This window comes from Henckelia pumila, chromosome 3 (assembly GCF_033568475.1).
Source record: "Henckelia pumila isolate YLH828 chromosome 3, ASM3356847v2, whole genome shotgun sequence".
In the NCBI taxonomy this organism is placed as follows: Eukaryota; Viridiplantae; Streptophyta; class Magnoliopsida; order Lamiales; family Gesneriaceae; genus Henckelia; species Henckelia pumila.
Genome location: NC_133122.1, coordinates 41,176,905 through 41,321,083, shown reverse-complemented (window position 1 = coordinate 41,321,083; position 144,179 = coordinate 41,176,905). Strand labels below are relative to the sequence as shown.

The 144,179-nt window shown below is 35.1% G+C and overlaps 11 protein-coding genes and 1 long non-coding RNA gene across 15 annotated transcripts; 7 read left to right on the top strand and 5 right to left on the bottom strand.

The window, feature by feature from the left end:
* The first annotated feature begins 7,988 nt into the window (after window positions 1-7,988).
* LOC140890380 (chaperone protein dnaJ 10-like) lies at window positions 7,989-12,385 on the top strand. Its single transcript, XM_073298138.1, has 8 exons — window positions 7,989-8,093; window positions 9,202-9,259; window positions 9,870-10,032; window positions 10,114-10,243; window positions 11,032-11,190; window positions 11,290-11,462; window positions 11,902-11,982; window positions 12,082-12,385. Exons 2-8 carry the CDS (start codon window positions 9,219-9,221, stop codon window positions 12,097-12,099), a joined length of 765 nt encoding a protein of 254 aa, XP_073154239.1. The 5' UTR covers window positions 7,989-8,093; window positions 9,202-9,218; the 3' UTR covers window positions 12,100-12,385.
* Window positions 12,386-14,808: 2,423 nt separating this feature from the next.
* LOC140886291 (protein CASPARIAN STRIP INTEGRITY FACTOR 2-like) lies at window positions 14,809-16,011 on the top strand. Its single transcript, XM_073292820.1, has 2 exons — window positions 14,809-14,918; window positions 15,758-16,011. The coding sequence occupies exons 1-2, from the start codon at window positions 14,852-14,854 to the stop codon at window positions 15,961-15,963; spliced, it is 273 nt and encodes a 90-aa protein (XP_073148921.1). The 5' UTR covers window positions 14,809-14,851; the 3' UTR covers window positions 15,964-16,011.
* Window positions 16,012-19,545: 3,534 nt separating this feature from the next.
* On the top strand, window positions 19,546-22,515 carry LOC140887754 (purple acid phosphatase 2-like). The gene is made up of 8 exons (XM_073295207.1): window positions 19,546-19,903; window positions 20,208-20,411; window positions 20,522-20,633; window positions 20,833-21,062; window positions 21,136-21,274; window positions 21,429-21,649; window positions 21,750-21,871; window positions 21,979-22,515. Exons 1-8 carry the CDS (start codon window positions 19,718-19,720, stop codon window positions 22,175-22,177), a joined length of 1,413 nt encoding a protein of 470 aa, XP_073151308.1. The 5' UTR covers window positions 19,546-19,717; the 3' UTR covers window positions 22,178-22,515.
* Window positions 22,516-22,623: 108 nt separating this feature from the next.
* On the bottom strand, window positions 22,624-23,746 carry LOC140892820 (uncharacterized). Its single transcript, XR_012152921.1, has 2 exons — window positions 23,117-23,746; window positions 22,624-23,037 (listed from the first exon to the last, which is right to left on the bottom strand). It is a non-coding gene; the product is annotated as an uncharacterized lncRNA (long non-coding RNA).
* A 1,962-nt stretch (window positions 23,747-25,708) lies between these two features.
* On the bottom strand, window positions 25,709-33,473 carry LOC140886716 (uncharacterized). The gene is made up of 18 exons (XM_073293448.1): window positions 33,307-33,473; window positions 33,142-33,202; window positions 32,869-32,905; window positions 32,650-32,780; window positions 32,452-32,547; window positions 32,282-32,360; window positions 31,800-31,933; window positions 31,165-31,304; window positions 30,182-30,232; window positions 29,965-30,047; window positions 29,827-29,881; window positions 28,628-28,742; window positions 27,929-28,421; window positions 27,643-27,856; window positions 27,400-27,470; window positions 27,053-27,221; window positions 26,844-26,973; window positions 25,709-26,735 (listed from the first exon to the last, which is right to left on the bottom strand). The coding sequence occupies exons 1-18, from the start codon at window positions 33,418-33,420 to the stop codon at window positions 26,026-26,028; spliced, it is 2,883 nt and encodes a 960-aa protein (XP_073149549.1). The 5' UTR covers window positions 33,421-33,473; the 3' UTR covers window positions 25,709-26,025.
* A 19,101-nt stretch (window positions 33,474-52,574) lies between these two features.
* Window positions 52,575-57,521, top strand: LOC140893625 (BEL1-like homeodomain protein 7). Of its 4 annotated transcripts, none has more exons than XM_073302709.1 (5): window positions 52,575-53,336; window positions 54,136-55,096; window positions 55,571-55,950; window positions 56,077-56,137; window positions 56,611-57,521. In XM_073302709.1, exons 2-5 carry the CDS (start codon window positions 54,179-54,181, stop codon window positions 57,262-57,264), a joined length of 2,013 nt encoding a protein of 670 aa, XP_073158810.1. In that variant the 5' UTR covers window positions 52,575-53,336; window positions 54,136-54,178; the 3' UTR covers window positions 57,265-57,521. The 4 variants fall into 4 exon arrangements, with proteins under 4 accessions (XP_073158810.1, XP_073158806.1, XP_073158807.1 ...); XM_073302705.1 differs by lacking the exon at window positions 52,575-53,336 and adding an exon at window positions 53,363-53,453; XM_073302706.1 differs by lacking the exon at window positions 52,575-53,336 and adding an exon at window positions 53,468-53,780.
* Window positions 57,522-59,419: 1,898 nt separating this feature from the next.
* LOC140893626 (probable cysteine protease RD19B) lies at window positions 59,420-62,270 on the top strand. The gene is made up of 4 exons (XM_073302710.1): window positions 59,420-59,927; window positions 60,638-60,757; window positions 61,183-61,426; window positions 61,758-62,270. Exons 1-4 carry the CDS (start codon window positions 59,454-59,456, stop codon window positions 62,024-62,026), a joined length of 1,107 nt encoding a protein of 368 aa, XP_073158811.1. The 5' UTR covers window positions 59,420-59,453; the 3' UTR covers window positions 62,027-62,270.
* Window positions 62,271-63,043: 773 nt separating this feature from the next.
* LOC140886131 (V-type proton ATPase subunit a3-like) lies at window positions 63,044-72,162 on the bottom strand. Its single transcript, XM_073292636.1, has 18 exons — window positions 71,828-72,162; window positions 70,979-71,023; window positions 70,426-70,548; window positions 70,245-70,352; window positions 69,193-69,303; window positions 68,939-69,112; window positions 68,619-68,756; window positions 68,100-68,207; window positions 67,823-67,930; window positions 67,518-67,666; window positions 66,384-66,537; window positions 65,167-65,327; window positions 64,888-65,094; window positions 64,533-64,716; window positions 64,330-64,410; window positions 64,027-64,220; window positions 63,822-63,881; window positions 63,044-63,597 (listed from the first exon to the last, which is right to left on the bottom strand). The coding sequence occupies exons 1-18, from the start codon at window positions 71,975-71,977 to the stop codon at window positions 63,393-63,395; spliced, it is 2,460 nt and encodes an 819-aa protein (XP_073148737.1). The 5' UTR covers window positions 71,978-72,162; the 3' UTR covers window positions 63,044-63,392.
* A 30,762-nt stretch (window positions 72,163-102,924) lies between these two features.
* On the top strand, window positions 102,925-104,108 carry LOC140893195 (B-box zinc finger protein 20). Its single transcript, XM_073302259.1, has 3 exons — window positions 102,925-103,143; window positions 103,261-103,657; window positions 103,750-104,108. The coding sequence occupies exons 1-2, from the start codon at window positions 102,961-102,963 to the stop codon at window positions 103,654-103,656; spliced, it is 579 nt and encodes a 192-aa protein (XP_073158360.1). The 5' UTR covers window positions 102,925-102,960; the 3' UTR covers window position 103,657; window positions 103,750-104,108.
* A 1,978-nt stretch (window positions 104,109-106,086) lies between these two features.
* Window positions 106,087-108,187, bottom strand: LOC140892155 (pentatricopeptide repeat-containing protein At2g41080). Its single transcript, XM_073300920.1, has one exon. The coding sequence runs from the start codon at window positions 108,057-108,059 to the stop codon at window positions 106,200-106,202; it is 1,860 nt and encodes a 619-aa protein (XP_073157021.1). The 5' UTR covers window positions 108,060-108,187; the 3' UTR covers window positions 106,087-106,199.
* Window positions 108,188-134,423: 26,236 nt separating this feature from the next.
* On the top strand, window positions 134,424-136,374 carry LOC140892316 (uncharacterized). The gene is made up of 3 exons (XM_073301164.1): window positions 134,424-134,894; window positions 135,473-135,679; window positions 135,833-136,374. The coding sequence occupies exons 1-3, from the start codon at window positions 134,448-134,450 to the stop codon at window positions 135,914-135,916; spliced, it is 738 nt and encodes a 245-aa protein (XP_073157265.1). The 5' UTR covers window positions 134,424-134,447; the 3' UTR covers window positions 135,917-136,374.
* A 240-nt stretch (window positions 136,375-136,614) lies between these two features.
* LOC140890377 (SH3 domain-containing protein 2-like) lies at window positions 136,615-140,740 on the bottom strand. Its single transcript, XM_073298133.1, has 10 exons — window positions 140,509-140,740; window positions 139,724-139,846; window positions 139,421-139,490; window positions 139,103-139,254; window positions 138,523-138,624; window positions 138,098-138,298; window positions 137,944-138,006; window positions 137,690-137,839; window positions 137,513-137,587; window positions 136,615-137,012 (listed from the first exon to the last, which is right to left on the bottom strand). The coding sequence occupies exons 1-10, from the start codon at window positions 140,566-140,568 to the stop codon at window positions 136,896-136,898; spliced, it is 1,113 nt and encodes a 370-aa protein (XP_073154234.1). The 5' UTR covers window positions 140,569-140,740; the 3' UTR covers window positions 136,615-136,895.
* Window positions 140,741-144,179: the final 3,439 nt, after the last annotated feature.

Sequence of the window (144,179 nt, the reverse complement as noted above, 5' to 3'; positions counted from 1 at the left end):
TAAGTAAGATTTTAAGTTATAATTCATAATTTTTATGCATGCTCATTCATGTATATGTTATTTATTAGTATTCCAATGAGTTAAATTATTTTAAATCCTTGTTATGTTAGCATGTTGGGCCTCTAGGCTCACTACACTTATATGGTGCAGGTGAGTACGTAGAGGAAGATGTAGTTCCTACCGGTGGTGAGGACGTATGAGCGGACATGCAGTGATCCCCCGTGACCGCCGGCTGAGTCTTGAGAACATTTTTAAGAATTTTTAAACTCTGTTTCTTATTTATTCTTTTATGTCTTGTCAGTGGTGGATTTTAGTACTATTTTTATTAAATAATTTTTATTGCATGCAACCTTTTAAGTTGATTGTTTGACCGTATTTTATTTAAGTTTGACTCAGTTATTTAAGTAAAAATGTTGCAATTTATTTTTGTTATTTTTAAATCTGTTTATTTTGTGCATATATGTATGAGCATGTATGTACATCTATTTTACTTAGTATTATTTTAAAAAAAAAAAAAAATTTCCGCATATGTTATTTTAGAATGTTTGGGTCGTTTCACAACTGCTCCTTATTAACCACAATCTAATGGTGTTATGGAAAGAAAAAACCGTACTCTTAAGGAGATGATGAATGCCATGCTAATAAGTTCTGGATTACCCCAAAACTTGTGGGGGGAAGCAATACTTCCGGCAAATCATATTCTTAACAAAATTCCACATAAAAAGAAGAATGAAACTCCTTACGAATTGTGGAAAGGACATAAGCCCTCATACAAATATTTGAAAGTGTGGGGGTGTTTGGCGAAAGTAGAAATACCAAAGCCAAAACAAGTGAAGATTGGACCTAAGACTGTAGATTGCTGCATCTTCATTGGATATGCAAACAATAGTAGTGCATATAGATTCCTAGTGCACAAGTCAGTGATTCCTGATATACATGAAAATACGATTACAGAATCAAGGAATGCTGCATTTTTTGAGAACGTCTTTTCTTGTAAGGAAGGAAAAGAAAAGAGCTCTATTAAAAGAGGTCATGAATCCACAGATGAGAAAACTCATGAAAATGAAGAACAAAGGCGTAGCAAAAGAGCTAAGATAGCTAAAAACTTTGGTCCTGATTTTCTTAGTTATGCTATAGAAAATGATCCAAGGACTTTAAGTGAAGCGCTATCTAGTCCTGATGCTCCACTTTGGAAAGAGGCCATAAAAAGCGAAATAGATTTCATCATGCAAAATCATACTTGGGAGTTAGTAGATCTCCCACTGGGAAGCAAACCTTTAGGATGCAAATGGATCTTAAAAAGGAAATACAAAGCTGATGGAACGGTAGAAAAATACAAAGCAAGGTTAGTGGCCAAAGGATTTAGACAAAAAGAAGGGTTGGATTTCTTCGACACATATTCACCTGATACGAGAATAACGTCTATTCGAGTACTTATAGCAATTGCTGCTTTAAATAATCTCAAAATTCATCAAATGGATGTTAAAACGGCCTTTTTAAATGGTGAGTTAGAGGAAAAAATATATATGACACAACCTGAAGGATTCATTGCTCCCGGTCAAGAAAGGAAAGTGTGTCGACTCATTAAATCATTGTATGGGCTAAACCAAGCTCCTAAACAATGACATGAAAAGTTTGACAAAACAATGATGTCAAATGGATTCAAGATTAATGAGTGTGATAAATGTGTTTATATAAAAGGCACACATGACTCGTATGTAATTGTTTGTCTATATGTAGACGACATGCTCATAATGGGTAGTAATCATGATATCATCATAAAAACTAAGAAAATGTTGACAAGACATTTTGACATGAAAGATATGGGAAAAGCAGACGTTATCTTAGGAATTAAGATTGAAAAAACGTTCGAAGAAATTACCCTAACACAATCTCATTATATTGAGAAAGTACTTAGGAAATTCAATGTGTATGATGTTACGCCGGTAAGATCACCCGTGGATTTAATTTTACATTTATCTAAAAATCGTGGTGAACCCGTATCTCAACAACAATATGCAAGGATTATTGGAAGTTTAATGTATATTACAAATTGTACTCGTCCTGATATTGCTTACTCAATAAATAAATTGAGTAGATTCACAAGTACTCCTAGTCATGATCATGGAAAACATTGGAAAGAGTATTTAAATACTTAAAGTATTCAATGGACTATGGATTACATTATGCATCACATCCTTCTGTACTTGAAGGATATTGTGATGCAAATTGGATTTCAGACATAAAAGACTCGAAGTCCACAAGTGGATATGTGTTCACCATCGGTGGAGGAGCTGTGTCGTGGAAATCCTCTAAGAAAACGTGTATAGCTCGTTCAACTATGGAATCGGAGTTTATAGCTTTAGACAAAGCGGGAGAAGAAGCGAAATGGCTTCGTAATTTCCTAGAAGATATTCTGTGTTGGACGAAACCAGTGCCAGCAATTATGATACATTGCGATAGTCAGTCGGCTATAGGTAGGGCACAAAGTAGTATGTATAATGGTAAGTCAAGACACATACGTCAAAGACATAATACCATTAGGCAGTTGATCTCAAATGGGGTTATCGCAGTTCATTATGTAAAATCAAAAGATAACTTAGCGGATCCGTTGACAAAAGGTTTAGGGAGAGATCAAGTAAACTGCTTATCAAGAGGAATGAGATTAAAACCTACAAAATTAAAGGATAATTCATAGCGGAAACCCAACCTTGTAGATTGGAGATCCCAAGATCTTGGTTCAATAGGAAAATCAAGTTATGAATGTTTGTGTGCGCTTAGAAATTCGTTCTATTCTCATTCCTAGGATAAAAGTGCAACCTGTGCAAGTAGTGAGGTTAAGTTTTAACAAACTTTTAATGATTCCTATATTTCTATAAGAAATAGAGTATGACAGGATACTCATATAATAGGAGGTCACCTATTTAAGTGTGAAGACGGGCCGCTTCAATGAAACATTTAAGAATCCAAGATGTTGTCCAGGGCCAAAACGGACAAAACCGTGAGAACAAATAAAGTGTGAGAAAAATTATTATGTGAATATTGTTGTCTTGGTTTACATCAACAGCTGAATAGTTCAAGACATCACGTTCACTAGGCAGCCTAGTAAATCCGATAGTATTTCACTAAGGAAGGTTCAAAGTCGCAAGCTACTTCTCCCCATGCAATAATTTTTCGTAAGAAACTCTATTTTAGCATCTGCATACATATTCGCATAAATCATATTCATGTGGGGGATTGTTGGAAAAATTATTTGACAATTGTTGTTGGAATAAAGGTGGTGAATGAGACATTGATGCTCATAGTCTCACATTGATAAAATGTGGCAATAAATGTCTACATATATAGCCTAAATTGAGACAATGGGTTGGGGTTCCAAGGGGTACCCATGTTTGTTAAAGGGAGCGGACCTAGACTATGCTAGGTTCGAACCATTAGCCACACGCACCGCCGCTGCCGTCTGTCCGACCGATCGGCTCGGCTCGAAACGGCACGGACCAGACGCGGGCGTGGGCGTGGGGCTGGGCTGGTTCTTTTGACACATATTTAATTTTAGGATGAAATAACAATTTATTTAATTTGTTTTGTTTTTGAAAATAAATAAATTAATTAAATTTTATGTCTGAAGAGTTGTGTCCCATTCAGAACCAGTGTGTCTCTTCGGCTTGAATCAGTGCGCCCCTTCGCCTGAACCAGTGCACCACTTCAACTGAACCAGTGCGTCTGAAGTGATGCAACTCATCGAGGCATTCTTCCAACGCCTATAAATACCTCACGTCTGACTCCATTTGAACTCGCTCATTTCTCATTCTATTCTTCTGCATACTCTCATAATAAAGAGTTTCTTAAAGCACTTTCGAGTGTTCGTGGTTCTTCGATTTTTTTGTGCTGCTAATCGAAGTCATATTAGCATTCTATCTTGGGAGACAATTTGATCGACCTGTTAGCATCTTTGCGGGCAAATTTGTTTTAAAGATAGAGAGTCAAACTCTCGGCTCGCTATATACTGTGTTGCTGCGTGCATACTGATCAAAGGGTGATAACATGTACATCAATGAAGAAAAAATTCGTGAATTGGAAAGGATAAATTGCATTTTTTGAAAATAAATAAATAAACCGTGTGAAAAGGATGCTCTCGGTTCACGGGCGAACTATTGCGGTTAGATAAATATTTTTTATAATTAGATCTCGAATTTAATATTTTGTATTAATTTTAAGATCTTTGTGTTAAATATTCCACAAACACGAGCTTAATTTCTTGTGCTTCAGTGTGGGCTGATGTCCACAATTTTTTTTTGAAATCAATTGAATATAATGTCTCTATTAAACTTTATCAAATTTATGAAAATTTTAAATTACCTGAATAATGCTTAAATTATTGTGAACTTTCTAAAATTCTAAACTTAAACGAGTAGAATATTAAATAAGAATAAAATGAGAAATTGTTTTATAATAATTTTAGTTATGCAATTAAATAAATTAATATAAATACAAGTAGAATATTATTTTTTTTATAACTGTAATTATAGTAATAATTTTATTTTTTCATGTTACTAAGATTGCTACGAGATATTTCCTAAAAAAATATATATTACTACGAAAACATGCAAATGATTAGCTAGTCCTATAATTAAAGGGTAGTGTTATTTACACTCCAAAAAATGTTAATCACACTTCAAATTTTATTTTTATTGCACTAGTTAACAAAATTATCCTTATTTATGACTTTCTAAATACATAAAAAAAAAATCTTGTTTGACCTTCCAAACATATATTTTGCATTAATTATAAAAATTATTATGTTTAAATTATTCATATTTTTATTCAAGATATAATCAAAAAATAAAATTTTAACAATTCACGTGTAAAAATATTTATATATTTATGTTTTATCTTTAATTTTACAAAATATTATAAAGTTTTGTTTAAATCAAATTAAATATTAACTATTATCTAAATGGTATAATTTGATTCGGTTATATCATGGTTATCTCCATTATTCATTTTAAGAATATGTATTATCTTATTTCAATTCATTACAAATTTGAAAATTTGACCAGAAAATAGATTGAAGTTCCGAAAAGATATTTTTTGTTTTTATTTTTTTTCAAAAAAAAAAAAGTATTCAGTTGCCTTTATTTATTGTAATATTTACATAATTTATTACATAGAAAATGAATTGTTCTAATTATTATAATTTTAATTATTTTATTTTATTGGTTTCCACATTCCAAATCAAGTGATTACGCAATATTATATAATTTATACTGAAACTAATATTATAAATTCATGACATATTTATAAAAAAATAAAAATAAAAATTATATTCTACCTTTTGAATATACTATATTATTATTAAAAAAATTATATTATTATTTTTATAAGTAAATTATCAAGTCATATATATATATATATATATATAATGTAATTAAAATGTATAAAAAAATTTATAACCATATCAATAATTAACAATTCATTTAAATTTTAATATTATTGCTATAGTGTAAAAAAATTCTGCAAATTCAGTCAATACGATGATAAATTATATTTGTAACCGGTTTACTATATAAATTTTTTTTTCTATTTTGAAGATTATTTTTAAGATTTTCTCTAAAATCAATTGATTGATTATTTATTTGTTTAATAATTATACAAGGAAGTTAGTTTATATTAGGAATGTTTTTAAATTTTAGAATGATTACAAAATTTACTAAACAATAAGAAAGGATAATATTGTCAATATATAATAAAAAATTAAAGTGGAGTGTGATTAGTATTTTTTAGATTGTAAATAACACTACCCATAATTAAAATCATTTATTTATGGTTTTTTTTAGTAATATGCCTAATATTGATTATTTTCCTTTCAAGGACCACTCGCTGCAGCTCTCAATAATTCATAGATATAATAGCTATTAATACCAAGAGAAACAATTGGATACGTAATTCAGAGATCATAATAATAGTAACTATTACCAAGAGGAAAAAGGATTTGGGCACTTTTGATTTCATATCTCATTACCGCGTAAAACACTTTTAGTGATATGCAATGTAATTTTAGAAATAACCTGAAGGAACGTGTTGAACATTACTTTTATTTTGAGATGAGACTTGTAGCCCAATTGGTCTCACCTATCCGTCAATTGATTTCCCCTTATAATAAAAAAAAACATTAATTTTATTTGTTACAAGTCATATAATTTATGTGTACTTATGGCATGACATATAACAATACACAACTAGGGGTGGGTGACAAATTTCACATAAATCCCGACTCGTCCCGATTTCCAACCTGTTCCCGTCCCGAACTTTTTTCGACCCGAGTGGTCGGGATTTTTCCTGACCCAATCAATTTCGGGATTGGGATCGGGATATGAACCTCTTCCCGACGGGATTCTCGACCCGACCCGAATATAAAAACAATATTTTTAAATTAAAAAAATATTTTTTTTATTTTATGTTTTAATATCAATGTTTTATAATTATATACCATATAATTTTTTTTATATTTATCATTTTTAATATTAACATTGAGTTATAAAACTTTATTTTGTTTTTTTTTATTATTATAAATAATTATATGTTTTTTTATTAATCAAGTAGTTGTTTTAGTTTATTTGTAATGTACTAAAAAGATGTTTAGTTTTTTAATGATTATATACAAAGAAATTTTAATTTATTTGTAATGTATTAAGAAATTGTTTGATTTTCTTGAGTTACGGGATCGGAAGAAAAAAATTATCTCAATTTCTATCGGGACGGAAATCGGGCAAGAGGATTACGGGACGTGTCTCAACCCGATTCCACCCCTATATACAACAACTCATACGAGATCAACCCACGGGATGTTCGAATCAATCTCACTAATATAAATTTTTTAAATTATTTTATATTATTAAATAGCAAGAGATATATCGATTGATACGTTTAAAACAAAACAAGAATATCGGTCCTAATAGAACCTCAGAGTTGGTGAAGTAACTGAACACTTGACAAGTTGTAAGAAATTGAATTCCTATGACCGACATAATTTTGGACGAGATTTTCGCATAAGACATATTCAATACATCTTACCAAACTAACGTAATTTAGAGACTATTATATTAATCGGAGATTTTTTAATACATATAGAAACTCGCTGCTAACATTTACCAAATCATAAATATTTGTTATAATTAGACTCGAATATTTGATATTTTTTATTAATTTTAAGATCTTTGTGTTAAATATTCCACAAACACGAGCTTAACTTCTTGTGCTTCAGTGTGGGCAGATGTCCACAATTTTTTTTGTAATCAAATTGAATATACTGTCTCTATTAAATTTTATCAAATTTATGAAAATTTTAAATGACCTGAATAATGGTTAAATTATTGCGAACTTTCTAAAATTCTAAACTTAAACAGTTCACATTGTGTGTTATTAGTTATATAGTTTTACGTTATTTATGAAGAAAATACATACATTAGTACACAATCACAATAAATTACTTCTAAATAATTAATAATCACATTGTTAATATTAATATAGTTTTTTTATTTATTCTATTGTTGCAACTGCCACGCCAGTGATAATTGATAAAATTATATATTCGTTTTCCATGCAGATAAAAAAAATATTTATAATAATTGGAAAAAATACTTCTCCACAGTTCATCCATTAGCTTGGATTTACAATTTTTGGATGTTTCTTTCAAACCTCAATTGCTTGATTAATATAAGTGTTGTTATCCCAGGGAAATTTTAATAAGAAGAGATTACAGTCAAATAGATAAATTAATTAAAAAATATTAATTGTAAAAAATAAAGATATGAGGCAGTAATTTTTTTTCACTGCTCAACCTTCCCAAATTTCATTGCATTTGCATGTGTCGGCTAGCTTTACGCGTCTAAATTAACAGCGTCTTAATCTCAACGGTCAACTGCACAGCTATAAAATGCCACAAACATTTCAATTAAGTTAATAAAAAAATAATTAACAATAAGGATTCCAAGAGGGAGATCGAATCTTGATTTCCCTCGGTAAAATTAAAGAGAGGGAGTTTCTACGCAGGAATTCCCCTAATTTTCTGAAGCTCAAATTCCACCTCGTTGGTAATTTTCTCTTCATTTTATCGTTTCTTCACGTCCTCCGTTCGGCTTTCATCATCTTTATTTTATTTTGTGCGATGTGTGTGATTAATATGTGTGAATGTTAGTGATAATTTACGTTATTTTTGGTGGGTTTTAATGCTTGATTTTATCCTTGGGTTCTCGATAACATATGCAAGCGTTAACGTTTCAATTCATAATTTCTGCTTTTTATCCAGTTTTCTGGATTTTTTTTTCTTTTTAGAATTATTAATGTGAAATGTGACTGTGTTCAATATTTTCTTGATGTTTTTAAAATGGGATTTTTTTTTCCTTGCGTGGAGGAAGGGGCTGCTGGCTGCATGTTCTTGGATAGAAATCTGATTTAGTTTCTTTTTCTTTTTTTGGCCAATCTAGTTGGGTGGTTACCATGGTTGCCGATATAAAATAATTGGAGTTGAAGTTGATGTGTGGCTCTATTGAATAGGGCCACCAATCGAAGGTAAGGATTGTAAGGATTCTTAATGGGACATGAAATTATTTGATGAAATGCCTGTGTGTGACAATAATATAGATTTTATCAACCTTTTCATCTTCTTCTTTTCCCTCGTGCCGCATATGTTTCGATGCAAGATCTTGCCATAAAACGTTGATTTATATTTCACTATAATTCTTTCAAATTTTGCGCAAAATAAAAATCATATACCTTATTTTGTTATGGATTGATTATTGAAGAATTTGAAGGTTTTGTCTCTAGTGACTGGATTCGCTATCTGTTACTGATATTTTCACAAATTGGTGATCATAATGTTAAGATTTATATGCTAATTTTGAAAGATTTTTCACTGTTTCACGAATAAGTAGAACTTAAAAAATAATCAGCTTCTGCTAAATCACTTGGAAGTTCGATAGATATCTATGAGATATATGATAAAGAAAATCGACCTCTGCATGTCAGGATATCAAACTCACTGGTTCAAATGCATGGTATCCAGTATTATATTTTGGTCCATCTCTTCTTACAGCGTATTCCTCTGTTTAATGGCTAGCTTGCAATTGGGATATACGTAGTTATAAATTATAATCATATCCATGCATGAAATTTTAGTGATCTTTGTGCCCTCTTTTCAAGGCCAGAATTTTACACCGATGAAAATTATGGAGACTGAGGAGCTGCCAACAATTTCTGGGTAAGATAAATGGCTGGTTATTGCATTTTATAATGTTACGTTAATTATTCCTGTTCACATAGTATTATTGCATTCACACGGATAGTATGTTTTTAAACAACTCGAAGGTGAAATTTAACGAGGCTTTGTCTTGCTTTGATAAAATTAAACTGCTACTTTAAGAAAGAAAAGCCATAAACATTAGATATTATTTGGATACATTTCCTGCATTTGCAGAAAATCTTTATGAATGCATTTTCAAAAGTTGGATTGGAAATGTAATGAATGTTTTTTATGTTTCTGAGAGATATATATTATATGGTATTTGTCATGTCATGTCTGTCGAAATATATTATGTTATAGTTTTTTTATATAATAATAATAATGAAATATAATGTATTGAGTAAGAATATAACTTGATAATATAGGATTTTTTGGAGTGATGAAAAGTTGAATTCTTTTTTTTTTTCAATATAGGATTTTTTGGAGTGATGAAAAGTTGAATTCTTTTTTTTTGAAACAAAAAAAAAAAAAGAATTCAACTTTTCATCACTCCAAAAAATCCTATATTATCATGTTATATTTCTGAGATAGATTAACAAACATTTAGTTTTTTTGCTAATTGCTTCAGGAACTCTATGGTTGATAATAAAGCTCTGTTTAGAAAGGTGTTTGGAAGCGATATTTTCGAGGATTATGTTGGCCAGCTTGTGTTACTTTCTTCGCCACCTCCTGAATTTGATCCGACCTTATCCCCTGAAGTTCAAAAACCAAAACTTGATGAGATAATGAAGGTATACTTGATCCGCGTCATAAATTTTGAGAAGATTTTATTTCGAATTCTCAATTGAGCCTTTCTAGTACTTTGAGTGAAGGCAGTTCGAGAGGAGAGGGAACTGAAACTTGCAGAGACTCTGAAAGATCGACTTCAACTATGCGTTGAAGGGAAACACGATGAGTTAGTAAAATGGGCGAATTTAGAAATTGAGCGCCTCTCTCAAGAAGGTAAGCTATTTTGTCTTGCATTTATTGTAAACAGTGTGTTTTGCCTTATCTATATGAACTTTAGAGATCCATCTTATACAACAAAATTAATTTTGGTCAAGCAAAGTGGTTCTTGATTTCAATGATCCGATCAACTAATCTCAATAATATTTTTTATGATACCTCTAACTTCTTTGCTAAACCAAGTTAGAAATATTTTCTTTGAGTTTATGGAGTTGATTTATGTTGAACTGAGTGCATACCTACCAAAGTTCATGGTTGATAGTAAGAGTGCTCCTCAAATAATTTAAATTGCGTAACAATTCAAGTGCCATATTGGCATATTCTGATCAATACAACACATAAACAATGAGATAAGAACCTGGAATACCGAATACCAACAATTGTTTCAACTTTTAAATCGTGGGAATTAATCTAGCGCATGATCTCGACTTGGAGAGCGATTGTAAGATTCTGCATTCTATAACCTCAAAAACTTTAGCCAATAAATTGAATGTAACTCAGTTTTTTGAACTGTACAATTGTTCATGATCCATGGTTGATTTTGTGACATATAGGCAATCACATAGGTGAGTGCGAGCAATTTCTGCCCCCAATCTTTTCTATTAAAAAAAATTTCTACAATATATCAAAACAACTGGTGTGGAAAATTATGGAAGAAAACAAGATCAATCTTGTAAGGCAAAGAATAATTCGACAGTATTTCAATTTTAGAACCTAAAAGGCCACTAATAAAATCATAATGGGATGGGTACAAGGAAGAGAAACTCATTTTATGCGTTTTCCAGCTTTTGGTGTGGCCCTGCTGCACATTATCGGTTATGTTTACACAAGGAAAGCTGCAAAAGAAATAGGAAAAGGGAAGCGATTTATGAAGATTTTATATGTAGGAGAGTGGTTAAGAGATAAAAGACACACAAGAAAATCGAGAGCTTCAGCATCTTCAGGTGATAAATTTTGTCATTCAAACATGCTTTGAAGTTTATCTCAATCCATTCAATCTTTTGGATGAAGTTTAAACTCTTTTGTTCTATTTTTGGTTTCAGCTGCTGTTTCCTACATTAAACTACAAGAACATTGGAAGAGCTTTGAAATAGAAGAGATGAAAGATGAGAAGACCTCGAAAGAGGCTAAAGAAATTCAAGATTCAATGCTCGATTGTTTCTGGAAGATGAATGTGGCAGATGTCGAAATGACCTTATCGCATGTATGTCAAACGGTAAGTTTATCTTTTCATCGGCTCATAAATAGAATCAATCTAATGCACGACATGCACCATATTTTATTTTTTGGGGGGATATCTATCACTTTATTTTAAATTACATCACTATTATTTGACCACTTTCCAACACCTCAAGCTTTGGGGACACTAGTTGTGGAAATTGGATATTAGCAACATGCCTAGAAAGTGAACAAAAGCCTGGAAGTGAACAATCGAAACCAACTTAATAAATTACGAGGGTTTTGCTTACTAGGATCACATACTCTAATACCAAATTGGTTACCACCTTTCCCAAATGCGAGCACGTGAGAGGGGGCACGATAACGTTTCATACCTCAACACTTAGCTCAAAATTCTTGAAATTAGCCTATCTATCAATCAACATCAATTCACAAGATTTGAAATTTTTGTGAAAGATATGGTGTCTTTATGCCAGGTGCTCAAAGATCCCAGTGCTTCGAAGGATGTTCTCAAATTAAGAGCTGCAGGGATGAAGAAAATGGGGAAAATTTTCCGAGTAAGTTTGATCTTTTAATCTGACTCTGGTGCAGCTTCGTTTTTTAAATGAAATGTAAAATATTCTTACAAATAAGCCTTGTTTTCCACTGGTTTTCAGGGTGTGAAGGCAAGATAACACAAAGATTACACCTTTTGAGTCTGCTACCTTTTTGTCGGCTTAATTATATGTACCTTATTGAGTTGAGGGTTGTATAATGAGAAAATGTTATACATACATAGGAAAAATTTGTGTATCATGCGCCTGATGGAATACATTGGATGACTTCCTATACTATTATTACACACTGCTGGGCTTGTGAGATCAGATTATATATGAAAGTATATGGTTAGTATATGGATGTGTAATGTGAGTGATAAAAAATTAGATGTAAAAAATTTATGTGGTGTAGGCACTTATTACATGGTGTTTGGTGTGTGGGTTGACTGTAGACTTATAATTCATACTATGATAATATATATATTATCAATCACACCAAACGGTCTCATCCTTAGTTCGGTCCCTGGTTTTAATATGTACCATTTGATTCACCAAAAACTTTGCGTCTCGTGAATGAAGAAGAGAGATGGTGGAAGAACTTCGTTCTTCGCCGGTTCGACTCTAGATTAATCTGGAACTAATCGGAGTCTAGGCTCGGCATGAGAAACAAAAAAATCTTTTACTCTGAACCGAGATTATCTTGAATATAAAGCGATTAAGCCAAGCTCCTTTATGTATTGCGTGCTACTTTGATTCACCACACAAGTGGGGGACAAAAGTTTGTTTTGTAAGTTAATTTATGAGATCGTTTGGTTGGAAAAGTCAGGAGATCAAAAGTAATTTTTTTTTTATAAAAAAATACTTTTCTAAAAAAGTGTAGCGTAAAAAAAATTGGTTTTTCAGAAGTTAGTATTTCTAGCTTTTGAGTTTTTGTTGCTATTGATATTTTAAAATAAAAATAAAAGCATTTGTCAATATTTATCTATACGCCAAATATAAGACCGAACGTTTGTCGTTTTACCAAAAGCTATAGCCGTTGGTAATGGTGCAACTCAAATATTTTAAACCGCACAACAGTCCAAACGTCATGAATCGATTGTTCTATCAAGCGGAAACAATTATTGCACCATAACGATATCACTCCTAATAATTGTACTCCTTGCAATCATTGAGTATCGAAACCATGACCTTAGCTCTGATACCAAGCTATAGCTGGTGGTAATTATGCAACTCAAATGTTTTAAACCGCACAGCAGCCAAAACATCATGGTTCGATGCAGAGACACTTATTGCAACCCAACACCAAAATCGTTACTTTATTTTTAAAATAAAATTTTTAAAAAATTGAACTTATTTAAATATTTTTATTAAAATTATATTTTTTGTATCCAAACTGGCTCCATAACTTAAATCTCAAGGAACTACCTTGCTTCTAAATGAATTAATTGATCGCAATAACACTACTTGCATAAATCAATTGAATTTATCAAATTTCAGTAGCCCAATTGAATGCATTATAAATTGATTATGATTTGACTGTACATATAACGTAATTAATAAAAACGTTACCTTCATTCTCCAAACTGTCGTTTCAAATTTCAAGTGATGTTTGTTGCAATTTCGATGTCGTTTTGGATAATCGACATCACTCTGCTTCCACAAAAGCACTTTTAGGCCAACCTAATTTCTTAATAAACCTAACACTAAATTTTTATTCGACAACTTTACCCTCGAAACTTCCTCATTTCCTTGGTCATATAAATTTTACTTCTCCATTTTCCCACCAAAATATGGATTAATTTAGTTAAACATACAACATATACATTTACAAAATAATTTGAAATTTATAAGACATTTAAAAACATTTGTTAAATCCTTTTCAAGTTTAAATTTTTTTTATAGTATTTAAATAAACAAATAAGGCCGTTTTACGACAACTTCTAGAAAAGGCAGGAATATGCCAATTTTATTTTTTAATTGACTATAAGTTATATTTAAAGTGACCAAAAAAAAGTATCATCAATACTTCAAATTTTTTTCCCAAATGGCTAATGCTATTTCTAGTCTATTTTATTTATTACATATAGTACAAACAATATTAAACGTACTAACGTAGGGTAAAGTAAACACACCAACTCATACCAAATTAGCTTTTAATTATTTTTTTCCTCGCTATTTTTCTCTCCCGCTCTGTTAATTAATTTGTTCCTAATCCCACCTCAATTATATTATTTTGGGTGTGTGTATTATAGCATATATAACAATACTGATTCAGTACACTATATTTATCGCTTTAAAAAATTATATAACTGCATTACATTTGGTTTGTTACATTTTTACATAATAATTTCTATAACGACAAATTATTCAAACTTGTGCCATTTGGTTTCTCTACCACGCATTGACCTTCAATTTGAAAGTATTCAGCATTGCCCATAATATTCTTAATGATTAATGTAAATATGAGAATAACAAGAAATGCTAGGTATACACTTAACACCTAGTTTTATACCTTATATTTAAAATCTTGCACTTCAATTACAAAAATATCCTTAACATGAAAGATTTTATTAAATGCAAGGTACCTATTACCTAAGTTCAAGACTTTATATCTGAATATATATGAATGATTATTCTTAAAACTATATATAGACTATTAATTAATTACTATCTATATATGTAATTCCCACAATTAACAGTAAAGCGATGAGTCCCTTAGCTTATCCCAACGTCACATTTCCAAACCTTAAGCTATAAAAAGCTTAAATATGTCCTTTCTATAATGTATTAATAAACCGATTGTCGCTTTAATTTGAGCATGCTTTAGATTATTATTAATCCTTCTTCTGCAGCTTAGAGGGAGAAAAAATATTTGAAAATTTCCTAAAAAATGGGTCTCATTCTTGTCAAGAAAACCATTATTGTATTGTTTCTCATATCGTCAACTTCTATTCCAGGTATGTAACTTAATTTTCACAAGAACGACCATGAAATTAAATCAGAGCTGAAATCATTTTCTAGAATTTAATCCGTAATATATCAATGTCAAATTGTATGTGTATTAATTACGAACATCTACGTACTATGGTCTTGAAATTAATTAACCTCTTAATATATGTTTTTTTTTTCCTTGTTCTTTTACTGAATTAATATGCTTTTCCCCCCACAATATGATCATAGGATTCTATTGATGAATACGAGTTGTTGTTTGTTGTTTGAATGAAGAAGTTTTCTAAAATGCATTTTTAAAAAAAAAAAAATTTAATTATTTCAGCTAGCTCTCGCCTCTCAGATAAAAATTCATCTTCATTATTGAAGTTTGTTGTCATATTTTAGTGATTAAATATTTTCACAAAATCAGATAATTTAATTAAAGAATAATACAAAAGTACTTCACATGCTAGCTATGCATATATAACATTTTAAATACTTAATTTACTCAAACAATTAATTATAGGAAAAACTGCAAATTTGGTCATGTATATTTGTCAGTTTGCGATTTTGGTTCTTTATGTTTTTATATTTCAGTTTTAGTCATGTATGTTCCGATTTTTGGCAATTTCGGTCCTTTTTACTCGAAAATGCATACGTGACATTGTACACGTCAGCTCCACATCAGCACTGAATTGATGTCACGTCAGCGCCACGTCGGAAAAAAGGACTAAAATTGCCAAAAAAATAAAGATAGCAAATTAAAATTGAAATCTAAAAATATAAAGGACTAAAATCGCAAAGTGTCAAATATACAGGACAAAAAAAACAATTTTCCCTTAATTATATTGCTCATTTCATGCAGGCTTGCGATCTACTTCACCGGAGTCCAAGGAAGTGAGTTCATACCCACAGCAAAAATCATGGGAACCTCATAGCCATTATCAAAAAACAAAAGATATAGATGATGCACACAAAAGACTTCTTCTTGATGTGAATACGAAAGACTATGGAAGCTATGATCCAGCGCCAGCATTCGTTAAACCTCCTTTCAAACTTATTCCCAACTGATATATATCAACTGAGACGTCGATTCTTAGTTGCGCTAAAATACCATAAATCCGATATCATGTTATGTAGTTTGACATATTCGACTATGTTTTTTTTATGTATACGGCGTATATATATATATCAAAACTTTTGACGTTTTTTGGTTTGTCGATCATGATCGCGTGTTTTATATATGTTGTTTTTATGTTGAATCAACCTATTGTACGTAATAATATTGTTCCAGTGCACAAGGTCAAGTTCGTCTCGTGTGTATGGAGATATATATATTGTTTGTTAACCTCATTACCTAAAGATTGCGCTATTTATTTTATGAATATGATAGCATGCATGTAATAATGTTTTCGTCTATGTGATGATGTATAGATATTTTGTTTTTACTACGTAGGTAAGGGGGGTTCATATATGCTACCATAGCACCGTAACCCTAAATTCAAGGGTCTAAAATTAGTTTAGGCATACGATGTCCATGAAAATATACACTATTCAAGTGGTGTAGGTCATATGTGGGTAGATTTTGAAAATCTAAGTAGTTGAAATTTGATCTTATCTAGAACTATATATATTCCCCAAGAATTTCGAGTCAAACGCCCAAATTAAGACAGCTAAAAGCATGACCCAACCCGCTTGTTTTTTAGTGGTGGGACGGGTTGGCCCGATGGACTAAACACGAATTAACGATTTTATTCATCATTAATGTTTGAATGTCCATTATATATCACTAAAAATTGTTAATTGAAGCTTGGTAAAAGACTTTAGTTAAAGGTTTATTCTTCAACCTCACCATTTTTTTTAAAAAAAAGCAAAAAATTTCGTGAGATTGTTTAAATCGTCAAACGAACTTGAAAAGAAGATTATTATTATAAATAAAACTATTAAAGTTGGTCTTCTTTATATTTAATATTGAGTTATATTTTTTTTAAATTAAAGAATTTCAGTGGACATGAACTCTACATAAATATAATTTTTCCAAAAAAAAAAATTGTGCCTCTTCCAGGGCCGGGCCCTGAGGCGGAGACCTCCTTGGCCTTATGAGCCCCGACGAAATCCGTGTGGCATATTGGACACCACGAGTCGTCAACTATATACATGTTTGTCTGTATATATGTATCAATTGGCTTCGGCCTGTAGAGCTAGATATTTTGTTTTTTTGGAGACTTTGGATCGTATATTTAATTTTGCCATGTACGTAGAACAAAAATCTCAAACTTAACAAACAGTTGACTTAGCAAGTGAGATCCATAAATTAACAAAGGATTCTTTCTGGTCCATTAAATGCATCACTTCATGTGGCTGTGGCTTCTTCTTCTTTTCCTTTCCTTTCCATTTTTACCTTTACACGCATACACACATATACAAATGAATGTTTACCCTTTTAATTTTATTAAAACTATCTTGATCTCTCTATATATAAAAAAAAATTAAAAACATTATGTAATTTTAATATATATATTTATATAATACTACATATATTAATTTCAACGACCACCTAGCTAGTGATTTTCCGACGATTCTGGAAATTTCCCCCCTTTTAGTTAGTAGAGTTACATAGGAGATGTGCTGCAATTCAAGATAATTTGAACAATAATTTATTTTTTTTTAAAAAAAGTTAAAATTATAACTTCATCTAGTTAACTAGAAAAAGTAATATGATATCTTTGTAAATTGGCCGGTGAATGTTTTATAATTTTCACGAGGAAAAAATGAATTATGTCTTTATAAACATAATACGCATAATATTATGTATAAGGGTGCGTTTGATATGCATGTTAAGGGTGATTCATATAATACTTTTTATTTATTATAATTATAATGATAAAGATAAAAATAAAAATTTCAATGTATTATTATCTATTTATCTCAATCTCGATATTAATCATTCAGATCAAACATATCATAAAAAAAACAGAACAGCAGCTCTCCAACCCCACTTGAGTCCCGGCCCTTCCCACCTATCGACAGGAACGAGCGAGATTGCTTGTTGCGCGCTTAAGACGGATGGCTAAATGACCCTTGGTCCAATAAGATGATTCTCGTTGAGAATTGGCCTATAAAGCTTTTGGCCGGGCTCCTATTTTTTATGCTTTGATCATGATTATATGAATGTATGGGAGATGATAAGGTATTACATAATTTATTAATTCGATGACCGACTAAGAATTGAACTCTATATTTGTAAGTTACAAGACGTATCAATTAATTAATTATTATTATTTTTTGGAAAGTCATATAGAACTTCTAGCTAGTTTGCAACCAACAGCATATTCTCAAACCGTTGATCTTTTCGCAACCTGCAGGTAATATTTTTAATGCATAAATCAGCCAAATCGAATTCATAATTGATCCCCTTTATCTATCAGACTCAAAACTACTTTTTCTAAATTTGATGGGTACCTAACTAGTTGTCATTGGAATCAATAATTACATGTAAATAATTAATGATAATCTCTGCGTGTTTCAAGTTATAATTACAAACTCAATCTTACACTATGAAATCAAATCTGTATAATTATATTTAAGGAAAACAACAATTTTGGTCATTTATTTCATGATGTATGATTTCAACATTTTAGGTTATCAAATTTCATTTTTAGTAGTTACTATCTTTAATTTGTTAGCAATTTATGGTCGTTTTCTCATTTAACTTTTATGTACTGCCAAAATAATGCCCACGTATATATGCAGTATCACATCAACACTTCAATGAAAAAATGATTAACATCACCAAGCTAAGTACACGATTAAAACCGAAAATTTTCAATGTAGATGCCTTAAATCGCAGAGTTTAACATACATAGCCAAAACTTTAAGTTTTTCTTTAATTTATCAATACGAAATTATAATTCATCACCCGTTAATCATAATATATCTGTAAAGAAGGTGGACTAGTTATGTCTAACTCAACTTAAAAAACCAGCTCAAAAATAGGATTACCGAAATCTATATATGAAACCCCAAAAAACTATATCCAATCGATTCGAGACATCTTGACAATATCAATCCGATCCTAACTTGAATGAAGAACATCAAAATGAGTGTGATCTCATTTCATTTGACTTTGTATAGTGTAGTTTTGTTATTGTGCTATACAACACGAGGTAAATCTACATTTCTATTTTTTATTTTTATTTTTAAAAAAACCATTATTAATTATTTTCACAATTTTATGGGGCTAATTGCATTAATCTCCCCAATGAAAAGTCTAAAAATCATAAAACCCCCTAAAAAATATTAATAGGCTATTGCATCTCTCAGTTTTTTAAAATGTAGCACATTTCACCCCTATGTTATACAAACTCGGGCACATTTATACCCTCTCATATGAGTTTTTATGCTAATTTTTTTAAAACATAGGGTCTAACATGCTATTAATTTTACATATGATGTTTTATATGTTTTAGACTTTTCACATGAGTGTAGAACTGTGGATACAATTAGCCCCAATTTGATGTCTTCCAATTGTTTGTTCGTTTTTTTAAAAAAAGCTGGCTCCCGCGAAGAGTAAAGTCAACTTACACAATTGGGGAGGTGATTCGTATAAACTCGTGAATATTCCCCGTTAATTCAGATTACCATTAATTGTGATTTGTGAGCCCCCAAGAATTTCGAGTCAACCCTCTTCCCCACACCTGTATAAAATGTATACACACACACACTGCTCCCGCCATTGATTCTGCGTGTGAACCTGTGAAAACCCATTCGCAGCTTCTGTTGAAGAGGTGCGCAGGTTTCGTTTCTTGGTGCACACGATAACGAGATGGGTGGCGCGCCGCCGGGGGGGACGACGTTGGCGCTGGCTTTTCTGGGTCTTGTTGCGAGTGCTGCGGTTCTGTGCAATGGCGGATCCACCAGCGGGTTCGTGCGGAAATTGGAGAAAACAGTCGATATGCCTCTCGATAGTGATGTCTTTCGCGTGCCGCCCGGCTATAATGCGCCCCAACAGGTTTCCTTTTCCCAAGTCCCAACATTTTTGCTTTCCTTTGTTGTTTCTTTTTGAAATTCGGAAGAAAATGTTGTGGTATAATCTTTTTGGTGTAGATCATTTTGAATAATCTCACATACGGGTGGTTCGTGTTATGTCCCACGTCTGTTGGATTAAGCCGTTTGGAATTGTATATATGAACTTGGACAAAGGGATGGAGTTAAGGTCAAGTCCATGATATTAACTTCGTAATCTAGTCGAGTGAAATGAGAATACACTGTATATTTTGTATGTGTGTGTTGTGTATTGATTATTGTGTTTGAAGGTACATATAACACAAGGGGATCATGAGGGAAAAGGAGTGATTATATCATGGGTTACAATGGATGAGGCTGGTTCAAGCACTGTTTGGTATTGGCCCGAAAACAATGAGCAGAACAAGAACAAGGCTAAAGGAAGTGTGACCAAATACAAATTCTACAATTATACCTCTGGTTATATTCATCATTGCGTTATCAAGAAATTGGAGGTGAATTAACTTATTTATCGTTTCTTTAATATTATTTGAGTAGTCAGAAGTTTTATATCTAGCTTTGAGGGAATATAGTAAAATGATGTATTTACCTTTTTTGTGGGCAGTATGAAACCAAATACTATTATGAGCTTGGAGTTGATCCGGTTACTAGGAGGTTTTGGTTTGTTACGCCACCGGAAGTTGGCCCCGATGTGCCCTACACTTTTGGACTTATTGGTATGACATTCTTTCTGAGTTGTATGAATAGTTGGCTGTAAAGATCGATAGTTCTTTATCAGAAGGGTCGAAAAGATTGATCTATGATCCTAGTTGGGGAATATGATTTGAGATACTCATGTAGTATAGTTTGGTAGATTGCATTCCGCACCCCTTGTGAAGTTTGCAAATTCTAATTACTTGATTTGCTTCATTGCAGGTGATCTTGGCCAGAGTTATGACTCCAACATTACACTCACGCATTATGAGAATAATCCACAGAAGGGACAGACTGTATTGTTTGTTGGGGATTTGTCTTATGCTGACAACTACCCTTTTCATGATAATGTGAGATGGGATACGTGGGGACGATTTGTTGAGAGAAGTGTTGCTTATCAGCCTTGGATTTGGACCGCGGGAAATCACGAGATTGATTTCGCTCCTGATATTGTTAGTTTGCTCTGATTAGTTTACAACACTCGACAATACTCAAAGTCTAATGGAACTTGATATGTTTTTGCAGGGCGAGACGAAGCCCTTCAAGCCTTATACTCGTCGGTACCACGTCCCTTACAAGGCATCTGAAAGTACAGCTCCCTTTTGGTATTCTATCAAGAGGGCTTCGGCATACATCATCGTTTTGTCCTCGTATTCTGCATACGGTAAGAGTGTAGGATAAGTGATGAATACTCATTCGGTGTAGAAATGATGTGATATGAAAATTGTACTTAAAAAATGAATGATCCTAGCTCAATTTTAATCTGATTTGTGATATGATGCATCATCATATGATGTTCTTTTGTTGCCTTTTTTAAGGAAAGTATACTCCTCAGTACAAATGGCTTGAATCAGAGCTACCAAAAGTTAACAGGAGTGAGACACCATGGCTGATTGTTATGATGCACTCTCCATGGTATAACAGCTATAACTACCATTTCTTGGAAGGGGAAACCATGAGAGTCATGTATGAGGCATGGTTTGTTAAGTACAAAGTCGACGTGGTTTTTGCTGGTCATGTTCATGCATACGAACGATCAGTATGCACATTTCCCTTTTGATAATCATCTTTTCTGGAATTTCTCTCTCATTTTCAATGGCATCGATGCTTATAAGCAAGTTCTTATCTTGTATTTGCAGGAACGTGTTTCTAACATTGCATACAACGTTGTAAACGGGTTGTGCACGCCTGTGGACGATTTGTCTGCCCCTGTGTACATAACCATAGGAGATGGAGGGAATCTTGAAGGCTTGGCCACAAAGTAAAGACCACCAGTTTACAAAGATTCAATCCTACATGTTTTTACTTACATTCAAGACCAGATGAATGAAAAGGCTAACATTTTCTTGATGTACGTTTTTTTTTCAGCATGACTGAACCACAGCCTAAGTACTCAGCTTTTAGGGAGGCGAGCTTTGGCCACGCCACTTTCGATATCAAGAACAGAACCCATGCTTACTACAGCTGGCACCGGAATCAGGATGGATATGCCGTACAAGCTGATTCCATGTGGTTTTCCAATAGATACTGGCATCCTGTCGACGACTCTACCAGCTCAGAATCTTGATTCAAGTTCTTCTTTCAAAAAATCAAATCTGCACCATTTTTATGTTTGTAATGTTCGTGAAGTGTTTCCAAAGTGAATAACATGTTTTTGACATCATTTTCTTGCAAGTGGCTTACTGAATAGCCCAATGGTGGGAGCTATTTGCTCTCATCTAGGAATTAGATGTGAGTGTACGTTTAAATAAGAAAAAAGCCACCCCTTGAATCTCAGGCTTTCTGGTGCGTGGCTTTCCATAGGATGATAGGTACTTGTGATTCTTCCAATTGGAAATGTAATAAGATGGTTCAGTGCAAACATCTCCAGTTAATCTTTTTACGTGTTTATTAAAGATATTCTTAAAGTTGGAATAATGTTGCCGCGTTTATCTTGTTTATTTTTACATGTGATCGATAACACAAAGTAAAAAATATAATTCTACAATATAACAAGAGATTTGGAATAATAAATAAACTGCAACTCAAATCTTTTAAATCACATTGTCTCCGTAAACAAACCCAAGAAGGACATTGAGTTTTGCTTGGTGTCGGTGCATACTCAAAATTGTGCTAATCAACGTTATCCATATGTGAAGATAATTTAAACCGGTGAGTGAAGCTTGAATGAAATTTACAAAATTAACTCGAAATCGACACATTTACTTTCCCTATTATTAGCGTAGCTGAGCAAACTTGGACAAATCAACCAATGTTTACGTATCAGAAAACTCGAAAATTTTGGGAACAGAAAATGAAGCAATAGTTGATAAATTTCAAAGATTGCAAAGGCTACGAAGAATCTTGAAATTCGTCGGATTTCTCTTCATTTGCCCTCTTAGTATTCAGCTCTTCCTCGTACTTCCTCAATCTCTCGTTCCACATTTCCTACACATAGAGAAGAAGAAAAGAAAATGATTTATAATTTTTGATCAAGAAATTAATAAAGATGAAAGAAGCTGCAGACCTTGTACTTGAGCTCAGCTCGATGCATATAATAGAACCCAATCATCCCACCACCAACCGTGCCGGAAATGATCCTAAAATATCCCCATCGAGCCGAAGACATCCCAACTGGTTCTGCCTCTGCTTAAATTTACAATTAAAATGAGCTGGAAAACGATTTTAAAAGATTCAATACTCGAATCTATGATGATCTGGAACAGAACAGCAACTATATCGCTGGCGGTGGCACGGCGGAAAAACTCAAAACGCAGCTGAAACGAGCTGAAACGCGGGGACTGGTTCAGAATAGTTCCTTAATTCGAATCCAATCTAAAACACCAAGAATTAACCGAAAACATCGCAACAACTCGAAGAATCAGATCTCGCGCAGCTCCAGCCGCCAACAGAGCGCGATTTGGGCAGAAACAACCATCAAAAGCGATTCATGGCTAAAATCGAATCTACGGATGTAAGGAAGAAAACCCCTCAAAGATCGAAGTTTCGCCAGCGGATGAAGGAGATATGAGCCAAATATCGCAGCTGCGCAGAGGGAGACGAGAGTGTGTATATAAAACGCCGCCACGAAATGCACAACAGCACAAGCAGTATTCTTTTGTCAACGCTGGAGTTGGGTCATGTTTGCTAGTGTTGGGCTTTTGAGTGGGCTGACTCCAAACTACACTAATTGGGCTCACTCCATTATATAGGAGACGTCCGCTTCAGAAATGATTTCTATTTTCTTATATAACCACAAACTTTATTTATATCCACTAAGCAGCCCCGCGTTACATGCGCGCGTTATGTGCGTAATATAATAAATGAATATGATATATCGTTAATGTGCAATAAATTTTGAAATATGATTATGTCATTGTGATGACAAGATGTATTCTTTGTATGTGTGTAACAGAGTAAATAATATTATATGTTGTTTTTAATATACTATTAGTTATTAATAAGACATAAAAATATTAATATAATACGTTATAACTAAAAAAGAATCTTATATGCAATAAAATAAACAAATCAAATGTGCAACTAAAAGCTAAAGCCAAAAATCAATGGAACACGTGAAATACTATAGACCGTTGAAGTTTTATTTTAGGGATATAAAAAAACATGTTGCACAAAATCTAACAAATCATTGTTCTCTGAAAACACCAATACATTAAAGTAACTAATTTATATGGGTAATAAACTTGACTAATTTCACTAGAACATCTTGAACCATCAAGTAAAATTTCAAGAACATGGATTGAGCAAAGAAGTATCAAAAACCATTTCTGCATAAAATAAAATGGGATTAGACATAAATTTTGTCTAATATATGTTTTTGTTATCTAAAATGTATGAAATATTACCTGCTATATTCCAAGCTTGCTAGGAATATAAATCAACCGAGCCAAGCCCAACAGTATTAGGCTCGAATTTGGCTCGTTAAATATATGTCGAGGCTCGGGCTCGATCCGAGCTTTTGTTTTGAAGCTCGAGCTCAGATCGTTAGGGAATTACTAAGCTCGCAAGAAGCTCGAACTCGACTCATGAATATCTAATTTATCTTATTTAACGAGCTTGACTTCAGTTTAGCTCGTTTTCAATCTCGTTAAACGTGCTCATTTTTTGGTTTTAGTTCAACACGTTCTCGGGCTCATTGAGCAAGCTCATTTTATGGTTTTAGTTCAGCTCTTTTTTGAGCTCATGAAGTGTATATACAATAAAATACATCTCTATAAATTAATTATAAACTAAAAATAAATTTTTCGTACATAAAAAAATGACAAACCTAATAACAAAAAGAACATCCCAAAATATTATATCCAACTTCCAAAAATATAACTGCAATAATTAGTAACCAAAAAAATGTTCCAAGTACATAAATTTATTGCTCAATGGATGTGGATTTGAAGCACTTTGATTTTTTTTCAGAATTCAATTTAAGTTGTTCAGCATTTAAATATTAAACAAAAAAATTGTCAATAAACAATCCAATAAACTATTAAACTATTCTGATTTGAGGCTAATAATAATCAAACTAAAGCTAAATTTTCGTGCAACCTCTCAAAATGTGATCATCTCAAATCAATAAGACAACATTCATCTTTGATTCAAATAATTCATTCCTAGCAATAATCAGACAGAAAAATGGAAAAAAAAATAATAATAATAATAAAATAACACGTCTAAATCCCACATCAATAAGACAATACTCGTCTTTGATTCAAATAATCCATCCCTATTCCCTAGCAATAATCAAACAGAAAAATGAACTAAAAAAAATAACACGTCTAAATCTCGACCTAGGGTTCGTGGAAAAACTCGAATATGAGTCTTACCCCTTGCAAGTTGCAAATGCCAAATGGCTTCAAATTGAAGCTTGAAACAAGAACTTCAAAAGACCACTACCAATCAAAGATATTCTTAAAGTTGGAATAGTGAATACGTTGCAGCGCTTATCTTGTTTATTTTTAAATGTGATCCATAACACAAAGTAGTAAATATAATTCATTAATATAACATGAGATTTGTTTCATTTGTTTATTCGGACTGTAATAAAAAAAAACACACACACACATTATGAGATCACATGATGAATTACTCATAAAATACATTTTATGAAAATTTAATAAATCGAGCTCCATTTTAAAATGCGTACCGGGAGACCTATTATAGTATTCAAGTCCAACGTATAAAAAGTATTTGTACAAGCAGACAACATAATTAAGGCTAATACGCTCGACATTATCCGAACTCTGCATCTAAGTGTTTGGGCCTTTGGGGAACCAGCTTACAGGCCATAAGACTGGTAAGTGGTAAGTTAGCACCAACATAACCAAAAATTAGGAAAAAAATTTATAACTTGAGCGAAGGCATAATTCTTGATTATCGAAGAAAATAACCTCCAAGGATTGAACTTAACAGCCCGTATCGAAATCATGATTCAAACCACCTTTTAAGCCGCTTAGAGCCTTGCTTCTTGTCATCACTTCGAAGAGAATCGTTCTGTGTGAATTTGGATCGGTATTGTTCGATCAACAAGTCGAGTTTATCAACCATGTCCTTCCCCACTGCACCGTTCTTTTTACCTTTTTTTCTGTTCCTTGGATTGGTACCCTCTTTTGATTGTTCGGATTGGTCTTTGAATGCCCGACTTTTCCTATGTTTGCCTGCGGGTTCAACATGTTCTTGCTTAATACTCGGCGTATTATTCTGCTGTGACGGATCTGTCCCACCATGTTTCCTTCCGTTCTGCTGGTTTTTGACCTTCTCTTTTGACTGTTTCCGCTTTTCCTTCGCTAAGGGGTGAAGTACCATACTGCTTTCAGTGCTCTGAGATTTTTCCTCAGTCAAACTGAAACTGCTTTCATTATTGGGGTTTGCTCCACGAAATCTGTTATCTGATTTCCCTTTTTTGTTGACAAATGTCTTTGCTGATGCATCATCTCTGAATTTCCGCTTCCTTGATCTCTCGTTTGTAGGGGAATGCTCTGAGCTTGTTAAACGAACTTTTTTCTGCAAATCCTCTTTGTTGTTGTTAAGAGAAGCCTGCTGTTGTGATTGAATCTTTTCGTTACGAAGCTTCAACTTCTGGACATCGTCTATGGCAAACTCCACAATTGGACGTCGTTCAGGACCAAACGTGCCTGCAATTAATTAAGTACACTATGGAACATTCTGGTTGAAAATTTGTGATCTTTCAATACAGAAGAGAAGAGAAAAGAAGGTTTATCACAAGCTCAGAAAACACCTACCAGGATTGTTATTAAGAACTCTGAGGGCCACAAGTGCATGCTGATGCTCTGTGAACTCTATGAAAGCAACTCCTCTTCGACCATTTTTTTCTCCATTCTCTACTTTTTTTGTGTCTTCCAAGAGCTTTATCTGCGAGTTCATGACCAGGTCAAAAATAAATCTGAATAGCAAGAAAGAAACAAATAGAGCTTCAAGAACAATATTTGACCTGTTGAATTAAGGGTTTTTGCTTTTTGGCACGAGAGACGACAGCATTTATAAAAAGTTTTTTTAAATCTTTTTCTTTCATTGTCGTAGGCACATTATAAACGATTAGCCTTGTTCTTGACACGCGAAAGTTTGGGGAACGAAGCTTGGTCATCTTTTTCTCATACAAGCTGCAATATAAATCAGAATCAGAACAAAATGAATAGCAAAGTTCAAAAAAATGGAGTTTCTATCAACCCAAAAAGCGAACTGTGGCTGATAACAATGAGGTCATCATTTCTGTGCTTCATCTTTAGATATTAATACTTCCATGTATTAAATAATTAATCCAAAGTACAGAGTATTTACTTCTGGCGCTTTGACATATCTTTCTCTGAAACTCCTTCAGCAGCAGGTGTCCCTTTCATGATTAGACCCTCCTGTTAAAATTAGACCAAACACAGTTAATGGTTTTTCCTTTTTGTGTTTTTTAGGACAAACGCAATTGATGTTGAAGTTGTAAAACACACGATAAAACATCAGAACTATCTCCTAAACAGAAAATATGACTTTTTCATTTTTATTTAAAAAAGGAAAAATATTGCAATCAACCTTTGCCAGGTAAAGATTCCGGTGGTCATGATCTTCTTTTTTGGCCTTCTCCACTGCCTTATTATCAGCTGTTTTCTTGTCCAAAGCCTTCAGGACAGTTAGCTTTCTACCTTTTAAGAAGATACCAAGACCAGATTCAGCACTGGCTGCCGAAAATGCTGCATTGAAAGCATCATTTGTCCTAAACTTGAGAAAACCAGTTCCCCGGGGCCGCCTGCAGAAACACAGCAGAAGACGAAGTGAGTAAAAAATGCAAAACATCTTTCAGACAAAACAATGTCCTTACTTGGTGACTTGATGAAAAACTGGTATAAATGACTGCACTTCACCAAATGCAGAAAAACGTTGCTTCACTTCTTCGGTCTCAACGTCAAAAGGAAGATTGGTTATGAAAATGGTCCTCTGCAATTCATCATCTCCATCAACTGATTTTGTGTTTACTGGTTTAGATTTTGTAGAGTCCAATGTTGCTTTTGCTGATGCATCAGATGATTTATTTTCTACCTCAACTAATTCATCATCAAATTTCCCGTTTAATTGCCCTTGGCGGTCCTCGTCTCCCATAACATTTCTAGAAGATGACGACGTGAGGTTATTGATAACTTTTCTAGCAATATCCGCCTCTTCCTCAAAATTAACTTCACTTTCACTGTCATTTTCCTCGGACACATCCAGAGCAACATCACCATTGCCATCTTCTTGTGATTTTTCCGCTGCCTCAGCATCGTTATCCTCTGAATCACTATTAATATCAGCTTCTCCATCATTTTTGTTCTTCCCTACAAAATCAAAACTAGTATACGTAAAATATTGTTGTACAGAATCTTAAAAGCACGAAACAAGAATTACCAAAAAATTAGAATTGGAAAATATCAAGAACGTCTCGTTATTATTCATTTCAAAATTCCAGGTGAATCTATCAAACAGAACAAGACAAAATAGATGGACTAAGGTTAACTACACGCCCACGGAAAAAGATAATTACCGTCTTCTACAGCAGTAGCAGAATTGCTAACCGAGGTATATACTTTTTTAGAGACAGCCCAGTCAACCGCAATCGGCCTTTTCCCAAATTTTTTCCCATTGAACTTCTGGATAGCCTGCATAAGCATGTGTGCCAAAAATAATTATATCATTACCTAAGAAAGGTCGAGAAATGTTTGAAGATGCGGGAATTTTTCAAAACATCTGAGCTACGAATCAATATTTGGGCAAGAATTGAAGCGACGGACAATATGAAGAAAAGCTACTAAGTTGCATACAATGCAGAATTTCGTTAGGTCATGTACTTTTTATTCTCTCAATCGTAAAAAAATACATGACGCAAATTATCCTAGGCAAGTGCTTTTACACTAGTCTTATGTTAAAACTCAGAGAAATATCATGCACAAAGAATGGTGCACCACACAACCGAAAAATGAATTATCTCATATACAACTTACGAGTCCTACTTCAAGATGCACTAAACGCGAATTTAAACTCCTCAAAGTTCTTACAAATGTCTTTATCTGTGTTCTTATTTTCTAATTCTCCCCTACAAGGGAATTTAATTTAAGTACATGATATTGGAACTTCTAAGACGCAATTTCCAGGGTTGATAGTTGTCTATGTAGCATGAGTACTGCATAAATAAAAAATTTGGAGTATCGGGTACGGGTACGGGTACGAAGTGTGTCGGATACGGTCACCATGTCGTTGACCTTTTTCAAGTTTGACCGGTTGGATACGGTCTGGGTACGGCCTGGATACGTTTTTCGGGTACGTTTGGACTAAATCGCAAATAATTAAAAATTTTAAGGGTTCAATTGAAAAATAACTGCTTAATAAATATATTAATTTGAATTGGGCTTAAAAAACCCTAACTCATCCATTCTTTCTTCGTTACTTCTCGCTCCCCATTCTTTCTGCTTCTCATCGTGGACCATCACCAACACCACTCCTTGAAGTTTTCCACCGGCCGCCGCCGCCCCTAATATATATTTATTTTTTTTAATCCTAACCGTATCCTAGCCGTATCATGTCTTATATTTTCAAAATTTCCGCCGTATCCGTATCGTATTCGATACGATACCTGTACCCGTATCCATGCAACATAGATAGTTGTATTAACATTTAACCACTTTTGGGAAACAACTTGTAGCAAGCTCCTCTTGATGATCATTATTCAGGGGGAAATTCACATACATTTTCTGCTTCTTGTTTTGATGTGAATTTGACAAATGCAAATCCTTTAGATGACCTGTAAAAGCACGAGAATAAATAATCCACACAGAGAATGGAAACAGAGCATAAAGTGCATACTTCATGAATTAGAAGGATTACCCCGTTTCAGAATTTTGTGGGACAAAAACGTCCCAGACAAATCCTTCAGCAGCAAACATATCTTTAACCTCGGTCTGTGTGGCCTGCAATCAACAGAGCTCTTTCAAGGTACTGTTCAGTATGATTTACAGAGCATCTAAAACACATACGGCGTCCACAATTTAATGAGGTAGGCTAGTTATCAAATTTAACTTCGGAAACCTAGAGAGAGAAGAACCTTGAATGGGAGATTCCTGACAATAAGTTTCCATTTCTGGGTTTTAGAGCCCTGATCAACACATACCAAAAAAACGTATCACTGTAAGTTGATATCAATAACAAAGTGATACATCATACATCAGAAACAATTTTTCATTGCTTGAAAGCTAAATTTTGTAGTTAATAACCAAGAGGGTGCTTCCTATTTACATCGAAAAAATATACCACCAATTTATCTACTTCGGTATTCAGATGACAACATCATGTACATACCATGCCAGAAACTGAAGCAATTAGAGATATAATACTGAATGTCAAAGTTATTTTTAAAATGAAATTTACTATCAGAGCATACTTTCGAAGCTGATCATATTTGCATAATTGCATTATACAATCTGCCATCATCATACTTCCTCGCCATAGATATATTATATTGTCCCAATTTTGAATTAACCCGACACTAACCAGAAACCATTAACTGAAACTAAATGCAACAGGCGGCGCATCAGTGGTGCACAAGTTAAACAATATTGATGGGAGGGGGCAGATGTGAACGCTAAAGAACAAAGGGTGACAGGAAATAAAATTGAAATTCAAAAGAGAGCCAATGTAGCTTCATATGCACTGTTTGAAGCATGTTAGAAAAAATAAAATAATTGTGGCGTGCTCTGCCCTTCCTTTTGAAATTCAAAAGAGAGCCATCCCTCTTTCCTTTTTGCCTGCTGTGTGATAAACTTACCTTCACATTCATCGAAGCAGCACAAAATAGAACTTTACCATTTCTATAAAACTTCCCACCACAGACTTTCAACAGATTTAAGCTCAAAATGTGCATTAACAGTTACAGTAAAGATCGAGTAGGAAAAAGAGGGGTGATAAAAATTTGGTGATACTTATTGCATAAGTTTGACCGCACTTGCAGCAAGAGGCTAACACAAGAAGTGATATTAAATCTTATAAACACTATAACATTATAACAAAACAAAAGATTATAATCTTTACCTCTCCACCAAGCTGTCGAGCCCAGACAGATCTTCCAAGTATCTCTTTTTGATGCAGTGCTGCAACACACGCACAAGCTGACTTCACACTGGTAAACAGTACTGATGAAGCATTCTTTCTACACCCTTCTTGAGCCAGCCCTGCAAGATATGACATATTTCAGGCATATGGGCATCCACTAAAAAATACATTTTCTTGAGACAAATAGATTGGTCTGAGCACATCAGAGAGGAACTATGGATCGAAATACTTGACATCAAAGTATGCAACTGCAAGAAACATTCGATATGAATACTGAGAACAAACATTTAAGCATAAATGTGAAACATTCCAGTACTCCCAGCACGACTAACGCAAACAGATAGGAAATGCCAGAAATGCTAATGTTTTCCTGGTACGTAACACGGAAAAGAAATAAACATGTAGCAAATCTGTCAACGTAAAATGGAGATGTATACTAGGCACATTTGGGTGATATTTTTTGTAGAATGCCAGAAAAAGGCAAATATGTGTTTTCACATGTTCCATGTTAGCAAATAGAGACAGAGATCACTTACGGGAACAATTTATCCATCAGCATTCAAATAATTGACTGTTTTGCTAAATTGAGCAAAAGTTCAAATAAATGCCTATACCATGCTGGTCAAGCTCTTCCGCTGGCAAAGGGTATATGAAAGACAATACTGTCCCAAAATCCCTAGCTCGTTGATGAACTTCGTCAGCCATGTTAATGTCAAGAAGTCCACCAAATATGACCGTCTTAGCAACCCTGTTGTTAATAACAGTTACAATTTATTACTAAACCGAAAAATTTGGGGCAAGAGGGGGATAAAAAGGCAACCTATATTTCAAAATATAAAACAAATGGTGACAAATTCGACAAAAGATTTCTTCTGTTGTCCAATTTTCCAACGTCAAACTTTATCAAATGGAGGATGGAAACCCCAACTCCTCCCTAGGTTGTGCCTCCTACCCAACAATCCCTCAAATAATTTGTGTCTGCCAACTTATTGCGTATTTTGTACGTCGCTAGCATATAATTGCTCGTGTACTAGATTCCCCACCCAACAAAAGTACACAATAACAAGCTTCATAAATAAAATAAGTTGATCAATACCGCTGTTTTTCAGAATTATGTCCTTCATCAGGTGGACCATTTGATACAGCCTTTCCTACTCCTTTTACCATTACTTTGCCTGATTAGTTACAGTTCAAGACATCACAAAAATTGATTGAAAAAGAAAATTAATAACTTAGCATCCAAAAATCAGCTATCTCGTAGTTAACCTTTTGCTTGGAGATTTGAAGGCTGTCCAAGCTTGTCTATTTCTGCAGTTGGAATATCCTTGTCATTCTTCATCTGGACAGCATCGTCAACATGAACTGTGGATTGGAAAGTTTTAAAAGCAAAACTTTACAGTTACTTAAGTTATTTCGGGTAAGGTTTTTTTAAAAAAAAATAGAGAAGGTTGCATAGATAAAGACTTTGATTTTCTTTTGGGCGGCGTTTCTCAAGGGAAGCTCGATGCATAGCTTGTTTGACGACAATCTTTCTACCTCCAACGATCGAGTTATTTTTCAGTTCAATTGCCCGGCTAGCATCTTCAACAACAGCACTACATTGCCATTAAATTCAAATATCACCACTTGCAAAAGCTCGTAAATTTACATGCAGAGACTAATTTTAAAAACAATATGACTCACAATTGTACATAGCCAAAGCCTCGGTGTTCCTTAGACCCTGACAAACCAACGAAATCAGAGAAAGCACACATTTGAATTGGGTCATTAAAAGACAAACAGTTGAAGAAAATGACTGGCATTGCTCAGCTTCAAATCAACTGACTTAATCAGATATCACATGATTATATTGCGTTCTAGGATATTTTGCAGAAACTTAACATCAGCTACTATGTCAAAAAATCGAAAGTCTATCAATCGCCAGTTTACTATAATAGCGCAAGGCAGTAAGCATACCCTTCTCCGTCACCATGAAGCACCTTCTAATAGGTCCAATCTCACTGAATGTTTCTTCGAGCTAAAACAATTACGAGAATAAACTCAAACAATTAGAAATAAGCATTCAGTCAAGATTGTAACACGCACACAGAGAGAACTGCATAGACAAGAATGGAAGTATGCCTGAGCGCCGGTGAGCGAGAAAGGCAAATTCGCGACAAAGACTGTGGATGGAGAGTGCTGGCTATCGCCGCCGCCGCCGCCGTCGTCGCCGTTCATTGTCTTCCTCTTTCCCATGTCTCCGGTTCTGAGTTAACAGGTCTTATTGCGGGCAGGGAGATTTACCGAAACCTTCGGTTTCGACCGGAGTTTTATGCAGGGTTTTCTACTTCTCAGTGTATATCTGTCCGGGCTACATAATGGGCTTCAGGCCCACTAATTGAGCCAATCAATTTAATTATAGTTTTATATTTTAACATAATCTGAGCCCAGATCCAAAACACGAGGAAAAACAAACCCAAGCCTTTTTTAAAAATACAAATTCAATTCATTATTGTGAATACTTTCATGAATTTGTTTTACGTTCATTTTATTCAAAAATATCAATTCATTAGAGTCTTTTAAAGTATTTTGAGACTCGAGAGTCGATTAATCCATGATTATCGTAACATAAACTTTAATCGTTGTTTGTTAGTTTGGGAAAGAAAAAATTGATTCCTAAACAAGTTTAATTGTACCCTTCTCTCAATTTGATTTATATTATATATATATATATATATATATATATCAATTATTTCGTTGTAGAGGAAGAAACAAATGCATCCTGGATATATTTAGACCATATAATATAATGCATTAACCGTAGTGGGAGCTCACCACAATTATAATACAAATGTCAACGTCATGGCTTACATCATGGAGTCCTAATTAGATTTAAAAAAAAAATTGGGTCGACATTTAAAAGAAATATGAACAAATGTCTAATTTCCTTAAATTAAGACAAATATATGGTTAGAAATTTTGAAATAATTAATTATATGGTTCGATGTCATGGAATATCCTTGCTTGACTAGTATGCTGCATGATCTGGCGGATTTAGTGGACGGTAGGGTGGATCAATTTTTTACGAAAACCGCCCTGAACCGGGAGTTTTGCCCCGTATCGCAACACACCACCGTATCTCATTTTTAAAAATAACTGCGATTTTTTTTAAATAATAAAAAAAAAGGAACCACTCTGCCCCCCACGGTGCGGTTATAATATTTGATCAAAACTGCACCGCGTCCGCACCGCCGTGGTTAAACAAAAAAAACATATGCTCGATTGTTTGCGGATGTTTTTTATGTTTAAACATATTATAGTTGATTATATTTATTTTGTCACCTGATTGTTATTTATCTAGTTTTATTTTGTTTATTATAGGCTTCATTCATTGTTCTAAATAATTTGAATTGTTCTATTTTTTTATTTTACTTATAATTAAAAAAAACCGTGAAGCGACCGCAACCGCTTAAACCCACCGAAAACCACGAAAATGATTTTACATATAAAACCCCAACTAAAAAATAAAATATAATCAAACCACGATTGAAAATTCGGGTTAAATTTCTTTAAAAAAAACCTTCAAACTGCATCGTGATCACCTCTGGTGGATGGAGTCACCAATTTAAATGAATAAATAACTGATAGGTTTATATTTATATAATTAAGGAAAAATTATATAAATGAACAAAATAAATTATCGCTATTGGAATGATAACTGCCATGCTGAGTCATGGTTAACTAGAGGAGGTCACTTGTGAAACAATCTCACGGATATATATTTGTGAGACGTGTTAGCGTGTCGTTCCGATCTATATCTGCAGTGAAAAGTAATATTTTAGACATAAAAATAATATTTTTTGATTCAGATAAGGTCGGAGATTCGTCTCACAAAATTGGCTCAGTAAATCAATGTATTTATAATGAGACGTGTCGGTCCAACAGATTATACCACAACGTAACGGTCACAGATCCAGTCCAAAATAATCCCAAAAATCATTTTTCTAATAAACCCGCTCGGAATCGAACAACTCAGTCAAGAACCAGTTGGACCGGCCTTGAACCGGTTCGACCGGTCATCCTATAAAAATAAATTATTTCGTATATTTAAATTTTAAAAATTTTATTTTTACTTACATATAGATGATTATTTGGTTTTAAACTTTTTAAAAATAATGTTTTAGTAATATTCAAGCTTATTTAGATTTATTTTTTGTTTATAAGATATATAAATAATTATATTTGATATTTTGATTATATATTGTTGTTTGGATTTTAAATTTTGATAAATATATATTATTATTATATATATACATATTTAAAGTTTTTAAAATTTAAAATATATTAATTACGATATTATATAATTATTTTATATAGTATATTAAAAATATTTCGGTCTGATCGATTGAACTATTTTTAAGAGTTTATCTGTTCGATAATGAAAACATTATTTGGAGTTATCTCTCAATTATAGTTATTACATATCCGCATAGTTAAAGAATATTTCAATACAAGTCAAGAAATTTAAATACTTTCTAAATAACATTGATTTATAAAATTATATTTCTACCCAAAAAAAGGATTTTGAAAAAAAAAATCAATATAATAATTTGATAATGACATTGACGAATTCAACATTATGAGATAGTGTTAGTTTATTTGTAGTTGCCGGCCGTGTGCTCATCATGATTGCATCATTGCGTTACCTAATTATTTGTAAATCATCCGTCGTGTTTCTTGTGACATTTAAAATTCGAAGTTGTTGCGAGTCTCAAAAACGACGATGATATTAATATAAAATGTTTAATTTTAACAAGACAAATTAATACTTCAATAATTGGTCTAGGAAGAAGGGATAATTTTCTTTTCTTTATCAAAATCGTCGTATGAAAATGGGTTGGAATTTTTTTGGGGTATCATTTGTAGAAGCGATGTGTGTAGTTCTTAAAACATATATATAATAAGTACGTAGTTTTTTGGAATATAAATTTGGATGTTTAAAAGGATGTGTTTGAATTATAAATAAATACATGAAATGTCTTCATGTTCATGCTTATAAAAAGTATAGTGTTATCTAATTTTAGGCTTTGCTTGGATAAAAGAATTTCAATTTCAAATCCATTGATTCAAATGTATATATATTGTTCAGATAAGTAAAAACATAAACTTCAAATCCATTATTTTCATGTTTATATAGTATTTCATGTTAGTTATGATATATTTTAAGTCCACCAATAATGTTATTATGTGAAATTCATTATTCAATTTAATATAACTAATACGTAAATAATTAATATAAAGATTTGAGATTTGAAACGTTGTAATTTAATCCTAAAATACAATCAATATCCATAAATTTGAAATTATTTCATCGAAACACCACCCTATATATTTTTTTTGTTATTTATTTTATATTTTTCACTCATCTCATAAAAAAATACTATAGATCTATTTATATTGTTTTTTTCTCTTTGTTTCATTTTCTATGTAATAGGAGCTCATGAGGCTTTTGCCTTCACACAATCTAATAACTTTTTCTGTTGTTTTTTTATATATACATAATTAAAGAATATTTAAAGCTTGCAAATACTATTTTATCTTGATAATCTAATTTTGATAATCACCGATAAATTGAACCTTGGTTAGATATTCATATGCTAACAGCACGTATTTGCTATTATTTTATTAAAATACAATTTTCCACAATAAAATCATTAACACGCGGATTATGAGAAATAATTTACGATTAAAATACAATAGAATTTATGAGAAATAATTTACGAGTAAAATACAATAGAATTTATATTTTAGTCGTGTTTGGAAAGTTGATTAGCTTGCATATTAAAAATCTAAAATGGGCTCTTGAAAGGATAAATTTTAGATTATTTATAATATAATAGTAATGTTTAAAATATTTTTTTATTAACATTATAATGATTACCATCCTATAGATTCTCTACCGTTTTTGGAATCCCCATGCTCTGTCTTGCTCTCTCTTCTGCCCCTTCCTCTGCCGTGTTAATAATAACATTGACAGGCTTTTTCTTATTTACATTTCCACCCTTTGTTATTTCAGTCATCGCCCACCATACCCCTTACCTTCGATTAATTCCACACACGAGCACATTTATTTTATATATATATATATATAATTAATTTTGATATTCCATGTGTTTCAAAATGTGTTAGAAGACGATTGACGTGACATTGCGTCCAATAACAGACGTCTAATGTTCGTTGGAATCAACAACAGGAATATGAGTTAATAAAATGGAACGATATTTCAATTGGCATTATGCATTTGAGGTGAAGTTTATAAAAAAATTCATGAAGATTTATGTTTAAACTGGACAATATCATACTATTATAAAGATTTTCGAGTTTTGTTGTTCAACAAATGGTATCGGATCCATATGGATGGGAATCCTTAGAGATATCCGAGTTTCGTTGCTCAAAAAATGATTTTAGAGTCATGGTCTAGATCAAGCTAGTCATAGGGTTGAATCCTCAAATAAATGGTAAAGTCTCCCGGTAAAATTCCTTAACAAGCTCTCGAGGCACGTAGAGAGAAGGGCCAGATCATGAGAATGATGATATGGTCCTTCGTTTGAATAGATTTATTGTTGGGAATTGTCGAAAATTCCACATTGAAATTATATATATATATATATAAATAACCTTAGATCATGAGTTAATAAGATGAAATGATATATTCATTGATATGGGATATGTACGAGGTTTTTAGGATAAAGTCCAAAAACAAAATCAAGTATATCCAAAGTGGATGTTGTCATATCATTGATAGACTCGTAATATTTATGTTTTTATTATCATAATTCTTGTGTTCTCACTTGTTTTAATATTCTTAATTGATGCTTCTTGTGTTATTTTGTTGTAGGTACAAGTTTGTGGTCTTGGAGCAAAATTGAGCTAAACAATAGGATTTTAGTAATATTTAGAATGCATAAGACAAAAACTTGAAGTGAGAGTAGATCGGAAGAGAATTTGGCTTGCCACGCCCTTATGAAAGAAGTTGAAGCAGTAAATCAGGAAATGATTTATGTTAATACGTGACCACGTCTTGTGACAACTGAACCAGCGAAAATTGCAAAGATTGGGGCAATAAATTTTCAAACATAATACCATATTTTAGAAAATCCTAATTATGGTGTTTTATTTATGGAAGATGTTTGAAGAGAGAAAAATCATATTAGAAGTTGAAAATATTTCGAACATTTTTATTTCGTAAAACTTTAGATTTCCTTATTGATAAACTTTACTTTTATTATTTTTTTCATTTAAATTTGTGGGCCGTCTATTTTGGACTATCTGATCTACCTTGAACGTGAACAGAAGAGAACCACTAGATTTTTGTTCCTTATTTTCTTCTCCATAACCTAATTCAGCGTTTGACATTTTTTTCAAGGGGGTTATGTGTTTATATTGATGTTCTTGTTGTATTTCAAGTATTCACTGATTTATGGTTATTTCTATGAAAGTTATATGTCAATTACAAATTAATTTGATTTACGTTTTTCTATTGCTATCCATGAATTAAATGATCCGTAATTATCACGAATGATTGATATTTGAGTAGGTATAGATTAAGTGTGTTGTGTTATTGTAGCCAATGTTTTCCAAACCGGACCGGACCGACTGGTTCGACCGGAAACCGATCAGTGGTCCGGTCCAAAACACCCCCAAAAACCATTTTAACGGTTCAACTGTTCAGAACCGATCAAAGCCGGTCGAACCGGCCAAAAAATTGGGCGAACCGAATTTTCGATTTTTTTTAAAAAACATTAGTTTTTTAAAAAAAAAATTAAAATATTAATTTAATATTTTATTATATATATACATGATTATTTGGAATTTGTACTTCGTTAAAAATATTATTTTAGTATTATTAGATTTTTTTTAATTATCTAATTTATTTTTAAATATATATATATAACTATAATTAATATTTTGAATATATTTATATAGTTATTTATTTTTTAAACTATGATAAATATATTTTTGTCTATTTATATACATCTTTCAGGTTTTTAAAATTTAAAAGATATTATTAATTATATTATATCATATAAACGATTTTCCGGTCCGATCGGTTGGATCGTTTTTTGAAGATAAATCGGTTCGATCATCGGTTCGGTTATGAAAACATTGATTGTTTCATATTTGATATAAATAAATTAATGAAACTTTGAAAGGAATTTTATTCCTTGATATTTTCGGCCCTTAATTAATTGGATATTATAAGATTTTGATTTCTAGACAAGATAAAATATATGGTAAATATCCTATATATATATATATCGATTATGTTAAAGATATATTTGCAAGGTTTAAATCATGTTTTGATAAGGTGATTATTTGATATAATATAATTCGATATTATCAAGATTTGATTTGCAAGATTTGATAGAGTTTATTTCCTACTAAAAGATAGTTGCTTATTCTTGTAGGACTCTATCTAAGAAAATCTTCAAGATTTGAATGCTAATCTATAAAAGAGGATTTCACGCGCAAGATGAACGAAAGCTTCAGACGTACAATTCTCTGCGCATACTCTGAAGAATTCTATTGAAGAATTTGAAGAACTCTGAAGCAAGGTTGCAGCCATCGTTGTTGCATGTCCCCGTGTTGCCGTTCGTGTTGAAGACATCAGAGACAACACTGTGGGAACTGTGTTGTTGAAGATTTTTTTTTGTCTCTTCAATTTAGGCTACGCGAGTTGCATCCAATTTCTTTTATACTCTGTTGTATTTTAGGATGCAAGTTTGATTTCTCAACTTGTTGAGAAATTTAGGATTTAATGACTTTTCGTAAAATTACTAGGATTGCTTTGTAAGACTGAATCTTACGTTTACTAGTAATATTTAGCCCTAAGGCACCCGCACGAGTTTCTATACTCGTGCAAAATTATTTACTTGTGTTTTATTTACTCTTTAAATTTTCGTTGCACTGTGTTGTCTGTGGTGTTACAATACAAAGGACAACACTGCCTATTTTACATAACCAACCACGTACACCGTTTCTTTCACGTGGCATCAGAGCCACCATTTGACTTTACTAAGTGAGTTCCTGGTTTGTGTTACAGGTTAGTTATGGACACTCCGTACACAAGTGCAATTCGTCCACCTATTTTGGATGGAACAAATTACGGCCCTTGAAAATTGAAGATGAGCATGTACATCCAATCCATTGAGTCAGGGCTTGGAAACGTGTTCTTGACGGTTGGTCACTTACCTATGAGAGATGATGATGTACCAGGACCAAAGCCAAGATCACAATGGACAGTCGAGGAGAATACTACGGCTATTTATAACGCTAAAACTTTTAATGCTATGTTTGTTTCTGTTGATATGAATATGTTTAATCTAATTGGTACTTGTACTTGTGTTAGGGATGCTTGGGAGAAACTGCAAACCCACTGTGAAGGCTCGGCAAGTGTTAAAAAACAAGTATGCGTCTCATAACTTCAAAATTTGAGAAAATGAGAATGGAAAAATCTAAGACCATCATGGAATATAATGGAAGATTGAAGAGTCTTGCAAATGAAGCATATGTTCTTGTTGATCCTATTTCAAACGAGAGACTTGTATCCAAAGTGCTTCGTTTTGTCCCCAAAAGATTTCACACCAAGGTTTGTGTGACGCCCGGGGCTGAGGAGGCAGGGAGTGATCGCCGGTGCCAAGAGGTTGCACGGACAATGAGCGGCTCCTGGTAGGCTTCTAGGCGGAGGGAGACATGAATGAACCGATCCCGTGCCGGAATGAGAGGGGATTCTGAGACTGTGTAGGTATGGGACTACATAGTTGAGGAGGGTTTAAAAGATTTCATATGTACTGCTCATATCAAGAAGGTGCATCTTCTTTTCGTGAGCTCATCACATAAGAACTCCAAAGTTAAGCGTGCTTGACTTGGGGAAATTATAGGATGGGTGACCCCCTGGGAAGTTTCTCAGGGTGCGTGTGAGTGAGGACATAAGCACGCTGAAAAGACTAGTCTTGATACAGTGGGTCGTTACAGTTTGTGCTATAGATAAATCAAAAGATACATCTATAATGGGTTTGGATGAGTTAATTAGTTCTCTTCGCACCTATGAGATGGAGTTAGAAGCCGAAGATGACTCAAAAGATAAGTCTATTGCCTTTCAAGTATCTAATGATGTTTACAATGATTTTTCTGAAGTTCAACAGGAAGTAAAGGAATCTGATCTTGAAGAGAATTCAATTGCTTTGATCTCGAAGAAGTTCACTGATTATCTCAAGGTAATGAAAGAAAAGAAGGATGTGAAAGTTACACAACCTTCAAAATTCCCTAAAGTGCCTACTTCAGAGAAGCCTCAAAAACCTGCTGCTACTCGGGGATCTCGACAAAGGTATGAAGGTAAGGTTCAGTCCTCAAGTAAAAATTTTGATAATGTTCAATGCAGGGAATGTAAGGGATATGACCACTATGCTTATGAATGCGCAAATCGCCTTCGGAAAGGTATGAATGTGTCTCTAAGTGATGATGATTCGGAAGAAGAACAAAAAAAGGTTGAACAGGCAGATCTCATATCTTTTACTGCTTTACTGGAAAGTAAAAAAAAATTTCAGATCAATCCACTCGGTGTTGGCTCCGGTGTTGCAACACCTGGACGCAACACAGTTCAAAAATCTGTTTGTTTTGTTGCTTCTAACCTTGATAATTCCAGTAATCATGAAGAACAGGTAGCTGATCGTTATACTCTGGAAGGTATTCAAAAACTCTATGAAGAGTTATACTGTGATTGGAACAAGAGGAATCAGTTGAACACAACCCTCACAAAAGAGAATACTGAATTGGAAGCTGTTGTGGCTAGATTGGAAGTTCTCATGAGTAAGATAGATCTGGAATTAGGGTTGTTGAATTTTGAACTTGAAAGAGCAAAAACAACACTTGATAAATTTAATTCCAGTTCAAGCAAACTTGATTCCATTTTGACTATGGGTAAAAATGATAAGTTTGGTCTAGGTATTAAAGAAAGTGTTTTTGAAACTGGTGAATCTTCCAAAACACCAGTGTTTGTGAAGGAAGGTAATGATTCCTTGAACCATCCTTCAACTGCTTCGAAAGGTAAGAAACCCATTGTAGAAAAGAATGTTTCTGTCCCTAAGCCAAAACAATGGAAGCGTTCTTTTGTATGTCACTATTGTCTCAAATCTGGTCATATCAGGCCTTTTTGTCGAAAGCTGAAGAATGACTATGTGTTGTGGGAATCTAAGCAGGTGTTGCCCAACACCAAGAGAAACACTGGCAGAAAGAGGCCCACTGTGAAGAAAGTTTCGATACAAAAGTCTGATGTTAGATTTTTTGTTATTTATACTTCCTTGAAAGCTAACACTGCAGGTAATTGGTATTTTGATAGTGGAAGCTCTCGGCACATGACAGGCTTGAAAGATCACCTCACTGATTACGTTGAACAAAATGGTGGTAGAGTGACCTATGAAGGTGGTGCAAAGGAAAGAATTGTTGGCAAAGGAACGCTCAATGTGGAAGGGTTTCCAAAACTTCATAACGTCTTACACGTTGAAAGACTTAATGCAAACTTAATTTCAATAAGTCAACTGTGTGATGACGACTTGCATGTGAAGTTTGATAAGAATACTTGTGAAGTTTTTGATAATATTAATCGTTGTGTTATAACAGGTACAAGATCAGTGGATAATTGCTACCAACTTGGTGAGGAATTGGCATGTAGACACTCAAAGGTTGATGAGTTTAGTCTATGGCACCAAAAGCTTGGACATGTGAATTTCAAGACCTTAAAAAATCTGAGTAAGTTTGAAGCTATTAGAGGTCTTCCAAATCTAAAGTCTGGTGTTCCATATGTTTGTGGTGCATGCCAAAAAGGTAAACAAACTCGTGTTGCGCATCCCGTGTTACAACACTGTGGGACAACACGGTGTCTTGAACTTTTGCACATGGATTTGATGGGTCTCATGGAAGTCGAAAGCTATGGAGGTAAAAGGTATTCCTTGGTATGTGTTGATGATTTTTCTCGTTTTATATGGGTAAGGTTTCTTAGAGAAAAATCAGATACTTCTGATGTTTTTAAGAAGTTGTTTACCAAGATTACTAACCTACACACTTTGACTGTAGCAAGGATCAGAATTGATCATGGAAAGGAATTTGAGAACTCATCTTTTTCTTCTTTGTGTGATAAGAAGGGCATCTCACAGGAGTTCTCTGCCCCAAAAACTCCTCAACAAAATGGAATTGCCGAAAGAAAGAATAGAACGTTGCAGGAGATGGCTAGGGTGATGATGAGCTCAAAAAATATCTCCAAGAGATTTTGGGCAGAAACATTAAACACATCATGTCATATTTCAAATCGTGTGTATCTGAGAAGTGGTTTTTCGATGACTTCCTATGAAATCCTTATGGAAAAGAGGCCAAATCTCGCTTATTTTCATATCTTTGGCTGTGTATGCTATGTTTTGAATGATAGAAATCACCTAGCAAAATTTGATTCCAAAAGTGATAAGTGTTTGTTCCTTGGTTATTCTACTAATAGTCGTGCATATAGGATGTATAACCTTAGGACCAGAACAATTATGGAATCTATTAATGTTGTTTTTGATGATGGTGCAGATCTCAAAGGAAAAACTGCTGAAGATGATATTGAAGGCTTGCTGGAAATTCCTCCCAAAAAACACAATGTTGTCCCGGATGTTACAACACCAAACACAACACTGGTTCCTCCACAAACTGTCCATGAGGAAAATTCTCAAAGTATTGAGGAAGCTGAGATGATTACTGAAAAAGACATTCCAAGCAAGATACAGAAGAATCATCCATCATCACAGATTATTGGAGATGTTCATGGAACAAGGCAAACCCGAGCTAAGGACAAAGTTGACTACCGCAAGTTGGTTGGGTTAGTATGCATAAGTTCCGTGTACTCACAGGTAATGCATTCATGTTTTGTTTCCAATATTGAACCCAAGAATGTCAATGGTGCTTTGAATGATGAATTTTGGGTAAATTCCATGCATGCAGAACTTGAGCAGTTTGTCCGAAATGATGTGTGATTTTTGGTTTCACCTCCTGATCATGGTAATGTCATTGGTACAAATTGGATTTTTAAAAATAAAACCGATGAATCAGGAAACATCATTATGAACAAAGCAAGGTTGGTTGCTCAAGGGTATACGCAGGTTGAGGGGATTGATTTTGATGAGACATTCGCTCCTGTTGTTCGCATTGAGTCAGTCCGACTATTGCTAGCTATTGCATGTCATATGGGTATGAAACTTTACCAAATGGATGTGAAGAGTGCGTTTTTGAACGGTATTTTAAATGAGGAAGTGTATGTGAAGAAACTCAAAGGCTTTGAGAATCCACACCACTTGGATCATGTTTACAAGTTGAAGAAGGCACTCTATGGCTTGAAGCAAACTCCACGAGCATGGTATGGTAGGTTGACCGAGTATTTGCTCGAAATTGGCTTCAAACGAGGTGAGGTTGACAAAACCTTTTTTATTCAAAAGGCCAAATGTGAAATTCTTATTTGTCAAGTCTATGTGGATGACATTATATTTGGCGCTTCTTCTCAAAAGCATGTTGATAGTTTTGTTGAATGCATGTCTTCTACGTTTGAAATGAGCATGGTAGGAGAATTAACTTTTTTCCTTAGACTGCAAGTCAAACAATCAAATGATGAGATTTTTCTTTGTCAAAGTAAGTATGCAAAGAATTTGGTGAAAAAGTTTTGCAAAGAGAATGTTAAGAACATGAAAACTCCTATGGGCTCGAGTGAAAAATTAGGAAAAGACAGTGTTACGGCTGGTGTTGACAACACCATGTATTGCAGCTTGATAGGAAGTCTTTTGTACTTGACTGCTAGCATTGAAGATCCAGAATCTGCAAAATATGGCTTGGTGTATCTACGGGGTCGGCTGTTCGAGTTCACTCCAGCCGTGATCAACTCTCTCTATTCCACCCCAGACGTTGATGAAGGCAATCCTCTAGAGATTAATGAAATGATTATTGTTCTCACTAGTGGTATGGTCAAACAATTCTCTGATCATTTTTTTGCAGCTAAGCTCACCTCATTTTATTCTGTGGTGCATAAGATAGCTGTGAGAAATTGGACTCCTTCATCTAACTCAACAGTTATCACAAGACCACAGGCGATCATTTTGTATGCCATTGGGACTGGGAGTCCCTTCTATTTTGGGAAGATGATATTTAAGACAATGCTCCAGTTTGCTGATGGAGGACTCAAATCAACAAAGCTGTCATTCCCATCCTTGATCTACGATATTTTGGAATCTCAGGCTTTCATCCGTAATATTACAGAAGATCTCACTGATAAACCTGAGATTTTGAAGTTAGCAGCTGGACTTCTCAAGGGAAATCGAGTTCTAGATTTGCCCTGGACTGCTATTCCTACTCTTGCTGCTGAAGCTGCTGGTGTTGCACTCGGTGTTACCAACACGGGAGATAACACTTAAGAAACAGTGCCTACTCCTACTACCCTGGAATTCACCACTGCCACTATTCAGCTCCTGATGACTCGTGTTGAAGAGAAAGTTGCGCAAGCACATGAAGATATTGCGTTCTACGCATGATCTTGGCTGATTGTCGGAGACAACTTGGCATTTATGGCCAAACAGGGGGAGATAATAGTGCACAAGATGAAGCTGGTCCATTTGGGACTAAACATAATGAGGATGAAACCTCTGATCAAGATGGATCTGATAGTGATCAAATTTAGATTTTGTTTTTTCTCTCATCTTTGCTTTATTTGCTTCATTCCGATTTCAATATAATTGTTTTTGTTCGTTCTAGTTATGTGCTTTAAGTGCTCTTACATGCTTTAACTAGACTAACATCTTCTACCCCAATTATGCTATGATATATGAATTAAAGAATCTCATGTGTTATTGTCCATGTTATCCATCCTGTTACGACACGAGGGACAACACTTCAGGGGGAGAAAATTTTTAAACTCAGGGGGAGTTTATGATTATTTCATACTTGTGCAATGTTTTGTCCAGAAAGCAAAAAGGAGGAGATTGAAAGGAATTTTATTCTTTTATATTTTCGGCCCTTAATTAATTGGATATTATAAGATTTTGCTTTCCATACAAGATAAAATATATGGTAAATATCCTATATATATCGATTATGTTAAAGATATATTTGCCAAGTTTAAATCATGTCTTGATAAGGTGATTTTTTGATATAATATAATTCGATATTATCAAGATTTGATTTGCAAGATTTGATAGAGTTTATTTCCTACTAAATGATAGTTGCTTATTCTTGTAGGACTTTATCTAAGGAAATCTTCAAGATTTGAATGCTAATCTATAAAAGGGGATTTCACGCACAAGATGAACGAAAGCTTCAGACGTACAATTCTCTGCGCATACTTTGAAGAATTTTGTTGAAGAATTTGAAGAACTCTGAAGCAAGGTTTGCAGTCATCGTTGTTGCATGTCCCCGTGTTGCCGTTCGTGTTGAAGACATCAGAGACAATACTGTGGGAACTGTGTTGCTGAAGTTTTTTTTTTTGTCTCTTTAATTTAGGCTACGGGAGTTGCATCCAATTTTTTTTATACTCTGTTGTATTTTAAGATGCAAGTTTGATTTCTCAACTTGTTGAGAAATTTAGGATTTAATGACTTTTCGTAAAATTACTAGGATTGCTTTGTAAGACTGATCTTACGTTTACTAGTAATATTTAGCCCTAAGGCACCCGCACGAGTTTCTATACTCGTGCAAAATTATTTACTTGTGTTTTATTTACGCTTTAAATTTCCGCTGCACTGTGTTGTCTGTGGTGTTACAACACAAAGGACAACACTGCCTATTTTACATAACCAACCACGTACACCGTTTCTTTCAAACTTGATTTAAGAATTACAGCTATCTCAATTGCTAGACTTCATGATTAGCTATTTTTGCAAACCGAAAAGCTATATTTGATCAAATGGAACGTTATCGTGTCTAGTTGAATATTGATAAGTGTTGATCGAATACTAGGTTTGGTAAAATAAATCAGGAAAACAAGAGAATTTTAATGGTTATCCCTACGATTCTAAGGTTAATTGTTTGAAACTACATGAATAAATTACTTGTTAGTCTATGAACTGTGATACAATTGAACATTGAAACCCCTTGAATCAGAGTCGGGTAATATTGAAATTTTACATTTTATTGATTATTTATTTCACTTATTCATCTCTAGTTCATTATATTAATTTTTTTAATCATCAGTAGGAAAACCAACTCATCTCTTATTTGCATTCCCTAGAAATAAATAAATTTCCGTTCTTTGTGGATTCAATCATATTCGCCATTACACTCATTTTATCCGAGAGTAGGAATTTAAATTTAATTAGTGGTTTGACAATCCAATCATCGTGAAGATATCCAGCTTCCGTCGATCAAAGAAAATTTTTCAATAAATATAACTTTATTGAAATTATATATCTCCTAATATGAATTAAATATTGTCCGAATGTGACAATTAAGTACAAGGCAGCATCTTTGAGACAAAAGTACAAAATAACATCATCAAAGATGATATATCTTCGTACTTTGATAGAAGTAGCACAGGGAGATAACTTGAATGTCTTTCCTTTTCTTTTCTTTTTCTTATTTTTCGTATTTTTTTAATTTTTTAATTAATAACTCCTAGGCATTGCCCGTCGAGGATTGGGTATAAAATAAGGCTGAATTGGTTTTCAGTCCCTAAATCCAAAAGCAAATTAAGAATCAGTCCTTTGTCAGAAAAAAATTTGTTTGCACTCCCTGGGCCCACATTATTTTACTCGAATAAAATTAAGTACAAAACATTGAAAATATGTTACAAATACAAGATATTTGAGCACTAATTGTTCAAGATCGAGTACAAAAAATAAAATTTTGAGTATAAAATCTAAACATATTTATTAACGTGAACTTGCAACATGTGTTTGAGTACTCAAAAATCATATATTTGTATCAGATCTAACACATTGGGTACTCAAAAATCACATATGCGTACCATATTTTCAATGTTTTGTACCGATTTTCATCCAAATAAGATAAATGTGTTATTAATATCAATATTTTTTAGTACTCGAAAATCATATATTTATACTAGATCTAACATATTTGATACTCAAATATCATGTATTTGTACCATATTTTTCATGTTTTGTACCGAATTTTATCCGAAACAAAACATGTGGGCCCAAAAAGTTTAAACAAAGTTTTTTTCTGACAGGGACTGATCATTAATTTTTGTTTAGATTTGAAGACTGAATTATAATTAACCGATAAAATAATAACGAATATAGAGTAAAGTAGAAATTACTAAACTATTTCTCATGTATATTTGACAAATGTACACTAACAAAATGTCAATATATTAAAGAAATAATTACACGTCATTAACTAGATACAATGAACAAATAATTGTAAGATCATGCATTCACTTGAAATAAAAATAGAAGATATCATTTGGTATTATTGGTTGTTAATCATTTTACCCTTTCGACAGAGCAATACGACAAATTGATGCCAAGAAAGATGCATGAAAGGAAAAGCCCATCAAAATTTGGTAAGTTTTTGGTGTTTTGAAGTTGTTATGCAAGTAGAATTAGTTCGGTATACGCCATCCCCACTTGTTTATGCTTTAACCCCATTAAGCAAAAGTTGAGGGCAAAAACGACACTATAAACACGAATTAATGCATAACACATGCAAATTTGATTTCATTGCCAAAAAACTAGTGGCATCCACTATTGTATATGTGTATGATAGTAAAGACTTTTCGTTCATATTATAAGTATTAATTATACAAACGAGAAGTTTTTTTTTATATGATAGTAAAGTCTTCGTTCATATTATAAGTATTATTATACAAACGAGAAGTTTTTTTTAATTGCATGTGAGTAAAAATTTAAATACGTTGAAAAGATTCATTCGATACAGTGGTGACAATTGTCGAATTTAAAACATTATAAATTTAGTTGACGATTGAACGAAAAAAATGAATCGATATAAACACATAATATATATATCACTCCTTCATCTATAATGTCAAATGTTATCTTAATAATTAATAACTTGATGTGTCAAAAGGGTACTAATAAAATCAACTCTCGCACAGTAGAAAATTTACAATTACACACATGCGTGATATAATAGTGTAGCATATATAATTAACATAAGTGTGGATATATAGACCATGCCCAAATAAGCTTAAAATATGTATGTTTTTTAATGTGTATTACTTCCATACATGCATGGATGAAACTAAGCTACACCTGTGACCTGTCTGTATCACTCTATGCGTTTGAATAAATAAACAGATGTATTATAGAATTGGAGAGAATATTTTTGTGGCTCATGACTTGCTCGGTTCATTATAATATATATATATATATATATATATATGAATGCTCAGCTGTCTAATCATTTTTCTCCACTTGGTCCGCGACCACCGGATTTTAGTGATGCAAATATAAAAATTACAACGAGGCGAGTTTGAATTTTGTATTCGAACTACCAGACACTGAGTTACATATATACATATACACAATACTTGCGCTTTATACTTAATTTTTTATCATTAATATTTTGATTAATATTTAATAGAAGTAATATCATAATTGTAGAAAAATAATAAATGGTCGTAATACAATTTGAATTGAATTGTATGCGTGTGTGTGTGAGTTACAAAATAGACCTTGGACTCCACAATTTTGCTCTATTAATGCTTAAATTTAATAAATAGTAATAAATATATATTTCCTAGTCCTCATTCATATATTTAGGCTTATATGTGTATTATATTAATAAATTTATTGGAAAAAATGTAAAAGCAAATTTCTAATTTTACTTTATTTAGTGAATGTTTTTATAGGATTTTAATTATTGAAAGTAATTGATATATATTTAATGATAAGGTAGATTAATGGTTACAAAAGAATAGATAAAATAATATTAAATTTATAAATTGAACGATATATATGATATGGATGAAAAAAATGCGGTCTTTATATTTGAGACGATGGAGTGTGTGTATATTATATATATATAGATGAAAAAAAAATGGTCTTTTTATTTGCTCACGTAGTTGTCCATGTGATCAAAACTCTATATATCTATATATATATATAATTTTGATGAAAACTGTGTGCGACCACTAAAATCTGGTAGTGGATTTTAGTGATTTTTTTTTTGCACCACTAAAACCCACCACGTGGTCGCACACAGTTTTCCTGCATCGGATCGGATATATATATATATATATATTAGTTGTAAGTCAAAGTCAACTAAAAAATTTAAACACAAAAACTTTCGTAAAACCGTCCCACGAGTAAATTTTGTGAGATGGATATCCGAGTTGAACTCGACCCATACAAATATTATTGTCATGCATGCTAAAAATATTACTTTTCACTAAAAATATGGACTGTATCAATCTTATAAAAATAAATCTGTGAGATCATCTTACAAGGAACATATTTAATGTTAAAATCCATTTGTTCCACAAGTTGATTAATTGTATCCTCCCCATGACTAAGTTTATTAGTCATGAGAATTTAATTATATCAGATTCAGAGCATCGAAGTGGTGTTTTGGATTGAAAATTTGAAATCTCGTGGATTTCAAATTTATTATCAACTGTATTAATAATTATGATTGATTTTAATTTATATGCATCAAATTACATATATATCGTCTGAAACTCACAATTTTAACTTCTTTCACAAATTAAATTATTATATTAATTGAAATGTAGCCTAACTACATTAAAGATTCGTTTGAACAAGTAGTTTAAAAACATTTTAAACATTTAATAAATGATTAAACTTAAAGGTATACGGAAAAATTATTTTTGTAAAACATTTTGGCAAAGTATTTTTAAAACATGTTCTCCAGATATAATTTTAAAAAACAAAAAAAAAAAAAGATTTTCATACTGTTTTAAATTAAAAATGTGTGTTAAATGATAATTAAAAAGTTTATAGAATGATTCTTCAAGCATCTTCTTAATTATTTTTAATATGATCGTTTATGTGTGTTAAATGATAATTAAAAAGTTTATAGAATGATTCTTCAAGCATCTTCTTAATTATTTTTAATATGATCGTTTGTTTGAAATAGTTGTATAAACATATTTTCATCTCTGAAAATGTTATATATATAAAATACTTATCCAAATTCATATATTTATTCTTAATAAAAAAAACTTTTATATTTGTTTTCACCTCGATTAGTTACAAAAGTCAAAATTATGGTGCAATCTAATCTACAAATACACAAACCAAAAGGGTCGATAATCCCCAAAACTAGATTTGGCAACTAACATACAACATAAAAAAAAAACATATACTTAATTTGTCCACGTGATAAGTAAATAAAATAAATATTATTAAACATATTAATTTGTACAAATAAATACTCTTGTATATCTAATGATCATTTTTCATGCTTGAAGAGTAATCACACGGACCATAGATTGTACAACGTTAAGTTATTATATTCAGAAAGTAAAATAGGTGCAAATTTTGTTTTTTTTTTTCCTACGGTAGATTTAAATTTAGTTTTAAAAAAACCATCATCCATTTACTTATATTCTCCAAAAAAAAAAACATTTTTTTCCCCTTTTTTAACGAGCATTCCAATTTACATTGACATTTCTCTAGACATGTAGAAGACTAGAAACAAAGTCTTTTTTTTTAAAAGGTAAATAAAATACATTACTAGAAATCAAGAGCAATTACAACAGAAATTAAAAAAACCAAAAACAAAAGAGCAGGATTGAATCTCTTCAGCCAAGAGTTTACAATCTTCTAAGACAAAGCCAAACTAGAGAAATCAGAAGATGGATTATTCAACGCGTCTACAATAACATCGTGACAATAACATTACTACATCACTACAAACAAGATTGAAAATATCATGCATCCTACGATATTCGAATTGATTGAGTAGATAAACGTTTGATTAATTGTTATGAGTTCAATTATACTTCATCTATCGACAAATTATCTGATGAACTGTCATATTAGTATTAATGATGTATAATTTATCTGAATGACGTGACTTACATCTTATTATGTTAAGAAGAGAGTGCACTCAACATGCAAAAAATTAACGTCTGCGAATTCTCAAGTAAGTAAAAAAGCTAGGCGGTGAGTTTTCATGTAGTAAAAAAAATTTAAAATATCTTTTTTTATATATATAGAAAAATGTTGAATTAATGTAACATCTCGAATACAGACAGGATTGTGCAAAATACTTCTAAAACGTGGGACACCCTCTGCTGGGCACCCTACCTAGAAAAAATACAAATCACAAAGATAAAAGATCTCCCACCCAATTATAATATTCCATCCAAATAAAAGTTAAAAATAACAAAAACACAAATTGGAGAAAAAAAGAAAGAAAGAAAAGAAGAATAAAAAAAAAGCATCAAGTTGTGAGAATATTTACAGCAGCCCAGACCATTTCCCCCATGCTTAAATGTGAGAGAGAAGAAAGAAGGTTTAAGGAAGGGTTTAGGTCCACCAACTGGTTGTTAGAGATTGAAACTCCATAACCAAACATCATCAACACCACCAAAGAGTTTAACCAACAACAATAACAACAGCTAAGAAAGATATTCTTTTATTATGCTTCATATATATTCTTCATTTCTATAAACCAAACGAACCAAATAAAATGGAGGGGTGAGGGATTTTAGATGAGAAAAAAGTTGCGATCTTTATCTTGTGGGCTTTCAAGAATTGATGGGTAGACTTGTTTTAGGGTCTTAATTTCATGTAGATGTTTGTATGGCTAGCGGAGGAGTGGAAAAAAGAAACGAGCCTACGCATGTGTGTGTGAATTTCAAACGTGGGAATAAGTAGAAAGAGGGGTGTTTTTTGAGGTTATTAAGGTAGCGGAGTTGAAGGGATGTTGATAATGTTCCTCCTGCACTCTGGTTTTCTTACATGAGATTATTATAATAATAATATTACATAAACAAAGAGGAAAGAAAAAAAAAAAAAGGGGGTTGTTTTGTTTACTTTCTTGATAGTGTTGGGATCTTGGGATTGTGTTTCTGGAAGATTTTTTATTTTTTTAAAAAGCGGATCGGAGCGGCTTGTGTTCCCAACAAGCCACACAAGTCATACTAGTTTTTGCAGGTTTGTGAATTAAAAATGTTTGACTTTTGAATTTATTTTATGCTGTAGTCTGAGCTGGGGAAAAGAAGCAAATTTCTTGAAAGTGTCTTCATGGTCTTTGGATTTGATGATGTTGATGTAATGATATTTTTACACGCTGCTGTCTCTGTTGAATTATGGATTTGTACTTTGTGCTGTCTCTTGCTCACTACTTGTTCTTTTGTTGGGCAAATTTTTAATTCCTCTTCTCGATGGAATTATGGAGTTTTTCTTGGGTCCTTTTCATTTAAGTTTATATTGTTTAAAACTGTTGATTTCATCTGAATTTTGTTTTTGTTCTGGAAATTCCTCCCTCTCTTTTGTGGGTTTTTGGAATGAAACACGAAACTGAGTTTCGAAGGGTCAAATAGCTGAATTTTTTTAAATTTCATCATCATTTTGTGGCCGATGCTTTATGATCAAGCAGTATGTTGGTCATTGATTATGTTTCTCTGTATTAAAAAAATGAATGCTATCTGTATGTGTGTTATTTATCTTAACGATTCTTAACAGTGACGCCAATTCTTTTAACAAAAGTTGCTGACTTCGTCCTTCTTTTTGCTGTCCATTAATTGATGTATGATCAGATTACCATCAAATTGACGAATCTATGGGTAGAAACTTGAGCATGTATTATTTTTATAATTTGTGAAGAGGTTATTCTCTGCGGTTGCATCCACCAAATTGCTTAAAAAATATGTAAAATGTTAAAATCCTATTGATTTGGCTATAATTTTCTGGAGAATTGGATGCCCTCTGATTATCTTCCGGAATTTCTTAGGTGGGAGATTTTAGCCAAGAAGGAAATTCTTGAAACAAAATTCATGGCTGCATATTTTCCAACATCAAACAGTCAAAGCGACCCTGCAACGATGCTCTATTCAAGGGATACTTTGCCTGGTTCTTATTCAGAAACACCAGTTATTCCTGGAAACACGATGATGTATATGAATTTCTCGCCTTCCTCAGGGCCGTTTTCCAATGCACTTGCTGGGAACTCTCAAAGGCAAAGCACCTGTTTCGAAATTCAGCCTGCTGGCAATTCCGAGCCCGGCTCATCTCAACAAGAAATAATGCTAAATTTTGGAGGTTCTCGAATTGTAGAACATGATTTAAGCTCGTGGAAAGATGGTAGAAACGAGATGCTAATGATGCAGCCCATGAATGGTGCCCCCAGTGTTCTTCAAGGTCAAGGATTATCCCTCAGTCTTGGTACACATATACCCTCAGGGATGCAGATATCACCGATCCCGTATCAGAATGATACTTCCAGTTTCTCTCCGTTCTTGGGTCCGAACCCATCAATCTCTAATGATGAGAGAGGTGGGAACCAGTCTTTCGAAGAAGATGACAATTCACGAACTAGGCAACTGAGTTATAATGAATATATGCTTTCTTGTATTCAAGGAACCAGTGCTGATGCAATAAAAACTGATTCATATGGCATGTCGAGTATGACACGAGCCATTCCTAGCTCAAAATACCTGAAAGCTGCACAACAACTGCTTGATGAAGTTGTTAATGTCAAAAAAGCTATTAAGGAACAAAATTCCAAGAAAGAGTTGGTAAACGACTCAAAAGAAGCTGATAGGGGCTTGGGAGATGGTGTTTCAGATCCTTCTCAAGCAGGGGTATCGTCGGCTCCACCTGGGTCGACCAGCAACTCCACTAGTGAACTTCCAGCTGCTGAGAAGCAGGATTTGCAAAATAGATTGACAAAGCTTTTGGCGATGTTGGATGAGGTGATGTTAAAGTTTTCGTGGTGTTGTGTTATGTTTTTCTTTTTATCTGAAAGCCTTTCTGAGATAACTTTTAATTATGATAAATTATATTCATTAGTACATTAGAGATGCTTTATTGTTATGTTTATATTTCCATACCAAAATCAACAGAAGGTTTAGGTAAATAATGCATGTAGAACACAATATTTGATAACCTCAATGAAATATCCCAAAAAAAAAAAGACAGAAAGAGAGAAACTCCTCCATCGATGAAGTAATATGCGTTTGATTGATGTGTTGTCTTATCATTCTTTTGTTTCTGTGAAAATTTGAATTCATGATCCCAGAAGGTTCATTTCTGATATGGAGAACTATATTCTAGAAAACTGCTTATTATAGGAGTTTATGCATATGAATATGGTTTGCTATATATATTGTAATGTTTTTGTAATTCCTCTGTCATGGTCGTTTCTTATTCATGTTTTATCATTTCAGGTTGACAGGAGATACAAGCAGTATTACCACCAGATGAAGATAGTGGTGTCTTCCTTTGATGTGATAGCTGGATCTGGGGCAGCTAAACCGTACACAGCACTTGCCCTCCTCACAATTTCTCGACATTTTCGCTGCTTGCGCGATGCTATAAATGACCAGATTCAAGTTGCACGAAAAAACCTTGGTGAGCAAGATGATTCTTCAAATGGCAAAGGGATCGTCATATCTCGCCTACGTTACGTGGACAAGCAACTCAGACAACAGAGAGCCCTTCAGCAGCTCGGAATGATGCCACAGCATGCGTGGAGGCCACAGAGGGGACTTCCTGAAACATCTGTTTCGATCTTGCGTGCTTGGCTTTTTGAGCACTTCCTCCATCCGTAAGTTGTATATAATATGCTTAGTAGCCTCTCAATTCTCTCTTTTTGTGTGAGCTGCCTTTGCAGCGATTTGACTCGTCTGTGAAATTTTTCCATTTAGCATGTTACTTTGGTTCTGTTTTCCAGATATCCGAAAGATTCTGACAAGATAATGCTAGCGAGGCAAACTGGACTAACAAGAAGTCAGGTAGACATGATTTTCATTGACACAAATCATTATTACCAACTTAAAATGGAAAAATTCTAACTTACATGAGTTGTTTGTCACCTATCACAACCTTTTAGTCCGTTTCTGACGTTTTAGTGGATTCTATACCGATTGAAGTTTTCTGCATTGATTAGATCTTGCGCTTCAATGTTTCTTTTTTGGCTCAATGATGACTCCATCCTCCTCTGTGGTGTTTACCAGTACTTGATCATTTATTTCACGGTTGCGGTCTGTCTTAACGACCCTTGGCTTCCGGTTTCTATTAAAAAATCTGTGTAGTAAGGATGGACGATGAGACAAACCGGAATACCGGATAGTTGTATCTCGAAATGAATTAAAAAAACTTGAATTCTTTAAATCTTTCTGAACCTTCAAACATTGAAAAATTTGTTACATGGCGTCTAATGTGCTTTCCTGTATAGCATTTCTTGATCTGCATTTGACTGCCTCAGGTCTCAAACTGGTTCATAAATGCCCGAGTCCGGCTTTGGAAGCCCATGGTTGAAGAAATGTACAAAGAAGAGACCGGTGACACGGAAGTCGACTCTAATTCTTCATCAGAAACCACGCCAAGAACCGCAAAAACCGATTCCAAAACATCTCAGGATAAAGGAGAAGATTTTCAGCAAACCTCTGCTTCCTCTAGCCAGCACCTTGCCTCGAATTCCATTCCCTTGCCCGACATAGAAATGATGGAACCAGGTAACAGTCCCACTTTCCAACCTCCAAGCAAGTACTGTACAAGAAAATCAGGAGACGAGCAAAGGCAAATTGATGAAACTACTCTCTTTCATGATTCTATGGGACTTCCGAATTATGGTACCGACCGATATATCGAAGCTGCATACCATATTTCGGAGTTTGAAAGATTTGGCAACGGCAGTGGAAAGATTTCACTCACACTAGGATTGCAGCAGAGCGCGGGCGGTAGCATTCCTATTTGTAATGAAACTCGCAATGGTTTTGTGAATATAAGAGGATCTGATGCATACAATGCCCCAGACTTGGCTATGGAGACTGAGACTGCAGAATTTGATTGTATGGATCCTGAAAATCGGCAGCAGCGGTTTGTACCGACCCGTCTTTTACACGACTTTGTAGCGTGAACCGACGAAAATGAGCGACAGAGATGGTGAAAGGAGATGATTTGATATGTACTGAGGTAAAGGGGAGTTTAGTTTCTTCTCTTTGAATTATGAATGTATATTATAGAAAGGAATTGTGAAGAATTGTATGTTTTGTATAATATGGGAATTAGCAATTTAGCATATACTGTAATTTTCATGGATTATTGAAGAATAAGAGAATTGCCTCATTCCACATTAATATTTGTTTTTTTTAAAAAATTTTCTATTCAATGTCATTATTCACGTAGTATTATTTTCGATATTACCAATTTCAACATTATTAACAATTAGAATAATGCTAAAGATACAACACATATCGTGTATAATGATATTTACAACAATTATATCATGATATTTTGCTATTATATCGCGAGATATTATATTTAAAATTCAATGTATCATTAGATTTTGATAAATGAAATTTCGATATTTTTTGTTGTAAAAGTTGATGTACAAATTTTGTTGTATATATAATATTACTCGAATAATTATATCAATTTCAACTTCTTTATCCTTCTATAATTTCACGTGAAACACAAAGTCTACTCTATGGATCACAAAACAGAACATGTATGTCTTTAGTTTAAACCTTCTAATTGGTAATATAAAATATGACAAGGATAGCAATCCTGTGGCTTTTTTTTCTAAAAAATAATAATTTTTTTTTAATGAAAATAAAGCATTTCTGAAAACTTTACAATTCTATTATAATTCGGGACATGCTATCCTGGATTCATCAAAGACTCTGTCTCAAGTCTGGTAAATCCATTGTAGTATATCCCGGATTCAAATGTTATTTTTAATTTTTTTTTAAATCTGATTGGATCGGAAAATATCGGTTTGATTGGGTTTTGTTCATGCCGTCCGCAGGGTACTACCCTGCGGGCGACGCGTAACCCCATGATTGGTTAAAATCAGTGGGTCCCATGTGAAGTCCACTGATTTCAACCAATCAAAATCCGCCACGCCACCCACAAGGCACTATCCTATGGGTGACATCGACTTAACCGTTTGATTGGATCTAAATTAAAATTTTAAAAAAGAGAATGTGAACAATAACTGGGTTTAGTACATGCCGCCCGCAGGGCACTACCCTGCGGGTGACTTGTAACCTCATGATTGGTCAAAATTAATGGGTCTCATGTGAAACCCACTGATTTTAACCAATCATGAGTCGACACATCACCCGCAGAACACTACCCTGGGGGCGGCATCAACTCAACCCAATAGCTCATAACTACTTTGAATTATTTAATTTAAAATGGACGGATTATCATTTTATAAATCCTTTGATATTTAAAATATTTCCGTCAAATAAATTTTATTGACAAATCTAACAATAAATTTTATTTTAGTTGTAGATAGTTTTCTAAAAAATAAATATTGCCTTGTTTTAAAAATGAAAAAAAAATTAATATTCTATCGTCTCTTAATTTTATAATTTTTTATCCCTAAAATAATTTAAATATACACCTAATACATGTTTAAATCATATCATTCATGTTATTAGTTTTAAAAGACCAAGAACATAAAACAAAATCTATTGATTTAAAATAAATTTCACTATAAATGGTATATTTTACTATATCAAATATCTATAACATTGCGAAAAAATAAATATTTAAAAGTTGTGCGTATTTCATGAAAATTTGTATTCCATCTTATATATTGTATTTCAAATATCAAATGATTTTATAAAATGGTAGATATGTTAATTTTAAATTAAACATATCATAGTATAATACAATTATCATTTCTCGATCGTATTTTTTTAAAAAAATTTCGAGTCCTGATCTTGATCCAAACATTTTAAAATTTTGAATCCCGGACAAATTTAAAAATAATTTTGCACGCCAATAGAAAGATCATGAAGTTCCACGTATAGGATACATACATGATAATATAGTCAGTGTCCGATACCTGATGGGCCAAATTAACAAGCCCATTTCGGAGAAAAAGACAGGCTTATCTAATATATTGATTATATTATTTTATTTCGATAATGATAGCAAATCACCGACTTTCTTTTACAACAAATCAAATCGTGCAACGTGGGCTATTATGATTGGTTATCGTCACCTGCTTTTGCGGAACTATGATACATACAATACAATATATAAAACGGATAATTTCTTTTCTTCACGTCAGATTAGAGAGGAAGAAATCCCATGGCTTCTCGTTCAGCCTCCGTATTCTTCACTTTTGTGCTCATAGCGGCGTTCTGTGGCTTCATCCTCGCCGCAGGTGACGGAGTCGGCGAAGATCCGGTGATCCGGCAAGTCGTCGATCATGGAGATGATGGGGAAAACCTACTGCTGAGCGCCGACCACCATTTCACGATGTTTAAGAAGAAGTTCGGAAAGAAGTACGCGACTCAGGAGGAGCACGATTACAGATTCTCGGTGTTTAAGGATAACCTGCGCCGAGCCAGGCGCCACCAGAAGCTGGATCCCGCCGCCGAGCACGGAGTCACTCAGTTCTCCGATCTCACTCGCGCGGAATTCCGACGTCAACTTCTCGGCCTCAATCGGAGACTCCGACTCCCAGTGGACGCTCACAAGGCTCCGATCCTCCCGACGAACAACCTTCCCACTGATTTTGACTGGAGAGATCACGGTGCCGTTACTCCGGTTAAGAATCAGGTACGTATGTATGAATCAGGATTTGAGTGTATAATTTCCAGAGTACTATTCCAGTAAGTCAAATTCTGGTTCTCGGAGAGAATCGGATATTATTGGTGCTACTGAAAAAATTAGGTCATTGATGTATGAGTTTTTATACATTTTTTTTTGCTGTACGTTCCAACCCATGCCAGTTAGCTAGAATCTCTGCAAAAAAGTCCCTAACAAGCTCGTATCACTATCAAATTCAATTAGATGATGTACTCCCGCTAGTATGTTTGTGCTGCTCTGTATGGTTTGCAATCCAGTGATGTGCATATTGCATACATTACTGTTAGTTTTGTTTTAGTAATTTAATTGGTAATTTCTTGCATATGTAATCGAACATGAGTAATTACATGTGACCGGATAACAATTGTTTAGATCCACATACCTTTATGAGTTGTTGAAACTTTATGTTGTTTAAATTCTAGTAGAAACGAAGATGCAAGCAATTTTTTCATCGGGGCTGATATATGATTTTGTTCCAGTGTTGGAGTTTAGAAATTTAGCTGCAATTTGTGCGATGATATATTGTTTTGCCTTAACTTTAATTTTATAATCTTCATCTATTTGATTTATCTTACATCAATTTGAATGGTTTGATGTACTGACTTTTGAATTTTATTCGATTTAGTTACTTTTAAGTGTACGATAAATCTCAGTGGTAATTTTTTAATGATATCGTTTAGGGATCTTGTGGATCATGCTGGTCATTTAGCACAACAGGAGCATTAGAAGGTGCAAATTATCTGGCGACCGGGAACCTTGTGAGTCTCAGTGAGCAACAGCTTGTGGATTGTGACCACGAGGTTTGGCCTTTGATTTGTCCCTCTCATTTCAGCTGGTATTAAAGAAAGCTCGAGTAATGAAATCGAAATGTCCAAGGTTTTTTACAATTCAAGGAATCTGTTATACAGTCATGCTTTGTTTATCCTTAGGAGCTATGTTATTTTCAGAGTTTTGCCTCGATCACATTTTAAATTGTAGACTTGTAGCGGATAGAAGTCAAAATTTAGAATAATGAATGTGAAACACGATTAGCCCATAGACTGTGCAATTGGTTTTTCATTTTATAGGGTCTTGAGTCCGAGTCTCATCGGATGCGAAAATGAGAAAAAATGCTCTCTCTAATCAGCCGTTAATTTTACCGTTGAGAACAAAAACAGCGGTGCTGTCGCATTACTTGGGTTTCCTCCCTTTAAAATGCGTCGATCTGATCTTTCACTGTCTGCAGTGCGATTCAGGGGACCAGGACTGCGACTCAGGCTGTGATGGTGGTTTGATGAATTCTGCCTTCGAATACACTCTCAAATCTGGTGGACTTGTGCGAGAAGAGGACTATCCATACACCGGCACTGACCGTGGAGGCTGCAAATTTGACAAGACCAAAATTGCTGCAAAGGTCGCCAACTTCAGCGTTGTTTCCCTTGATGAAGAACAGATTGCTGCCAATCTGGTCAAGAATGGACCTCTTGCTGGTATCTTCTTTAAGCATTTATCCATTTCATTAGGTTCATCAAACACATTGAATTGAAATTGTTTGAATAACAATTGCACATTCCATTGGTATATTCTATAGTTCCTCTAGCGAGTTACACTTTTTTATCACTGACTTGTGTGGGCATTCATCCGATGTATAATCCCCCCACCAGCTTCACCAAATTTCCCTTGGTTTGTAAGATCTATTCTTATCTAAGTTCTCTCAAAATTCAAAATATCTCATCTTTAATAAAGTCACGCACGAGGCATATCTAGTAAAAAGATGATACCACAGGACATAACTGACTATAATTTCTCTCTCGAGTGTAGTGGCCATCAATGCGGTCTTCATGCAGACATACATTGGAGGAGTATCGTGCCCGTTCATATGCTCCAAGAGGTTGGATCACGGTGTGTTGCTGGTTGGTTATGGCGCAGGTGCCTACTCGCCCATTCGCATGAAGGACAAGCCATACTGGATTATCAAGAATTCGTGGGGTGAAAACTGGGGGGAGAAGGGTTACTATAAAATCTGTCAGGGCCGCAACATCTGTGGTGTGGACTCCATGGTTTCTACTGTTGCAGCTGTAAGCACTTAAAACCAAAGGGGTAAAGAATTGCAGTAAATCACGTACCTCATCTCTGTATATAGAGGAAACGCGCTTACACCCGTCTTTAATTTCTAAGCACCGACTTGGTCTGGTGCAATTAAGGCGAATTGAGTCAAACATGTGACTGATGGAACCTTAACAAATGTTATTTAGATATCATGTTGTGTAGTATGGCAACTCATTGTGCTTTCATAAAAGTTACCGCATTGTATCGTTTTTTTTCTTCTCTTTTCATTTGACTCAAGCGAACCATTTCCCTGCAAAATCTGGAAATTTTGGAATCGCATTTGGAATATTTGCGTTGGCAAAAGCCTTTAAAGCAATTACTTATAAAAATAATTTCTAATAAAATTTATTGTATCAAGTATATCTTTCATCCTAGCACCTTAAGTTTCAGACGCTATATAATGATCTGCTTTAGGAGATTATCGGTACGATGTGTATCGCCAGAGAAGGGCTAGAAGACTTGAAGTTGGAAAGTGAGTGTACTTGTTGGGCATAATAGATTTATCTTATAACCGGTATTAATTTTTTTTTACTAATTTTATGTGGAATCTCAGAGTGATATTAGTTCCAAAGATGCAACAATGCACGTGATTAGATGTATGTTGTACAGCTTCCAATTGAGTAGACATATTGTGCATATGCCAACGGAAAAATTCTTATTCTTAAAAAAACTGGACTTGCACCAAGAAATACTTTTATAGACACAAGACCGAGTCTGCAAGGCCGAACAGAGCACCAAATGTGGAAAAATAAGAAGCTGCTAAAGGCCCACAAGATGCAATGATTTTTTATTTTTTAAAAAAAAAAATTGGCTCCTGAAACTCCGCAACGCCAAATGAAATATAATGCCTGGGATATAAATAAATAAATAATTCGTACAGATTCTACATCAATTATAGATGAATTATGAAACATTATTAAATCCATGTAGACAGGCAGAACTGGTTTGGATTACAGGATATAACTTCAGAATACCGAAAATTTACACCAGCTCGCGCGGGCAAATAACATCACGAGTATATAAAATTATAAATCTCAACAGTAAAGAGATAAATACAACCTTTATTTTCGCCGTTTCCTGAAATAAAATAAACAGCAAGATAATATCGTACCAATCTGTATAAATAACACAACTGAGGGGCCTTTAAACGACGTCCAATGCAAGCCTCGCAAGACTGCTTATTACGGCTCAGGGACACAAATGTTGCAAGACCAACAGAACACTAAACGTGAAAAGAATCACGTATAAATCCCAGGCAACAATTTAAAGAATCATTACCTTCAGCAGACTCCAGTCCATGCACATACAAACAAATATCATTTGAACAATAATTTATCTCCAAGTGTATCATTCCTCTTCGTAATCGAGTAAGGCGAACGAGAATGGATAAAACTTGTAACCATCTCCTTCATAGAACTTATTTTGGAACTCCACCCAATGAAGTCTCAGGGCATGGAGGAAGGCACTAAGTGTTTCCATCACTAACAACACGCCAACAGTGGCGAATATGAAGACGATTAAGCCAACGATAAGGATAATTACATTGTTATACCTGCCAAAAATGAACGGTTGGTTGAGATGGGTCATATCATACGAGGCCCTTGCAATTGCTAGAAATAAAACATAATCATTCATTTGACTATAATACTAGCACTTCTATGAAATGCCTTCTGTAATTCACTAAATATTAGAAGTTAGTCAACTACCAGATAAACATTGTTTGGGTCATACAAACACCTGCAGCCAGGAATAGTTCAATGAAATAAATGAACTCACCCCCATGCCAGAAGAAGAACCTTCTCGTAGAACACAGTGGACAGCTCAGAGTGGGCAAGACTGATCATCACCAAACAAAGAAAAAGATAAATAAAAAAAACATTTGTTAGTATGCTGAACTCGACAGAAAACCCCCACCAACACCCCCCCCCCCCCAACGGCCCCACCCCCGAGGTTGCAAATACAGGGTGGAGTGAAAAGATACCTAAGAGCCCATAAACGAAGATAAGACGCTGTATTTGAGACTGCCCCGAGCACAAATTCTATTGTATGGATAAGTTGATGCACAAAAACTTCACTGAATTCAAACTCGTCATGACCATGGGAATTGTGATTTGCTTCTGATTGCAACGACTCGTCTGTTCCTGGAAGGGGTGCATAAGACTCTCCATGGTGCCTCTGAATATATATGGTATAAAAAATGTCGGGATAGCGCAACAAGATATTAGAATATTATGAAAAAATTTGTCATTGATAAACTACAGAAAAAAGGTAAAAACTTGCATACGTTATGTTCTCTCTTTAAAAGGAACGGCTTTGGAAACAGCATCCATGGTACAGAAACAAGTGCCAACAGTAACAAAACAAGCTGAATGTGCAAAGAATGAAATAAGTTACAAAAGTTAAGAGCAAGTATCTTAAGCTTTGATTTAAGTGATGAAATGAAATAAATCAAAAGACTTTGACATTTTAATTTCCGTTGTTCCAAACCTGAACTGTCTTCTGACCAGGGAACAGCTGGTTTTCACCAATCTCATCGGTAGGGCTCAAAAACATGTATATCATAACATGATATAAGTCAGCTTGGGATCCAGTGCACCATTTAATGATTATAAGGACAGAAAGGTAGCCAAATAGACTGTTCAAGAATATCATCTGGGGAATAAATTGGAACCTGCAACACCACAGGGTCAGTATAGTAGACAGGAAGATGTGAGTCACTATAAAGAATCATCGATGAATTTTTAATCAAATAATTGACCGACGGAGCACTTCTATATGAAATTTATCTAGATGAATCAGTAAACGTGCTATCAGCAAGATATTTTGAATTTCATCGACTTACCATGTATTCAGGCTATTCTTGAAGAATTTGGCATTAAAATAGCTCAATATTATTCCCAGGTTCATCTGGGAAACTCCAAGTAGGATCGACATTTTCATTTTCAATGAATTAAGAAACGGTAGCTCACTGCGGGAACCATGCCATGCAGGGTCAACTCCAAACGGATAGGTGTCTCGTTCTTTGATCAAGCCCACAGTAGTAGAATCCCTACAAGATTTAAAAGTTCACATACCAGCAGAGCAGCGACATTTAATTAAAGACTCAAGATCCATGAGATACCTGCAAGCGGGATCGCGGCACACATATGCCGATCGGGCAAATAATTCAAATGGCACGGAAAAAAATTCATTATAGATCAACCCAGTGTAAATTGAGAAAATTGACATAAGCAGAATGACATATCGACCACCAAAGGTCATTTCCATGATGTCTCCAAGTTTCTGCATTTATGGAGATGGATAACATCAGACTAATTTCACATTCATATATAAGAAACAGATATTCCTAGTACACAATGCCAAATCAATGATGTCATCAGCACAATTCTAGCTGAGGTTAACATAAAAAACAATCCCTTGCTCCAAAAATTATTGTACAGTTGTAGTCTCAACTCTCAAACAAAAAAATATGGCAAGGTCTCAGAATTGAAACCAAAAAGGCAAAAACCGATATATATCACCAAAAGTGTCATCGAAACATTACATCTTGGGAAGTATACGTAAGCATTTCAGAAGTCATGAGAAAATCCATACTATAACTAGTTGTTTGACTTGCATTAGCTCAAATTGCCCAATCAATTTTCTAAATTAAAAAAAAAACAAAAAAGTTAGCTCACCCAAGCATGCCTATGACGCTATTGGCAAGATCTATGCAAAACAATACTGCAACTGTATAACAGCAAATTCAAAAGTTGGTTTTGAATGTTTAGAATGGTTTTACATTTTCTTAAAACAATAATCACAAAGAAAATAAGCAGAGCTCAATATGATACATTGGGCATCCCAATTTCATGACCAGAAACAGGACAATGATCCAACAAGTGACAAGAAAAGTACAAGAAAGTTGTACAAAAGAAAAAAGAATCCCATTGCTAATAACTAATCACTAGCAACTGAACACAAACTTTGTGCATGCGCAAAACATTACACATTTTAACAATTTTAAATATTAGAATTTTATCGTGTTGTTATATCATTGATTTAGTAAATGTGCGTCAAATTTTGAAAACAAAACAAAACAAACCAAAAAATTAAATGAGTATTTTAGGCAAAATAAAGGAGACCAACAACCTCCATATAGAGATAACTGAGTTACTAGTCAATGGAGCACACGCAATCACTAACATTTTGCCAAATAACCTATGATTTTATATGGTAAAGTGTTTCTGGAGTCCCAAAAACTTTTTTATAAGATGCCATTTTTTAATATATGCAGAGAGATTAAGAATAATTGCAATATATTCCATTGATAGCTGAGTCAAACAAGAACGCAATTACCTGACTAGAGAGTTTTTTCTCTCTGATAATAAAAAATAGTGTCGCAAGTAGAAGGCATATGCCATGCCCCCAGTCACCAAACATGACGGCAAAAAGAAATGGAAATGTTACAATGGTGTAAACACCGGGGTTTGCTTCCTGATACTTGGCAACCCTGCAACAGTAAACTAAGAGGCATAAAATGTCATGCAGGGTATGTTTTGTCTTGAAACAAAATGCTAAACTCATTGCAGACGAACTACTAATATAGAAAGTTGAAACACAACAGAGTATTAGGTCAAGGTATTGCAACGTGGAGTAATTATTGCTAATAAATGGAAGCAGTGTTGTAAATGGCAGTAAGCGGAGACAGGGCGGCCAGTTACCGCCTGCCACGTAGGCAGTTGAATTTTTTTAATTATTTCCTATACATAATTATATATAATCATGCAATACAATTACAAATAGTCATCATTCTTTACGTGATATATGTAATAAAATGATGTTTATGCATAAATAAGCTTCATACATTACAATACAATTTATACGAGATGCAAATAAATATATAAATGCAAATAAAAAGATAATTAATAAAGATATCGCCATATTAATATTGAAGATTCACACAATACAATACATTTTATTAGAAATATACAAGAGCTAACCTAGTGGGCTGGCAGGGATGGCGGCAGTGGGAGGTTCAGGACGGAAGGAGGCGGGGGTTGTGGGTGACTGCTAGTGGGAATATTATGTCTGGAAGGAAAAGTGCATGTGCAATAATTAGGGTTTTTTTAAGTTGTTGACTTTCCCGCCTCACCCGGCCCTACTAATCTTCTACTGCCTACAGAACCGTCTAAGGCAAAGGTGGTGTGGTGCAGTCAACGACCGCCTTGGCCGCTATTTAGAACACTATATGGAATGAAATGTAACAAAAAAAAGAGCCAACCTCTAGAAACTTATTTCAGGTGTCAATCAAATTGGTGAAGGTATAGGAACTTATCTCAGGTGCTGTTTTTCAAAGTTCAAACGCTAGCAGTCACATTTGCCAGTTATCACCATTTAATTAGCTCTTTGACAAGTCAATTTCCAAAACAGACAGCTTATACTTGAATGAACCTAAATGTGTCTACCAGTTTACTATAGAGAAAAACTCACCCATATGCATCAACAATCTCTTGGTAAGCTGTAGTGAATTTGTTTGTTCGAAAATATGTAGGTGGCATTTCGCGTGTTTGCAAGACTTGAACTATAGCATCAACCTGTGAATTGGAGTCATGTGTAGCACGCTGCAATGCATCCTGAATCTGAAAATAAGAAACATACTCTTTCAGAGTGAACACTGTTAAACATAGCACTTCACTTTGAAATCTCATGATTCAAAGCAACAACTGCGACCAAACTTGCCATCGCACAAATCAAGAAAAGAGGGAAAAAAGAAAGAAATGTGGGACAGTAGTCACCTGTTTTGATGCGAAAACAGGACTCCATCCTTCTGCCACCAGGCATTTCTTGGTGACATCTATGCTAAGCATATTAAGAGTATGATATATGGATTTCTCCTTCCTCACCTTCATTATAAAATTAGTTTAAAATTCATAAGACATAATAAACATGCAAAAAACACTCTGGTTTTTGGTACATGGTTGATAATTCACAGCTTAGCCGCTAACTTTTAGACAAAAACCACACAAAAACCAAGAAAACTACAAGCAATTTGTTAAACCATGGTTGACAGACCAAGAAGTTCCACTGCTCAAATTGTTCTCCAATAATTTGTAGCAAGTTTCCACGATGCACCAGGCCTGCATCTATTGTAGTTTTAAACTCTGAGAGTCTACCGGAGGTCTGAAATGGAAGCAGAAGTAACACAAAAGTACAATTTCAGTATCTCATTTGAGATCATCAAAGAAGAGAAAAGGGGAATAAACATTTAATTTAAGAAGAAATTATGCAAAGTACTATCCAAATATAATTGAAAAATGGAGTAGCCAAGGAATTAAGTGTTATAAAAATTCAGGAGAAATAGAAACAAATCCACTTCCTCGTCTATAGCAAAAAAAATAGGATAGCAGCCTGGCAAACAAGAGAAAAAGAAACAACTAGAGGAATGTTCAAATGTAATCCAAATTGCAAAAATAAGGAAACTAAGAAAAATGTTAGAAATGAAATGAATGAGCAGAAACAAAAGAGACGGGTTTGTAACAATTGGGTACATAAAAAATGGCTAATACATGAACTCAAATGTAACTTGTATACCTCAGTAATCATTTGACCTTGCTTGCCCAAGTCCTCGTTGAAAGCATATCTATTTGCTCCAAATGCTTCACATATTTTGAGAATTTTGTTTTTCGCTCTTTCTCCAGAAAAAAAGACAGCAAATACATTTTTTTCAACCTATGTCATCAAATCCAAAAATAAGTTGTCTCCACATTTACTTTTTGGTCTCAGTCAACATAAGTAATTGACCTTTTTTTTAATACCACAATGACTGAACAAAGAATGTATCTAAGCATGATTCAGACCATAAATGTGTGCCATAGAAACTACATAAATTAATCCAGATAGTTTGTATAAACCTTCTCCCCAGATACAGGATCAATGACTGTCTCATCAACTGCAGCCTGCTTCAGAAACACATTACCCCTGGTCGCACGGAATAAAATCCTCTCAAAGGCCATTGACTTTTCCCTGGGAACAAGTCCAGTGATGAATCCTAACTTAACTTGTTTGGCAGAATCAACTGTCACTCCCTGATGACCGAACAAATCTCTGAATAAGAGTGAAATCCCCAACTTAAACAGGATCAAATATCAACATTTCAAATTTGTACCTGCTCTGATAATAGCGGAGTTTCCAAGGACTCCTCACCACTTTGATTTGATGCATATTCTGTTTGATGAGCCTCAGCACTGCTCCTTGCAGAGTGAAAGAAATCACCAGCCTAAGGAAATATAACAGCATTTACAATAGCCAAAATGGGTAAGCAACCAAAATCTGGAGTATAAGTAGGAAAAAATGCATGGTGAACGTCTGAAAAAAATAATAAAAGAAAATCAACAACGAAAAATTAAGTGGTGAACAAAAATAAAAGGGGATAATTCTAAGGTCTCCAATTATGTAGATGCAGTCAAGGATACAAGCTGCACAAATACTTTGTTTCATGTAATAAAAATCAATTCCTTGCTGGTACTGCTTTAAGAAACATCTCTCAGTATAAGTAAACACAACGGACAAGACTATCCTTTATCTCACATTACTGCCAAAAATCCAACGCAAAAAAGAATAATAATGATGATAATAACTAAATATAGGACACGACTAACGCAACAAATTCTTCATGACATGACATCTAAAGTAAAGTATAATTGATAAATAAAAACTAATCATGCTACAGCAAATATTCTCAAAAAAAAAAAATTCCTAATGCAAATCATACTCCCAAAGATTACCTAAATATCACAGAGTATTTGATAAACACGTGTCGTAAATTTTTGTGTTTCCTTTTTCTAATAGGAACTTGTGTTGTTTAATTTAACAGTAAATATCAAATCAACTTCTTTATACAAAGAGAATTGTGGAGGGGCCGAGGGGGTAAGCAAATGGAACCGAAAAGTCAGTTATATAAATTATACCAATATCCTTTTTCTCTTCTCGCTGCTGTTGGTCATAATTTAAGTGAAACTTTTCTAGTTCTGAAAGAATAAATCTTTTGTATTATGTGCTCGTCTTAAGGTTTTTTTAGGTTTTTCCCAAAAAAGAGCAACAAGAAGGATATTCACTTTATTTTTGGAGACAAATATTTTCTACTTCTCTGCATAACTCAGGTGGGAACTAGGTATCTACAACAAAAGCTACGAACACTGAGAAATACAAATGACATGCCTTTTGGAGAACGAGCCTGTATTCTACTAGTTCGTTGTAGGATCGCTGCAACTTTTCACTATTTGTGTTTATCTCAACCAGCTCAGCCTCAAGGTCCCCGAGTTTAACCTGAAATCAGAGACGAGCCAGGGTCATATACATTTGATAGTTAGAGTGAGTTAAATACAAAAGGCAAAAATACCTCAAGGTCATCCAAACTAATTACAGGCTGTGTCATAGATCTTGCTTGAGGTGACAACCCTGCCTTTGACATTTGGTCACGAAAAAATCTCAACTTTCGTGCCATTTCTCCACATCTTTTAATCTTCAGAAGAAAGAAAGAAAGAAAGAAAATAAATAAATAAGTAATGGTTAAGCAATTGCAGGGCCATTACAAGAAGAATTTATGCAGCTGCAGAATGCGTAAATTTAAAACCAACAGGTGATAAGTTGTATGTTTGACTATACAAGAATGAACATGATGATCTAAAAGAATATGGCAAATCAATTGACATTCTAATGGAATAACTAATTTAAAAGCATTTCTGAGGATAATCAAGCGAGAGAAAATCAGAAAAAAGAAGACTCTTAATGGCTGCACCAACAGTCTGGCATCACAAACACGAGCTTTAAATATCACGTTGTTAATTTGTCACTGCCGAAATATATTCGCCAAGAAAATCTGCCAGAGTCCTCCAAATAGTAACTTGATAAAAATAAAAATAAAAATTTGTCCTCTCATAACTAACATTTACCTGGGTGGCATATGTTCGTTGGAATGGACTTTTTTCCACATTCAGCTGCGAGGAAGAAAATAATTACATCATATTTAAGATGAAGCGGCTCACAAACTCAAAAGGCGAAAATTTTCAGTAATAATCTGGGAGCATTCTTGTAGTAAACGTAATTCATATAAGTCAGGAGAAATATTCAAAAACAAGCATATTAAAATAAACTGTGTAAACTGGTATCAATTTTCACATCATCACTTAATAACCATTTGAGACCATAACTTCGAGAAATACTATCACAAAAAAATAGTTTTTAGACCCTTTTTAACGACACTGTACCATGAAGTATCAAGTCCTAAAGGAGATGATTTTTAGTCTGGAAATGCCGTTGCCACAGTAAATGGCTGAAGTTATCGCTTGTACAAAACTGCAAATAACTGGTTACTGATTAATTTATATAGAAAGGCTAGCTTCAGTGCATCGGCAAAATTTCAATTTAAAACCCCTAACTTCCAACTGAAAAAATTAAGCACAACATAGCTCAAAATAAACCCTACCTGCAGCACATTGATTCAAAACACTGCATAATACCAAACAAACAAGCAACTCAATAGAATCAAACCAAATAACAGCCACATTCCATAGTCTCAACATCTCTTTTTCGTCTAAACATAATCCAGATTCTATGAAGAGCAACTTGCAAATGATTGCGAAGTACCAAGTACTAAAGACAATTTAGAATCAGTAACATGCATAAATCAATCATCCAAGCAGCAATAGCAAAACCCTAGCTACATCACATTGCTGAAAAAATCGGCTGATTATACCAAAATTTCACCAGCAAAAGACATATAAAGAATCAGTCATACTAACATCTTTGAATTGTATGAGACCGATGTCTCCGAGGTACGAGACTGATAGATTAGCCGATTCGACGGGGATGATGATTTGGACGAGCTGCATCGGTTCGGACCGCATCAGATCCATCGGCGGACAGCATCCTCCTCTCCCCCGCTCCCCCATCTTCAACCGTTGGATTCGATTGCCTCTCTCTTTCTATGCAGATATATACGAATGGAGAGAAATCTCAAGTGAATTTTGGGAATCAGGAAATTTGAGTGATTGAATGGATGAATAATTCAAGAGGGGAATCACATCACTGTCAGCGAGAGAACATAAGGAAGAGGTGGATGGCTGGGATTTGCCTTATTTTACCGCCCGGGTGCCATATTTACGGAATTTATTTAATTAAATAATCTTTGTTTGATCATGATTTTAAAATATAACTTTTTTTAATTTTTTTCTTTGTTTTGTTTTTCCATTTTTTTTGTGTTTGAAAGTCATTTTGCAAATTTTTTTGTTAAAAAAGGTCATAAATCAAAAAATTTGATTGAACAAGATTATTTATTTTTCAAACTATCCTCATATTCACGTTGCCCGTGAAAATGAACAATTACATTTCGCCCCTTGTGATTTTTTATTATTCCCCCACGACCCTAAATATATTCGCTCATGTGAATGAGAGAATAAAATTTCATTTCCTATTTTTATTCCACGAATTTGCTCTTTCTTCAATTTCGTTCTTTTTAATTGAAATTGTTGCAACTTGCAAGCGTGTCGAAAAATTATGATGTCAGAAATTATGTTGCAAGTGTGAAAGAAACTATAAAGTCATACATAAAATTGTTGATATGTTTACTATAAGTATTTCAATGAAAAATTATTAAAATTAAAATAAAATAAAAAAATCAGTGAGTTAAGTTCGTAAATTGATCAAACAAGAATAAAGAATGAACATCATATAAATAATATAATATCCCTCCTCCGGTAGATTCACAAGACCATAGTCGCTTCTACGTTCTTCTCTTTTTTCCCCATTATATATGACAAAAAAATTATTCTATTTAACTACTTATTATTTAGATTAATCGTCAGAAAAAATCAACTCTATATGTCTGAATTTTAATATAATTTATAAATTTTTCATATAAAAGTTACTTTAACAAAAATAAATAAATTATACACATTTGCCACGTTTATTAGTATATATATATATATAAGTGTAAGGTGGAATCATTCATTTTATTCGTAAAATATCATATAAATTTTATTAAATTTTAAATATTCTTACCTGTTTTTTATGACGATATTCATCCATATATGCCTTTCTCGTAACTCTTTTCCGAGTGGATTCCTTCGCCCTTTTTTTTGGAATAATATAAATTGATTGCATATTCGAAGTTATCCTGGACCTCGAGCATTATTTTTTCTGTGTGGACTGTGGAGTGATCGCTCTTTCAATCTATTTCAATGTTTAAAAATTTCACAATAAAAAAGAAAATGTGTTTTCATGTTTTTATCTATGAAGGACAAATGCAACAACTTACAGTCCAAATATTTTTCAATTTAGTTGATTTACAAGAATATGTGTTTGCACGCCACATGGAGGTGTTGGAGTTGGTTGAACGTTTGGCTAATCATTGGAGTTCGATTCTTTCCGTCGACACTTTTTCGAATGAATCTATTGTACAAAGCTACTAACTAATATGATTTGCAGACTATTGCGTTAATTCGAAACTTACACAGTGCACATTGAAAAGGTAACGACTTCGTGTTCTCATGTAATAATATATATATATATATATATATATATATATATATATATATATATATATATATATATATATATGCTCACAGCACAAAGTTTTACCAAAATGAAATTTTTTTATCAATAAATAAAAATAATAATAAATTATCACATTATGAGTGCTGGCCCAGATCGAGAACATGCTTAGAAAAACTTAAATTCAATAAGTTTATTTTTAAACAGTACGGATGTACCAGTTCATTACAAACGCGTTAATGGAGAAAATATTAACGCCACTTCGATGACAAGATCCAAAATATCGTGGCCCATTAATACTAGCCAACAAACAATCTATGGGCCTGACATGCATGCATTGAATTTTGAACTCATAATACTTATTTGAAACTCGGCCCAATTTTACTTTGGGCATTGACAATCCCAGTTCACAGATATTGAGGCTCGTTAATTAGAGGACCAGTTCGTCATATGAGTTTATTATGGCTAATTGCATCCACATTCCCTGTGAAAAGTTTAAAAGACATAAAACACTATGTGTAAAATTTATAATATGTTAGACCCTATGTTTTAAAAAAAATTAGCATAAAAACCCCTATGAAAGGGTATAAATGTGCCCGAGTTTGTATAACATAGAGGTGAAATGTGCTACATTAAAAAACTGAGGGATGCATTAGTCTATTAATATTTCTTATGGGGTTTTATGATTTTTAGACTTTTCACAGGGGAGATTAATGCAATTAGCCCGAGTTTATTACATTGATATGGATTGTTGAAACACCATTTGTATCGTCAGAAAGTGATGATACAAGTATATATAATATATAAATGATAATCAATATATGGATAATAAAATGATGTATGTATGACTTTAATTATGTATAAAATTTGAATAAAACGTTAGATGAAATAAGGTTGTGCGATTATTGATTGCCTTTTCATTTCGCAATTATTCAATATACTAGTAATTATGTACATGTGATGCGTGTGTTATATATAGTATATAAATATCAATATCAAAATATAAATGAATGTAATTTAGATGAGTTATTTCGAATTGATAATATACATAAGAAAAAGTTATCTTAGAATAAAATGAGGTAAAAAAGAGTTTTAAAAATGAGAAATAAAATTTATTATATAAGACAATGAGAAATGCAAGACGGTTGGAAATTTTTTGAAAAATCGCAAGCGGTTTACAAATTCAACGTGGATTTGTGGATTAAGAAGTGAGTTAGTGAGATGTGGAATGAGAAGCGGGAGGTTAAAAAATTAATCAAAAGATTAATTAAAAAATTAATAAAAACTAATTAAAGAATTAAACATGAAGCTGTTTTAATGAACCACTTGAAAAGTGATAAATCAAAAGATTATTGTGTAGAAAAAGGGCAAAAAAAGAAATAATAAAGTTGGTGTCCACAAAAATAGTTTTTTATAAATTTAAACCCTTCAACTATTATAAAATAGTAGAGAAGTATATATATATATTTATATTGTGACGCCCGGGGCTGATGAGGCAGAGAGTGATCGTCGGTGCCAAGAGGTTGCACGGACAATGAGCGGCTCCTGGTAGGCTTCTAGGCGGAGGAAGACATGAATGAACCGATCCCGTGCCGGAATGAGAGGGATTCTGAGACTGTGTAGGTATGGGACTACATGGTTGAGGAGAGCTTAAAAAATTTCATATGTGCTACTCATATCAAGAAGGTGCATTTTTTTTTCGGGAGCTCATCACATAAGAACTCTAAAGTTAAGCGTGCTTGACTTGGGGCAATTATAGGATGAGTGACCACCTGGAAAGTTTATCAGTGTGCGTGTGAGTGAGGACATATGAAACATCTATGACTCTTTAAACTTAAATGCGGATTTTTTTTAAAATAATAACAATACATATACGCCTATACTATTGGAAAACTGTGTTCAGATCTATTAAGAATTGATACCCGGTGCAACGGAAGTTTAAAATTTTATTTTATTATATGGAACGATTCCATATATGGGTATCAAAACTTTTACGATTAAATTTGTTCAAGTAAAAATAAAATCACAATTAAATTTTTACCTCGTCAAGCAAAGGCTTGATCGTGGACTCCAACAGAATTTAATCTGCTCTTCTTGTAAATCCCGGGAACCGATGACAGTAACGATCTAACTCCGGAATTAGGTCCACGAACGAAAAACATAAACCCTCTGATTGACTGCACTAGAAATCAATCAGAAGTTTTACGTTGAGAATAAACAGATATGATCTGTTAATTCGATTTGTAATTTTTCACAAAAATCACAAGTCGAATTTTCTCCAAAAGGGATAGAGGATTTCAAAAATTCCCTTGAAAATTCTAGAGTGTATTTTCAAAAATTGCAATATACAATGTCTCTAATTTTCGAACCCAACACCTTTATTTATAGATAATTTCTAGTTATAATTGTATCAGGACTCTAACTCCTTAAAGCCCACAATCCATAACTTAAGCCCAACAAGCCAAGCCTGTTGTTATAGAAATTAATATAAAATTCATCGTGACTCCGATTGATAAACTGATTTCACCAATGTGCACAGAAACCATTTTTGCATCTTTTAGAGTCAAGATAATTTTTCTGAATCCGAATTCAGTGATTTCCAAAAATGCTCATCCCTATGTCATTTTAGGAAATCTCACTTCCTTTAGTTAAGAAGTCCAACTTCTCTTTCATTAAATTTAACTCTTTAAATTTAACTATCTCTACGGGGTTTTAGTAATCCATTACTTGTGTAACCCTCAATGGTTCAGGAATACAGCTAGCCGTGGGCTCACAACTCCTTGTGACTCGGAACAACAATTTCCGACTTACCCATCGAATCATGGTAAGAGCGCCTAGCAACATCGCCTCATGATTCCCTAGGTATTACTGATAGTGCCTGCAAGAACCAGTAGATTTTGGTTAGCGTACAGTACGGTCCCTTCATCCATATATCCCGATCGAATCAACAACCATTGGTATATCGAGAGTCATTCGAGATTCGATAACTATGCATAACATCTTGGAGATCTATTAGTGACATCGCATGTGTTACTAGGAACACCAAGTAACCTAAAACACATCATGTACTCTGGCCAGAGATTCGTCACACTAATATCTCCTCAGATCGCATAGGATATCCACACTCGCAAGTATGTGGTGAATCCTTGACAACAAAGCATCGACTCCTATATGTGTCGTAACTGTACCCAATCCCGACACCTGATGACCCCAATAGAGTCGATAAACGAGTCAAAGTACAGTACTAGCATATAGAGTCTCAATGATGTTTCAAGTAATAAGGACTAATGGTGTACAACCAAAACCGCGGACTTTATCCACTCGATAAGTGATAACCACTTGGAAAGTCCGAATAGGATAGTTCGATCATTCATCATATGAATATCCATTTGCATGCTTTGAACATCTCTATGTTCCATACCAATGAAACGTGGTACTCGGCATCGCAAATGCTAGTCTCAATCTCGAGCGATCCTTATCCTTATTTGCGGACGGCTCAATTGACTAGGAACTGTTTAGAATATACAGTGACTATAAGATGTGTTTCATGATAGTCATCCCCATGTGCTACCACATCTTACATACACTATAGTATATTCAAGGTCTTTATCAAAACAACAATAGTATATCATAATATAACAATATGAAGAAAGATAAAGTCAATACCATTATAAAAGTGTAAATTATATTAAACAAAAGATTGTTTTACATAGAGTCATAAAAGCCCTTAGTCACAAGTTGGCTAACCGGGCACCCACTCTTTCAATCTCCCACTTGCCCTAAAGCCAACTAGTCATACTACGTAATCCCATTGCTTCGCGATGTTTGTCAAACAATGGTCCTGGCAAGGGCTTAGTAAGCGGATCAGCAATATTGTCTGTAGAGGCCACTCTCTCAACACTGATGTCTCCTCTTTCCACGATCTCCCGGATGATGTGGTATTTCCTCAGTACGTATTTGGACTTCTGATGAGACCTTGGTTCCTTTGCCTGAGCAACGGAACCCGTGTTGTCACAGTACACCGGGACTGGACCAACAGCTTCAGGAATTACACCCAAATCTTGTAATAGTATACTGAAAAGGAAACAGACAATAATCAATGATTGTTTAATTAATTTACTAAGACATAAAATATGGCGAATTTTAATTTTATGAATTACACTCCCACTATTTTAACGATTTCACTACCCTCTAGTGAAAACGGGAAACTGTTTTCCTTAGTGAGAACATGGAGTCCAATTGACAAATCATGATCTCGAATAATATCAGCCAACCATAATTTTCAAAAGGTAGAGCCCAATTACTTCCAAAGTAACCCCCATGTTTTTACCTCATGTCCAATAAGGGCCCAATAATATGACGCCGTTTATTGTGACATGTCAAGATAACCCATCAATATTAAGTTGTGATGGACGGTCGCCATGTGGATCCCCAATAATATGAGCCAATCCAATGGGAGTTCCACCCAACTTATAACATGTGTCGATCTAATGTACAACTTTCCAACGAACGGGCCCCCCCAATAATATGAGCCGGACCGTATCCGCGGATAGCATCTCATACATTGATCGTTGATGGAAGGTAGGAATATTTAAACAATATTTAAATTCCATTTTTATTAATCTTGATATCAATTTTAAATCATATTTAAAATGAGGGATTTTTAATTTTGAAAATTTGTCTCATCATGCAATTTTTGTATGCTTGCGGGATTCATACAATTTAGTCTAAACATGCATACATCAATAATATCATATATTATTTAAGGATGATCGATCCCATTAACTAATCGACCAGTGGTTGCCAATCACGAGTCTAAGTCAAATCCTAGGTGATATGCAAGTATGCAATGCAATCCTATTATATTTAGCTTCCAATTTACATTTCTTCGGTCTTCATTGTCTGCTGGGCCCACCATTTCTTCAAATCTTTGTCTCCCACTAAGTCTAATAAATTTACAATAAATTTCGATGACAAATATGAGATACATTTCTAGGGGTGGGAACGAGCCATAAACCAGGCCCACTTTTATTACATATGACAATCATATTGGGCTATAAACCAAGCCCATTAATGTTAACCAACAACAATAAGACAAATGTAAATCACCTAACATACACCTAAAATATTGGTCATGGCAATCGATCATCCTTTATCCATTAATTAATTCAATAATTAAATAATTGGATAAATATGCAAAGGCATCATAATTTAAAAGATAAAATCATATTTTATCTTATCCATCCATAAGATAATATCTTATCAACAATTGTACCAAAATAATTAATTTTATAAAATTTAATTTAACGGATAAAATTTATAAATTTTCCAAAAATTCAAATTTATCCAAAAATCAATTTTAAAATTTTCGGACTCGAACAATTCGATCCGATGTCTCGTGAACCAATCAAAACAATTTTCGAACGGATCAAAAACTAGAATTTCAAAAAATTAAAATTTTAATTAAAAATTAAAAATAATTTTTTCCCGGGCTGCCCGGGACAATCCTGGGCAGCCCGCGCCCCAAAAAGGGGCCGGGCTGGGCAGCCCGTCGTTGCCCCTTGGGTAGCGCCGTGCGCTGTCCTAGGCAGCGATGGACTCGCTGCCCTTGGGCAGCGACGTAATAGTGGTATCAGAGCAATTAAGAATTGATACCCGGTGCAGCGGAAGTTTAAAATTTTATTTTATTATATGGAACGATTCCATATATGGGTATCAAAACTTTTACGATTAAATTTGTTCAAGTAAAAATAAAATCACAATTAAATTTTTACCTCGTCAAGCAAAGGCTTGATCGTGGACTCCAACAGAATTTAATCTGCTCTTCTTGTAAATCCCGGGAACCGATGACAGTCACGATCTAACTCCGGAATTAGGTCCACGAACGAAAAACAGAAACCCTCTGATTGACTGCACTATAAATCAATCAGAAGTTTTACGTAGAGAATAAACAGATATGATCTGTTAATTCGATTTGTAATTTTTCACAAAAATCACAAGTCGAATTTTCTCCAAAAGGGATAGAGGATTTCAAAAATCCCCATGAAAATTCTAGAGTGTATTTTTTAAAATTGCAATATACAATGTCTCTAATTTTCGAACCCAACACCTTTATTTATAGATAATTTCTAGTTATAATTGTATCAGGACTCTAACTCCTTAAAGCCCACAATCCATAATTTAAGCCCAACAAGCCAAGCCTGTTGTTATAGAAATTAATATAAAATTCATCGTGACTCCGATTGATAAACTGATTTCACCAATGTGCACAGAAACCATTTCTGCATCTTTTAGAGTCAAGATAATTTTTCTGAATCCGAATTCAGTGATTTCCAAAAATGCCCATCCCTATGTCATTTTAGGAAATCCCACTCCCTTTAGTTAAGAAGTCCAACTTCTCTTTCATTAAATTTAACTCTTTAAATTTAACTATCTCTACGGGGTTTTAGTAATCCATTACTTGTGTAATCCTCAATGGTTCAGGAATACAGCTAGCCGTGGGCTCACAACTCCTTGTGACTCGGAACAACAATTTCCGACTTACCCATCGAATCATGGTAAGAGCGCCTAGCAACATCGCCCCATGATTCCCTAGGTATTACTGATAGTGCCTGCAAGAACCAGTAGGATTTGGTTAGCGTACAGTACGGTCCCTTCATCCATATATCCCGATCGAATCAACAACCATTGGTATATCGAGAGTCATTCGAGATTCGATAACTATGCATAACATCTTAGAGATCTATTAGTGACATCGCATGTGTTACTAGGAACACCAAGTAACCTAAAACACATCATGTACTATGGCCAGAGATTCGTCACACTAATATCTCCTCAGATCGCATAGGATATCCACACTCGCAAGTATGTGGTGAATCCTTGACAACAAAGCATCGACTCCTATATGTGTCGTAACTGTACCCAATCTCGACACCAGATGACCCCAATAGAGTCGATAAACGAGTCAAAGTATAGTACTAGCATATAGAGTCTCAATTATGTTTCAAGTAATAAGGACTAATGGTGTACAACCAAAACCGCGGACTTTATCCACTAGATAAGTGATAACCACTTGAAAAGTCTGAATAGGGTAGTTCGATCATTCATCATATGAATATCCATTTGCATGCTTTGAACATCTCTATGTTCCATACCAATGAAACGTGGTACTCGGCATCGCAAATGCTAGTCTCAATCTCGAGCGATCCTTATCCTTATTTGCGGACGGCTCAATTGACTAGGAACTGTTTAGAATATACAGTGACTATAAGATGTGTTTCATGATAGCCATCTCCATGTGCTACCACATCTTACATACACTATAGTATATTCAAGGTCTTTATCAAAACAACAATAGTATATCATAATATAACAATATGAAGAAAGATAAAGTCAATACCATTATAAAAGTGTAAATTATATTAAACAAAAGATTGTTTTACATAAAGTCATAAAAGCCCTTAGCCACAAGTTGGCTAACCGGGCACCCACTCTTTCACATACATATATGTAATTCAAAATAAAATATAAATAATATCAGCATGAAATAAAAATAAGTTTTGCATGCTCCAAAAACACCAAGTGTAGAAATACTAAATTAAAAGTATAATTTTCTTAAAAATCAATAACATAATAAAATATATCTGAAATAATCCTAAGTCATGCAACGGTCACGGGGCCACTGTTCCGTGAGCTCATACGTCCTCACCACCGGTAGGAGCTACATAAAAGTCATCTGTCTCACCTGCACCATATAAGCGTAGTGAGCCTAGGGGCTCAACATGTCTAAACTTGGATAACAAGGTTTAAAATAATGCATCACATAATCATACTAATACATATACATGATACATGAGCATGCATGGAAATATTTTTCATAACATAAATACTGAAACATGTCTTAATCATAAACATCATCTTTCTTCATCATACATAACATAATTGAGCAATGCTTTTGAAACCTGAAGATGGTCCTATCCATAAGTGTGACGCTCATGTGTCGACTGATCAGTTTCCTGAACCAACGTACGATGGCGGTGATAAATCACCTCATATGGTAGTAAACTACCGAATCATATGGTGGATAACCACCCCTATGGTAGTAAAACTACCGAATCATATGGTGAAAAACCATTCCTATGTCACACATACTTCAATTTCCACCAAAATATTTTATTGCTCATCATTTACATAATTATATACATAAGAAATTTCATGAATGCATGCACTGAAAATATGTCCGTAATATATATTTAATTAATTTTTCATAATATACTTAAAATAGACTTCATGCATAAAAATAATTAAATATATATTTCGGACTTATTTATTTTTCATGGGTTGGTCCAGACTGCTGATCACTCACTCTAAGCCCATTAAACTTAAATAAAATCCAATAATCATATCTTAGCCCAAATAACTTGATTAAATTAATTGGGCCTAAATAAAAATATTTAAGCCCATTAATTTAATTAAACCCAATAAAATTCTAGACTGACCCAAAAATCCACTGACTGGCCCAAAAATATTCATGGGCTCCCAAGCCCATAAAAATTATTAGGCTAACTTAAATAAATTATTTAAGGCCCAAATAAAATTATTTGGAGGCCCAAATAATTTTCTAACTAATTATTAAAGCCCAAAATACACTTAAACTATTAAATGCTTAAAAATTAAAATACTCGAGCCCGGCCCACCTAACCCGGACCCGGACCACCTGACCCGACCCACTACACCCCAGACCCGACCCAGAGCCCAGATCCAACCCGGAACCCCTCCTGGACCCTAAACCCGTACCTCCCCCTTCCCAGCTCTCCTCAGCCGTGAGCAGCAGGCTTTGTGGCCTACTTCCGGCCAGCTCTGGCCATCTACCGACTAGAGCTCCACCATCTATACGTAGAGTACTTCAAGACGTTTCCAGAAAGCCAAAAACCAGCCAAAACGGAGTCCTAACGAAGGAGAAAGAATCCCTGCAAGTCGCCCCGTCCTCAGCTCGCGCGCAGACGCGAGCAGTCCCAGCGTTTTGATTTGTGCCGACGACTCAAACCACCAAAGGCCACGAAACCACCTCTCAATCTTAGCCAACATCTAAAACTTTCAAACCAAACAAACCTCACCCAAAATGGTGTCCTGAGGAAGGAGAACGAACCTCTTTTCCAGAGAAGCCTAAACCTGCGCGAACCATGCACCAGAAGTGATTGCTTCGACTTTGACCCATACAGCCCCTTTACAACCACATCACTCAACCATGAGGACCCTAATACCCCTCATGACCCTCAGCTAACTGCCCTGGACCGAACCTTGATGGATAAAACATGAGCATGAACAAGAAATCACCAAAAGCATGCATCAAACCACAATATCTTGCATAAATTCGAACCAAGCAATAATAAATCCTTAAGAAAGATGTCATGCATGATATATAGCTTATATGGTGGCCAAAGAAAAGTTTTAGACATGCCTTGATAATTCTAGGACGATAATTGATGCGTTTACGAGGCTCCGGGACGACGAACGGACCAAAAACTCGATAAATATTTGAAAGATCGGCTATGGAGGCTGATATCTGCTATGGGGCGTGAAGATGGTGATGGAGAAAGGTTGGAGGCGGCTAAGGGAGAGGAAGACGTGAGTTTAGGGTAGATAGGATAGATTTTTGGTTAATTAGAATTTAATTAAGATAATAACTAATTTAAGATAAAATCATGCCTAAAATATAATATTTAAATCTCAACATAACATATTATTCTGATAATAAAAATCAAATCCCGAAATAATATTTTATGCAAATTTTAAAAATTAATAAATGTCAATAAAGGGACTAATTTTGGCTAAAAATCAACCCTTAAATAAATATATAATTAAATACTAAAATTTTCTTGACAAAATACCTTAAAATAATATTTTAAGGCTCATAAAACTCATAAAATATTTTTGGCTAAGAATTTTGGTATCTCGTCCGTCCGCGGTCCCGTCTACGCGATCAAAATAATAAATTCCTTAAAATCTAAAATTTCCATAATTATGGGTTAAATACTAAAATAAATTAAATCATGCATATAAATCACATAATATCACATAAATACATTTAACCCTTAATTAAAAATTAATTTTCTCCTAATTATGAATGCGGATTTACGTTTTAAAATTTCCGGGTGTTACAATTCTCCCCCCCTTAAATTGAATTTCGTCATCGAAATTCGACTGATCAAAATCTAATGACGGAGTCCCTCAAAAATCCAATTTACTAAATCCACGATTACCTATCTAGTTCCCGAGTTTCGGTATCCCAAAAGTCTTGCTTCTGTTGCGCACTCTGATAAACAAAATATTTTATCCTTCCCATTTGTCCTCTTCATCTCCATCAAACCTACATTTATAAACTTCCGCTGCTGAAACACCTCGTAAAGAGAATCATTAAAATTTACTTACATTCCACTGTAAACAAAATCTGATATTTTATACAAATCTTAGTACCATAATGAAAGTACACCCACATACTTACCTCAACTTATACGTACAACTCAAGTATTAACTCTACTATTCGTCTTCCTAAACACAACAATCGCACTATGCCAAAACTTGACTGATTTCATATGCTTATACACCCTACTTATCAATCCTCCAACATTCGTGAGCCGAACTTTTGTTCCCAAATTTACTTATTAAAGCATAGGATTACGATATAAACTCCAATAAACTCAACTTGTAAAGTTTATCCACACACTAGCCTTCTATAATAAGTTAAACATCTTTGAGTCGAACATTTGTCATTCATCGCCATTTTCTTCAACTCATCCATTTACCACTACACTTCCAACTATCAAACACTTGAAAGTCTTAAATATCGAGTTCTATAAATCCATGAAACCCAAAAAAATGAATTTAGTGTCAAACGTCATGTACAACATAAATTCTCCTAACGTCAGGATTATGCTTAAAATATATGAATTCTAATTCTGTGGTTAGTTTAGGCTTAAGGCACTTAGATTCTCCTATTGGAGGAGTGAAATTCCCCGAACAGTATTTACATGTCATCGTTTCTAAATAGCGTAATCATATAACATTCAGTAGTTAATTCCATATCATTTCCTAGTTGCCTCTACTTACAGTCCATGGAATCTAAACTTCTCAAAATCAAAATACTAAGTCAATTATCTAATAAACTGAATGATCCGCTCACAAGTAATACATGTTGGTCTCATGTACAGTCAAAACACAACTAGTACCTTTTTGCTCATGCATCCAAAAATCTTGGTGGAGACACTCCTATAACATGACCTCGTAATTCAAATTTATACAACCCAAGGATATTGAAAGAAAATCAATACAAATACTTATATATAATTAACCCCAACGTAAAACAAAAGTATCGAGATAACAGTTATAATATCAATTCATTACGCTGACTCGTGATTATTCCATGTGCTTCAAATACCCATACATGCGTAGAACCAACAACCCAAATTCTCAAATGACTCAACTCTTAACAAAAGAACTCACTCCAAAAATTATATATATATATATATATATATATATATATATATATCGTCAACTCTTAGGCCATATCTAAAGCTTATATTATACTTGACATCGAAACCGAAATTTTATAACAATTGTGTTATGCCACACCTGACCAATTACACAAACCTATAAAAATTTACACCATCATCATTCAGTCATCACAACATCTATAAGTCAGGCTGACAAGTTTCCAAATCTATTTATTTAAACGTAGTGACTTGAACGTAAAACCCAATACAGCTTACTTGGTAACACCAACCATGCGAACCCCTAAGTCTTATCAAAGATTATCCAATTATTTATCAAACTAACTCTACGATTATTCTTATTCTCAAAGATTCAAGAACCTGATACAAAACATACTTATCATCAATTTATACCTCATATAGTTAAGAGTACAAACTTAAAACCCAAACCATCAAACTATAACCTTATGGTACAAGTGTCATCTCCAAGAAAATCATGACTTATTCGTCAAAGAAAAAAAACCTTAATAGTTAAATGAATGACAATATGATATCTGTGAACCCAACTAGCATAATTTGACACATGCAGACTTAATTCCCAAAAATATATACTAGCCTCTATAAAGTAACATTTTAAATTCACCAAAGAAGAAAATGATACAACCCTCGATTAATCATTCTTGCGAGGAATCCTACTCTCGCATCAAACAATAATTCTATTGCTATCACATAAACTTAATACCTCTTATCGAAATTTACCTTTATTGTTCTATCTTTCGCTATACCTTTATAAAAAAAAATTTCTAGATAGGCCCGCTACCTCTTACCATCACAAACCCAATAATTTACCAATGAAATTATTCTAACTTAAAATCAATAAGTTACTACAAAAAAAATTCAAGTGACAACCCATATATCATAAATATCAAACTTATTTTCAACAAAATAAAACCGAATTCCCAAATTTCGAAATTCCTTGTGGTCAACCTGCCGTATAACATGTCTTGGGGCATACTGCATCACCACACATTCTTCACGTAAATCGCAATGCATAACTAAGTATTTTAAAACTCTGCTAACATAAAGTCTTAAGTCATAACATATGCTCGTGATAAATCATAATAAAATATTTAAAACTTACAGACCGATAGTGAGATTTCTGAGCTTCACGTGGCAGATGGACACCCTCCAAGGACCGTGCTTTGATACCAATTGAAACATCTATGACTCTTTAAACTTAAATGCGGATTTTTTTAAAATAATAACAATACATATACGCCCATACATATATGTAATTCAAAATAAAAGATAAATAATATCAGCATGAAATAAAAATAAGTTTTGCATGCTCCAAAAACACCAAGTGCGGAAATACTAAATTAAAAGTATAATTTTCTTAAAAATCAATAACATAATAAAATATATCTAAAATAATCCTAAGTCATGCAACGGTCACGGGGCCACTGTTCCGTGAGCTCATACGTCCTCACCACCGGTAGGAGCTACATAAAAGTCATCTGTCTCACCTGCACCATATAAGCATAGTGAGCCTAGAGGCTCAACATGTCTAAACTTGGATAACAAGGTTTAAAATAATGCATCACATAATCATACTAATACATATACATGATACATGAGCATGCATGAAAATATTTTTCATAACATAAATACTGAAACATAAATCTTAATCATAAATATCATCTTTCTTCATCATACATAACATAATTGAGCAATGCTTTTGAAACCTGAAGATGGTCCTATCCATAAGTGTGACGCTCATGTGTCGACCGATCAGTCTCCTGAACCAACGTACGATGGCGGTGATAAATCACCTCCTATGGTAGTAAACTACCGAATCATATGGTGGATAACCACCCCTATGGTAGTAAAACTACCGAATCATATGGTGGAAAACCACCCCTATGTCACACATACTTCAATTTCTACCAAAATATTTTATTGCTCATCATTTACATAATTATATACATAAGAAATTTCATGAATGCATGTGTAACACCCGGTATTTTAAATACGTAAATCCGCATGCATAATTAGGATATTTAATTATTTAAATTTGTGATTTATGGGTTAAATAATTATGTGAATTATTTGTGCATGATTTAATTTATTTTTTTAAGCATTTAACCCATAATTAGTGATTTTTACGTTTTTTAGTATTTTAATTGTTTTGATTGCGTAGACGGGACCGTGGACGGATGAGATGACAACTTTCTAGCCAATTTATTCCATGAGCATTTTTTAGAGCCCAAAAATATTATTTTGAGTTTTATTGCCTCAAAATATTTAGTATTTAATTTTATATAATTTTAGGAGTCCATTTTTATCCAAATTTAGCCATTTTAATGACTTTTAATTATTTTTAAAATTCCCTAAATTTGTAATTTCGGGATTTTTATATTTTTAACTTAAGTTATCAGATTTTAACTTTTATTTGGAGTTTTAAAATTTTATATTTTATATTTAAAACTTTTAATTATCCTAAAACCTATTTTAATTAAATTAAAAACCCAAAAACCTAATCTACCCAAACCCACCCGATCACTCACACATTCAGCCGCCTCCCTCCCCTCCATTCATCATTTTCATCGGCTTCCCACAGAAAAACCCCATAGCCTCGGTTGTTCAAGCTCCAAGTTGGTCGTTCGTCGTCCCGGAATCGTCCCACGCACGTTTTTCTCTTAAAACTACGGTGCAAGGCATGATTCTTCTTATTTTTACGTACTATATCAGTGTATATTATGAGTGTGTCATGTATGCCTCAAATTATTTTTAGATTTTCAGAAATACGAGTCGGTTTTGATGTTGGGGACATGTTTATGCAATGGTTTTATCATGACTCACGTTTCCTTTAGCCATGGTTGTTCTAGCTGCTGGTCCATGGTTAGAGACGTGGCTTGGGGTCCCTAGAGTCAAGGTGTGTGGTTGGATCGAGGGAAGGAAAGGCTGAGTCGAGGCTGCACCAGATCTTGTGCAGCTGCGTGCGTGGGCTAGGGTTGTTGGAAGAGGGCTGGGGTCTCCTTCTTTGGGTTGCATGCTGGCAGGGTTAAGGGCAGGTTAGGACCGCTTAGACGTGGGCTACGTCTGGGCGGTGGTGCTCCGGCCAGGGGAGGCCGGAGCCGGGCGGCAGCAGGCCATGAAGGCCTGCTGCTCGCGGCGCCGAGAAGGGAAGGGGAGGGGGAGCTTCGGGTTTAGGGTTAGGGTGTGGTTCCGGGTCGGGTCTGTGGTCCGGGTCGGGTCAGTAGGGTAGTGGGTCGGGTTAAGTTGGTCCGGGTCCAGGTTGGTGGGCCGGGCTCGAGTCTTTTTATTTTTAAAGTATTTTATGAATTAATTGGTTTTTGGGTCAATTAATTAGAAATAAAATTATTTGGACTCCCAAATAATTTTATTTGAGCTTTTAAAATTTTAATTAAGTTAGTCCATTGATTTTATGGGCTTTTGAGCCCATAAAAGTTATTGGGTCAGTCTTTGGGCTTTTGGGCCCATTGGGCCAGTTTAAGTTGTTTTTGGCCCTAGAATGTTTTATGGGCTTTAAATTATTTTAATTGGGCTTAGAACAATTCTATTGGGCTTAAGTATGTTATTGGGCCAGATTTAAGTAATTGGGCTTGAGTGTTAGGGCAGCAGTCCAGTACAATCCATGAGAAATTTGCATGTGTCCTGATTATATATTTAATTATTTTTATGCATTGAAGTTATTTTTAATATTTATATGTTAGTAAGAAATTAAATTAAATATATATGAAGGAGACACATTTTTAATTAAGTACATGCATTCATGAAATAATTTTATGCATAATTAAATGTTTTAGGTTGAGCAATAATAAAATATTTTATGTTGGAAGTTGAAGTAGTGTGACAATTTAAGGGGGATTCGTCCCCATATGTGAACTATTAAAGGACAGTTTACTGACAATTTAAGAGGTGATTCGTCACCGCCACGTACGTTGGTTTTCACGCTGATCAGTATTTAATGTATGATTTAAGGTTACACTACGGATACAACCATGCGATGTTAGAAAATTATTTGCTCAACAATATTTATGTATTATGTTATTTAAGTTAATTTAAGTTATGATATGTTATGATATTTCTAAGCATGCTCATTCATGTATATGTTATGTATTAATATTTAATTGTTTTAAATTATTTTAAACCCTTGTTATGTTAGCATGTTGGGCCTCTAGGCTCACTACACTGGTATGGTGCAGGTGAGTTCGTAGAGGAGGATGTAGCTCCTACCGGCGGCGAGGACATATGAACGGACATGCAGTGACCCCGTGACCGTGATAGATGTCTGAGTCACATTGCATGTTTTTTATTGTGTCAACATGTTACACATTTTATATTATTTTTCAGTGGTTGTGAGTTTTGAATATTTTATTGAATATTTTCAGTGCATGCAAATTTTTAATCATTTTATTTATACAGTACTTTTAATTAAATGTTTGACTCAGATATTTATTTTATTTAAAGAATGAAATTTTTTATTTAAGTTATTTATTTATTTATTTTAAATCTTTTTATTCTGTGCATGTATGTATGGGCATATATGTGCATATTTTATTTAGTAAGTATATATATAAAAAAAAAAAATTCCGCATATTTATTTATTAATTATAGAGTTAGGGTCGTTTCAGTTGGTATCAAAGCACGGTCCTTGGAGGGGTCATTACTGCAATGCGAGCTCAGAAATCCACGCTACCGGTCTGTAAGTTTTAAGTGTTTATAGCATGATTTAATTCTTTGGATTTAAGTTAGTATTACTTTTAAACAACTTATTTATGCATGGCGATTTACGTAAAGAAATATGTGGTGGTGCAGAATGCCTCCCAAACCGATGAACAGACGTGGGGGATCTCCACCTCCACCTCCACCTCCGCAGAACCCTCTAGCAGCATTGGAGCAGGCCAATGCGAATATGATGGCAGGGATTACTGCTCTGTTAGAGCAGCAGACTACTCGTCCTAGGTTGTCCCATGAGGAGGACGTTGCTGAGAGGTTTCAGAAGAAGGGACCCAAGAAGTTTGTTGGTACCACCGATCCTTTGGTGGCTGAGGGATGGATTCGATCTTTGGAGTCCATCTTTGCTTATATGGGGATCACAGACACCGACAGAGTGAACTGTGTGACGTACATGCTGAGGGGTGACGCAGCGCTTTGGTGGGAGGGTGCTGCCAGGGGAGTTCACCTTCCTACACTGACATGGATAGAGTTTAGGCATATCTTCTACGCCAAGTACTTCACTGAGGATGTGCGCAGTCGCATGATCCGGGAGTTTATGAGTCTCCGTCAGGGGGACAAGACAGTGGTCGAGTATGTGAGACAGTTCGAGAGGGGCTGTCGCTTTGTGCCTCTGATTTCAGATAGTCCACCAGAGAAGTTGAGGCAGTTTGTGGAGGGTTTGAGGGCGGATATTAAGCATGATGTTCGCATGGCAGACGTCCTTACTTATGAGTCTGCAGTCAGTAGAGCCTTGCGTTTCGAGGAAGGTCGGAGAGAGATCCAGAGGGAGCAGCAGGGTAAGAGGCAGTTTCAGGCTGGGTATCAGCGACCATCTTCGCAGCCTCCTGCGAAGAAGCAGTTTACAGGGCCGGTTAAGGGCCCGAATCCATAGCAGAGGCCACAGCAGCAGAGGGGCGGGGCCCCTAATGCCATAGGTTATCCTACTTGCCCGAAGTGTCAGAAGATGCATTCGGGACCTTGTCTATTGGGAGCAGGAGTTTGCTACCACTGTAGGGAGCCAGGGCATCAGATAGCTAACTGCCCGAGGAAGAAAAACACCGCTGGTAGAGTGTTTGTGATGCAGGCCGAGGAGGTAGATCCAGACACCTCATTGATCACCGGTATATCTTACCCCTAACATTTTAATAATTTTCCTTTGGTTAAAATTTCGTCTTTATTTTGGAATTGTTGTTATTTGGGTTATTCAACTGCATGTTAGAATAGGAAGCATGTTTTACTTGTGATTAGAATTAAGAATTAGTAGTGGCTCGTTGGGGAAAATTTGGTAGTGGTATGAAATTGTTGGGAATTTTCTGCATGCAGGGAGAATTCTAGTTGGAGGCAACTCCACGTTTGCGTTGCTAGATTCAGGGGCTACGCATTCGTTTATCTCCCTGGAGTTTATCAGGCGGGTAGACATCATACCTGAGAGTATTGACAGTGGGTATGATGTTACTATGCCGTCAGGGCAGATTATTTCTACCTCGAAGGTTATTCGAGGACTGGAGTTGGAGCTGCAGGGACACTCCATTCGAGCAGATGTGGTGGTTTTGCCATTGAGTGGATTCGATTTGATTTTGGGTATGGACTGGTTGACAGTCAATGGAGCTTCGATTGATTTTCGTCGGAGATCAGTGTCAGTGAGACCTACAGTAGGCGACCCGTTCACTTTTCATGCATCTCAGAGCAGTGATATTCCTCAGGTGATATCTCTTATTCAGGCGAGGAAGCTGTTGAGACGGGGTTGCCAGGGGTTTCTAGCGAGTATCGTCACGACTTCAGCGCCATCTAGCAGATCATTATCAGAGATAGAGGTGGTTCGTGATTTTCCGGATGTCTTTCCGGAGGATGTTGCAGGAATTCCACCAGTGAGAGATGTGGAGTTCAGCATCGACTTAGTGCCAGACACCGTGCCTATCTCTAAGGCACCGTACAGACTTGCTCCTACCGAGATGAAAGAGTTGAAGGAGCAGATTCAGGAGTTGTTAGAGAAAGGCTTTGTTCGTCCTAGCTTTTCTCCGTGGGGAGCTTCGGTGTTATTTGTGAAGAAGAAAGATGACAGTATGAGACTGTGCATCGATTACCGAGAGCTCAACAGGGTCACAGTGAAGAACAAGTATCCACTGCCGAGGATAGAGGATTTATTTGACCAGTTGCAGGGAGCTTCGGTGTTCTCCAAGATCGACCTGCGATCTGGTTATCATCAGTTGCGTGTTAGAGATGCAGATGTGTCTAAGACTGCTTTCAGGACACGATATGGGCATTACGAGTTCTTAGTGATGCCATTTGGGATGACCAATGCTCCAGCGGTTTTCATGGATCTCATGAACCGAGTCTTTCAGCCGTATCTAGATCAGTTCATCATAGTCTTCATTGATGATATTTTGATATATTCTAGGAGCATCGAGGAGCATAGACAGCATCTTCAGACATCCTTGCAGACTTTGAGGGAGCATCGGTTGTATGCCAAGTTCAGCAAGTGCGAGTTTTGGCTTAAGCAGGTGGCATTTCTTGGCCACATTATTTCGAGAGATATGATTGCAGTTGATCAGTCGAAGGTTGAGGCAGTGCAGAATTGGGGTATTTCGAAGAATGCTTTGGAGATTCGCAGTTTCTTGGGTTTGGCAGGATATTATAGGAAGTTCATCAAGGGTTTTTCCTCTATTGCAGTACCCTTGACTCCCTTAACCAAGAAGAATGCGAAGTTAATATGGAGTTCAAACTGTCAGAGGAGCTTCGATCAGCTGAAGGAGGCACTCACTACTGCACCGGTGTTAGCAGTGACAGTACCACACGAGGAGTTAGTGGTGTACACCGATGCGTCTAAGCTGGGTTTAGGCGCAATACTTATGCAGTGTGGCAAGGTTATTGCGTATGCGTCGAGGCAGCTGAAGGTTCATGAGCAGAATTACTCGACGCATAACTTGGAGTTAGCAGCAGTGGTTTTCGCTTTGAAAATCTGGAGGCACTATCTGTATGGAGAGAAGTGCAAGATTTTCACAGACCACAAGAGTCTCAAGTACTTCTTCACACAGAAGGAGTTGAACATGAGACAGCGCCAATGGTTGGAGTTGGTGAAAGATTATGACTGTGACATTAGCTACCATCCGGGTAAAGCTAATGTAGTAGCAGATGCTTTGAGTCGGAAGTCGTCAGTGGTCTCATGTTTGACCATACAGTTACCACTACAGAGCGAGATTCAGAGATTTGACTTGGAGTGTTATCCGAGTGGTCATGCACCGAGCTTGTCAGTGTTGACGGTGCAGCCAGTTCTGCGAGATCGGATTAGGGATGGACAGTCTACTGATGAGGAGTTGCAGCGATGGAGACAGAGAGATGAGGCTAGGGGTAACCTCTTGTATACAGTGGTGGATGGTATCGTTCAGTACCGTGGTAGGATGTGGGTACCGAACGTCGATCAGTTGAGAGCTGAGATTTTAGCAGAGGCTCACACATTTCCGTACTCCATTCACCCTGGAAGTACGAAGATGTACAAAGATTTGCAGCTATTGTATTGGTGGCCCGGAATGAAGAATGACATCGGGAGAGTGGTGTCAGAGTGCTTGACTTGTCAGCAAGTCAAGGCAGAGCATCAGCGTCCAGCAGGACTTCTTAGACCTCTTCCTATTCCGGAATGGAAATGGGAGAATATTACGATGGACTTTGTGGTTGGCTTACCGAGGAGTGCCAGAGGTTGCACAGCGATTTGGGTGATTGTGGATAGACTCACCAAGTCAGCTCATTTCTTGCCGGTGAGGACTACTTATTCTTTGACACAGTATGCAGAGCTTTACATCAGAGAGATTGTTAGACTGCATGGCATACCAGTGTCTATTGTGTCAGACAGAGATCCGAGATTCACATCTGCGTTTTGGAAGAGTCTGCACACAGCATTGGGGACTAGGCTTTTGTTCAGCACAGCATTTCATCCCCAGACAGATGGTCAGTTTGAGAGAGTGATCCAGGTTCTCGAGGATCTTCTGAGAGCTTGTGTCATTGATTTTCGGGGCTCTTGGGAGACTAGACTGCCATTAGTGGAGTTTACCTATAACAACAGTTTTCAGTCGTCTATAGGTATGACTCCTTATGCAGCATATGCAGATCTCCTGTTCATTGGGATGAGGTTGGTGAGCGGATTTTACTGGGTCCTGAGATTGTGCAGCAGACAGCTGACATTGTGACTCAGATTCGAGATCGGATGAGGACTGCTCAGAGTCGATAGAAGAGTTATGCAGATGCCAGACGACGAGAGTTGGAGTTCGCTGTAGATGATCACGTATTCCTGAAGGTGTCACCTATGAAGGGAGTAGTGCGTTTTGGCCGGAGAGGCAAGCTTAATCCGAGGTATATAGGGCCATTCGAGATCTTGGAGAGAGTTGGCACGTTGGCCTACCGTTTAGCTCTACCACCGGGGCTAGCGGCAGTGCACAACGTTTTCCATGTATCCATGCTTCGGAGATATATCTCTAACCCGTCGCATGTTTTGGATTTCGAGCCCTTGCAGTTGCCACCAGATCTAGTTTATGAGGAGAGGCCAGTGCGGATCTTGGCTAGGGAGGAGCGAAGGCTTAGGACGCGGGTCATACCGATGGTCAGAGTCCAGTGGCTGAATCACTCAGAGGAGGAAGCTACTTGGGAGACCGAGGCAGATATGAGAACTCGCTACCCGGAGTTGTTCGGGTAAGTACTTTAAATTTCGAGGACGAAATTCAATTTAAGGGGGGGAGAATTGTAACACCCGGTATTTTAAATACGTAAATCCGCATGCATAATTAGGATATTTAATTATTTAAATTTGTGATTTATGGGTTAAATAATTATGTGAATTATTTGTGCATGATTTAATTTATTTTTTTAAGCATTTAACCCATAATTAGTGATTTTTATGATTTTTAGTATTTTAATTGTTTTGATTGCGTAGACGGGACCGTGGACGGACGAGATAACAACTTTCTAGCCAATTTATTCCATGAGCATTTTTTAGAGTCCAAAAATATTATTTTGAGTTTTATTGCCTCAAAATTTTTAGTATTTAATTTTATATAATTTTAGGAGTTCATTTTTATCCAAATTTAGCCATTTTAATGACTTTTAATTATTTTTAAAATTTCCTAAATTTGTAATTTCGGGATTTTTATATTTTTAACTTAAGTTATCAGATTTTAACTTTTATTTGGAGTTTTAAAATTTTATATTTTATATTTAAAACTTTTAATTATCCTAAAACCTATTTTAATTAAATTAAAAACCCAAAAACCTAATCTACCCAAACCCACCCGATCACTCACACATTCAGCCGCCTCCCTCCCCTCCATTCATCATTTTCATCGGCTTCCCACAGAAAAACCCCATAGCCTCGGTTGTTCAAGCTCCAAGTTGGTCGTTCGTCGTCCCGGAATCGTCCCACGCACGTTTTTCTCTTAAAACTACGGTGCAAGGCATGATTCTTCTTATTTTTACGTACTATATCAGTGTATATTATGAGTGTGTCGTGTATGCCTCAAATTATTTTTAGATTTTCAGAAATACGAGTCGGTTTTGATGTTGGGGACATGTTTATGCAATGGTTTTATCATGACTCACGTTTCCTTTAGCCATGTTTGTTCTAGCTGCTGGTCCATGGTTAGAGACATGGCTTGGGGTCCCTAGAGTCAAGGTGTGTGGTTGGATCGAGGGAATGAAAGGCTGAGTCGAGGCTGCACCAGATCTGGTGCAGCTGCGTGCGTGGGCTAGGGTTGTTGGAAGAGGGCTGGGGTCTCCTTCTTCGGGTTGCATGCTGGCAGGGTTAAAGGCAGGTTATGAATTAATTGGTTTTTGGGCCAATTAATTAGAAATAAAATTATTTGGACTCCCAAATAATTTTATTTGGGCTTTTAAAATTTTAATTAATTTAGTCCATTGATTTTATGGGCTTTTGAGCCCATAAAATTTATTGGGCCAGTGTTTGGGCTTTTGGGCCCATTGGGCCAGTTTAAGTTGTTTTTGGGCCTAGAATGTTTTATGGGCTTTAAATTATTTTAATTGGGCTTAGAACAATTCTATTGGGCTTAAGTATGTTATTGGGCCATATTTAAGTAATTGGGCTTGAGTGTTAGGGCCAGCAGTCCAGTACAATCCATGAGAAATTTGCATGTGTCCTGATTATATATTTAATTATTTTTATGCATTGAAGTTATTTTTAATATTTATATGTTAGTAAGAAATTAAATTAAATATATATGAAGGACACACATTTTTAATTAAGTACATGCATTCATGAAATAATTTTATGCATAATTAAATGTTTTAGGTTGAGCAATAATAAAATATTTTATGTTGAAAGTTGAAGTAATGTGACAATTTAAGGGGGATTCGTCCCCATATGTGAACTATTGAAGGGCAGTTTACTGACAATTTAAGAGGTGATTCGTCACCGCCACGTACGTTGGTTTCCACGCTGATCAGTATTTAATGTATGATTTAAGGTTACACTACGGATACAACCATGCGATGTTAGAAAATTATTTGCTCAACAATATTTATGTATTATGTTATTTAAGTTAATTTAAGTTATGATATGTTATGATATTTCTAAGCATGCTCATTCATGTATATGTTATGTATTAATATTTAATTGTTTTAAATTATTTTAAACCCTTGTTATGTTAGCATGTTGGGCTTCTAGGCTCACTACACTGGTATGGTGCAGGTGAGTTTGTAGAGGAGGATGTAGCTCCTACCGGCGGCGAGGACATATGAGCGGACATGCAGTGACCCCGTGACCGTGATAAATGTCTGAGTCACATTGCATGTTTTTGATTGTGTCAGCATGTTACACATTTTATATTATTTTTCAGTGGTTGTGAGTTTTGAATATTTTATTGAATATTTTCAGTGCATGCAAATTTTTAATCATTTTATTTATGCAGTACTTTTAATTAAATGTTTGACTCAGATATTTATTTTATTTAAATAATGAAATTTTTTATTTAAGTTATTTATTTATTTATTTTAAATCTTTTTATTCTGTGCATGTATGTATGGGCATATATGTGCATATTTTATTTAGTAAGTATATATAAAAAAAAAAAAAATTGCGCATATTTATTTATTAATTATAGAGTTAGGGTCATTTCAGCATGCACTGAAAATATGTCCGTAATATATATTTAATTAATTTTTCATAATATACTTAAAATAGACTTCATGCATAAAAATAATTAAATATATATTTCGTACTTATTTATTTTTCGTGGGTTGGTCCAGACTGCTGATCACTCACTCTAAGCCTATTAAACTTAAATAAAATCCAATAATCATATCTTAGCCCAAATAACTTGATTAACTTAACTGGGCCTAAATAAAAATATTTAAGCCCATTAATTTAATTAAACCCAATAAAATTCTAGACTGACCCAAAAATCCACTGACTGGCCCAAAAATATTCATGGACTCCCAAGCCCATAAAAATTATTAGGCTAACTTAAATAAATTATTTAAGGCCCAAATAAAATTATTTGGATGCCCAAATAATTACTAACTAATTATTAAAGCCCAAAATACACTTAAACTATTAAATGCTTAAAAATTAAAATACTCGAGCCTGGCCCACCTAACCCGGACCCGAACCACCTAAACCAAGCCACTACACCCCAGACCCGACCCAGAGCCCAGATCCAACCCGGAACCCCTCCTGGACCCTAAACCCATAGCTCCCCCTTCCCAGCTCTTCTCAGCCGTGAGCAGCAGGCTTTGTAGCCTGCTGCCGGCCAGCTCTGGCCATCTACCGGCCAGAGCTCCACCATCTACACCTATAGGACTTCAAGAAGTTTCCAGAAAGCCAAAAACCAGCCAAAACGGAGTCCTAACGAAGGAGAATGAATCTCTGCAAGTTGCCCCATCCTCAGCTCGCGCGCAGACGCGAGCAGTCCCAGCGTTTTGCTTCGTGCCAAAGACTCAGACCACCAAAGGCCACGAAACCACCTCTCAATCTTAGCCAACATCTAAAGCTTTCAAACCAAACAAACCTCACCCAAAATGGTGTCCTGAGGAAGGAGAACGAACCTCTTTTCCACAGAAGCCTAAACCTGCGCGAACCATGCACCAGAAGTGATTGCTTTGACTTTGACCCATCCAGCCCCTTTCCAACCATATCACTAGACCATGAGGACCCTAAAACACCCCTTGACCCTCAGCTAACTGCCCTGGACCGACCCTTGATGGATAAAACATGAGCATGAACAAGAAATCACCAAAAGCATATTCATCAAACCACAATATCTTGCATAAATTCGAACCAAGCAATAATAAATCCTTAAGAAAGATGTCATGCATGATATATAGCTTATATGGTGGCCAAAGAAAAGTTTTAGACATGCCTTGATAATTCTAGGACGATAATTGATGCGTTTACGAGGCTCCGGGACGACGAACGGACCAAAAACTCGATAAATATTTGAAAGATCGGCTATGGAGGCTGATATCTGCTATGGGGCGTGAAGATGGTGATGGAGAAAGGTTGGAGGCGGCTAAGGGAGAGGGAGACGTGAGTTTAGGGTAGATAGGATAGATTTTTGGTTAATTAGAATTTAATTAAGATAATAACTAATTTAAGATAAAATCATGCCTAAAATATAATATTTAAATCTCAACATAACATATTATTCTGATAATAAAAATCAAAATACCGAAATAATATTTTAGGCAAATTTTAAAAATTAATAAAAGTCAATAAAGGGACTAATTTTGGCTAAAAATCAACCCTTAAATAAATATATAATTAAATACTAAAATTTTCTTGACAAAATACCTTAAAATAATATTTTAAGGCTCATAAAACTCATAAAATATTTTTGGCTAAGAATTTTGTTATCTCGTCCGTCTGCGGTCCCGTCTACGCGATCAAAATAATAAATTCCTTAAAAACTAGAATTTCCATAATTATGGGTTAAATACTAAAATAAATTAAATCATGCATATAAATCACATAATATCACATAAATACATTTAACCCTTAATTAAAAATTAATTTTCTCCTAATTATGCATGCGGATTTACGTTTTAAAATTTCTGGGTGTTACAACATAAGCACGCTGAAAAGACCCGTCTTGATACAGTGGGTCGTTACAAATGGTATCAGAGCCGACCTCTCTTAGTACGGTATGGTTCGGGGACGAACCAAGCGGAAGCTGGTGGACATGTGACGTCCGGGGCTGATGAGGCAGGGAGTGATCGCTGGTGCCAAGAGGTTGCACGGACAATGAGCGGCTCCTGGTAGGCTTCTAGACGGAGGGAGACATGAATGAACCGATCCCATGCCGGAATAAGAGGGATTCTGAGACTGTGTAGGTATGGGACTACCTACATGGTTGAGGAGAGCTTAAAACATTTCATATGTGCTACTCATATCAAGAAGGTGCATCTTCTTTTCGGGAGCTCATCACATAATAACTCTAAAGTTAAGCGTGCTTGACTTGGAGCAATTATAGGATGAGTGACCACCTGAGAAGTTTTTCAGGGTGCGTGTGAATGAGGACATAAGCACGCTGAAAAGACCCGTCTTGATACAGTGGGTCGTTACATATATATATAATTGAGAATTTTTTGAACATACTTATGTTCTTAGATCTCACAAAAAAATTGAAAAATAAGAAAGAAAACATAGTTTTATCTTTAAATTTACTTCCGAAGCTTAAAAAAAAAGCCCCATTTCTTTATTTAGTGTGAACTAATTATTACTTAAAAAATATAAAACGATCAAATAGTGTTCAAAGTGATTTGAATATATCACAAAAGGTATATTTCCGTGTAGATAAATCTATCTAATAAATTAATCCGTTGTTTCAAAATTTATCTCATTCGTGACTTGTCAATCTATTAATAGAGCACATTTTAGAAAAGTATACCCTACTTTTAGATCCATAGACAAATAGATGTTTGACTTTTAAAAACCTATTTAATTTCAACCAAAATAAAAAAGATCCATTTTGCCCCTTCCCCTATGTTTACATGATAAGGCTATTAATTTTAATTCAAATATATGTTCTCTAATTTTTAAAAATAAGTATAATTTTTTTAATACAAAATAACCGAGCTATTAATAATGTCACCTGATTTTTTTCAAGGACTATAAATAGAAAAACCATGTTCCCCCATTGTAATAATTTCACGCCACCCATATTTCCTGGTTTACATTTAAGACTTTCTAACGCATGAATTGGGATTTTCTAGTGCATGTTTGTGTCCAATCAAACACCACCTTTTGAATTTTGATCAAAATTTTCTCCCCCATGTGGGAAACATTAGAACCTTGCAAATTCCAAGGTTAAATAGTTACATTACCAATCATTGTTTCCCAAACAATGTGAACCGTGGCACCGACAATATGGGGGAAAAAAAATTAGGTCAATTTTTTGAAATAAAAACAAAAAACACAGACAATATGGGGTTTCAATTCGATAAAATTATTAACAAGGTTTCACATGTTAATTTTGTGAGATATATTTTTTATTATTATAAAAATATTACTTATACCTATTATATATATATATATATATATATATATATATATATATATATAAATCCATGAGATCATTTAACAAAAAACTTATACTGTTAAAAAATATGAGGAAATATTTTGTATTTTATTTAAATAATTAATGCGTGTGTTGCCTGTATCATGTTTTATATATATATATATATATATATATATATATATATATAGAGTTTTTTTCAAGTGCCCACCTACCATGCTCACCAATGATGTGACACTATTCTATTGGACCTACAGTTTATCACATCTTTATCACATCCAATAGAATAATGCCACATCATTGGTGGGCATGGTGGTGGGCATAGTAGGTGGGCACTTGTAAGAAACTATATATATATATATATATATATATGTGTGTGTGTGTGTGTGTATGTATTTTTATATTAGACATAAGAGTAATAAGATTGAAAACATATAAAAAAAACATCTGTTTAAATAATTTATTGATAGACGAAAGTCAAATGTGTCAAGAGTAAAATATATCTACTATTTAGTTAACATACAAATTGAAGTTATAAAAGTTGTTTCTCGCATTTTGACAAAAAAAAAACAAGAATTTTTTAAAAAGATTTTTAGATATGAATTGATACCGTGTTTGAACGAAATACTTTCATATATCTTAAATAAGTTTTGAGACGGTTACATATATTGATATAAATGATATTCATAAAACGAGTCGATCCGATCTACACCTACATGTACAAATTTGTTTTATAAGATAGTCGTCTCATAAAAATTACATGCTTAAAAAAACAAAAACACAATATATAAATAACAATAGACTGTTGTGATGAAAATCGATGATACAATTTGAGATCACAACTAAACATACACCGTTATCTATTATTTCAATCGACATTGAACCAAAAAAATTTCATAAATCTTTAAAAAAAAAAATATCGTCAAAAATAAAATAAAATAAAATAAAAAAGTACTCGTGGGTTTATTGATCTCCTTCTATTTTCAAAGATTCTGCCTAAAATTCAATTATCCAAATATGTATCCTTGAAAATAATATGAAAAGGCATGATTTGTCAGTTACCGAGCAGCTAGCTAGCTAGCCCACCTAAATATTATTTAGGAACGTGCATTAAGTCAATGGTTGATATTTTGATGTACGTAGAAGCAATCTCCACCTCATTGTTTATATATTTTCGAAACCTACATCTATTAACATATTCAAGCCGTATAATTTTAGTTGACAAGGCATTGTCAATTATTGTCTGTTATTTTTTTCCCCCTATTTTCAGTGTTCATCTTTGAAACTTGAATACAACGAGCAAACGACCATTTCGTAAAGATGTTTATTCAAAACGAAATAAGTTAATCGTAGATTGAAATTATAAATTTTCATAAAATATCTCTTGATCGTGACAAGGGTGAGAGTGAGACTGTAAGTGCCATTAGATATTTTGCTTAAATTTCACTACTTACCTCGCAAATTAATTTTGTTTTTTTTATATATGTACCTGGATAAATTCATCATGGTAGTGTTTTTTCCCTCAATTTGAGGATGATCTAGGTTTTTTCATACCTTTGAAAATTATAATTTTTTTTAATCGTCCAACTTGTATGTTTTTTTAATTTTGTCTTAGTCTAAATTTTATTTTATTTGTATTCTATTTATTTTTTCACTGAAGCAGATAACGTGACACTTAAAACTGCTAATGTATCACCGAAAGTTGTTGGATCTAGCGTTATGTATGTGGCCACATAGGCACATACATTGATGATATATTAGATGTCAAGTTAACATTTGATGAAACATTATCGTAGATGAAGTCAAAATGTTTTTAATTAATTGATAACAAGATTAAAATTTAAAACAAACATGTTACATGAAAAAATATATATATATATAATTTTTCCTCTTAATCCGAGACGTACAATTTTTTTTCAACACCAAATATTATAAATTAAGAAGTGGGATAACTATATCCACATGGTATCAAGATTTAGATTCTAACCATACACATAACAGTCAACAGATAACCATTATGTGCCATCATGTACACCATTATATAATTTAATCGACTTCTATTTCTATATATATAAAAAATTTCCCTTATTTAATTTTTGTCCCAACCCCCAACCCCTATATCGAAGCTACATATTAAAAAAATCGAAATTATTCTGCTCAAAACGAGAATGCTTGCATTTCCTCAATAAATGAGACCCCATACAGCCCCGCTCTCCATTCATCACCAAATACAACCAAAGTACGCCCCCCTCTACCAAATCCACCCAAATTATTATATACTCCATCTTTTTTTATAAATCTTTAAATATATGTACATATATTTTGCGTTTCACAAGAGAGTTTGCTTAATACAATTTATCTGATTTAGTACTGCCAATTGTGGTGATTTAGTGCTGCCAAATGTAAAGGATCCTTATTGGATTAAATTTCTTGGTCGATAGAGACCCCACACACCACTATTTGTGAACAAGAAAGGGAAACAATTGATGGAAGTAATTATAAAATGGCCAAATTGCATGAAATCTTTTTCCAGAACTCTCTTTATATATCAAATAGCTTAGCTGTGTCCCTTCCTATACCATTCTACCAACCATTTTCTCAATATCTCCAAATATCTATAACAAAACAAACAATAAACAAATGAAGATTCAATGCGATGAATGTGGGAAGGAAGCATATGTTTTCTGCACCGCGGATGAGGCAGCCCTTTGCCGAAACTGCGACGATCGAATCCACAACGCCAACAAAATTGCCCGCAAACATCCCCGTTTCTCCCTTCAACACCCTCTCTGCAAAGAGTCCCCCAGCTGCGACGTTTGCCAGGTGACAAACACATGCCATCAACTTTACCAAAAAAAAAAAAAAATGTGATCTTTTCAAATTTTTCGACGAATTTTCGGACGAATCATATGTTTATATGCTTCATTTATCATCGTACAGGAAAGGAGGGCGTTACTGTTTTGCCAAGAAGACAGGGCTTTGCTTTGCAAAGAGTGTGATGTTCCAGTACACAGAGCCAATGAACACACCAGCAAGCACAACAGGTTTCTGCTCACAGGAGTCAAGATTTCGCCAGCCGCCGATTCCGAACACCAAGCTACCACTTCCCCCGTCAAGAATTCAGCAACCAACGACGTAAGTTTCCAATGGAATTCTGTTTCAAATCATTCAGAACAAATGTCGAATCTTTACGGGTACGATGACGAATCGAGTCAGCGGCTGGTTGACCAGCAGGGCTCTGCTTCAACCAGTGGCATATCAGAGTATTTGATGGAGAGTTTGCCTGGTTGGCATGTTGAGGATTTGATGGATCCTTCTCCATTTCGGTTTCTTTGAGGTTTGCTAATTAAATTTTATACATGCTATTAGTAATAAGAAATTACATTTTCACATGAAAGTGACGAAACTAAAAATTGTACCCTTTTACAGATGAAGAATTTGGGAAGATATTTTTGGAGCTTTTCCCACGAAAAGTGTGGTACGTACCATAACATCAAATTGCGGGAAAAAGACACGGGGATATGTTTGCATAAATTTTGGTGAAAAGGCCACAATTAGAATTTGTCAAGAATCCCATTTCATTCTTTAGTTTCCCTTTTATTAATGTTCCCCAATTCTTCTTCTTGTTTTAGTTGGGTACTTCCTATGAGTTTTCAAATGGGTTAAAATCAATGGATCTGTGAGATATTCTAGTGATTCTGATACGTTCGTAGAATTAAATGATTGCTTTAATGTGACCAGCTAAAAGAGCAGGTTCTTGTGTCTCCTGAATATGTAAAAAGCACAGTTCAAAGAATTTAATAAGACAGATTGGAAAAGTATGCTACTTGAGAGTAAAATATTCATTTGCATCAATATCTATGTATATATCATCAATGTAGGCCTCGGGAATAAACCACACAAAGGTCTTTGCTTGCTTTGTATACTATTGTAGGGAAAGAAGAATTTCGAATGTTTAATTTAATGATGATATGTTGGGCTAATTGCACATGGAATGGGAATCGAAAAGTGTATAACTCTCCAAAAAATATTAATAGGTTAAATATATATTTTATTTTTTTAAAAAAATCAAATACATTTAATCTGTGTTAAAAAACTCAAACACATTCACCTCATTTTTATGGGATTTAATGTCTGTTTTTTTTAAAAACATGAAGTTTTTATAATGACCTTTACTTTTCCACAAGGTTTTTTTTATTTGCATTTTTGAATTTTTGTAGGAAATGCCGATCAGTCGATGCATGTAATTTACACATGATATATTTGATAATGTAATTATAGATAAATTACAAAGAAATTAATTACTGTAAACCTCTTTTGACTTTATAAATATATTATATGGATGGATGAGATGCAATTATAATTTTCATTACGTTTCATCAAGAAGGCTTTAGCAAGTATAGATGAATCATCAAGGTTTCGTGGTGAACGAAATGAATATTTATAAACCTTCCAAACCCTTAAATCCCACTAACCAATAAATATATAAGCGTAATTGTTTATAATTATTTATTTTCAGAAATTGTGATAAATAATGATCAGATATGAAATCAAAATACTTGATTACTATTTCTAAATAACCATGAAACTGAAATTTGAAATCCTTGCACTCAAAATCTTTAGGCTTTAAAAATCATTTTCGAAATATTGTCACCCTACCTTTACAATCTACAATTTAAATGAATCACTCACAAGAAGTTACTTACGTACCAGCGCCAATTCTAACAATTTTTGGGTCTTAGTCTAACTTTTAAAAAAGGCCCCTAAATCATAATGTGTGTTCATATTCTTTTAAACTAATAACAAATTTTTCGATTTAAGAAATGTGCAATGGTCAAAATATTTCTATTTTAATTGAGTAATAAGATCAAACATGTACAAAATGATTACTATAAAACAACTCTTCTAACAGTTTAGAACAACAATATTGATCAAATTGTTCAGGAATTTTTTTCTCAATTAATAGCATAACCAATTCATTCAATATTTTCATATAACATGATTTATTGAGGAAATATTTTGAAAAGCTTTAAATTTGAGAAATTTTGTTTTGCACTTACAACTGTAAAAAATTATAGTCAACAAGATTTTATAAGCAATATGAGTATTTGAGATATATCCATCAATTTTTTTTTCCAAGTAATTCACTACATCCATTGTCGATTTTGTTTCTCTTGGTAATTAGAACTTCATGAATGTCAATTCCAAAAATAAATCGTGCTCATTAATATCAGAACAACCATTATGAGTCAGAAATATGTTTCTATATTGGTCCAATTACACTAATATATAATAAATTTAGGGAATAAAAATGTTTTTTGTTTATATTGGGCACGATAAAAATAATTTATATTTGAAAAAAATTATCAAAAGACATAGGAATAATAAACTTTATAAATAAATTTATGAAAAAGCCCAGAAATAATTAAAAAAAAGTTTATATTAGGCAGTAGGCAAAATTTTTTTTTTTTCCTGATATATGAATGAAAAACGCCCAAGAATAATTAATTTATATTTGATCAATTTACATTTTTATATAATAATTTTTTTTTTCAAAATTATGGGCCCCGAAAGAAAATGAGCCCGAGTCGAACAACTCTTCGGTCTCAAAATAAGAACGGACCTGTTACGTACGTATATATAAAATTTAAATTATCGCCAATCTCCCACACATAAATACATATCAACAAGTTCATTCCGCATCCGAAAACCCAAACATAAGGAAATTTCCAAGGTTTAGAACAAGTGAAAAAATCTTTTGGCCATCATTATATATATACAACTTATGGTTAATTCATACAGCTATTGTGTAATACTAATAATAATAATGAGCAGTTTGGGTACAACCTATAAATTACAAAAAAATTATGGATAAAATCTTACCAATAATCTCCACACGAGCAATGTCCATTCTTGAAATGGTGAAACCTGCTAGCATCCCGGACAATGATTTCTCGGTTTTTGACGATCGATATGTACTTTATAACAACATGACAGTCATCACACACCCGTAAATTCTTCATTATCCTAATGGAAAAGCCATCTGGAGTGCTCATTAGAGCGTAAGCCAGAGCTAGTTTTTCACTGTGGTGTTCCAAATTATATTCCTTTTCCTCCATATCCGTATCGTGGAGAACGACGCCTGTGTCAGGTACATACCCGAGTAGTTTGAGTTCATCTGTTAGTTCTTTCAAGTACAATCCAATCTCTTCCGATTGCGGATGGGAATTATCACCCGTTGCGAAACTATGCACCCGATTCTTCCTTTCGAACCAGCTTATCCCAGGTTCTTTCTTGACCATTCTTTCCCTCATTGTTTTCCTTACCTCTGACACATCCAGCCATCTTTGAGCAGAAGCTTGGGTATTTGCAAGGAGCACATATGATGCGGAATCTTGAGGATCGATTTTCAATATTTCTTCACATGCTCTTTCCGCCATGTCTGGGTTTTTATGAATTTTGCAAGCTGATAGCAAGGTTTTCCAGATGACAACATCAGGCTTTACAGACATGGATCGAATAAAAGCTTCTGCTTCCTCCAAACGGCCAGCTCTCCCTAGGAGATCAACTATGCATGTATGATGTTTAACTTGAGGCTGCAGTCCATACTTCTGCACCATCAAATCGAAAAATTCAAGTCCTTTCTCTCTTAATCCACAGTGACTACAGGAATAGAGTAAGCTCAAGAATGTGACATCATTTGCTTGCAGTCCTTCAAGTTCCATCATGTCGAATAATTCAATAGCCTCCTGTCCTCTTCCATGAAAACCATACGCGGCAATCATCGAGCTCCACAAAACAAGATCTTCTTGAACTCCTTTCTTCTCCCCAAAAACGGTAACAGCATCATCCAAACAGCCACATCGCGAATACATGCTAACGAGGGAACTAATAACTCCAGCAACCGACATTGCCCCTGCTTTTACAGCCTCAGCATGAATCTTCTGGCCCTGCCCAAGAGTGGCCAGCTCAGAACACGAGCTAATCACACTTACAAAGGTGATCTTATCAGGTCGAAACCCAGCCATTTTCATTACATTGTATTGATCTAGTGCACCCACGGGACACCCATTCTGCACCAACCCAGCAATAAGTGTATTACAAGCAACAACATTATGTACCGGCATTAATTGAATCACATTCCCGCCTTCTCTCAAACTACCACACCTCATATACATATTTCCTAACGAACTGCCGACGATCAAATCAAACTCCAGCCCCGATCTAATCGCATAACCATGAGCTTGTTTTCCTCTATTCAAATCCTTCAGTCCAGCACATCCCCTCAAAATGCTCCCGAGTGTGTACGCATCAGGCAGAAACCCACAAGCGTGCATTCTCAAGAACAACCTCAACCCCTCCTCATTGTCCTCAAACTTGATCAAGCCTGTAATAATCGCATTCCATGTGGCTGAATTCCTCTCACCCATGTTGTTAAAAACCTCAATCGCAGCACCCAATTCGCCATTCAGCATGTGTCCACCAAGCAAGATGTTATATGACATGACATTCCTTTGTGGCATTCTGTCGAACATATCGACAGCAGTTTTTAGCATTCCCAGTTTGGTGTAAGCATGGATCAGGTGGTTGGACCAGAACTTGAATCTCGAACGCCCTCCAGTAATCATGATGGAATGGAGCTGCCGTGCTACGAAAAGCGAGCGGTATTGGACGCATGCTTTGAGGAGGCTGGACCAGAGAGATGAGTCCGACCAGAGAAGATCGAAGACAGAGGTCATTGCTTGTCTGAAGCGATCTCTGTAGCATCTGTATGAATATGTTGTAATCGGGGCAAGAAAGATTGTGTGTGTTAGCTATATTGTAGTTTTCCACTTTTCTTTTTTTTTTTTTTTTTTTTTCTGTTTTTGGTTTTGTTACATAATGATGCAAAAACACAATTTTTTTCAATAAATGACTTTAATTGATTATCTTTTTCAATTATATATATGTTCGAAGATAACATTAATAGTAATCGATGTTTTTAAATTCTGTTTCAAAATTATTTCACTATATTTTAATTGCTTTGGCTCGGACAGTTGATTTTATCACTGGTCACCACTCACTCACCAGCTATCCCAAACACTGCCTAGGACGAATTGTTGCTGCTGCAACGGTTACCATGCGTAATCCAGGTGTCGTGCTTGAGGTGAACTGACACATTCCATGGTACATCGGGTGTTTTTCACCCTAATTTTTTCAATTGTTCGAGTGAACATCACGTTAAAAAACAAACAAAAGTATTGATGAAGTCCACATGTTTTTTTTAATGAGATATTTGTGCGAACATTTAAAATGTTTAGCGTGATATTCGCTCGAACATCTAAAAAATGGACCGAAATAAAAGTATTTCTCTTTATGGAGCGTGTGATTTCAAGGGTGAACTCACTGCCATATCACAAGGTTTATCGTGATATTACCATTATTTTTTTTTAACTCTATTATGTTAGCATTTTTAGATATACTAGTAATAGGCACGTGCGTTGCACGTGAAAACATATATGAAGTAAAATATATTAAAACGACAAATAAAATAAAATAAATTATAATAAGATTCTTGAATTTAATTTGAACATCACATCATAACAAACAACGTAAATATTAATTTATTTTTAATTTTTCAATGTAACGTCTTTCACGTTCGATCCAACCCTTTGTTTAATCACATGTCTTTTTCTTTGAGTAAATGCAGACAATTTCTCATCATCATCAATCTCAATGAATTCAGTTGTTGCTTTTTTTTTTTTTTTTTGTGTTTGCACATATTTTGTCTTGTTTGTAGATTTGGGTGAATCTTTTTTTTTTTTCTTCTTTTTTGGTGTCCTTTGTTGCGGTGATATTCAAAATTCGAAATACATGATAAAAAAAACTGAAAATAAACACCATTTTTTCTTTCACAAAGCTTTTTTTTATTCTTCTTTTTTATTTGGAGCGATGAAATCGACCATTTCGCTACATAAAAAATAACAAATTTGACAAATCTATCAAAAAGAAATGCCACAATATAAAAAACCTTTGAATTTCAGTTGTGTCCTGTAGAGTTCGATCAACTGCTTCAATTGCTGTTCCTTTTGCTATTGGAGCTTCATCCCATACAATTAGATTGGTTTTCCGTAAAAATTTTGCTAGAACACTTTGTTTTGATATTGAGCAATAACTTTCTTCATTTAAATCAATTGGAATTTTAAAGCGTGAATGAGCAGTTTGACCATCTGTAATATTGAAGTTGCAACTCCTGAAGTGGCTGTAGCTAGGGAAATCATTTTACTTTTCCTGATTTTTCCAGCAATGCCCTATATAAAAACGTCTTTTCAGTTCCTCCAGGTCCATTTACAAAAAATAAGCCACCATTTTCCAAATTCACACACTCCATAATTTTTTTCAAATGTTTTCTGTTGTGCAGCATTTAACTTGAATTGCGCCCAATAATCATCGTCTGAGATTTTTATAGACTTTTCTTCTTCTATTTCTTGAAAAAATGTGTCATTGGACTGAGGAATGTCCAGAGATATTCGTGGAAGATCAAAACCATCGATTTGTTTTCCCATGCTCTCCAAAATTAAATTTATACTTTGAAGTTTTTTTGAGACCAAGAAATCTCGGTTCTGATGAAACTCTCTTTGCAAATCCTCGAACATTGCATCAAAATATGTATCCCATAACGACCTAACATCAGCTGGTTCACAATATACCAAAATTGTTGCAAATAATCTTCTCAAAGCATGTGGCATTTGGAAGGTAACAACTTCATTCATACATTCAAAATTACTTCGATTAGATTCAAGTAATCCCCTTTTCTGTGCCGATTCTTTAAAAATAAAGTAACTGTTTCCATTAATCAATAGCAAATAGTCAAAAAAAAGGGTCATGTTACATGACTTGGTAAAAGTCTCAAATAGGATCTTTCTCCTTCAATAGGATTTGTAGAATTTACACGAACAATTACTCTTCTTTTTTTTCTCTCGTGCCAACTTTTACTTTGGTTGTCCCAAACATAATATTCAGGGAACTCAACGTATAACAATGTCCTTGCATTTGCAATTCACTGAGCAAGTATGAAAAAATTCGGTTAACATTTTTTTTGAGTTGTATTCTTGGCGCAAAACATAATCTAAATTTTGATTCCTCCAAAATGTCAAAAAATGTTATTTGGAAAATGTAATGCTAAATTGATGACGGCGGCAGAAATTTCATTCAGCTCAAACTCATAAATTTGCCATAATGCTTCTTGTGCAGAAACCCATCTTGCATCTTGGTAATTTTTAATTTCATCTATAGTTCCGACTTCATTTCCTGGTGCAATGTGTACAACAACTTTGTCATGGCCTTTGTAAATGTACTTGTACAGATATTTAACCGCAGTCAATCTAGAATAGATTTCAACATTTATGTGACAGTCATATCTCATAAAAAGGTAAGGATTGTAGGAACAACCCACTGATTATTTAACTTTGCTCTTCTTACATTCATTGTTTGACTATCATCCATTCTCCGATAAATAGGATAATCATCTTCTCCTCGAACCGTTCTCTCGCAAAACTTCCGTGGATAATGACTTTTGCATTGTCCTGCGATCATGCACGAGTTTTTTCTATTCAAATATCCACATGGTCCATTCATCATATATATGCTTCACAGCAAGGTTAAATAACCTAGGGTTTTTATCCTTTTTGGGTAATTCAGCCGAAACATAATCATCAAATTGATCTGTGTTGTTTATTTTATGTTCTTTCTTCAATATGACCAACATGTGAATATGAGGTAGTCTGCGCTTTTGGAATTCAACAACATAAACATAAGCACAAACTTCTCCAAACATTGCTTTCCGAGTTATTTCTTTTTTCATATTTTGTACTTTTGCTCTGAAAACTCTAGATGTCAAATCCGGTCGATCCTGAGCTCGTTGATTGCCTTTCAAGTTATCTTTTATTTCTTTCCACTCCGGATTACAAGTCATTGTTATAAAGAGATCTGGTTTTCCAAACCTCCGTACCAATACCATTGCATCTAAATATCTTTTGCGCATGTCTCTTGGACCTCCAATGAACGATGCAGACAGTACAGTTCTTTTACCAATCTGACTTCCTCTATTTTCTCCACAATTGATGTTATCCACAATGCCTTGATAATACTCCGATCTCAATTCAGCTTGATTGTTTCTATAATAATCTATTCGGGTCATCTCATGTTTAATGTACATGTCAATTGCATATTGTTGTAACAATCTCCCCGAGTATAAAAGAACCGATGGACTATTGTTTTTTATCTGAAATTTATAACAATATTATTCACAACAAGAAACCATATTTTTGCAATCTCTTCTAACAGCTGCAAAAAAGGGTAAAAAGTTGTTTAAATTATTATTATTTTTAAATAATTAAAGTGCAATTAACACGATCAAATCCAAAAATTGACGACTTAATTATAATACAAAGCAACAGTAAGATATTCTACATATAAATTTTAATTGATTAATATTCAATCTCCTCTTTGCAATTGTAGTAACCCAGATTTCATTTTAAGATAATAATATGTTAAACATGATTAAGGGTTAGTAATTAACTGATTCCGGAGTTTAATTTGGGCTTTTGATTTTGGGCCGGATCGGAAGCTCTGATCCCAGCCACTTCGGAACCTCATCGGAAGCACCGAGATCGAAAGCTCCGATCCTGGAACGGACGTTCCGATCTCCAGCTGCCAGCAATGCTCGATGACTCAACCGCGAGTTTTGACAAGTGTTGAACGTAGAGCAGATCGGAAGCTCCGATCGCCCGATCGGAAGTTCCGATCCCGACGTGTCACACATGCATGCAGTGAGCTGGATCGGAAGCTCCGATCCTGAAATCGGAAGTTCCGATCCTGGCCGGGAATTTTGCCTATAAATAGGGCTTCTCAGATTCATTTCTAAATAAGAATTCCCGAGTTTCTTTCTTCAGTTATATAGTGTGAGATATACACTTGAGGGCCCTATCGGTTATAATAGAGGTTCTGGAATAACCAAAGTGTGGTTATAGTCATCCGAAACTAGCGACTTCAAAGGGCTAACTACGGACGAAGGTATGGTCCGGGAATCTGTTTAAGTTTTGGGAGTACTTATTAGCTTAGTTAAGGCTTATAGAATTTATGTACTGATACGGTGAACTTTTGAATATAGGCTTGGAACCTAGGATACTACTTTACTTGAACTAGCCTAGAGGTACGTACACATTGACTGAGATTGCCAGCGAGTATACATGTTTATATATTGCATTTATTTGGCCTATACCTTGTTATACCTGACTATAGAGCCGCTCAGCTCTATATTCGATAGTCTGTCACTGAGAGTACCGCGACGGCGGGGGCATTTATGTCTATCTACTCTGGTGTACTAGACGAGTGTGGTTGCACCCAGAGGTTGATCCGTGCGGTGGCAGCACTCATGTGGCGCCGGTACTGAGCATGATTTTCGGATGACCCGTTACCAGTCATCATGTTGCATGCATCATATATTTACGTGTACTCATGTTTATGTACTGGGCGTTAGCGCTCACGTCCTAGTTGCTATCTTGGGCACCCTATTCCATGGGGGAGGTCGCAGGATGGACGGAGCTGGTAGTTCAAGGCAGGACTAGGGAGCAGGAGCTTTGAGGACTTTATTATACAGCAGGATTCAATATAGCTGCATAATGTTTACTGTTTAAGTTTTCGATTTGGTTGTATCACTACAGATTTAAGCCTAGATTTTATTACTAAGCTGATATGTATTTTATGGTTTTGTTTCCGTATGTTTTACTCTTTTAAGTTATTTTGCTGTATTAAGTTTAATGCATGCTATTAGTTGCCAGTTAGTAGGTGATACCATGCAGGGTCACTACATTTTTGGTATCAGAGCATGCTTAGATTTTGGGATTAGTACTTGGGATTTAGTTTAGTCTTGAGTAATTCTTGTGCATTTGAGATTTTAATGTGCAATTCTTTTCAGGATATGGCTGACGAGAGTCACGGTAGTGTTGGCCAGGGAGGTGGTCATCATCATCGTCATCACCGCCATCATGATGATCAACATCGTCATCATGAGGGTAGACGTCGCTACTCTATCAATAAGTTCATGCAAGTAGGACCGAAACCCTTGGTGGGAGGCGAGAATCCTGAACAAGCTAGAAGCTGGATGTCTAAACTCGAGAGTATTTTTCGTGCTTTCAATTGTACTGAGGATCAGAAATTAGAAGTTCTAGAATTTGTTCTAGAGGATCGAGCACGTTTTTGGTGGGATGCCAAGGCTTCTCAGGCATGTACTGAGAGAGGACAGGTGACTTGGAGAGATTTCTGTGAGCAGTTCCAGAAATTGTATTTTCCTCCAGCTGTTCGCCAAGCACGATCGATGGAGTTGCTTACTCTGAGACAAAGATCAATGACTATTGATCAATATCAGCAACGATTTCTTGATCTGCTACCTTTCAGTCCTCATATTAATGAGAGTGATGCATCGAAGTATGATATCTTTCTACAAGATTTGAACCAAGATATCTACTCTCAGGTTGTCGTCTGTGATGACCCGGTATATTTTGATACTTTGGTGAACCGTTGCTGTCTTGTGGAGACTAGCAACAGGCGGGCACAGTTGATGATGCCAGCACAGCCTAGAGGATCTTTTGAGCCTCGAGCTCAATCTGTTGTGCAATCTGGACCTACATCTTCTTTTACTCCTACTACTTCATCTGGATCTCGTGGTTCACGAGGTATGTTCCGTTTTGGGAAGAAGAAGAAGGAGGAGGAGTTTTGTAGTCATTGTGGAGGGAAGTATCCTGCAGCTTCATGTTAGAGAGCTACTGGTGCTTGTTATATTTACGGTCAGCAGGGACATCTGCGGAGAGATTGTCCTCAGCGCATGGGTTCTGCTAGTGGATCGGGATCACAGGTTGGATCTCAGGCTTCTACTTTTCCACGGCAGCAGCCAGCACCACAGAGTTCTTCTGGTTATCGTCCCCAGACTCAAGGGCAGGTGTTTGCTCTGTCTCAGGAGCAGGCTACAGAGGGAAGCGATCGCATGTTGGCAGGTACCTTCCTGTTATGTGGTATTCCTGCACTTGTATTAATTGATACTGGAGCATCGCATTCCTTTATTTCTAGTCGCTTTGTTAAGAGACATAGATTACCTTATGTATCATTAGATATGGATTTAGTTGTATCTACTCCGTTGGAGCAAGAGATAGTAACTAAGCGTCTAGTGATGAGTTGCCTTCTGGAGTTTGAGGGTAATGTGTTAGCAGCTAATTTGATTATATTAGCGATGACAGATTTTGACTGTATCTTGGTAATAGATATGCTGACTTTGTATCACGCTATTGTGGATTGTTATCAGCGTCTGGTACAGTTTTATCCGGTTGAGGGTGATAGCTGGTATTTTTATGGTGAGGGTGCGCGACCTCCGATGCCACTTGTTTCGGCTCTGAAGGCATGTCATGTCTTGGAGTCAGGTGGGGAGGGCTACCTTATCTATGCAGTTGATATGTCCACGAGTAGTACGGGTATTGATCAGTTACCGGTTGTCAGCGAGTTTCCTGATGTATTCCCTGATGAGATTCCTGGTTTTCCTCCGGTGCGAGAGGTTGAATTTGGTATTGATTTAGTACCAGGAACTACGCCTATATCCCGAGCACCTTATCGTCTGGCACCGTCAGAGATGAGGGAATTGAAACAGCAGTTACAGGATTTGATTGATAAGAGATATATTCATCCGAGTGTTTCTCCGTGGGGAGCACCTGTTTTATTTGTCAAGAAGAAAGATGGATCGATGCGATTATGTATTGATTACAGGCAGTTGAATCGTGTCACCATCAAGAATAAGTATTCTTTGCCGCGGATTGATGATCTGTTCGATCAATTACAGGGTACTTCTGTTTACTCGAAGATAGATCTGAGATCTGGATACCATCAAATGCGGGTACGAGACTCAGATATATCTACGACTGCTTTCAGGACCAGATACGGGCATTATGAATTTCTGGTGATGTCATTCGGTTTGACGAATGCACCGGCAGTCTTCATGAATCTGATGAATCAGATATTTCGAGAGTATCTGGATAGATTTGTCATCATCTTCATTGATGATATTCTTGTCTATTCTCATGACAAGGATGAGCATGCACAACATCTAAGGATTGTTTTACAGATGTTACGAGATAAGCAGCTGTATGCGAAATTGAGTAAGTGTGAATTCTGGCTTGATCGGGTAGTGTTTCTCGGTCATGTGATTTCTAATGAAGGGATATCTGTTGATCCTAGTAAGATAGAGGCAGTGCTGAACTGGTCTCGTCCGATGACGGTTGCTGAGATTCATAGTTTCTTGGGTCTAGCTGGATATTACCGTCGGTTCATCGAGAATTTCACAGTTGGCCAGGCCTTTGACTCAGCTTACTCGGAAATATGTTTCCTTCATATGGTCCTCGGATTGTGAGGAGTCATTTCACGAGCTGCGTACTGCACCTGTGCTAGCTCTACCTTCTGGATCAGGAGGTTACGTTGTCTATACTAATGCCTCTGGTCAGGGGTTAGGATGTGTTCTGACACAGCATGGACATGTTATTGCCTATGCTTCTCGACAGTTGAAGACGCATGAGAGTAATTATCCAGTACATGATCTCGAATTAGCCGCCATTGTATTTGCGCTCAAGATTTGGAGGCATTATCTTTATGGCGAGAAATTTGAGATATTTACGGATCATAAGAGTTTGAAGTATTTATTCACTCAGGTGGAGTTGAATATGCGACAGAGACTCTGGATGGATCTTCTGAACGATTATGATTGTGAAATCAAATATCATCCAGGTTCTGTTAATCTTACTGCTGATGTCTTGAGTTGGCAAGTGAGACTTTCTGCACTTCAGACTTGTGTAGTATCTCATATGATTGAAGAGTGCTGTTCATTGAGTTTTACGCTCAAGCACAAGAAAGGGAGAAATGGAATTCGGTTGTATACTATTTTGTCTGAGCCAGCATTGTATTCTCGGATCAGAGATGCTCAGATATCTGATGTTAAGACTCAGCGTTTGGCACGTTTAGCCAATGGAGTTAATACATCTGGATTTCATTTTCAGGCAGATGGTTTATTGTGCTTATATAATCGAGTGGTTGTACCTAATGTTGCGGAGCTCAGGAATGATATTCTTTCTCAAGCTCATAAGAGTCGATTATCAGTCCATCCTGGAAGCATGAAAATGTATAAGGACTTGCGAACTAGATTCTGATGGAAAGGGATGAAGCGAAGTGTGTATCAATTTGTTTCAAGATGTTTGGTTTGTCAACAGGTCAAGGCTGAACACCGACGACCAGGTGGATTACTGCAGAATCTTGAGATTCCTGAATGGAAGTAGGAGCACGTAACTATGGATTTTGTTATCCACTTACCTATGACTTTACGTCAGTGTGATGCTATCTGGGTCATTGTTGACCGTTTGACAAAATCCGCACACTTTATTTCTTATAACCGGGAGTATTCTTATGATCGCATGACACGTTTATACATCTAGGAGATAGTGCGATTACATGCGATTCCAGTGAGCATAGTCAGTGATAGAGACCCGCGATTTACCTCACGTTTTTGGGATAATTTTCAGGAGGCATTGTGTATCACTCTGAGTTTGAGCACTGCATATCATCCGGAGACTGATGGGTAGTCAGAGCGGACGATTCGTACGCTGGAGGATATGCTACGTTCTTCTGTCATGGATTTTGGCTTATCTTGCCAGGATCAGTTACCTTTGATCGAATTTGCCTACAATAACAGTTATCATCGTAGCATTGATATGGCACCTTTCGAGGCATTGTAAGGTCGACGGTGTCGTACTCTGTTATTCTGGGATGAAGTCGGGGAACGACAAGTCGAGGGTCCTGAATTGGTGCAGCAGATTGTAGACAAGGTAGATTTGATCAAGCATAGGATCAAAGTTGCTCAAGATAGACAAGCCAGTTATGCTAATATTCGTCGCAGGCCACTTCAGTTTGAGCCTGGTGAATATGTGTTTCTCCGAGTATCACCTTTCAGGAAGGTGATGAGATTCGGTGTGAAAGACAAGTTGTCTCCTCGTTTTATTGGACCTTTCCAGATACTGGAGAAGATCGGTGATGTTGCATATCGTTTGGCTTTACCGCCAAATCTTTCCAGTATACATAATGTTTTTCATGTGTCGTTACTTCAACAGTATATAGCTGATGAATCTCATGTAATTCAGTCTACTGATATTCAGCTAGAGCCAGATCTGTCTTTTGCTAAACGACCAATCTGTATCCTAGACAGGAAGGAGAAAGTTCTTCGGAAAAAGACTATACCACTTGTGATGGTACAGTGGCAGCGCCGAGGTGTTGAAGAAGCAACTTAAGAAACTGAAAGTCGTATGCAAGCGGAATATCCTGAGTTGTTTGCTTTGTACTTTGATTTACCATGTAAGATGTAATTACAGTTGTTATAATAAAACATGGTTTGATGTTTCATATTGTTATCTTGATTTGTCTTTAGATGTTATTTCGCGGACGAAATATCTAAAGGTGGGGAGAATGTAGTAACCCAGATTCCATTTTAAGATAATAATATGTTAAATATGATTAAGGACTAGTAATTAACTGATTCCGGAGTTTAATTTGGGCTTTTGATTTTGGGCTGGATCGGAAGCTCCGAACCCAGATCGGAAGCTCCGATCCCAGCCACTTCAGAACCTCATCGAAAGCACCGAGATCGGAAGCTCTGATCCTGGAACGGACGTTGCGATCTCCAGCTGCCAGCAATGCTCGTTGACTCAGCCGCGAGTTTTGACAAGTGTTGAACGTAGAGCAGATCGGAAGCTCCGATCGCCCGATCGGAAGTTCCGATCCCGACGTGTCACACATGCATGCAGTGAGCTGGATCGGAAGCTCCGATCCTGAAATCGAAAGTTCCGATCCTGGCCGGGAATTTTGCCTATAAATAGGGCTTCTCAGATTCATTTCTAAATACGAATTCCTGAGTTTCTTTCTTCAGTTATATAGTGTGAGATATACACTTGAGAGCCCTATCGGTTATAATAGAGGTTCTGGAATAACCAAGGTGTGTTTATAGTCATCCGAAACTAGCGACTCCAAAGGGCTAACTACGGACGAAGGTATGGTCCGGGAACCTGTTTAAGTTTTGGGAGTACTTATTAGCTTAGTTAAAGCTTATAGAATTTATGTAGTGATACGGTGAACTTTTGAATATAGGCTTGGAACCTAGGATCCTACTTTACTTGAACTAGCCTAGAGGTATGTACACATTGACTGAGATTGCCAGCGAGTATACATGTTTATATGTTGCATTTATTTGGCATTATTATATGGCATGAGATATGATTTACCGTTTTTTTATTTATATGTCATGTGCATATACACGTTGAGTATATACCTTGTTATACCTGACTATAGAGCCGCTCAGCTCTATATTCGATAGTTTGTCACTGAGAGTACCGCGACGGGGGGGAGGGGGGGGGGCATTTATGTCTGTCTACTCTGGTGTACTAGACGAGTGTGGTTGCACCCAGAGGTTGATCCGTGCGGTGGCAGTACTCATGTGGCGCCGGTACTGAGCATGATTTTCGGATGACCCGTTACCAGTCATCATGTTGCATGCATCATATATTTATGTGTACTCATGTTTATGTACTGGGCGTTAGCGCTCATGTCCTAGTTGCTATCTTGGGCACCCTATTCCATGGGGCAGGTCGCAGGATGGACGGAACTGGTAGTTCAAGGCAGGACTAGGGAGCAGGAGCCTTGAGGACTTTATTATACAGCAGGATTCAATATAGCTGTATAATGTTTACTGTTTAAGTTTTCGATTTGGTTGTATCACTACAGATTTAAGCTTGGATTTTATTACTAAGCTGATATGTATTTTATGATTTTGTTTCCGCATGTTTTACTCTGTTAAGTTATTTTGCTGTATTAAGTTTAATGCATGCTATTAGTTGCCAGTTAGTAGGTGATACCATGCAGGGTCACTACAGCAACCAAGACAATTTCAAAAATTTTCTCAAAACATGTACAAAAGTACAGAAATTTATTTATTTTTATTTAAATTAAAATATAGCACACAAAGTTAGAATTATAATTAATTATAGATTTTAAAATATTGAATCAACCAAATAAGTTAAACAAACTAATAATAATAATTTATTATTCTTATTATTAGTTATATATTGATTTTTTTCAAAATTAATTGTGGGGACCTCGAGTGCTAATCTCATCTTAAAGGGCGATTAATAACAAGAAATATTCAATCAAAAAATTAATCTGCTTAAAAATCAAATAAATAATACAGGACATTTGGCGACGCAAAACCATACATTTGGCGACGCAAAAACACGTCGCAAAAGATCAACAAATATTTTTTTTTTTAGTAGACCTTGATGCGCCTAAGGCTCGAGCCAAGGCACCCAAGGTGCCTTGGTTAGGCGCGGCGCGCCTGGTTCTCGGATTAGACTTCCAAATAGCATAAAAATGAAGGTTTTGCCCCTGTTTTGAATCTCAAACAACCTCTAACTTATGAAGCATGAATTCAACATCAAAATCTAGAATAAAACATGCAAATCCATGAGCTAATCAAGCAACTAAACATAGAACTTAATATACAACCCCTAAGATCTTACATTGTTCTTATTCTTGCTAAACATACAAGTCTTAATGTGTAAGTGTTTATAACAAAACATATACAAGATCTAGATACAAAGGTTGACATCGACTCTACTGCATAAACCCGAGTTCACCACATGCTACTCTTGATCTCGTACTTCTTACAACCTTCTTTGTCATGTGCTCGCCCCATCTATTCCCATGCACACATACAAATATAGAAATAGCCGGATATCTCCGGTGAGAATTGAATCCCAGTATAAAACAACTATATCATGCATATCATAGAGTTTAAGGAAATACTCATATAAACATCTCAACAAGCATTAAACCAATCTATAGCAATGCATGACAGAAAAATCGGCTATCAAGTTCTATATCGGTTCTTGGGATCCCGGGAAAGAAGAACACAACAAATCTCCCACCTACTCTCCCTTTCGGGGTGGCGTTGAGCTCTTTTCCCGAACTTTGGCATACTATATCAAGTTTCTAACCATAGGAGTTGATCTATCTCCTAGGTTCCTTTATATATATCCAAACATCCGTATTCTTTTGGCGAATCTACCATTTCAAATCTCAAAGGGTTGTTGGCTCAAGATGAATGCATCAAAATCTAGAAGCATAAGAGTAAAAGCCAACTAATAACAAGCTAAGTCAAACAAGCAAGTAAATGTGCAAATACAACACATATAATCACATAGTATGTGGTTTTGAAAGGGCATTCAAGAAAAACCTCTTGAATATTCAAATCCCTTTTTCTAAGGTTGTCTTATACCTTTCAAACTTGATTTCAAAGCTCTTCAAATCTGATATAGCTGCACAACAAGAACACAATCAAAATCTGCTCATACTCTTCTCAATCTTCAAGGCTAACAAGTCACAAACCTTGTTCTTCCGTCGATCGGTTTCGAAGTCGTGATTCTTAACTTGAAGTCCCCTGTTTTCAATCTGAAAATACATCAAACATGTCTAAGAACATCAGCAAGAACTCACATAATACTCAGCTCAAACAATCTAGACTCAAACTTGATCATTTTTCAAACCGACGGCGTAACGGTACGGAATCGGTAACCGAAACTGAAATCCAACCAATCTATCATTCATATCTACTTCAATACATGATATACCAGCCAAAATACATCAATATACCAGCATATCAGCAGCTACCATTTCGAAATATATGCTGAAAAATTCATAAAAAATAGAAACGGCATCCAATCTTCGACCCGATTGCGATAATACAACACATAGAATCTCAAGAACATATATCCATACTCAAATTCTGAGTTCTTCACACACACAATTTCGAAATATACTGAATCTCATCAATACTTACATCAATTCATAGCTCTTTACGAGAGGATCGTAGAACTATGCCCGGAATTGAAATCTGCCGGACGGATCTTGAGATATTGAAGATTTAAGATGAAATCTCAAAGAAGAAAATGGGAGCTCTCGGTTCTTGGCTGAAGGAGTTGATAAATTCTGATGAATTTCATACACATTACACGTTATTATGCATGTGTAGACAAGTGTCCCACTCAAAAAGCCATAATTTCACTTTGGCCCTTCATTTCTTCACTATTTGCAAATTGGCCCTTGAAACTTCTTTTTAATTCAATTTCAATCCTAAATAATTTAAGAATATTAGAATTTAAATCTAAACTCCAAAAATTCTCAAATTAAATATTCTCGGATTAAAATTAAATAATCTTGGGCCTTACAATTCTCTCCCTCTAAGATATGATTTCGTCCTCGAAATTGCATGTAGTCTATACGCATATAAGATAAGGAAATAACAGAAATACTGAATAAGAACTCACATCAGTGAAATAGGTCTGGAAAGCGTTGTCTCATATCTGATTCGACTTCCCAAGTTGCTTCTTCAACTCCATGTCTACTCCACTGAACTTTCACAAGAGGAATAGTCTTGTTTCTGAGTTGTTTATATTTCTGATTAAGTATATGTATCGGCTTCTCAAAGTAACTCAGAGTCTCATCTAATTCTGCTTCATCTGGCTGGAGAACATGAGAAATATCAGGCTGATACTTCTGCAGCATAGAAACATGAAAGACATCATGTATTCCAGAAAGAGCTGGAGGAAGAGCAAGTCTATAGGCAAGATTGCCTATCTTCTCGAGAATTTCGTAAGGACCGATAAATCGTGGAGATAATTTCCCTCTCTTGCCGAATCTGAAAGTGCCTCTGAAAGGTGAAATCTTCAAGAATACTCTGTCCCCCTGTTCAAAACACAAAGGCCTGCGTCAAACATTTGCATACTTGGCTTATCTATCTTGTGCTGTCTTTATTCTTTTCTGAATCAGTCTTATTTTCTCGGTCATCTCTCGAATCATATTTGGCCCAATATCAGGTGTTTATGAGATATCATCCCAATAAAGAGGAGATCTGCACTTCTTTCCGTACAATGCTTCAAATGGAGCCATCTCGATACTAGTCTGGTAGCTGTTATTGTACGAGAATTCCACAAGTGGTAGTGAATCTTGCCAACTAGTGCCAAAATCTAGCACTACAGCTCTAAGCATATCCTCGAGTGTCTGGATAGTCCGCTCTGACTATCCGTCAGTCTGAGGATGATACGCAGTACTCAAGTGCAATCGAGTACCAAGAGCTTGTTGCAAGCTGTGCCAAAAGTGTGATGTAAATCTAGGGTCTCGATCTGAAACGATAGATTTAGGCACACCATGTAATCTTACCACTTCTCTGACATAAATCTCTGCCATCTGGTCGTGTCTGTATGTCATTCTGTATGGAATAAAACAGGCTGATTTTTTCAATCTTTCGATAACTATCCAAACAGCATCACAACCTCTGGATGAACGTGGTAGCTTCGTAACGAAATCCATAGAAATATGATCCCACTTCCATTCTGGAATAGGTAAGCTATGCAATAAACCAATTGGTTTCTTTATTTCGGTATTTACCTGCTGACAATTCAGACAACGAGATACAAACTCTGTAACATCAGATTTCATCTGTTTCCACCAATACTGAAATTTCAAATCATTGTACATTTTTCTGCCACCAGGATGAACACTGTATCTGCTACAATGAACCTCTTTTAATATCTGCTGTTTCAAATCTAAAATATCTGGAACAACAAGTCTGTTATTCACATATAAAACACCATCTACACTAACCTTGTATTCAGACTGATGCCCTGATCTAACCATGTCAATGGACTTCTGAATACTCTGATCATTTCTCTGTGCTTCTTTAATTCTAACCAACAATTTTGGCTCAGCTTGAAGTGCACAAATTTTGATAAACTTCATATCTGTTTCAAATATCAATCCAAAAACACAGCAATCTTCTACCAATTTAGTGATACCTATCGTAGATAAGGATAAGGCACATACCTTTCTACTCAAGGCATCTGCAGCTGCATTGGACTTTCCCGGATAATATTTAATCTCACAGTCAAAATCTTTCAGTAAATCTAACCATCTTCGTTGCCTCATATTCAGTTCAGACTGTGAAAATAGATATTTCAAACTTTTATGGTCAAAATAAATCTCAAATTTCTCACCGTATAGATAATGTCGCCATATCTTCAATGCAAATACGATGGCTGCAAGTTTCAGGTCATGGATAGGATATATGGTTTCGTGTGGTTTCAGCTGTCTCGAGGCATAAGCAATGACATGTCCTCGCTGCATAAGCACACAACCTAATCCCCTGTGAGAAGCATCACAATATACAGTAAAATCACCAGTACCTGAAGTAATAGTCAAAACTGGTGCATTTGTCAATCTCTTCTTCAACTCACTAAAACCGGCTTCACATTTTTCGGTCCAGACATACGGTGCATTCTTCTGAGTTAACTGAGTAATAGGCTTGGCAATACTGGAGAAATCTTTAATAAATCTGCGATAATAACCTGCTAAGCCCATAAAACTCCGTACCTCGGGTACAGATGTCGGTCTAGGCCAACTGATCACAGCTTTAACCTTGCTAGGATCAACAGAAATCCCATCTCCGGATATAATATGCCCAAGGAAGACCACTTTCTTCAACCAGAATTCACACTTTGACAGTTTGGCATACAACTTTTCTGTTCTCAAAGTCTTTAAAATAATTCTGAGATGTTCGGCATGATCACACAGATTCTTAGAATAAATCAGAATATCATCAATAAAGATAATAACAAAGTCATCGAGATATTTTTGAAATACTCTATTCATAAGACCCATAAATACTGCTGGAGCATTCGTCAGACCAAACGGCATAACAATGAACTCAAAATGACCATACCTCGTTCTGAATGTGGTCTTCGATATATCTTCATCCCGAACTCTTAACTGATGATATCCGGACCTTAAATCAATCTTGGAATACACTGAGGAACCCTGAAACTGGTCAAACAAATCATCTATTCTAGGCAATGGATATTTATTCTTTACCGTCGCCTTGTTCAATTGCCGGTAGTCAATGCAAAGTCTCATTGAACCGTCTTTCTTTCGTACAAATAGAACCGGAGCGCCCCAGGGTAAACCACTCGGTATAATGTACCCTTTTGCTAATAGATCTTCAAGTTGTTCTTTTAATTCTTTCAACTCTATTGGTGCCATTCTGTAAGGTGCTTTAGAAATCGGTAACATACCTGGCATCAATTCAATACTGAAGTCTATCTCCCGAGCTGGAGGTAATCCTGGAATTTCGTTTGAAAAGACATCAACAAACTCACTAACCACTGGCAGATCTGCCAATTCTGGGCTAGTTTTCAACACATCTACTGCATAAACAAGGAATCCCTCTGCCCCTTTCTGCAATAAACGAGTCATAGATAGAACTGATATCAAAGGTATTCGAGATCTCGAACCTTTACCATAGAATTTCCATTCCCCTGCCATTTCTGGTCTGAATCTCATAACTTTCTGAAAACAGTCTACGGTAGCCCTGTACTTGGTTAACATATCGATTCCGATAATGCAATCAAAGTCTGACAACCCAAGCACAATACAATCTATTTCTATCACATTACCTTCAAACTGTAGTATACAATTTCTGACAGATTTCACTGATACTATACCGCTCCCCAAAGGTGAAGATATAGATACTACAGCAGATAATGACTCAACAGGCAATGCATGTAATATAGCAAATTGTTCAGATATAAACGTATGGGATGCACCTGTATCTATGAGCACATAAGCAGAATAACCACAGAGAGTACAGTTACCTGCTATAACGTCGTCAGGTGCTGCATGAACCTGCTCTTCAGTCAAGGCAAAGACTCGAGCTTGTTGTCTTGGAGGTTGATTCGTTGCTTGACTACCTCCTGCTCTATTCTGTTGCTGAGGCTGTGGCTGGAAGGAGTGTACAGTAGATGCTTGCCTTTCAGGCTGAGCCACTGATCGTGATGACCCCGCACCTTGAGACCTCACAAGACCACGCTGTGGACACACCTTGGCAAAATGACCTGGCTGATGGCATATGTTATAATTTCCAGACACACCTCTGCACTGATCACTGGAATGTCTTCCTCCACATTTGTTGCAATACATTCCTGTATAGCCTGAACCCTGTCCAGCACTGCTCTGTCTTGGCCCACTAGAGCTGGATGAACCACTGCCTAACTTCTTAAACTGCTTTCCTTTTGCTTTCAGATAATCTTTCTTACCACCGCTGCTGCTACCTCCCTCGAATCTAGGAAATGATTGTTGAAACTGAGCTTGGGGTTGTGATTGTCGTTGAGACTGTGCAACAAACGATGCTCCTCGCTGTTTAACCAAACCAGCCTCCGCTCCCTTTGCTCTATCAAGTGCATCAGCAAAGTTATTCGGCCTCCCAGAGTTCACAAGGGTAAAGACATCTGGATTCAGTCCATTGATGAACTGATCAGCTTAGGCATCTTCACTTTCAGCTACATGTGGAGCAAACTTTAGCAATGTGGAGAACTTGGCAACATACTCTTCTATATTCAGATTCCCCTGTTTCAGATTTGCAAACTCTGCACCCTTGTCCTTTCTGTACGACACTGGAAAGAAACGTTGATAAAATTCTTTTGTAAATACTTTCCAAGTGATAGGTGTACCTCGATTTTCAAGAGCTCTCTTGGTTGTTATCCACCAACTCTTGGCAACCTCATGTAGTTGGTGCCCAATCAGTCTGACTCTTCTGTCATCTGCATAATCTAGGGAATCAAACAACATTTCCATATCCTCTAACCAGCCTTCACATTCAACTAAGTTCTCAGTTCCTTTCAAAGTAGGCGGCTTGAAGGATTGAAACCTTTTCAGTAAAGTCTCCATAGGTGTTGCTGTAACATCCATTGGATCATTGGATGTACTACCCTGTTCTGGTCTAGGAGCTTCTGCGGCCTGTGGTACATCTGCCTGTTCTGGCGGAGGAACGACCAATGTCTGTCTAGTAACCGGTGCTTGATGAGGAGGCATATCTGATATTCAAAAGGATTAGCACACAAAAGTATCAATATATCAGACTCACCCATTCTGTTTCAGTCCTCCTCTGATTAGCATTTTCATGCCTTCTCTAGAGATCAAGTTCTGATCCAAAACTGGTTCTAATTCATTCTCAAATAATACATACTTGATAAAGCAGTAACGCATGCTTATAAAATCAATACACATAATCATGTGATCAATTTAATCTAAAACATTAAATCATGAAAGCAAAATCAATCAATCAAGAGGACTCGATCTACCCCGCTCGCTTCTCTCTAATCAGTCCAGAACTTACGCTCTGATACCACCTGTTGTGGGGACCTCGGGTGCTAATCTCATCTTAAAAGGCGATTAATAACAAGAAATATTCAATCAAAAAATTAATCTGCTTAAAAATCAAATAAATAATACAGGACATTTGGCGACGCAAAACCATACATTTGGCGACGCAAAAACACGTCGCAAAAGATCAACAATTTTTTTTTTTAGTAGACCTTGACGCGCGGGCGCGCTTAAGGCTCGAGCCAAGGCACCCAAGGTGCCTTGGTTAGGCGCGGCTGCGCCTCTGGGCTGGGCGGGCGCGCCTGGCCCTCGGATTAGGCTTCCAAATGGCAGAAAATGAAGGTTTTGCCCCTGTTTTGAATCTCAAACATCCTCTAACTTATGAAGCATGAATTCAACATCAAAATCTAGAAGAAAACATGCAAATCCATGAGCTAATCAAGCAACTAAACATGGAACTTAATATACAACCCATAAGATCTTACATTGTTCTTATTCTTGCCAAACATACAAGTCTTAATATGTAAGTGTTTATAACAAAACATATACAAGATCTAGATACAAAGGTTGACATCAACTCTACTGCATAAACCCGAGTTCACCACATGCTACTCTTGATCTCGTACTTCTTACAACCTTTTTTGTCATGTGCTCGCCCCATCTATTCCCATGAACACATACAAACATAGAAATAGCCGGATATCTCCAGTGAGAATTGAATCCCAGTATAAAACAACTATATCATGCATATCATAGAGTTTAAGGAAATACTCATATAAACATCTCAACAAGCATTAAACCAATCTATAGCGATGCATGACTGAAAAATCGGCTATCAAGTTCTATATCGGTTCTTGGGATCCCGGGGAAGAAGAACACAACAAATCTCCCACCTACTCTCCCTTTCGGGGTGGCGTTGAGCTCTTTTCTCGGACTTTGGCATACTATATCAAGTTTCTAACCATAGGAGTTGATCTATCTCCTAGGTTCCTTTATATATATCCAAACATCCGAATTCTTTTGGCGAATCTACCATTTCAAATCTCAAAGGGTTGTTGGCTCAAGATGAATGCATCAAAATCTAGAAGCATAAGAGTAAAAGCCAACTAATAACAAGCTAAGTCAAACAAGCAAGTAAATGTGCAAATACAACACATATAAGCACATAGTATGTGGTTTTGAAAGGGCATTCAAGCCCTTATTCAAAGGTTGTCTTATACCTTTCAAACTTGGTTTCAAAACTCTTCAATTCTGATATAGCTGCACAACAAGAACACAATCAAAATCTGCTCATACTCTTCTCAATCTTCAAGGCTAACAAGTCACAAACCTTGTTCTTCCGTCGATCGGTTTCGATCTCGTGATTCTTAACTTGAAGTCCCCTGTTTTCAATCTGAAATACATCAAACATGTCTAAGAACATCAGCAAGAACTCACATAATACTCAGCTCAAACAATCTAGACTCAAACTTGATCATTTTTCAAACCGACGGCGTAACGGTACGGAATCGGTAACCGAAACTGAAATCCAACCAATCTATCATTCATATCTACTTAAATACATGATATACCAGCCAAAATACATCAATATACCAGCATATCAGCAGCTACCATTTCGAAATATATGCTGAAAAATTCATAAAAAAATAGAAACGGCATCCAATCTTCGACCCGATTGCGATAATACAACACATAGAATCTCAAGAACATATATCCATACTCAAATTCTGAGTTCTTCACACACACAATTTCGAAATATACTGAATCTCATCAATACTTACATCAATTCATAGCTCTTGACGAGAGGATCGTAGAACTATGCCCGGAATTGAAATCGACCGGACGGATCTTGAGATATTGAAGATTTAAGATGAAATCTCAAAGAAGAAAATGGGAGCTCTCGGTTCTTGGCTGAAGGAGTTGATAAATTCTGATGAATTTCATACACATTACACGTTATTATGCATGTGTAGACAAGTGTCCCACTCAAAAAGCCATAATTGCACTTTGGCCCTTCATCTCTTCACTATTTGCAAATTGGCCCTTGAAACTTCTTTTTAATTCAATTTCAATCCTAAATAATTTAAGAATATTAGAATTTAAATCTAAACTCCAAAAATTCTCAAATTAAATATTCTCGGATTAAAATTAAATAATCTCGGGCCTTACATTAATTTAATCCTGAGATATTATATATATATAATATATTTATAAAATGAGTAAAATAATGCCTTTAGAAACAATAATCAATTGTATATTGCGATACTAAATAAATTTCAATACATTTCTAAATTCATCTAGATCTAAATCTAAAACCGATTTAATTTTTGCATAAAAAATATAATTATAATTAAATTAATTTTTTAAATATTGAATAAACAAAAGAAGTTAACAAAATCAATAACAATAATAACACTATTAATTAATATTAAATATTATTATTATTTTATATAATTGTTTTTAATAGAATTAATTTAATCATGAGATATAATCATGATGATTATGATGACGATGATGAGTTGAATCATTCTTGTAAAAACCTAATTAATTGTATATTGTGATACTATATAAATTTCAATACATTCATAAGTTTATCTTCATCTAAATCTGAAATAAGTACTAAATTTCGAAAAATGTACCAGTGTCTTTCGGCCGAAGAATATATTCCATCGAGGAGAAATCTGTTGGATTCTTTGTAGTATGATGTGATTGCATAACAACATGTCATTCTTAAATTTAGGATTGTTTTGGTGACATCCATTTTCACCGTTTGGGAAAAGAAGTGGATATTGCAAGGGATCGAAACATCCAAAATAATATTTTATTCTATGTTTCTGTCCATCAGACCCATGAAGTATTATGTCCCTATCATTTGAAATATTCAAATTATTTCCCTCAATCCAAATAGCAGCAACTTGATTTGTTGTAGGATTGTTGTAGCGTCGTTGATCTACTCCAGCATTCTTGCATATTTGAAGGGTTACATCTTCAATAGAGAGAAAATCATTTATCTTGTGCAACAATTCATCATATGGATTTTTTTCATGACATCCACTAATTGCTTCATAGTATCTTCATAAATATCAGCATTGTCAAATACGCTCATCCTATTAGTCAGTTCGTTGTCGTTATCCCAAAAATACAATTGAAAATGAGACAGTTTCCCCTCATGAGATGTCAAGGGCGGGAGCGTATGAAACACTTGTCCTAACACTCTAAATGTATAGATTCCACAATTCGAAGAAGCAATTATCCACTTTAACACCAAAAAAAGCGAATGAAAATAAACTATTATATACTCTGATCCTCTTCCAGAAATTCTCTGCTTCTGGAGATTGTGTGTCAGTAAATAGTTCAAACAATTCATGCTGCATAATTCTGTCAGCTAATCTAATTTAACCATTAAAAAAACAAAAGGTGGAGCTTTCAAATTCAAATTTTTTTGCCCCACAGTGATTAAAAACATCCATTGAATTGATCACACGTAACTCTATCGTGCCTTCAAAATATTAACATGGGAAAATTATAAATATGTTATTCCAGAATTCAGAAAGGATAAACAAATCTATAAATATATTGGACTGGATATATACGGCTATTGAGTTTATTTTTTATCTTGATGTTTAACACCTTTATGCAAGGTAAGAAAATCTCGTTGTCTTCCTCTATTTCTTTCCATCCGTTGAGGACTTGTTTGATCAAGCAAGGGTGAAAAACTTGATATCAAGTTGGCTGCCTCTAGAGTATTTTCTACGATGCATACAATTAATATAATCGAGACAAAAAAGTTAGACGACGATGCAACTGATTTTTATATGATACCTTGGGAGGTTGATTTTTTTTTAACAATCGACATGTGAGGAACTATCTACATCGAATAAAACACTGATGATAAAGTTAATAACATGAGCTTCTAAGCTATGAACATATAATATTATATAATGACCAAAGAAAAATTACAATGAAACAAAACAAATGTTAACAATTACCATACAAAAAACAGTGGAGTGTGCTAATTTAAATACTGTTATTATTTGTTTATTTATAACATAAAAAGAACACTTTTATTCTTTTCTTCCTTGACTCCGATGCATTCTGAATCCGTTGACGACGTTTTTCAATCTTCAGATTTGAATAGTTTGAAACAGATTTGCGGGATTCTGGGGTATTTCCTACAGATTTTCCTAAAAATTATATAGTTGAGAAGATTAATTAAAAAACAGGAAGCAACTAATTGTCATACAACATATGAGATCCATCATGATAACCTGCTGAAATATATACCTGGGGATGGATATTTTCCGTGCATATCATCGAGAGGCATAGTGGTACTGCCATTGCACAACATTTTGTGTGGAAAATGTACAATCAGATCGAATCAGATGATAACATGAAAAATATTACAAAAAGACAGTTCATGAACTCTGGAAACCTTGTATCAAATATTCAGGCTTAAAAATTTCAAGATCATTCTAGTACACAAGAAGCTCCGCTACGGGAAAATGCATGTTAAATTTAAATTTTTTATTTGTAAATGGTATCCTTGAAATTTAGGGAGAAATTCGAAATCCCTAATGAAACAAAAATTCAAGACGACTGAATTTAATTAAATGATAAAAATGATGAATAAATCCATTCCCCAAGGACATAATAAATTTACTTAATTAAATGCTAAAATAAGAATGAAGCCAATCCCCAAGAGCATACTGGCAAATATTTTGGAACCAAAAAACGATTTACTAACCTTTTTGGGAGTGAAACAAAAAAACCAATACGACTGAATTTAATTAAATGCTAAAAATGATGAATGAAGCCATTTCCCAAAAGCATTTTGAATTTAAGTAATTAAATGGTAAAATGAAGAATGTAGTGAATCCCCAAAAACATATGGGCAAGTGTTTTGGAACAAAAAACGATTTGTAAACCTTTTGAAAGAGAAAAGTGATGGTCTTCCAAACGTGTGCTCATGTGAACTACAGAGACTTGTTCTGTTACGTTACGTGAGTTCGTGATCACCATTCCTTCCACTATCCAACAATTTTATTATTGGTTTTAATGTTAACTGTGCTTGAACAATTTTACAATCTGGCCATTAAATTTAATCAATTGCAGAACACCAAAAAAAATTTAGGCCAATATAAATGACCATTTATTTTTAGTTACCACACTAAATGGTTAGATATAATAAAAATTCCCCCAGTCTCATCATGATGATACACAGAAATTATATGTATATGATAATTAACTGGTTGCAAAACATATTTTAGATCTAAAATTTCCTGTGCATTTCAACTAATGCCCACCCATTTTCTAATTACCTCAACATGCTCAATCCTCCAGCTTTGAACCTCATTTTTAGCATCGGACATTGTTAATCTCCGATAAGCATTCATGTAGAATTACAAAATTTACTACAAAGTAGAAATTTTAAGAACACCAGAAGATAAAACTTGAACTACCCAAAAACTCTAACAAAAAGCCAGCTCTTGAAATCGGAATATCTTGTAATGAAAAAATTCAAGATTGAAAATTTCATTATCATCCGGGTAGACCAGAAGCTCCGCTGTTTGAAAATGAGTGTACAATTTTCATAATTTTGTTTTTTTTTAAATTTATGCCATTCAAGAGCAAATTATAATACGTGAAATTGGAAGACGATGTTAAAAAATTCTACACCAGAGACTACGGTCAGTCATTTACAACCCAAACAAATGTTAACAAATTAAAATCAAAACGATAAGATAACATTAAAAGAATGAAGCAAAAATCCAAGACAATTGTATTTAATTAAATGCTAAAATCGAGAATGATACCAAACACCAAGAGCATAAAAAATATAGTAAATCCCAAGAGTATACCCAGTCGCTTCTTTTTTCCTTTGTTTATTCTCCTTTGAGTGGTTTTTTTTTTTTTTTTTGGGAACGTTGGAGGGGATTAGTGGTTAGAGTAGATTTAGTGGAGTTGAGCGGCCAGGTGAAGAAACGGCTACCCATATAATTTCATCATGTATTTAATTTTGTATTAATAGCCAAATAATAATAATAATAATAATAATAATAATAATAATAATAATAATAATAATAATAATATATTATTAGATTAAAAAGGATCTGAAAACCTTCACAGGCGCTTCTCATTTCCGAAACGGTGGCCATATAATTTCATGTATTTAATTTCATGTATTTAATTTTGTCTTAATAGCCAACAAAAATAATAATAATACTAATATTTATTATTAGATTAATGACTAACATATATTTACTTTTATATCCCTCTATTATACATGAAGTGTGCTATACATATTTACTTTTATACTCTTGTAGATATGTTGGTGGAGTACATAGAAGAGTGAATAACAAGGGCAAAGTGTAAATTCACAATTGTAAAACTTTGCCCTTTTATTCACTCTTTTAGATAGGTAATAGATAATAGATTCTCATCATGATGATACACAAAAAATTATATGTATATGATAATTAACTGGTTGCAAAACATATTTTAGATCTAAAATTTCCTGTGCATTTCAACTAATGCCCACCCATTTTCTAAATACCTCAACATGCTCAATCCTCCAGGTTTGAACCTCATTTTTAGCATCGTACATTGTTAATCTCTGATAAGCATTCATGTAGAATTACAAAATTTACTACAAAGTAGAAATTTTAAGAACACCAGAAGATAAAACTTGAACTACCCAAAAACTCTAACAAAACGCCAGCTCTTGAAATAGGAATATCTTGTAATGAAAAAATTCAAGATTGAAAATTCCATTATCATCCGGGTAGACCAGAAGCTCCGCTGTTTGAAAATGAGTGTACAATTTTCATAATTTTTTTTTAAAAAAAAAATTCTGTCATTCAAGAGAAAATTATAATACGTAAAATTGGGAGACGAAGTTAAAAAATTCTACACCAGAGACTACAGTCAGTCATTTACAACCCAAATAAATGTTAACAAATTAAAATCAAAACGATAAGATAACATTAAAAGAATGAAGCAAAAATCCAAGACAATTGTATTTAATTAAATGCTAAAATCGAGAATGATACCAAACACCAAGAACATAAAAAATGTAGTAAATCCCAAGAGCATACCCAGTCGATTCTCTTTTCCTTTGTTTATTCTCCTTTGAGTGGTTTTTTTTTTTTGGAACGTTGGAGGGGATTAGTGGTTAGAGTAGATTTAGTGGAGTTGAGCGGCCAGGTGAAGAAACGGCTACCCATATAATTTTATCATGTATTTAATTTCATCATGTATTTAATTTTGTTTTAATAGCCAAATAATAATAATAATAATAATATATTATTAGATTAAAAAGGATCTGCAAACCTTCACGGGCGCTTCTCATTTTCGAAACGGTGGCCATATAATTTCATGTATTTAATTTCATGTATTTAATTTTGTCTTAATAGCCAACAAAAATAATAATAATATTAATATTTATTATTAGATTAATGACTAACATATATTTACTTTTATATCTCTCTATTATACATGAAGTGTGCTATACATATTTACTCTTATACTCTTGTAGATATGTTGGTGGAGTACATAGAAGAGTGAATAAAATGACAAAATTATAAATTTACAATTGTAAAACTTTGCCCTTTTATTCACTCTTTTAGATAATATATAAATATAATATAATATAATTAATAATTAATAATAATTATTAATAATAATAATAATAATTAATAATAATTAATTAATTAATAGATTAATAGATATATATAAAAAAAAAAAAAAAAAAAGACTGCACAATTCATTACTTCAAACGGGCCATTACCCTGCAACCGAGTTTGGAAATGGCGACACTATTTGCCTCCTCCCCACATCTGATACTACGTCGTTTCGTCCTCCCCTTCCTCCATCCATTTCCATTTCTTCAACCCAAGCAATCTCTTCCCCTCCAAACGAAACCATCTCGTGCCTTCTCGAGGACTCTAAGATTCTTCCCTTCTCCGCGCGCCATCTCACAGCGGATAGAAGATGATGTTTCTGTGCTGGATATCGAGGAAACCGATTCAGAAATCGAGATTAGTTCCAGTGTAGATGCATCCGAAGGTTTAGGGAGGGTTTCGAGTTCAAAAATCGAGCTTCCGACTCTCAGCGTGAAGGAGAAGAAAGATTTGGCTTCCTATGCTCACAGTTTGGGCAAAAAGCTCAAGTCTCAGCAGGTTGGAAAATCTGGCGTCACCGACACCGTTGTGACGGCGTTGATTGAAACCCTCGAAGCCAATGAACTTCTCAAGGTAATTGTAAATTCGGTATGTGAAAACTGTGGTTTAGGATTCTTTAAGATAATGGATGGCAAAAATGTCAGAGAGACAGTGAAGGCAATATAATGTCATGAAATTGTTTTGAGACGCGGCACGATTAGCCAAAATATAATGTCGTTCTGAAAATGCCAGCCTCATTTATCTGTCTTCAATTGAAAACATGTGCAATTTGATGTGTTTTATCGTTAAATTTATTTACTTGGTGTTTAAAAGTCTGTTTTTTCTAGTTTTTGTTGAAGTTTATGCAAATGCGTAAACTTTGCTCCGTATTGCTTTGATACAAGAGGATGATCAATCTGTTCCAGCTCGTCGAATAGCATAAAAATGTGTACAGTTTAGACTGCCATGTACCCCGCCATGGATTGAATTGAGGTTTTCATTTTTTACTTTGTTAGATGCTTTTTATACAACATTTTGATTGGTATTATGGGATTTGCCATTAATTTCATTTAGTTAACACTGATAGTTGATTCAAAATATACTATATTTGGTGCTATACTAGTAGGGATGAAAAGAAAATATTTTGCGTTGATTGTTCAACATTATGTCAGCTCAAAGTACGTGGTACCTGTCCCGGAGAATTTGATGATGTGCTGAAGCAGTTGGAGGCAATGACTGGTTCGGTAATTGTTGGGCAGATCGGTAGAACCGTGATTCTTTACAGGCCAAGCATCGCAAAGCTAAAGGCAGAAGAGAAGAAGAAACAAGTTCAAAGGGTTTATTTGAAAAGGCTATCTATGTCAAAACAATCGCCAAGGGTAAATCTTTTATGTATTTACATATATTGTAGGCGTTTCGAAGTTTCTTTCTTCTGTTCTTGAATTTTATGACACTGGTGGATCAAGCAGACCAACAAGAACTTCCCTTCCCAGTATATAATGTTTTAAATTTCGTTCTGAACTGAAATGCAGAGTGAGAGACCGAGGCCAAAGACAGGGCCAGGACAAGAGCAAAGGAAATTTGGCGGTGGCCGGCGAGGAAGTAGCAGATTTTGAGTTGTCATGATTTTTCCGACTACGAAAACCCAATGGATCGCATATCATGCAAAGCCATCAGACCCAACTTAAGGATGAAAGTGAAGTTTTGGAGTCCATGCTTGTTCGTGGGGTTTACTGAGTTGCCTGATATATAAAAGATTCTTGAGGTGATGAAGTTTTCTCCACTATTTGGGACGGATTCTAGTGAATGACTGAACAACATATAACGAAAATGACTTCCAGTGTGGAGGGATTGTATGATGAAAGCATCCTATGCTGCAACTCCCTATTGTACGTGCTAACATATGGACTAAAAAAGTTTTGATGGGTGAAATTCCTGTAGAATGGTGTTGCCTAAAGTGTTGATATTTTCCAGTGTTCTGCATGTATGCATTGAAACAGGAATTAGGCACAGAATGTGTTTCAATGTAGAGTCCTTAAAACGGGAAGCCTTTCCTAATGGTATTTGAAGAAGGCAAGCAAAAAATGTGGCTTTTAGATTTTTATATAATTTCAAACGCAAATTGATTTCAAATTCACGTTGAACTATCCTAGTGGCATAATGATGACTAGTAACAAGATAATAATTGTAAGATTTTGCGAAATACATTTGCCATCAACTTGTACTTTTCTGAGTAGAAAGTGATTTCAGAATGAATACTAACGATCCAATATAACGCAGAAATAGCAAGTCGTCATTTGTCAAATGGGATTTCTGCGTACACTGCACAATAAACTAAACTATGAAACAGGAGGCCAAATTTGAAAACATAAATCATTAATATTTATAAAACAAAAGGAAAATGGTTCTCAAAGGTATGCTGCTCAAAGCTCTAACGGGAGCAATAATACATTTATAAAAGCAAACGGGAAATGGGTAAGTATATAGCAGTAGCACGCAGGAAGCTGCTGGTGCAGATGCGTTTAATTATCAAGGACACATTGATACAAAATGTTGTATTTTGACTTTCGAAACTCCACCATAATGCTGATGAGTTCAGAAAACTTCCGCTATCTTACTAGCAAGAACACGCTCTCGTCTTTCGATGTATCCAAATGGAAACCAACCTGCTTTTCCTTTGCATTCCCCTTCGGCCCAGCCATTATTTGAAACCTTGAAAAAGGAAAGGAAAAATAATTAGCTATTTGTTGCGTCTGCTATATTTTGTGAACTTGTGAAATCAAAAAATTCTTCCACGACAAAACGAGCACGAGAACTTCTAATCAACTGAGATGGCCGATTTCGTATAAAACCATAACAAAACCATTCAACTAAAACAAAGCTTAAAGGTAATCAGCCTTAATATGACCCAAGGCTTTTCAATGAGTGCACAAGTTTGAGGTGGATAAGCCGTAAGCGGATGCAGCTAACTAGCTGAGTATATTTTATTTTCTGGTCACAAAACCATGTCATCCACAAGGACCTCAGCCTAAAATAACTATCATAATTTCGGTATCACCTACAGATATTTATTAATGTTATCATGCATGCCTTGTAACATTATCATGTAATTGCATGCATCTATCAGGCTAAGCTGCGAGTGCAGAAAATTTTCAGTATCCTTGCTCAAATATATTGGCAATCGAGTATAACTCAATCAAAGAATAGCAAACCTTTCGCACAACAATATAGTCTCCAATTGACAAATTAAGCTCCACATCAGATTCTGCTTGATAAGAGTACACAACCTGTGGTAGAAGCATTGGAAAATGGACATAATTTATCAATTACCGTCAAATCCCCTGTCAGAGTTTCACACCTTGCATATTAACTTTAAAATTCAGACTTACTTCCCCAAGAAAGTATCCCATGCCATCACTTAATCCATTCTGTGCAGGTGAAGTAGTAGCACCATTTACTTCTTCATAAGATGGAGGAGCAGGCACACTATCCATGCTTGGAGAAGGAGCAGCTTCAATTCTTTGGCGCTCTGACATCATCTAAAAACACCCGAAATAAATGATGTTTCAGATTCTAAAGTTAAAAAGTCATACAACAGGCTAACTTTCTCCTTCTCCAGAACAGATAAGACTGTTGCACCTACCTCGCCTTCTAATTGGTCAAGAATTTGAAGAACACGCTGATGGTAGGCTCGTTCTGCTTCAACCTAGAATACAGAAGCAAAACACTTTAGAGACAATTGACAAGACTGGTAGTAGAACCTTTACTCAGTTCGTTGAGAAATCAGAAATCATTACCATGGCTATTAGTCGTTGAAGTGTCAATCTTTGTTGTTGAGATTCCACAGCAGCCATTGCTGCAGCTGCTTCTTTTCCCAGAGTGGCCACATTAGACTTCAGGTCATGCAGTTTAATTTCAGCTGCTTCAAGTTTCAAAACCATGTCAGGATGGGCAGTTCCTTCTCTGACTTTGGCTTGTTTTTTGGCAACATCAACAGCCTATCTAGGTTAAAAGAACATGGAATGTCTAGTGAGAGGCAGATTAAATCAAATATAATACAACTTAAATAAAAGGAGATAATTTACAGCTGATATTATAAATGGATAAACATAAAAAAAATCATAATAGATGCTAGGAGCCAAAATCTTTTTAACAGAAACAGAAAATATGGAAATAAATTCGCATAACCTCCACACAGAACAGCATAATTACATTAAAGTACCTGAGCTTCCGCCTCGTGCCGCATTCTATCGTATCTCTGAGCAAGATGGCGAGCATCTTCTAGTGGAGCTCCCATTACCATAGCTCTTAATGGTTCAGCCACCTGATAGAAGAGTCAAGCCATTAAGTTTAAACAATGCAGCAAAAAAGGAACCCAAATGTGATAGAACACAATTATTAAAACTAAGTCCTAACACTAATAGTAGATATAATATTGTGAATTTGTGATGATACAAAAACATTTAAGAGTATCAATTGGATAAGATCCACCACAATGCACCAACACCAATTTTTCTAAATAATAATTTAATAGAATATCTTACTTAGACATAAGGAGAAATTTGACATAATCGTGCCGCACAAACTAACAGCTACGGGGCAGTAGAAAATGGGGCAAATTATTAAACAGGGTATCATAATGTTTGCAGGAAGTAATTAGCAATTCTGCAAGAAACCCCTTGTGTTACCTCCAAAACAAGATTATGGAAAATATTAACAGGAATATAAAAAAGTAATGGCACGTGATTACAACAACTAAGCATTCCATTGGAATTTGGAGGTGAGAAAGTCATGATTATAACCTGTGTACCCAAAACTTTTAAGAGATTTCCGCGTTCTTTCTCCATTTGAGCACGAGCTCGTGCAAAATTTGATGCAGCTTTTGATAATAAGTTGCCACTGGTACATGTGTTCTCGACTCCATACTTCCTGCTATCCTCTGACATTTTAGTTCCTAAACAAAACATGTAAAATAGAGAAATCAACATCTTACAAATTACAGTGGCCAACCAACTAATTTAAGTGATATAATAGTTGGTTCCCCTAGACCAGTGATTGTGACAAAAAGTAGACATGTATAAATATTAATGTAAGAGTCGCATTCGGGTTATTTAGATGACCTATCTCAACTTGCTTAGACCCGGTAACAATATACCCTTCAACACCACGGACAACGTCTCTTTGAAAATGCTGAAAATGGAAGACAAAAGAAAAGTTAAACATAGGTTTTTACCAAGGCGTGAGTATCTGCTCTATTTCAGAGAAGGTACCAAAACATTCAGAGACTTGGGAGATTCCAAAAACAAGAATGCATAACTGTGCCGCATGTCAGTACCCCACATGCACACACTTGAAGATACTCGTTTACTAGATTATACTTGACAGATACGAAATAGAAAAAGATTTAACTGAAGAAAAATAACCTTGGCAGCACGAGTAGATATGTAGAGCCTTTCAAGCTTCTGGTGCTGCATGAGTTCGGGATCATCAGTTGCAACATTGTCTGAGCCTCCATAAGCCCCTGCTCCAAATTGCTTAAAGACAGCCTGAAATGATCTCATAAATGAGGCAGTATTAGACACTAAACAAAATCACTTCAAAAAAGCTCACAAAAACAGGTAAAATCATCACAAGACAAAAACTAGCTAGGGCAGGCTGAATGAAAGAGTAACTCAAAATTGACCCAGTATAATTGGCCTCATCAGATATCAAACAGAATATAAACCCCAGGCATTAGCATAAAACCACACATTGAAAAGTGAAAACAAATACACGCATAAAGCTTGTGTCAGGTTCATTTCATTAATTCAGCCTTCACACGAAACTATTCAACAATTCACACATAGCAATCTCACACTCAACCAGAAAAACTGCACACTTAGAAGCCAGTACGAGCTAATGAGTCAACATTCGAACCACAAATACCACATCTACAGTTGTCAAAAATTGATTGCTTACAAGGAAAATGAAATTAATGCTATCGAAAGATAACCTGAACGAAAGCGATTGCACTTCTAGGTACACTGGACTCCTAACGCTGGAACAGATAAAATGATCAAACTCACACACAAACCGCGCAATGCGAAACAACCGATGACTTGTGAAGATCTATGTACCGCGTTACACGGATTTCGTATACAAATCGATATGTGATACACAGATGAGCTCGAATACACACTGATCTGTGAATAAGGAGAGAAAATATCACCTGTTGTTGCCTTGCGACCTGTTCTCGGAGCCTGGAGGCTTGTTTTTTGATGGCATCCATAAACGGGTCGATCTATAGACTTTGAATTCGTATCTATATATGCGTGTGCTTGAACAAATCTGTGTTGGGATTTTCAATTCGGAAGAGAACGAAGAAGAGGAGGGATGCGATTGAAAAATGAATGGCAACTCGAGCGGAACCTTTACTCTGTGGATGAAATGATTTTATTTGATTCTTGATCTGCGATTTTGAATTTCGAGAAAGAAAATATATTGTGGGTTTTTTAAAAAAAAAAGATAGTTTTTTTTCTCAATAATTAAAAACATCAACAAAAATTTCAAAACTTTATAACCAGGGGCCGGCGTTGGAAAAGTTAATTGACGGGCCGACGTTTTAGATCCCCGCTCCATGAAATTTTCTTTTCAATTTTTTGTAAAAATTTGTTAAAGGGAAAAATATTTTTTAATTCGTTCATTTGTCCAATTTTGAGCTTTGGTGTATTGAGTTTTCAATTTTAGTTTTCATAAAATAACCACGGCATGGTCGATGACATATAACTCATTTGATATCAAAATTTTAAATATGAGACGAGATTTCGAGTTCGATATTCAATTGTGACAATCCTCTCTCCCTTTCAACTCAAAAAACTAAAAAAAAAAAAAACAAATAAACAAACAAACAAACAATCGTTGCATCAACACATGCAAAAAGCCCAAAATCTCCTCCATTCTTCAACAGAACCCAAATATCCACATACCAAATACTTCCTCGACTCTTCTCCCGCCTTCCACACCCGCCCATGGAGCATCACCACTGCCACCTCAGCTTCCTTCCTCATCCACGGAAAATTCGGTCCTACCTCATGGGTTTTACCCTATGGGATAGGAGGAAACATGTAATTGATCCAAATGATGTGGACCTCATATCATTGATGTGGGGCTCACATGATTGGACCAATGAGTGAGTTCCACCTACCCCAATACCCATGGGGTAGGGTCGAACTAACCCCTCATCCACACTCTCATGTAACTCTACTACTGTTGGACTTTGAGATTTATTGGGTTGAGATTATATTGGGATTTTTCCATAATAAATGAAAATTGATCTTGTCATATGCAAGGCATGTGGGAGTATCCCACATTGAATAGAAAAAAAAAAGCTTATAATATGTTACACTTTATAAAGTTGTAAGAATAATTGGTCAAGAGGCTCTCTCTCACGCGCCTGCGCAGGGGGTGCAAATCAAGGGTCCTATTTGCATTGAAAAATGCTTGACTTTTGTTGTGTGCAAGCGTACAAGTGCGACCTGGGTACGTAAAATGTCGGACTGATCAAGACAAAATTGCCTACCCAGTGTTGGCCTTAATCTTTTATGCGAAAATATGATCTGAAAGAGCTTTTGAGATGCTTCTTGTAGTTAAGTTCATAGGAATCTAGAATGGCTATGAGGCCAATTTTCTTTTTTTAAAAAATGTTGAGTCATCTGCCACATTACCCGTGCTCACAGGGGAGGTTCTTACTAGGGATGTCAATTGTAGTAACCCAGATTCTATTTTAAGATAATAATATGATAATCATGATTAAGGGTCCAGTCTAAACTGTTGAACTGTTGAGCTGCTGAACTGCAGCTAGGGAATATGAGTAGCTAGGGAAACATGAGCAGTTAGGGAATCTGCTGCTAGGGATTATACAGCTAGGGATTCTTTAGCTAGGGAATTCTCTTGCTAGGGATTCTACGGCTAGGGAATTCTGCTGTTAGCCTGTTAGGGAATTTCGTTACTAAGGAAGTTTGAAAAGCTGCTAGGGAATCCCAAACTGCTATTAAGGAATCCCGACCTGCTGTTAGGGAATCCCGAACTGCTATTAGGGAAGCCCAAACCCTCAAGAACAGGCAGGCAGGTGTGTGAACGCTTGCATGCGTGACAGCTGGCGCCTAAGCATGAGGTGTCAAAAATGGTAATGACTCAGCTCAAGCATTTGATACGTGGCATGCATACACGAGCTCGGACGTCTCGACATTGGTTTGAGAATCCCGAACACCCCAGATATTTGCCTATAAATAGGGGGTCGCAGATTCATTTCAAAGCATATTTTTCAGAGTGAGACCATGCTCAAGTGAGGATATTGAATCTCGACCCGAACTACAATTTCCCGACCCGAACTAAGAGATCGAGAGATCCGACCCGAGCCAATATTGGAAAGACCCGACCTGATATTCCCGACCCGAACTAAACTTTATAGAGGGCACCCGAACTGCATTTTCAAATGGTTAACGACGGATGAACACTTTGTATCTAGGTCCTGAATTATACTCGAACTAGCACGTAGGAGGTACATACACATTGACTGAGATTTCCAGCGAGTATACATGTTTATATGTTGCATTTACTTGGCATTATTATGTGCCATGATGTATGGTTTACTGCTTTTCATATTCATATGTCATGTGCGCATACATGTTGAGCTTATTCTTTTGTTATACCTGTATTTAGTCTAGAGCCGGATGTAGCGCTATAACGGGGGGTTCTAGGAGATATTCTAGAACCGGATGTACCTTATAGTGGGGTGTTCTAGGCGAGGGTGGTGTACCCAGAGGTTTGATCCGAGCTGTCAAAACACTCATTGGCTCCAGTTATTAGCATGACTTTCATATGACTTATTGAAACGACCCTAACTCTATAATTAATAAATAAATATGCGGAATTTTTTTTTTTTTTTATATACTTACTAAATAAAATATGTACATATATGCCCATACATATATGCACAGAATAAAAAGATTTAAAATAAATAAATAAATAAATAAACAATTAAATACTAAAATAAAAATACATTCTTTAAAATAAAATAAACATCTGAGTCAAACATTTAATTAAAAATACTGCACAAATAAAATGATTAAAATTTGCATGCACTGAAAATATTCAATAAAATATTCAAAACTCACAACTACTGAAAAATAATATAAAATATGTAACATGCTGACATAAATAAAACATGCATGTGACTCATAACATCTATCACGGTCACGGGGTCACTGCATGTCCACTCATACATCCTCGCCTCCGGTGGGTACAACATCATCCTCAACGTACTCACCTGCACCATACCAGTGTAGTGAGCCTAGAGGCCCAACATGCTAACATAACAAGAGTTTAAAATAATTTAAAACAATTAAATACTAATACATACATATACATGAATGAGCATGCTTAAAAATTTCATAACATAACTTAACTTAAATAAACTTAAATAACATAATACATAACATTGTTGAGCAATTAATTTTCTAACATCGCATGGTTGTATCCGTAGTGTAACCTTAAATCATACATTAAATACTGATCAGCGTGGAAACCAACGTACGTGGCGGTGACGAATCACCTCTTAAATTGGCAGTAAACTGCCCTTCAATAGGTCACATATGGGGACGAATCCCCCTTAAACATAAAATATTTTATTATTGCTCAACCTTAAACATTCAATTATGCATAAAATTATTTCATGGATGCATGTACTTAAATAAAATGTGTGTCCTTCATATATATTTAATTTAATTTCTTACTAACATATAAATATTAAAATAACTTCAATGCATAAAAATAATTAAATATATAATCAGGACACATGAAATTTTCTCATGGATTGTACTGGACTGCTGGCCCTAACTC

What these genes read in the sequence shown, in the direction of transcription:
- LOC140890380 (XM_073298138.1), top strand. Translation starts at nt 9,219, where the DNA reads ATGAAAATTATGGAGACTGAGGAGCTGCCAACAATTTCTGG. An exon ending in GAGCTGCCAACAATTTCTGG is followed by an intron (nt 9,260 to 9,869) that starts GTAAGATAAATG and finishes TAATTGCTTCAG; the next exon opens with GAACTCTATGGTTGATAATA. An exon ending in GAGAGCTTCAGCATCTTCAG is followed by an intron (nt 11,191 to 11,289) that starts GTGATAAATTTT and finishes TTTTGGTTTCAG; the next exon opens with CTGCTGTTTCCTACATTAAA.
- LOC140886291 (XM_073292820.1), top strand. Translation starts at nt 14,852, where the DNA reads ATGGGTCTCATTCTTGTCAAGAAAACCATTATTGTATTGTTTCTCATA. An exon ending in ATCGTCAACTTCTATTCCAG is followed by an intron (nt 14,919 to 15,757) that starts GTATGTAACTTA and finishes CATTTCATGCAG; the next exon opens with GCTTGCGATCTACTTCACCG.
- LOC140887754 (XM_073295207.1), top strand. Translation starts at nt 19,718, where the DNA reads ATGGGTGGCGCGCCGCCGGGGGGGACGACGTTGGCGCTGGCTTTTCTG. An exon ending in GCTATAATGCGCCCCAACAG is followed by an intron (nt 19,904 to 20,207) that starts GTTTCCTTTTCC and finishes TTGTGTTTGAAG; the next exon opens with GTACATATAACACAAGGGGA. An exon ending in GTCCTCGTATTCTGCATACG is followed by an intron (nt 21,275 to 21,428) that starts GTAAGAGTGTAG and finishes GCCTTTTTTAAG; the next exon opens with GAAAGTATACTCCTCAGTAC.
- LOC140886716 (XM_073293448.1), bottom strand. Translation starts at nt 33,420, where the DNA reads ATGGGAAAGAGGAAGACAATGAACGGCGACGACGGCGGCGGCGGCGGC. An exon ending in TTCAAATCTCCAAGCAAAAG is followed by an intron (nt 32,361 to 32,451) that starts GTTAACTACGAG and finishes GTAACTAATCAG; the next exon opens with GCAAAGTAATGGTAAAAGGA. An exon ending in AAAAACCCTTAATTCAACAG is followed by an intron (nt 26,974 to 27,052) that starts GTCAAATATTGT and finishes ATGAACTCGCAG; the next exon opens with ATAAAGCTCTTGGAAGACAC.
- LOC140893625 (XM_073302705.1), top strand. An exon ending in TTTGAGCACTTCCTCCATCC is followed by an intron (nt 55,951 to 56,076) that starts GTAAGTTGTATA and finishes TCTGTTTTCCAG; the next exon opens with ATATCCGAAAGATTCTGACA. An exon ending in CTGGACTAACAAGAAGTCAG is followed by an intron (nt 56,138 to 56,610) that starts GTAGACATGATT and finishes TGACTGCCTCAG; the next exon opens with GTCTCAAACTGGTTCATAAA.
- LOC140893626 (XM_073302710.1), top strand. Translation starts at nt 59,454, where the DNA reads ATGGCTTCTCGTTCAGCCTCCGTATTCTTCACTTTTGTGCTCATAGCG. An exon ending in TTACTCCGGTTAAGAATCAG is followed by an intron (nt 59,928 to 60,637) that starts GTACGTATGTAT and finishes GATATCGTTTAG; the next exon opens with GGATCTTGTGGATCATGCTG. An exon ending in CAAGAATGGACCTCTTGCTG is followed by an intron (nt 61,427 to 61,757) that starts GTATCTTCTTTA and finishes TCTCGAGTGTAG; the next exon opens with TGGCCATCAATGCGGTCTTC.
- LOC140886131 (XM_073292636.1), bottom strand. Translation starts at nt 71,977, where the DNA reads ATGGGGGAGCGGGGGAGAGGAGGATGCTGTCCGCCGATGGATCTGATG. An exon ending in AAGGTCAAATGATTACTGAG is followed by an intron (nt 68,208 to 68,618) that starts GTATACAAGTTA and finishes CTTCCATTTCAG; the next exon opens with ACCTCCGGTAGACTCTCAGA. An exon ending in CTGTTTTCGCATCAAAACAG is followed by an intron (nt 67,667 to 67,822) that starts GTGACTACTGTC and finishes TCTTATTTTCAG; the next exon opens with ATTCAGGATGCATTGCAGCG.
- LOC140893195 (XM_073302259.1), top strand. Translation starts at nt 102,961, where the DNA reads ATGAAGATTCAATGCGATGAATGTGGGAAGGAAGCATATGTTTTCTGC. An exon ending in CCAGCTGCGACGTTTGCCAG is followed by an intron (nt 103,144 to 103,260) that starts GTGACAAACACA and finishes ATCATCGTACAG; the next exon opens with GAAAGGAGGGCGTTACTGTT.
- LOC140892155 (XM_073300920.1), bottom strand. Translation starts at nt 108,059, where the DNA reads ATGACCTCTGTCTTCGATCTTCTCTGGTCGGACTCATCTCTCTGGTCC.
- LOC140892316 (XM_073301164.1), top strand. Translation starts at nt 134,448, where the DNA reads ATGGCGACACTATTTGCCTCCTCCCCACATCTGATACTACGTCGTTTC. An exon ending in AAGCCAATGAACTTCTCAAG is followed by an intron (nt 134,895 to 135,472) that starts GTAATTGTAAAT and finishes ACATTATGTCAG; the next exon opens with CTCAAAGTACGTGGTACCTG. An exon ending in TGTCAAAACAATCGCCAAGG is followed by an intron (nt 135,680 to 135,832) that starts GTAAATCTTTTA and finishes ACTGAAATGCAG; the next exon opens with AGTGAGAGACCGAGGCCAAA.
- LOC140890377 (XM_073298133.1), bottom strand. Translation starts at nt 140,568, where the DNA reads ATGGATGCCATCAAAAAACAAGCCTCCAGGCTCCGAGAACAGGTCGCA. An exon ending in TAAAAGTTTTGGGTACACAG is followed by an intron (nt 138,625 to 139,102) that starts GTTATAATCATG and finishes CTCTTCTATCAG; the next exon opens with GTGGCTGAACCATTAAGAGC. An exon ending in ACTATATTGTTGTGCGAAAG is followed by an intron (nt 137,013 to 137,512) that starts GTTTGCTATTCT and finishes TCCTTTTTCAAG; the next exon opens with GTTTCAAATAATGGCTGGGC.